The sequence below is a fragment of the Cervus elaphus genome, chromosome 2, assembly GCF_910594005.1.
Source record: "Cervus elaphus chromosome 2, mCerEla1.1, whole genome shotgun sequence".
NCBI classification, from domain to species: Eukaryota; Metazoa; Chordata; class Mammalia; order Artiodactyla; family Cervidae; genus Cervus; species Cervus elaphus.
Window position 1 is genome coordinate 10439426 of NC_057816.1, and position 121896 is coordinate 10561321.

At 50.9% G+C, this 121896-nt stretch overlaps 4 protein-coding genes and 1 non-coding gene across 14 annotated transcripts; 2 read left to right on the plus strand and 3 right to left on the minus strand.

Moving 5' to 3' along the window:
• Window positions 1–48168: 48168 nt before the first annotated feature.
• Window positions 48169–48275, minus strand: LOC122677637. The gene has a single exon (XR_006335869.1). It is a non-coding gene; the product is annotated as a U6 spliceosomal RNA (small nuclear RNA).
• Window positions 48276–60530: 12255 nt separating this feature from the next.
• On the plus strand, window positions 60531–74258 carry FADS1 (fatty acid desaturase 1). 4 transcript variants are annotated; one of them, XM_043872218.1, is made up of 12 exons: window positions 60531–60885; window positions 62779–62889; window positions 63431–63628; window positions 64294–64395; window positions 64499–64627; window positions 67921–67981; window positions 69846–69922; window positions 70795–70892; window positions 71067–71163; window positions 71414–71493; window positions 71612–71737; window positions 71969–74258. In XM_043872218.1, the coding sequence occupies exons 1-12, from the start codon at window positions 60676–60678 to the stop codon at window positions 72018–72020; spliced, it is 1341 nt and encodes a 446-aa protein (XP_043728153.1). In that variant the 5' UTR covers window positions 60531–60675; the 3' UTR covers window positions 72021–74258. The 4 variants fall into 4 exon arrangements, with proteins under 4 accessions (XP_043728153.1, XP_043728174.1, XP_043728163.1 ...); XM_043872239.1 differs by lacking the exon at window positions 60531–60885 and adding an exon at window positions 60932–61045; XM_043872228.1 differs by lacking the exon at window positions 60531–60885 and adding an exon at window positions 61865–62087.
• A 2406-nt stretch (window positions 74259–76664) lies between these two features.
• Window positions 76665–81309, minus strand: FEN1 (flap structure-specific endonuclease 1). Its single transcript, XM_043872317.1, has 2 exons — window positions 81089–81309; window positions 76665–78554 (listed from the first exon to the last, which is right to left on the minus strand). Exon 2 carries the CDS (start codon window positions 78533–78535, stop codon window positions 77393–77395), a length of 1143 nt encoding a protein of 380 aa, XP_043728252.1. The 5' UTR covers window positions 78536–78554; window positions 81089–81309; the 3' UTR covers window positions 76665–77392.
• A 99-nt stretch (window positions 81310–81408) lies between these two features.
• Window positions 81409–85188, plus strand: TMEM258 (transmembrane protein 258). 3 transcript variants are annotated; one of them, XM_043872503.1, is made up of 4 exons: window positions 81409–81546; window positions 83314–83423; window positions 84440–84576; window positions 85076–85188. In XM_043872503.1, the coding sequence occupies exons 1-3, from the start codon at window positions 81544–81546 to the stop codon at window positions 84564–84566; spliced, it is 240 nt and encodes a 79-aa protein (XP_043728438.1). In that variant the 5' UTR covers window positions 81409–81543; the 3' UTR covers window positions 84567–84576; window positions 85076–85188. The 3 variants fall into 3 exon arrangements, with proteins under 3 accessions (XP_043728438.1, XP_043728428.1, XP_043728447.1); XM_043872493.1 differs by having other exon boundaries at window positions 84440–84548; XM_043872512.1 differs by lacking the exon at window positions 81409–81546 and adding an exon at window positions 81570–81710 and having other exon boundaries at window positions 84440–84548.
• A 1513-nt stretch (window positions 85189–86701) lies between these two features.
• MYRF (myelin regulatory factor) lies at window positions 86702–120829 on the minus strand. Of its 5 annotated transcripts, none has more exons than XM_043871852.1 (27): window positions 120637–120829; window positions 107724–107811; window positions 107273–107536; window positions 104815–104876; window positions 103627–103906; window positions 102332–102582; window positions 102125–102248; window positions 100010–100205; window positions 98358–98434; window positions 98063–98173; window positions 97378–97468; window positions 96820–97020; window positions 96445–96556; window positions 95838–95947; window positions 94818–94978; window positions 94673–94745; window positions 94483–94571; window positions 94110–94178; window positions 93603–93683; window positions 93376–93461; window positions 93075–93266; window positions 92580–92831; window positions 91002–91089; window positions 90697–90771; window positions 90235–90340; window positions 88686–88760; window positions 86702–88503 (listed from the first exon to the last, which is right to left on the minus strand). In XM_043871852.1, exons 1-27 carry the CDS (start codon window positions 120680–120682, stop codon window positions 88423–88425), a joined length of 3441 nt encoding a protein of 1146 aa, XP_043727787.1. In that variant the 5' UTR covers window positions 120683–120829; the 3' UTR covers window positions 86702–88422. The 5 variants fall into 5 exon arrangements, with proteins under 5 accessions (XP_043727787.1, XP_043727765.1, XP_043727776.1 ...); XM_043871830.1 differs by having other exon boundaries at window positions 91002–91104; XM_043871841.1 differs by having other exon boundaries at window positions 93376–93464.
• Window positions 120830–121896: the final 1067 nt, after the last annotated feature.

A 121896-nucleotide genomic window follows, 5' to 3' on the forward strand; every position in this document is an offset into this window, starting at 1 on the left:
TGACATTTGTCTCGACCATCTGTGCCTTAGCATGGGAGACTTTATATCCCCTTTCTGCCAAAAAGTTTAGATCCTGAATTGCATGTTGTTGGGCACTTTTCTCATCTTTAGAGCAGATTAGTAGGTCATCTACATATTGTAATATTTTCCCACTAGGTCCCAGGTCCAGACCTAGGAGATCCTGGCTAAGGGCCTGTCCAAACAAGTGGGGGCTGTCTCTGAACCCCTGAGGTAATACTGTCCAAGTCGTCTGTTGATGTTTTTCTCCTGGGGCCTCCCACTCAAAGGCAAAAAGATATTGGGATTCTTTAGCCAGTGGTATGGAAAAAAATGCATCTTTGAGATCCAAGACTGTAAACCACTTGGCACTGGGTGGGATTTCTCCCAAGATTACATAGGGATTGGGTACTGTGGGATGGAGGGGGACTACAGCTTCATTTATGATCTGGAGATCTTGAACCATTCACCAGGTTCCATCCTTTTTCTTTACTGAGAGGATTGGTGATTTACCTGGCGAACTGGTGGGGACCAATAACCCACAAGCAAGGAATTTATTTATTAAAGGCTGTAGTCCCTCCCAAGCCTCTCTTTTGAGAGGATATTGTTTCTGGATAGGAAACTGAGTGGGATCTCGGAGGACAATGATGACTGGTTCAGCTCGGTGGGCTCATCCAGGAGTCCCCTGGTCTCACACCTGGGGGTTAATTTTGTCTTCCCATAGTTTTTGGTCCCTCTCTATTGGAGAAGGTGTAATGGATTTTTCAGTAGTAACCAGAAGCTGTAGGGCCCTAGGGGCTGAAAAGCTTCCCATCACAAGGGTGGTCCCCAGTTTAGTGAGTATTTCTCTTCCCATTAAGGGAGTAGGACACTCAGGGACCACCAGAAACTGGTGGGAGAATGTCTGTCCATCCCAGCAACAAAGAAGTGCTTGGGTGAATCTTCTAGTAGTTTCTTTTCCTGTACACCCAAAATGGTACAGGTTTGGGAGAAGAAGGCTCCAGAGTAGGAGATCAAGACAGAGTAGGTAGCCCCTGTGTCAACCAAGAAATTCTTGGACCTACCTGCCACAGCCAGGTGCACCCTTGCCTCCAGCCCCGTGATGATATCTGTGACAGGTGGGCTGGCTCCTCTTGAACCATCGTGAGGGAAGGCTTGGCACTTGACCTTGAGGCTCTTGTGTCCTGAGGGCAGAGTGCCGCCCAGTGTCCCAGTTGATGGCATTTGTAGCAAGCTCTTCTAGGAGACTTGTCAGGTTAGGACACTCTTTGGCCCAATGCCCCGTCTGTCTACAGATTAGGCATTTGCCTCATGCCTTGTCATTCAGGGGCTCAGGGTGTGCCATAGGGCTTCCCTGGAGGGCGGGCAGCATCTGGGAATGCCTTGTCTGTTTCCTTCTCTCCCTCTCCTGGGCCTTGGCCTCCTTCTCCTGTTCTGTTATAAAAGGTATTGGTGGCTGTCTGGATCATCTCATCTAAAGAGGCAGCAGAGTCCTGCTGCTGTAGCTGTTGTAACTTAATTCTGATATCTGATGCACACTGGGACAGGAATTTGTCCTTTAAAATCACCTGTCCTTCATAAGAGTCTAAGTCCAAATTGGTAAACTTTTGGAGGGCCTCTTTTAGCCTTTCCAGAAAGGTAATGGGGTTCTTATTGTACTCTTGAGTTATTGCTGAGACCCGGGCATAGCTGATTACTTTTTTCTGGGCTGCTTTCAGTCCTGCCTTCACACAGATTAGAAAATTATATCTTTCCCAGATGTGCTCAGGGTCATTATAATTCCAGTTAGGATTGGAGGAGGGGACTGCAGTTTCCCCTGCTGGGTATCTATCACTTGACATGTGAAGCCCTGTTGCATACATCCGGGCTTCCTTTAAGACCCTAGTATGTTCAGGGTCAGATGAAGTTTGACTAAATATGACCATGATGTCCTTCCATGTCAAGTCAAAGGCCAAGGTAATATGTTGGAACATATCTATGTATTTGCCTGGGTCATCTGTATAGCTTCCCAGGTCTTGTTTGATCTGTCTTAGTTCTAAGAGGGAGACGGGTTTATGGACTCGGGTTGGTCCGAATTCTCCTCCAGTTTCAACTAAGGGACATACTCGAGTTGGCTTTTGTGGAGGGGTGCTCCCAGATATGGGGGCACGCTTGGATACAAGGAAGAAGCACCAGGCAACTCGGGAGCTGCGGGAGGTGAGCCTTCACGGGGGGGTTCCTTCTCTTGGTTGCCTGTGCCTAACACCATTTGCCTAGTGGGCTCACTTTTAGGGCGTACAACAATCCCATACTTAAGACAGAGTTCCTTCATATCTCTCAGTCTGAAGAAAATTTGGACATAGGGGATCTCTGTTCATTTCCCTTGTCTTTTGCAGAATAATTCTATTTGCAAGATTGTATTGTAATTTAAAGTCCCATCCTCGGGCCAGTGTTCTTCGTCCCCCAGTGGATACCGTGGCCACGCAGTGGCACAAAAGAATTTTAAACGACTCCTCCTCAGAGTTAGAGGATCGAACAGCTTCCAGTTGTCAAGGATGCATCTCAAGGGTGTCTGTCGGGGAGTGGACTGGTTATTTCCCATCTGAAAAACAGTCATGTTAGGGAGGAAAAGGAAAAGAAAAAACTAATAGGCTTTTTGAAGCTTATCCTACCCAGTACTGTGGCAACCTGAGAGCCAGGCGTCCCCGGGCCAGGATGCAGATCTCTAGGCAGGCTAAGGCGTGACAGCCTCCTAGAGATCAAATCCCCGGGCAGGTCGAGGCGTGACAGCCTCCTGGGACTCTTGGGACTAGAGGATGCCCGAAAGGCTGAGGCGTGACAACCTTTTGAGGACCAGATCCCTAGGCAGGTCAAGGCGTGATGACCTCCTGGGACCCCTGGGCTGGAGTTTGGGCGTCCCCAAGGTCTCCAGCGTGACCAGTGCTGGGTAGAATTAAGGGTTTGTAACTCAATGCTAGTTTGTCCACTGTGGATGGGAATAGATGCCATGATGTAAGCTCATCCTACCTAGTACTGTCACAACCTGAGAGCCAGGCATCCCCGGGTCAGGATGCAGATCTCCAGGCAGGCTGAGGCGTGACAGCCTCCTAGAGATCGAATCCCCCAGGTAGGTCGAGGCGTGACGGCCTCCTGGGACCCTTGGGACTAGAGGATCCCCGAAAGGCTGAGGCGTGACAACCTTTCAAGGACCAGATCGCTAGGCAGATCAAGGCGTGATGACCTCCTGGGACCCCCGGACTGGAGTTTGGGCGTCCCCAAGGTCTCCAGTGTGACCAATGCTAGGTAGGACTAAGGTTGGATATTATACAGTTCTTCCCTCCCAAGGCCAGCTATTTTCTGGTTATCCCTCTAGTAGATTGTAGAGGCAACATTGTGGGCCCGGATGGGGCTGAGGAAAGGAGCATGAAACAGGAAGGAAGGGGGGCAGAGCACAACCTTTGAAAGAATGACATAGCACCAGGGCATAACGTAAACCGGTTCAAGTCAATTGGGTCCAAGATGACAAGTCAAATTGAGCAAACCTTAATCTCCAATCTCTAAGCCAAAAGACACACCCAGAGGTGGTAGAACCGCTCTCAGCCACTGTCAACAGAGGGAGGAGTGGGTGGTTCCCCAAAGGCTGGGATGATCTTCCCATTCATTAGCATATGAATTAACCCCGAGCTCCCAAACTTAGGCCGCATTCCATGACCTGAGCTCTTGCCCTCAGCAATGGCCCACACCCTGAAGATTGTGCTTCTCTCTGAATCCTAAGAAATCCACGTCCCACTTATCGCTTTGTCTCTCACTGAACTTTTGCAATAAGACCTCAGAGCCTGAGCTGGGCCTCCTGGGTTTTGGAGTCCCGGGAGAAAGAGCTGAAGGAAAAGAGGAAAAAGCAGTGGGAAAAACGTGCCAAGGAATCCCCTTCATAGCCTGCTGGAAAATTTGCTAGATATCTGACCAGGGCTCACAGTTTTCATTGGTCTGATTTTTGGCACAAAGAGTAAAGACAGAAGAACCCCCACCGGCTTGGGTAACCGCTACTGGGGCCCAGCAGATAGTGCCTTTGGGACATACTGATGAGTAGCCTCTCCAGAGTTCCTCAGTTGTGCCCACGGCCGCCTGCCTGTTCGTGGGGGGCTCAAGGAAAGGAGAAACGAGAGATTGTAAAGGAATTAAGATTTTGTTAGGCATGTCCCTCCAGCCATAGGAGCGAGGACCTCCTACCTTAACCGGAGGTCTTCTGGAATCTGAGGCTGAGCCGCGTGGGCTTTCTGCTGAGTTCAGTTTTTGCTGCCCCGGTTTCCAGCACGACGGGCCTTCCCGTGCGCTGGGTTTTCTTCACGTTCCGCTTCTACCTCGGGAGCTTCTCTGGGTTGGGCTCCTGCTGCGCTTGGCCTCTTCCGCGTGGAGGTTGTTTTTGTGAGGCTGCCAGGGCTAACACCATGACAGGCGGCCCGGACCTAAGTTTAGATTTCCCCGGAAATGGTAAGATTCCCTACCCCCATCAGGCCACCTGGAGCCAGCCAATCAATATGCGCCCAGTAAGAAAAAGGGAACCTATCAGGGGAAAGCTGAAAAGCCCTCGAATGCCCAAGTTTGAAAAAAGCCCGCGAAGGTTTGAGCCAATAAGATTACTTTGCAAACATGTAACCAATCCGCTTAAGCCAGCTACCAACTGCTTATACTCACCCTATAAATTTGTGTAACAGCTTGGGCTCAGTGCTCTCTGACCCCGCACCACTGCGTTGGACGCGGCAGGAGCCCTGACTCGAGTCAGCAATAAACTTCCCTTTTTTTGCGAGTTGCACTGTCTTGGAAGCCTTCTCTCTTCCCGCTCAGGGATTCGGACATTGGGCATAACAGTTTTAGCCAGGTTTTATCCGAGTCACAGCACCATAGATGTCAGGAGAGTGTATGCTCCTCGGTTCTTTGTCCCATCACAACAAAAATTTGGAGTGACAGACATTGAAGCCCCCATGGCGGGTCACAGCTCTAGGAGGACAGACCGTGTTATAGCTCTTAAATAAATCAGTGTTACAGCTCAGTGTTACAGCTCTATTTATTTAGATAATAGCAGGAAAATCGATCTTCATAACCATTAATAATACTGACTGAATACTTTTCTATCCTTTCTAGAAGGAGGACTGGAAATTGTTTACATTCACCAGAACTGGACAGTAGTGTTAGGTAGTTAGTATAGGGAAAAGGAGTCCAAAATGGCGGTGGCTAAAAGACAAGGAAGGGAAAAGCCCGCGAAAATAGAACAGAGGAAGGTCAAAGGAAGGTCCAAGGACCAGAGTGAGGACTTCAAGTAGAACAGCGCTCCTGCCTAAGCCCAATTTGCAGGGGAAAGAAAAAAACATATAAAAAGAGGAGCCAAAGGGTTTTCTCTCTCTCTATCCCACGTGTGTGTACGCTCTTTCTCTCTCTCTCTCCCGCACGATGGGGCACTCTTCTCTTCGCGTCTTTGTATCCACGTGCCCGCATGCCTCGAAGATGGATTTTCCTGCTATTATCTAAATAAATAGAGCTGTGACACTGAAATGTAACACTGATTTCTTTAAGAGCTATAACACGGTCTGTCCAAGACCTGAGAGCTGTGACCCGCCGAGGGGGCTTTAATGTCCGTCACTCCAAATCTTTGTTGTGACGAGACAAAGAACCGAGGAGCACCCTCTCGCCTGACATCTATGGTGCCATGACTCAGGTTTAACCTGGCTGAAACAACCTCCACGCGGAAGAGGCCAAGAGCAGCAGGAGCCCAACCCAGAGAAGCTCCCGAGGTAGAAGCAGAATGTGAAGAAAACCCTGCGCACAGGAAGGCCCGTCGTGCTGGAAACCGGGGCAGCGAAAAACGAACTCAGCAGAAAGCTCACACGGCTCAGCCTCAGATTCCAGAAGACCTCCGGTTAAGGTAGGAGGTCCTCGCTCCTATGGCTGGAGGGACATGCCTAACAAAATCTTAATTCCTTTACAATCTCTCATTTCTCACTTCCTTGAACCCCCCACGAACAGGCAGGCGGCCGTGGGCACAACTGAGGGACTCTGGAGAGGCTACTCATCAGTATGTCCCAAAGGCACCATCTGCTGGGCCCCAGTAGTGGTTACCCAAGCCGGTGGGGGTTCTTCTGTCCTTACTCTTCTTTGTGCCAAAAAATCAGACCAATGGAAACTGTGAGCACAGGTCAGGAATTTAGCAAATTTTCCAGCAGGCTATGAAGGGGATTCCTTGGCACGTTTTCCCCACTGCTTTTTCCTCCTGTCCTTCAGCTCTATCCCGGGACTCGAAAGTGAAGTCGCTCAGTCATGTCTGACTCTTTGCGACCCCATGGACTGTAGCCTACCAGGCTCCTCAGTCCATGGGATTTTCCAGGCAAGAATACTGGAGTGGGTTGCCATTTCCTTCTCCAGGGGATCTTCCCCACCCAGGGATCGAACCCGAGTCTCCCGCCTTGTAGGCAGCCACTTTACCGTCTGAGCCACCCAAAAAGAGGTGGATTTGTTAGGATTCAGAGAGAAGCACATGCTTCAGGCTGTGGGCCATCGAGGAGGGCAAGGACTCGGGCCATGGAATGCGGCCTGACTAAGTTTTGCAAGCAGGGTGAATTCATACGCTGATGAGTGGGAGGATCATCCCAGTCATTGGAGTTGTTCTGAATGTTAAGCTTTAAGCCAACTTTTTCACTCTCCTCTTTCACTTTCATCAAGAGGCTTTTTAGTTCCTCTTCACTTTCTGCCATAAGGGTGGTGTCATCTGCATATCTTAGGTTATTGATATTTCTCCTGGCAATCTTGATTCCAGCTTGTGCTTCTTCCAGACCAGCATTTCTCATGATGTACTCTGCATATAAGTTAAATAAGCAGGGTGACAATATACAGCCTTGACGTACTCCTTTTCCTATTTGGAACCAGTCTGTTGTCCCCTGTCCAGTTCTAACTGTTGCTTCCTGACCTGCATACAGGTTTCTCAAGGGGCAGGTCAAGTGGTCTGGTATTCCCATCTCCTTCAGAATTTCCCATAGTTTATTGTGATCCACACAGTGGAAGGCTTTGGCATAGTCAATAAAGCAGAAATAGATGTTTTTCTGGAACTCTCTTGCTTTTTCGATGATCCAGTGGATATTGGCAATTTGATCTCTGGTTCCTCTGTCTTTTCTAAAACCAGCTTGAACATCTGGAAGTTCTCGGTTCACGTATTGTTGAAGCCTGGTTTGGAGAATTTTGAGCATTACTTTACTAGTGTGTGAGATGAGTGCAATTGTGCGGTAGTTTGAGCATTCTTTGGGATTGCCTTTCTTAGGGATTGGAATGAAAACGGACCTTTTCCTGTCCTGTGGCCACTGCTGAGTTTTCCAAATTTGCTGGCATATTGAGTGCAGCACTTTCACAGCATCATCTTTCAGGATTTGAAATAGCTCAACTGGAATTCCATCACCTCCACTAGCTTTGTTTGTAGTGATGCTTTCTAAGGCCCACTTGACTTCACATTCCAGGATGTCTGGCTCTAGGTGAGTAATCACACCATCGTGGTTATCTGGGCCGTGAAGATCTTTTTTGCACAGTTCTTCTGTGTATTCTTGCCACCTCTTCTTAATATCTTCTGCTTCTGTTAGGTCCATACCATTTCTGTCCTTTATTGAGCCCATTTTTGCATGAAATGTTCCCTTGGTATCTCTAATTTTCTTGAAGAGATCTCTAGTCTTTCCCATCCTGTTGTTTTCCTCTACTTCTTTGCATTGATCGCTGAGGAAGGCTTTCTTATCTCTCCTGGCTATTCTTTGGAACTCTGCATTCAAATGGGAATATCTTTCCTTTTCTCCTTTGCTTTTAGCTTCTCTTCATTTCACAGCTATTTGTAAGGCCTCCTCAGACAACCATTTTGCCTTTTTGCGTTTCTTTTCCATGGGGATGGTCTTGATCCCTGTCTCCTGTACAATGTCATGAACCTCCGTCCATAGTTCATCAGGCTCTCTGACTAACAGATCTAGTCCCTTAAATCTATTTCTCACTTCCACTGTATAGTCATAAGATGTTTGATTTAGGTCATACCTGAATGGTCTAGTGGTTATCCCTACCTGGGAAATAGATGGGGAGGCAGTGGAAACAGTGTCACACTTTATTTTTTTGGGCTCCAAAATCACTGCAGATGGTGGCAGCAGCCATGAAATTAAAAGACGCTTACTCCTTGGAAGGAAAGTTATGACCAATCTAGATAGCATATTAAAAAGCAGAGATATTCCTTTGCCAACAAAGGTCCATCTGGTCAAGGCTATGGTTTTTCCAGTAGTCATGTATGGATGTGAGAGTTGGACTGTGAAGAAAGCTGAGCGCCGAAAAATTGATGCTTTTGAACTGTGGTGTTGGAGAAGACTGCTGAGAGTCCCTTGGACTGCAAGGATATCCAGCCAGTCCATCCTGAAGGAGATAGGTCCTGGGTATTCATTGGAGGGACTGATACTTAAGCTGAGACTCCAATACTTTGGCCACCTCATGCAAAGAGTTGACTCATTGGAAAAGACCCTGATGCTGGGAGGGATTGGGGGCAGGAGGAGAAGGCGACGACAGAGGATGAGATGGTTGGATGGCATCACCGACTCGATGGGCATGAGTTTGAGTGAATTCCGGGAGTTTGTGATGGACAGGGAGGCCTGGAGTGCTGTGATTCATGGGGTCACAAAGAGTCGGCACGACTGAGCGACTGAACTAACTGGAGTTGTTCTGCCACCTGAGTGTGTCTTTTGGCCTACAGATTGGGGATTAAGGTTTGCTTGATTTGACATGTCATGTTGGACCCAGTTGATTTTAATCCGTATACCTAATGCCCTTGTGCTATGTCGTTCTTTTGAAGGTTGTGCTCTGACCCCTTTCCCTCCTGTTTCATGCTCCTTTCCTCAGCCCCATCCAGGCCCACAGTGTTGCCTCTGCAATCTTCTAGAGGGATAACCAGAAAATAGCTGGCCTTGGGAGGGAAGTACTGTATAATATTCAACCCCTTAGTCCTAACTAGCACTAGTCACGCTGGAGACCTTGGGGACGCCCAAACTCCAGTCCAGGGGTCCCAGGAGGTCGTCACACCTTGACCTGCCTAGGGGTCTGGTCCTCAAAAGGTTGTCATGCCTCAACCTGCTCGGGGATCCGCCAGTCCCACGAGTCCCAGGAGGTCGTCACGCCTTGACCTGCCCAGGGACCCAATTCTCGGGAGACCGTCACACCTTGACCTGCTCGGAGAATCGATCTCTAAGAGGCTCTCATGCCTCAGCCTGCCTGGGGATCTACACCTTGACCCGGGGACGCCTGGCTCTCAGGTTGTAACAGTACTGGGTAGGATAAGCTTCAGAAAGCCTATTAGTTTTTTTTTTTTCTTTTCCTTTTCCTCCCTAACATGACTGTCTTTCAGATGGGAAATAGCCAATCCACTTTTCAGCAGACGCCCTTGAGATACATCCTTGATAACTGGAATTATAATGACTGTGAGCACATCTGGGAAAGGGATCATTTTCTAATCTGTGTAAAGGCAGGACTGAAAGCAGCCCAGCAAAAAGTCATCAGCTATGCCCGGGGCTCAGCAATAACTCAGGAGCCCAATGAGAACCCCATTGCCTTTCTGGAGAGGCTAAAAGAGGCCCTCCAAAAGTTTACCAATTTGGACTTAGACTCTTATGAAGGACAGGTGACTTTAAAGGACAAATTCCTGTCCCAATGTGCGTCAGATATCAGAATTAAGTTACAACAGCTACAGCAGCAGGACTCTGCTGCCTCTTTAGATGAGATGATCCAGACAGCCACCAATACATTTTAAACAGAGAACAGGAGAAAGAGGCCAAGGCCCAGGAGAGGGAGAGAAGGAAACAGACAAGGCATTCCCAGATGCTGGCCGCCCTCCAGGGAAGCCCTATGGCACACCCCGAGCCCTTGAATGACAAGGCACAAGGCAAATGCTTAATCTGTAGACATGTGGCATTGGGCCAAAGAGTGTCCTAACCGTGACAAGTCTCCTAGAATGGCTTGCCACAAATGCCATCAACTGGGACACTGGGCGGCACTCTGCCCTCAGGACACAAGAGCCTCAAGGTCAAGTGCCAAGCCTTCCCTCACGATGGTTCAAGAGGACTGAAGTGGCCCGCCCCAGCCAACCCGCCTGTCACAGATAACCATCATGGGGCTGGAGGCAAGGGTGCACCTGGCTGTGGCAGGTAGGTCCAAGAATTTCTTGGTTGACACAGGGGCTACCTACTCTGTCTTGATCTCCTACTCTGGAGCCTTCTCCTCCCAAACCTGTACCATTTTGGGTGTACAGGAAAAGAAACTACTAGAAGATTCACCCAAGCACTTCTTTGTTGCTGGGATGGACAGACATTCTCCCACCAGTTTCTGGTGGTCCCTGAGTGTCCTACTCCCTTAATGGGAAGAAATACTCACTAAACTGGGGACCACCCTTGTGATGGGAAGCTTTTCAGCCCCTAGGGCCCTACAGCTTCTGGTTACTACTGAAGAACCCATTACACCTTCTCCATTAGAGAGGGACCAAAAACTATGGAAGGACAAAACTAACCCCCAGGTGTGAGACCAGGGGACTCCTGGATGAGCCCACCAAGCTGAACCGGTCATCATTGTCTTCCGAGATCCCACTCAGTTTCCTATCCAGAAACAATATCCTCTCAAAAGAGAGGCTTGGGAGGGACTACAGCCTTTAATAAATAAATTCCTTGCTTGTGGGTTATTGGTCCCCACCAGTTCGCCAGGTAAATCACCAATCCTCTCAGTAAAGAAAAAGGATGGAACCTGGCGAGTAGTTCAAGATCTCCAGATCATAAATGAGGCTGTAGTCCCCCTCCATCCCACAGTACCCGATCTCTATATAATCTTGGGAGAAATCCCACCCAGTGCCAAGTGGTTTACAGTCTTGGATCTCAAAGATGCATTTTTTTGCATACCACCAGCTAAAGAATCCCAATATCTTTTTGCCTTTGAGTGGGAGGCCCCAGGAGAAAAACACCAACAGATGACTTGGACAGTATTACCTCAGGGGTTCAGAGACAGCCCCCACTTGTTTGGACAGGCCCTTAGCCGGGATCTCCTAGGTCTGGACCTGGGACCTAATGGGAAAATATTACAGTATGTAGATGACCTACTAATCTGCTCTAAAGATGAGAAAAGTGCCCAACAACATGCAATTCAGGATCTAAACTTTTTGGCAGAAAGGGGATATAAAGTCTCCCATGCTAAGGCACAGATGGTCGAGACAAATGTCACCTACCTGGGAGTTCAGATGACACATGGGTCCAGGAGGCTGTCCTCTGATCGGGTACAAGGAATCCTCCAGTTGCCCTCCCCCACGACTCGAAAACAACTGCGAGCTTTCCTGGGGCTAACAGGGTATTGTAGAATCTGGAAACCCAACTATGGTCTAATTGCCCAGCCCTTATATAAAAGCTTAAAAGGACGAGATGATTCAATCCCACTGATGTGGGGAACTCCTCAAAAGGAGGCAGAGGCTACACTAAAACAGGCCTTAACTCAGACACCTGCCTTGAGTTTGCCAGATCCAAAAAAGCATTCCAACTTCATGTCCATGAAAGAGAGGGAATAGCCTTGGGAGTGTTAACTCAAAGGTTGGGATCTGAGCCCCAGCCTGTAGCTTACTTATCCAAGACTTGATCCAACCGCCCAAGGCTGGCCCCCCTGCCTTCAAAATCTTGCAGCTATTGCAACCATGATAGAAGATGCTTTAAAACTCTCCTTTGGGGGCAAACTATTTTTACCAGCCACCAAGTAAAACAACTGCTAAATGGGAGAGGCCATTTATGGATGTCTGCTCAGAGAATCCTCAGATATCAAGTAATACTGATGGAAAATCCAGGCCTCACTATATCCCCTTGTGAGGTTCTTAACCCAGCCACCCTCCTGCCTACGCCCAAGGGCTCTCTCCCCTTTCACTCTTGTCTAGAAACCTTGGACCACTGGACAAAACCCCGAGAGGGATTGTCAGAAGACCCTCTGACCAATCCTGAGGAAATCTGGTACAGTGACGGAAGCAGCTTTGTCTTGGATGGAAAAAGAAGAGCCGGATATGCAGTAGTCTCCAATTTTGAGATCATAGAGGCTAAGCCTCTGCCACCAGGAACTTCAGCCCAATTAGCTGAGCTCATAGCCCTGACTTGAGCGTTAGAGCTGGGAAAAGGAAAAAGAATAGTCATTTACACTGACTCCAAGTATGCCTTTCTGGTGCTACATGCACATGCTGCTATTTGGAAAGAAAGGGGCCACTTGACCACCCGAGGGTCCCCAATCAAATATAGTGATCAAATCCTTAGACTCTTGGAGGCAGTCCATCTGCCCACTGAGGTTTCAGTCTCCCACTGTAAAGGACACCAAAAAGAGCGCACTGAAGTGGCACGAGGGAGCCAAGCAGCCGATCAGGCAGCTAAGAGAGCAGCGTTACAGAACCATGACCTAATAGGGGTTGCCACCTTAGTTCCACAGAGTAACTTGCCAGAAACTCCTTCATATACTGAAGGTGAAACTCTTAAAACTAAGAGTGAGGGCTTTCAAGAAGATCATATGGGGTTGTTCCAAAAGGAGTGGCTCCTTTTTCTGCCTGGGAACCTCCAATGGAATTTGGTTAACTCCTTACATACCACCACTCATTTAGGAGAAAAGGCCGTCCAGAGATTACTAGAAAGGTCTTTCAGAGGAACAGACTTTCAGAGGAACAAACAACTATAAGACAAGTGGTCTCCTCTTGTCCCACTTGCCAATTAAACAGCCCCCAAGGAGCTCGAAGACCCCAGCTGGCCCAGTCCGTCCAATGACGTGGGACCTATTCAGGAGAGGACTGGCAGATGGACTTCACCCAGATGCCAGTTTCTCAAGGGTATAAATACCTATTAGTATTTATGATAGATACATTCACAGGATGGATTGAAGGCCCTCCCACCTGGACTGAAAAGTCTGAGGAGGTGGTAAAAAAAAACAAAACAAAAAAAAAACTGCTCCGTGAAATCATTCCAAGGTTTGGTCTGCCAAGGTCATTACAAAGTGACAATGGGACATCATTTACTTCTAAGGTCACCCAAGGGGTGTCTAAAGCATTGGGCATTACTTATTATCTCCATTGTGCCTGGAGGCCTCAGTCTTCAGGAAAAGTAGAAAGAGCCAACCAATTCTTAAAATCAGCGATAAAAAAGATAACCCAAGAGACCTCCCTGGGATGGAAGGAGGCTTTACCAATAGCTCTCCTCCGTACCCATATTGCCCCTAAGGAACAGGTTGGTTTTAGTCCTTATGAGATGCTATATGTGAGACCTTTTGTTTATGTCAATGACCTCTTCCTAGATCCAGAGGTTCAGACCCTCCAGTCTTATACCATGGCCATTGGGCAATTCCAACAGGATATATGCTTGTGGGGTATGAACCAAGACCCAAAAGACTCTAAGGAGTCACCACTATATGCTCCAGGGACTTGAGTCCTAATTAAAGTCTGGATAGATGGGTCCCCAAGGGCTCAACTCCAGCCCACATGGAAGGGCCCCTACCCTGTAATACTTTCCACTCCCACAGCAGTCAAAGTGCCATGGCATGACTCCTGGATTCACTACTCACGAGTCCAGCCATGGAAGAAAATTGAAGAGGACACTCAATACACCTGTGAGCCCCTGGGAGATCTCAGATACCTATTCAAAACTACAAATGAGTGCCCTTCTAATGAACAACCCCAAAATCTGGTGTCTGGGGATAAGATTTGTTTCTTTTTTTATTTTTTAATTTTTTTTTTGGGGGGGGGGGATAAGATTTCTCAAGACAGCTCTGAAGAGCCAACACAGCTTGGCAGGGATAATACTCCAAAACGGACAGGAGATAGACCTTTTTTTTTGGGGGGGGGAGGGGAGAGATAAATCTTCTAATCTCTGAACAAGGAGAGACTTGAGCCATCCTGGCGATGTGAATTTAGATTTGGTTAATGCTCCTACTAGTCCTTGTTTCACCACACTGATGCTGCTCATGATTGCTCCATGTACTGTCAATTGTGTACCCTGTTTCGTCTCTGCTCAGGTCAACAAGCTACAACACACAGTGCCAGTTCAACAAAGATACAAAACTACAGCCTGCCATGGAAAATATCACTTACCCTTAAGACAGACACCGTTATGAGGACTCTGAGGCCTGAGAGTAGCAAGAGGGGGAGGCCCAATACCCTTCACTGTCCCAGTTCAGCCGGAAGTAGCCAGAAAGACCTTGACGCCTCTATTCCCAGAATTGGCCCTCCCATCTCTTGAGGGGGGATTGTTAGATAGTTAAAATAGGGAAAAGGATTCCAAAATGGCGGTGGCTAAAAGACAAGGAAGGGAAAAGCCCGCGAAAATAGAACAGAGGAAGGTCAAAGGAAGGTCCGAGGACCGGAGTGAGTACTTCAGGTAGAACAGCACTCCTGCCTAAGCCCAATTTGCATAGGGCAGGCCCAGGGGGAAGAAAAAAACATATCAAAAGAGGAGTCAAAGGGTTTTTTTTCTCTCTCTATCCCACGCGTGCGTACGCTCTTTCTCTATCTCTCTCTCCCGCACGATGGGGCACTCTTCTCTCCGCGTCTTTGGATCCACGTGCCCTCACACCTCGAAGATGGATTTTCCTGCTGTTATCTACAATAAATAGAGCTGTGACACTGAACTGTAACACTGATTTATTTAAGAGCTATAACATGGTCTGTCCAAGACCTGAGAGCTGTGACCCGCCGAGGGGGCTTTAATGTCCGTCACTCCAAATCTTTGTTGTGACAAGACAAAGAACAGAGGAGCATACACTCGCCTGACAATAGCTTAAGTGATGGTTTTGCCCCTGGGCTATGTTAATTCTCTTTCTTCTGTCCCGTGTGTGTGTATGTGTGTGTATGCTCACTCAGTCGCGTCTGGCTCTTTTCGACCCCATGAACTGTAGCCTGCCAGTCTCCTCCATCCACAGGATTTTCCCAGCAAGAATACTGGAGTGGGTTGCCATTTCCTTCTCCAGTGGATCCTCCCAACCCAGGATCAAACCCCCATCTTCTGAGTCTCCTGAACTGGCAAGCAGATTTTTTTTTTTTTTTTAACCACTGAGCCACCTGGGAAGCCTTCCTCTGTCCTAGGATACACTGAAAGGATTTGAGCCATTTGGACATTCTGCAGAATATCTCATGGATCCACTACATCAGTGAACAAATGTGGAAAGTATGTTGGAAGCCAAGACCAGACACATTTGTTTCAAAGGATGGGAGATAAATCCTATGAAGAGTAAAAGCCCAGCTGAAAATGTGTCCACATAAAAAAACTGCATGCAGATGTTTATAACAGTTTTATTAATAATTTCCAAAACTTGGAAGCATCTAGCATGTCCTTTTACAGATGAGTAGATAAACATCCAGACATGGAATATTATTCAGCAATAAAGATAAATGAGATACAAGGCATGGAGGAAGCTTAAATGTATTTTACTAAGTGAAAGAAGCCAATCAGGAAGGTTACATAGTGTGTGAGTCCAACTTGATGGCATTCTGGGAAAGGCAAAACTATGGAGACAGTAAAAAGATCAGTAATTGCCAGGGCCTATGGGGCAGGGAGGAATAAATAGGCAGAACATAGAGGATTTTAATGCAGTGAAGCTATTCTGTTCCATACTATAAGGGTATATGTCCATATACATTGTCCAAACCCATAGAATGCATATCAGCAAGACGGGACCCAATGTAAACTATGGACTTTGGGTGATGGTATGGTGTTAAAGTAGATTCATGGATCATGGCAACTGTACCCCTCTGGTTGGGCATGCTGATAATGGGGTAATCTATACATGTGTGGGATAGGGGTCATGTGGGAAATTTCTGTAACTTTTGCTTAATTTTGCTGTGAACCTAAAACTTAACTAAAAAATAAAGTCTAGGGACTTCTCTGGTGGTCAAGTGGTTAAGAATATGCCTTCCAATGCAGGGGATGTGGGTTTGATCCCTCTCTGGGGAACTAAGATCCCTCATGTTGCTGAGTAACTAAACCCTTGAGCCGAAATTAGAGAGGCTGCAAGCTGCGTCTACTGAGACCGCATGCTCTAGCACCTGAGCTGCCCAACCAGAGAAGCCTGCTCACCACAAGAGAAACCTGTGTACCGCAATGAAGAGCCTGTGTACTGCAGTGAAGACCCAGTGGAACCAAAATAAATAAATAAAACAGTCTATTTGTGGGGGAAGTTCCCTGGTAGCCTAGTGATTAGGATTCCAGGTCTTTGCTACCTTGGCCCAGGTTCAATCCCTGGTTGGGAAACTGAGATCCCAGAAGGAATGAGGGGTGGGGAAAAAAAAAGTTCATTTTTTAAAAAACAAGGCCTACTGCATTGGGCTTCCCTGGTGGCTCAGACGATAAAGAACCTGCCTAAAATGCTGGAGACCTAGATTCAATCCCTGGGTCAGGAAGATCCCCTGGAGGAGGAAATGGCAACCCACTCCAGTATTCTTGTCTGGAGAATCCCATGGACAGAGGAGCCTGGCGGGCTACAGTCCATGGGGTCGCAAAGAGTCAGACAAAGCTGAGCAACTAACATTTTCCACTGCATCGGTGAAATTTTTAGGGATTCCAGAGCAATTGAGGACATTTTTTCCCCAAGTAAAGGACAAAGAAAAGGACAAACTGTACTCTCCACTAAGAAGGAAGCAAAATGCCCAGTAGTGTTAGGGGAAACCCTGACTGAAACCACCCTCCCTGACCAGGAAAGGTAGCAACCACTTGTATGAAGAGCACTTACTACAGAAGGTTCTCTTAAGGGATGTGGAACTAGTAAGCTACCACCAACTGGAAGAATTCAGGAAAGGCCAAAAGGAGAAAGGAGATGCTAGTCCTTATGTCCATATGGCCTATCAACCTCCCAGAATCCTTTTTGCTGGAATCCATCTTGGGTGAACAAATACGTGTGCTACCAGGAAGGACCCTGTGTCAGAGCGATTGGTCGAGACAACAGGAAGTTAATCCCATCATCATAAAAGACTTTGAGCCACATGGCGGAGCAATCCTCCAGGTTCCCTTAACTTCCTGTTCTCTGCCCAGGTGTCCCTTCCCAATAAAGTCTCCTGCTTTGTCAGCGCATGTGTCTCCTCGGACAACTCACTTCCGAGTACTAGACAAGAGCTCCCTCTTGGGCCCTGGAAGGGGGCTCCCTTGCTGCAACAGTAGGACTCTGCAGTTTCTGTAAACTGCAGAGTCTGTACTTGGGAACACTATTCTGACCCATCTACTGATGACATAGGAGGATGGCAAGTTTTGATGGGGTTTAGTAGAGGGAAATAGCTCTGCAGTAGATCCAAGCTGAAGGGCAAGAAGCAGTGGTGGAGAAGGCGAGGGTGGGATGTTTAGCGAGAACAGCATCGAAATATGTATATTATCAAGGATGAAACAGATCACCAGCCCAGGTTGGATGCATGAGACAAGTACTCGGGGCTGGTGCACTGGGAAGACCCAGAGGAATCGGGTGGAGAAGGAGGTGGGAGGGGGGATCAGGATGGGGAATACATGTAAATCCATGGCTGATTCATGTCAATGTATGGCAAAATCCACTACAATATTGTAAAGTAATTAGCCTTCAACTAAGAAAATAAATGGAAAAAAAAAAAAAGAAGCAGTGGTGAACTCGTGGGCAGCAGTGAATGGCCTAGCTAGTTGGTCATGGGGTCTGGGGTATTAGATATTGGGGTCATGGGGTCTGGGATATTGGAAGATTAGGGACAACGAGGTCAGGGAAGAAGCATGTGGGAAAGCCTGTGATGGTGAGCAAGGGGTGCAAATGTCTGTATCTCATGTCATCCCGGTCCAGAGTGCATCCACCGTGGAAGAGGCGTCAGACACTCTAGGGGTCAGAGTGACTCAGCTGGGTGACATGAGGAGCCTCCATCATCAGCCCTTGCAGGGCTGATGCAGTTGTGCGTGCACAACATAGCCATGCTGGCCAAGATGGAGCGTGCACAGGGGTTCCACCTGTGGCCTCATCTCTCGTTCTCCACTACCATGGCTGAATATCCAACCTGCCAGCATGTTGGTCCTTTATTGGACCAGAACCTGGTGGTCCGGAGTCGACGATGAGAGAGTGAAAGAAGGAAAGAGGCTAATATTCCCTGGGTTACACAGCCGGCTTTCGCGCTCCAGGGAATCAGCCAGAAATAGAGAGAGAGAGAGAGAGAGAAAGAAAGACAGACAGACACGGGAACCCAAGCACTGATGGAGCAAAGGTGCTTTATTGAAATCTGTAAGAGTATATATACCAGTAGCTTCTTTAGATAAAGATCAAGAGACCAGACTTTACAAGTTTATCAAGGAAGCAAGGAGCAATAGAGGCCATGAGGCCAAGAGGCGATCCATAACAAAAGAGGGTCGTAAATAATTCCTTTCACCAAATGGAAAAACTAATGAAGGAAACCCTATGCAAGCATTCCATCTCTTTGATCTCCGTCCTGGGAGAGGCTTGCCTGCTCCTCTCACCCCTGACAGGGACTGATAAGGAACAGAGGGCTCAAGAGAGACAGGAAACAGCACACAGGAATCTTTCTGTTAAATGCTTCCTGACTCCGGCAGAGACTGTCACGTGCTGGAGCCAGCCTGTACTAGCATGGAAGAGTCAACTGTTCACTTCTCAGGACTTTGCTGTGTCAGTTGACATCATGTTGGTTGCTTGAAACTGGCTATGGTGGAAGTGTTTACAACATAGAGATCTTCAGAAGCTATACAATTCAGAGTTCCCACTTGCTCAGAGATCAGGTTGTTAGTTCTCAGCCTACTACTGAATAGAGGACAGAACTGAGACCCTGATATGGAGGTACACCAATGTGCTCCTTGTTGGCAAGTTGATTACATTGGATGTTTTCCACCTGAAAAAGTGTTAGTCACTCAGTCGTGTCCGACTCTTCGTGATCCCATGGACTGCAGCCTGCCAGGCTCCTCTGTCCATGGAATTCTCCAGGCAAGAATACTGGAGGGTAAGTAATTTATCTTGACTGCAACTGACACATACTGGACACTTTCCTCCCCATGGGGCTGCATCCAGCAACGTTATCTGATGACTTACGGGTTCAAGCCACTGCCACAAGACCCTACAGCATCTAGCACAGGACTAAGGAATATAGATTAGAGCAAAGGAGCACTGGGCACATGACCATGGAATCCACTGTCCTTACCACAGAGAGTACCACCTAGAAGCCAGTAGCCTGAAGGAGTGATGGAACAGACTTTCAAAAGTACATCCAAGTTGCTACTTGCAAGCAATACCTTACAAGAATGGGGTGCCATCTGCCAAGATGCAGTATAAACTCTAAATTAATGACCTTTATAAGGTGCTATGTTCCCAAAAGGTAGAATTACAAGAGCCGAAGAATCAGGGGTAGAAGTGAGAGGCCCTGCTTATCACCAGTGACTGAACTTGGGGAATTTATGCATCCAAATCCTGCAGCTATGAGGAATGTGGGTTTAGATTCTGGTTTCCAGAGGCAGAACTGCCAGCAGGAGACTAAGCTAGAGTCTCATTAAGCTGTAAAGCTATGGTGCATTCCTGATCACTTTGGGATCCTTATGCCCACAGATAAGCAAGAAAAGAGTCACCATCCTGGCAGAGGTAACTACCTCCATATATCACAGAGAGACAGGACTTTTGTTATAAATAAGGGTAGGGAAAAGGTGTTTGGCACCTAGGTAATCCACTGAGGGCATCTTTTATAATCCCTTGCCCAATTTTCTGGATAGGCTTTATTGAGGTAAAACTTATGTACATATTGGGGCTTCCCAGCTGGTGCTAGTGGTAAAAAACCTGTCTGCCAATGCAGGAGACATAAGAGACACAGGTTTGATCCTTGGATTGGGAAGATCCCTTTGAGAGGGCATAGCAACTGACTCCAGTATTCTTGCCTGGATACTCCCCTGGACAGAGGAGCCTAATGGGTTAGCTTTGATTTGTCTAGGGAAGATCTAAAGCTCAATTGAAGCCCAGTTTGTTCCTTTTCACTGCTAAGTAGTATCCCACTGTATAGATAGTCACAATTAGCTTCTCCATTCACCAGGGTCTGGATATTTGGATTGTTTTCAGTTTTTACCTCTTATGAACATTATGTATGAGTCTTTGTTGTTGCATGAGTCTTTGTTCAGTCATTAAGTCATGTCTGACTTTTTTCAGCCTCATGGACTGCAGCACATCAAGCTTCCTTGTCCTTCACCATCTTCCAAAGTTTGCTCAAACTCATGTCCATTGAGTTGGTGGTACCATCCAACCATTTAATCCTCTGTTGACCTCCCTTCTACTCCTGCCCTCAGTGTTTCCCAGCATCAGGGTATTTTCCAGTGAATCAGTTCTTCCCATCAAGTGGCCAAAGTATTGGAGCTTCAGCTTCAGCATCAGTCCTTCCAATGAACATTCAGGGTTGATTTCCTTTAGGATTGCCTGGTTTGATCTCCTTGCTGTCCAAGGGACTCTCAAGAGTCTTCTCACACACCACAATTCAAAAGCATCAATTCTTTGGCACTCAGTTTTCTTTATGGTCCAACTCTCACATCCATATATGACTACAGGAAAAACCATAGTTTGACTATGCAGACTTTTGTCAGCAAAGTGATGTCTCTGCTTTTTAATATGCTATCTAGATTTGTCAAAGTTTTTTTTTCCAAGGAGCAAGTGTCTTTTAATTCCATACAAGTCTTTCTATGAACTTCTTTCTCTCTTGGGAAAATGTCCAGGAGTGGATTTGCTGGGTCATGTAGTAAATCTGTGCTTAACTTTACAAGAACCTCCTGGTTTCTGAAGTGCTGGGACCATTTTGCACTCCCAATAGCAGTGCAAAAGGGTTTCAGTTGCTCCATATTCCTGTCAATGCTTGTTATTCTCAATATTTTCAATTTTAATCATTCCGGTGGGTGCAGTGGCATCTCATTGTTTTAATTTGCATTTCCCCAATGACTAATGATGTTATTTACTCTTCACCAAATATATATGATTCATATAGATGATTTTTGGTGAAGGTCTTATTTGCCACTCATATATGGCTTCTTCATATATGCCACTTATATATGCCACTTCATATGGTGGCTCAAATAGTAAAGAACCCATCTGCAATGTGGGAGACCTGGGTTCGATCCCTGGGTTGGGAAGATCCCCTGGAGAAGGGAATGGCAACCCACTCCAGTATTCTTGCCTGGAGAATTCCATGGACAGAGAAGCCTGCCAGGCTACAGTCCATAGGGGGCGTTGCAAAGAATTGGACATGACTGAGTGACTTTCACTTTTCATATGTTCTTTGGTGAGTGTCTATTGGAATATTTTGCCAACTTTCCTTAGGTTGTTATCTTCCTATCAATGAGTTGTAAGAGTTCTTTACTATTAGGTATACAAGCCCTTTGATGAATATATGTCTCACAAATATTTTCTCTCAGTCTGTCTTGACATCTCATTTTATTTTTGGTATCATTTGAAGAGAAAACATTTATAACTTTAACCTGTTAGGTGGTTAGAATAGGGAAAAGGAGTCCAGAATGGTGGTGGCTAAAAGACCTGGAAGGGAAAGACCGAGAAAATAGAACAAAGGAAGGTCCAAGGTCCAGAGTGAGAACCTCAGGTAAAACAAACAATACTCCTGGCTGGACCAATTTACATAGACAGGCCCAGGGACAGAGAAACATATAAGAAGAGGAGCCAAAGCTCTCTTCGCCCTCTCTCTCTCCCGTGTGATGGTGTGCTCTTCTCTTCGCATCTTTGGGTCAACGTGCCCTCACGCCTCGAATGATGGATTTTCCTGCTATTATCTAAATAACATAGAGCTGTGACACTGAGCTGTATCAGTGATTTATTTAAGAGCTATAACTCGGTCTGTTTGAGACCTGAGAGCTATAACACGGTCTGTCCTCCGAGAGCTATGACCCGCCAAGGGGACTTTAATGTCCGTCACTCCAAATCTTTGTTGTGACGAGACAAAGAACTAAGGAGCATACACTCGCCTGACAAACCCAATCCAATTTATTCATTTTTTTCTTTTAGAGTTTATGGCATTTTGTGTAGTCAAGAAATCTGTTCCTATCTCAAAGTCCCTTAGATTTTCTCCTATGTTTGTTCCATTCTTACACTTAGGTTAATGATTCTTTTACAGTTTGTTTATATATGTGTGTGTGATTTTCCCTGGTGGCTCAGATGGTAAAGAATCTGCCTGCAATGTGGGAGACGGGTTGGATCCCTGGGTCAGGAAGATTCTCTGGAGGAGGAAATGATCACCCACTTTAGTACTCTTGTCTGGAGAATTCCATAGACAGAGGAGCCTGGCGGGCTACAGTCCATGAGGTTACAAAAGAGTCAGACATGACCTAGTGACTAAACAACAATGATTTATCTATACAAATGGAAGTGTTTCCTCGTCTTCTATTTTCTGGAAGATTTTGTGTAGAATTGGCATTGTTTTTTCCTTAGATGTGAGGTAGAATTTACTAGTAAAGCCATTTATGGCCAGAGTTATTTTATGGGACAGCTTAAAAAAAAAAAGTCTGTACTTTATTCAGAGTCCTTTGGTTTTAAGGTAACATCCATTTTCTGTTCCAGAATCTTACCGTCGCTATCATGTTACATTTTGTCATCCCTTCTTAGGCTCTTCTTGGCTGTAACAGTTTCTCAGACTTTCCTTATTTTGATGACCTTGACAGTTTTGAGAAGTACTGATCAGATATTTTGTAGAACATTCCTCACATGCGATTTATCTGGTGTTTTTCTCATGATGAGACTGGGGTTGTGGGCTTGGGGTAGGAAGACCACAAATCGATCAATTAGGCAATAGTCATCAATCATTTATGCTCCCCCAGTGAAAAGACTCAGAATGGGGGGAGAAACAATGGTCAAACCATATGCTGCTTACAGAAGACCCACCTGGAACAAAATGACCCCAAGAGGTTAAAAATTAATGGGATGGCAAATGCAAAGTAAAAAAAAAAGGGGGGGGGATATTAATATCAAAGTAGAGGGTATTCCCTGGTAGGAGGCATGGGTTCCATCCCTGATCGGGTAACTAAGATCCCACATGCCTCAGGACCCACATCCGATTTCCCACCACCCCACCCCGTCCCCCACAAAAGAATTAAAGCAGAAATCTTTATTTGATGGCAAAGATACTGTCCATTTAGAGGTATTCAAACTCCACCTCCCCACCCCTCTGAGGCCAGAACTTTTGTGGAAGTGAAAGGGCTAAGGTAGGACTGCCTGTCCCCCAAGTCATGCAAGTGGCAGGACAGAGTTGAGGGGGCACTCCAAGGGGATCGTGGGTGCCCTCTCTTCATGCTCGCCTTGGCTGGCTTCCTATCGACCACAAAGTTCTAACCCTTCTAACTCTGGCTGAATCCCTGAACTTCCTGTCTGTGAACAAATGACTAGTCGCTTTGGTCCTCCATTTCTCTACCTGAAAAATAACACCTACCTTTCCCTACCTTGGTTATACAGGTAAATAAAAGGCCAGATGAAAGTGCTTTGAAAGTTTAAGACATAAAGCTATACTACATAAAACTTTTCCTTTATTTAAGTTCTTTAAAATAATATCATGTGTCCTTAGTCACTCAGTTGTACCCAACTCTTTGTGACCCCACGGACTATAGCCCTCTAGGCTCTCCTGGCCATGGGGATTCTCCAGGCAAGAATACTGGAGTGGGTGGCCATGCCTTCCTCTCGGGGATCTTCCCAACCCAGGAATCGAACCCAGGTCTCCCACACTGCAGGCGAATTCTTTACCATCTGAGCCACCAGGGAAGCCGAGTTAAGGGTAAAAAAATTATTACCAAATCTCAAATAATTTTTTAATTAAAGTATAGTTGATATACAATGTTGTGTTAATTTCCAGTGTATTATTCAGTTCTACATACATATGTATGTATTATTCAGTTATATAGTTATTCAGTTATACATATGCATATTTCTATTTTTTTTCACATTGTTTTTCCCTTAGAGGTTATTACAAAATGTTGAGTGTACTTCCCTGTGCTGTATAGTAGGTCTTTGTTGGTTATCTATTTTATGTATAGTAGTTTGTTAATCCCAGACTCCTACTTTATCCCTCCCCCTTTGGTTAACTCTAAGTTTGTTTTCTATGTCTGTGGGTCTATTTCTGTGACACAAAACTACTTAAAAAAAATTTTTTTTTTTTAGGGACATCCCTGGCAGTCCAAAGGCTAAGACTCTCCACTATCAATGAAGGGGGCCCAGGTTCAATTCCTGGTCAGGGAACTAGATCCTACGATACTGCAATGAAGATTGAAGATCCTGTGTGCTGCAACTATGACCCTGCACAGTCAAATAAATAAATAAATATTCTAAAAAAACCTTTCTCTTTCTTTCTTTTTTTTTTTTTTTAGCTAATAGAGCCCTCCTATAAATACAATCAATGTTATTTATCTGAGGCAAATACTCCTATCTCTATATGTAAGTAAGTACAGAGCTATGGGAAAGTTAACTGTCTTGCCTGAGGTCTTGCACAGCTAATTGCTTTTTTGTTGTTGTTGTTGTTTTAAAAAAAGATCTCCCTACTTCTTATCCTATGTTTTATCCACATAAAAATTGTCTTCTCCTGCTGTTAAATTTTTTTAGGTGTGATAATTGTCTTGGGCTTTTTAAAAAAATCTTTACGAGATACATAATGAAATACTTACAGATGATGAAATTGTATGATGCTTGAGAGTTGCTTCAAAATTCTACCGAGGAGAAACGTGTGGTTTGTTGATGAAACAAAAACTGACCATAAGGTAAAAACTGTTGAAACTGGACGATGGGTACATGGAGGTACATTGTGTATTTTTCCTCTACTATTGTATAGATTTTCTATTTTTCATAATAAATAATAAAATTAAAACTATCCTTTCTCTCTTCTGCTACACACTAATCGCTGGCATCTCTTACCACCAGCAACGGGGATCACATTTTCTGACATCTAATCTAGGTCTATAATCCAAGCACTGGGGTCACTGAAGCACAAGGGGAAGAAGAACAAGAACAGAAAGCAATGTTGAGAATAGCCAAGTGGCAACAAGGGCACCTGATAAGTGACACCCATCATCTCTTAAGTCCTTGGAGAATTAAGCAATCGTGGGTACATGATGGTTTGTGACACTATTTTCTCTAGGCAGGGTCTAAAATGCTGGGCCTTCCCCAGGGGTGGTTGAGCACAGGCTGGGACTTAGCCTGTGCTTTGGGAATGTTTCTGCTCTCCCTGTGATCATCCCAATGGTCCCATGTTGCAAAACCCAGTGGACTCTGTTCACAGCTTCTTGGAAGCACTAAACATTGTTGCCCATTTCCTCCTTTTGGAAACATGCTCTTGCCCAGGCTCCCAGGCCCCTGTCCTCTCCTGGTTCTCCTCCTTCAACCCCAGCTTTGTCTTCTCATTCTCCTCTGCTCGCTGTCTGCCCAGCTCCTCACTGTGGACCTTCCCCTGGCCCTCCTCCTCACTGTCACAGTGTCCCTGAGGCGGCTCAGTTGCTCCTCCATTTCACTCACCCACCAGGGGCCCACAGCACCAAGATCTATGTCTCTAAACGGAGCTCCCTCTCCAACTGCTGACCAGACCGTCTTGCCTGGGTGTCACATTATTGCAGAAACCAGTATTCGAGAAATCAGGCGCCACACTCGGAGAGTTGGAGAACTCAGGTTTATTACGCCAGCGGGCCCAGAGGAGTTAACACTCCAAGCTCTGAGCCCCGAACAAAGAGGCTACAGAATTTTTACAGACAGACTATAGTGGGCAACACTAGCTGCTAATAGGGTGGTTTAAACTAAGGGGTTTCGCCCGTGCGGGAACAGCAGTCAAGATGGGGAGGGGTATCCTGACCTTTACACGGACAGGAATGATTAAGCAGGTTCGCAGGGGCTAGGCAATTGCAAAGAGCAGGACAGGGATAAGTGAGATAAGCTCCAGTTCCTAATATTTTGAGTCCTCACTTTCTGAGACCACATGACTTACGTGATCCAAAATTTGCAAGGAGGAAGCTGAGTTACAGAGGCAGAAGGAGCAGGAGGTTATGTAAAATTTTAACTTTTCCTCTTCAACACAAGTTTCTCATACTCAGAATATCCAAACCTATACTCATCATATACCCTTGGGTCTGCTGAATATCCAGTTCCAGAGGGGGCCGCCTCCCCTTCTAAGATCTCAGGTGTCCTCTCCTCATCCACCCACGTGGCACTGTGTACCTTCTTTCACCACCTTCCTGCTCTCCATAAGATGGGTCTCATCACCCAAGCCTGCAGGGAAAACAACTACTAGAACAAACGCCAAGGCTGACCCCTCCCTGGATGAACAAAGCAAATGAACACCCTACGTGTTTCTCCAGAAGTCTTCTGACAGAGAAAAAGGAGAGACAGGGAGAAACAAGTCCTCACTAGCAGATAGTCTAGGGACATTTTTTTTTCACATAGGTGATCAAACTGAGACCCATTGGTCATCAGGGTTTCTGGCACCCCTTTGCTGCTGGAGGTGGTCTCCAGGATCAGCCCAAGACTTGGGAAGAGTTGCACAGCTGCTGATGGCACTCATCCCAGGCATTCATTCTGTAATGCTAAAAGCCTTTCAGGAAGACTCATGTTGGTGCCTTACTCAGTGTTCTGGTTAATGAGCTATCAGTGGACCTTGTCTTACCTGCCACCAAACAGTCAGGAGGTTGTTACTGAATTTTGACAAGATTTGGGGGAGCTCTAATAAAAGAAGAGCTCCAAAACCCACACTGGAAATTCCGTGACCCTGGATCTGGCCAAGCTTCTGGCACCCCCAAGTCCCAGCCCCTGAGAAACCCAGGCCTCTTCTTCCCAAAACTCGGAAGTCCAGCAAACCATGTCTTCTGAATAAGTCACAGCTTTGTGACCTCAGAGCCTTCCCCAGGGCCCAGAACTACATTCTGAGGACTTCACCAGCATCGCAGAAACAGACTCCAGCTCATCCCAGCTCTGGGGACCTCTCCTCTCGCTAGGACTGTCTTAAACAGGGTGGGTTATGTCTGACCACTGGCAATGGAAATAACTGTCTTGTCTGATTGCAGGACCAGATCCAATCATTCCCAGGAGTTCGAGGTCCACAGGTCCTTTGCTTGGCTCTGCTGTGCCCAGTAAGGTCTTTTTCTTTCCTTTCTTTCTTTTCCTTTTTTCCTTTCTTTTTTAATGTTTATTTATTTGGTTGCACTGGATCTTAGTTGCTACACTTGGGATATTTAGTTGCAGTATGTAAACTCCATAATTGCAGCATGTGGGAACTAATTCCCTGATCAGGGGTCGAATCTGGGCCCCCTGCACTAGGAGCACAGAGTCTTAGCCACTGCACCACCCGGGAAGTCCCCCAGTAGGCTCTTGAAGAAAGGCCAGCTCTGCATTCACCTTGGGACTCCAGAGCTTGTTAAGACTGTGTTGCTAAGCTTTCTCTGAAGTTGCTCAATGCCCAAGAACCCAAAGGCCCTGTCAGTTTGCTCCTTCAGCCTAAAAGCCCAGACCAGATCATCCCCAACCTTCAGAATCCACTTATGGACTCACAGATCAGAACCTAGGAAAGCTTGGAACCCACGTGACCAACAGTGATGAGTGCACATTGTGAAAGCCCTGAGAACATGGCGGAGAGTTTCCTTCCCATTGGGGAAGGGCAAGGAGCCCAGTGACTATGCCACAGCTGTACCTCTTAGACTGGGGGTCAGTGCCTCTGAGGGCACACAAGGCCATGGGATAAACATGATCCATGCCCAGGGTTCCCACTCACTTTCCTCTGCCATCATGAAACTTGAGTGGAAGAATTCAGACTCAATTCCCAACATGTTGGGACTTCCCTGGCGGTCCAGTGGTTAAGAATCTGCCTACTAATGCAGGAGACACTGGTTCAACTCCTGACCCAGGAACTAAGGTTCCGCAAGCTTCAGGGCAACTAAGCCCGTGTGCCACCACTACCGAAGCTGGTGAGCTCTAGAGTCTGCGCCCCACAACAGGAAGCCACTGCAATGAGAAGCCTGAGCTCCACACCTAGAGAGTGACCCCTGCTCCCTGCAACTAGAGAAAGCCCACATGTAGCAACGAAGACCCAGCATAGCCAAAATAATGAAGTAATTAAAAAAAATTCCCAACACCTCTCCAGAATTGCCTGGGGAGAAAATAACTGCCTTCTGTATTCATTTATTCTTAAGAATCTACAAGCCAAGCACAGGAATAAGTATGTATTGCAAATAGAGGCTGATGTCCTGAAATAAGCTTGAATGTAAGTTCCCTAGGCTTCCCTGCTACTAAAGGCTGATGGAAGGACAGCATGACCAAGTTTAAGATTTGTAGAGCCCTCTGTGGAGACCCTGGAAGACAGGGGGCTCTGTGAGGACCAAGAGCCACCATTCCTGAGTCTCAATTCTTAAGAAGTATTCCCCTCCAGATATTTAAACACTGAATGCAAAGTAGATGTTATCCCCAACTTGAGGCTTGGAAAGGGTAAACAAGTAGACCAGGGTCACATAGAAAAGTGATACAGTTGGCTTTAGAACCTGCTCCTGTCTGATCCTAGAGCTCATGTGTCTTTCCGCCCAGCCTCAAACGCTCAAAAAAGTCCTCTTAGTGCCAACCCTGGCACTCAGAAATCTTGGGCAAAAAAGGGCTTCTCTCCGGGGTGTGGGTGGGATGGGGGATGGCAAGTGACTGGTCACTGAATACAGGGTTTCCTTTCAAGCTGATGAAAATCTTTCAGAACTTGACAGGGTGATTGCTGCACAACACTATAAAGAGTGCATTTTAATTATAAATGCACAAAACTAAATGCATTTAAAAGTGTGCACTGAATTGTGTGAAGTGGTTAATTTCATGTTGCCTGAATTTTGCCTCAGTTCAAAAGAGAAATAAAGAAGGGGCTACTTGGCAGTTCAGTGGTTAAGACCGTGCTCCCAATGCAGGGGGTACAGGTTCAATCCCAGGTTGGGGAATGATGATCCTGCACGCACAGGTGTAGCCCAAAAAAGAAATAAAATAAAAGGGCTTTTCCTTTAACAGATTGAGCACTGTGGCTCCCCTCCCTCCCCAATTTGTCAAGTCACTGATAATTCCACAGGTCACAAAAAATGAACAGAGCATTTGAGCAAATGAGCTCTGCTCATTTTTTGTCAGCCTTCTTTCTCTCCATTCTTCAGTGTGGACAGTTTCTATTGCTATGTCTTTATAGATTTAGATTTGTAGTTTTCATCTCATGGAGTTTATTCACTGATTCAGTATTTACAGAGATAATGAAATTAGCAGACAAGGATATTTTAAAAAGAAAAAAAAAATTCTGTTTCACAGGTTCAAGAAGCTAGAGGGAAACAAGAGCAAGATGAGGAGAGAAATGAAAGATAGTTCTTAAAAAGACCCAAAATAAACTCCGCAAGATGAAAACTACAATATCTAAATCAAAAACTACACTGGGTGGGATAAATGGCCAATTAGAGACTGCAGAAGAAGAGATCAGTGAAGTTGAAGACGTAACAATAGAAACTGTTCACATGGAAGAATGGAGAGAAAAAAGTCTGACAAAAAATGAGCAGAGCATTTTTTGTGACCTGTGGAAATATCCAGCACCCTCACATAAGTGTTAGTCAAGTTGCAGTAGGAGAGGAGGGAGGGGGAAGACAGGAAAAGTTGCTGAAGAAATACTCGGGCCACTTTGCTGATGAAAACCAGTCCATCATTTTCCAGGTGCCTTAAAATATTGCCCACATTCCTTACATTGACCTACAAGATTCTTCCCACCTCCTCCTGTTACTGCTTCAATTTCAGCTGCACCACTTTCTTCTCCATCCATCTCACTCCAGCCTCACTGGACTTCTCAGCTCTGCAAACCTCTTCCCAGTCTGGGTTTTCTTACATGCCGTTCCCTCTAGCTGGAAGGCTTTCCCCCATTGCTGGTTGATTCCCACTCCTCTTTTGATCTCAGATAATTATCATTTCCTCAGAGAAGCCCTCCCTGACTTGCCAACCAGGCATGGTCCTCGCTTAGCAGCCACGCTTCTGGGAAGTATTTGGGACAGTTGAGATAAAGAAATTATGACTCTACTATCTTCTTCCTTAGAGTACTGCTCATCACCACAGCCCCAGGGCTTAGCCTCGTGCCCAAGATTGCTCTTAAACCACCTCTGTAATGACAAGCAATTTCCTGGTTTTATTTCTGCCTCCCCGGCATAGAACAGCTGTCTCAACTTGGTCGTTGGTTGACTCTCTAACATCTACTGTCAAATACCCATCTTTGCCATGAGCAAAATGGCCCAGGAGTGCCCTTGGAGAGGGCCAGAAATATCCATTTGTGTTAATTTGGGTTCTCCGGAGAAACAGAACATATATAAATATACAGGGAGAGAGAGAAACAGAAAGAGAGATTATTTTAAGGAATTATCTCTCATGATAACGGAAACTGGCAACTCCAAAATCTGCCCAGTGGGAAGTCTGCAGATCCAGAGAAGAGCCAAAGTTACAGGTCAGGTCTAAAGGCCATCTATTGGGGAGAATCCCCTCTTGCTTGAGGGAAGTCAGTTTTTCGTCTATTAAGATTTTCAGCTGATTGTATGAGGGCCAACCACATAATGGAGAGTAAGCAATCTGCATTTCTCAAAGTTCACTAATATATTTATTAATATTTATTGTTTATTTTGGCTGCCCTGGATCTTGTTGCTACAGGGACTGCTCTCTAGTTATAGTACTTGGGCTTCTAATTGCAGTGGGTTCTATTGCTGCAGAGTATGGGCTCTAGGACACGTGGGCTTCAGTAGTTGTCATTCTCGAGTTTAGTTGCCCCGAGGCATGTGGAATCTTCCCAGTTGTTCAGTCATTAAGTCGTGTCTGATTCTTGGCAACCCCATGGACTGCAGCACACCAGGCTTCTCTGTCCTTCACTATCTCCTGGAGTTTGCTCAAGCTCATGTCCATTGAATCAGTGAGGCTATCCAACCATCTCATCCTCTGCCACCCTCTTTTCCTCCTGCCTTCAGTCCCATGAGTCAGCACTTCACACCAGGTGGCCAAAGTATTGGAGCTTCAGCTTTAGCATCAGTACTTCCAATGAGTATTGATTTCCTTTAGGATTGACTGGTTGGCTCTCCTTGCAGTCGAAGGGACTCTCAAGAGTCTTCTCCAACAGCACAATTTGAAAGCACCACAATTCTGGGATGCTTCCCAGACCACGGGTCAAACCCATGTCCCCTGCATTGGCAGGCAGGTTCTTAACCACTGGACCACAACGGAAGTCCAAAGTCCACCAATTTAAATGTCAATCTCTGGACTGTCCTAGTGGTCCAGTGGCTAAGACTCTGAGCTCCCAAATCAGGGGACCTGGGTTCAATCCCTTGTCAGGAAACTAAATCCTATATGCTGCAACTAAGAGTTCACATGCCACAACTAAGATTTGGCACAGACAAATAAATAAATAAATACTCTTTCAAAATGAATAAATAAATATCAATCGCATCCAAAAAATATCCTCACAAAAACATCCAGAATAGTGTTCGACCAAATTTTCAGGCACTGTAGCACTACCAATTTGACACATAAAATTAACTGTCACACCATCTGAGAATCCCTCAGATAAACTCTCTCTGTGAAGTCCTCTCCCATCCCTATAAGTAGAAGTGAGGGGTTGATCTTATCACTTCTGTGCTTTCTACCAAGGGCAGATATACATGATGAGTAAATGTTTCCCCTTCCTCCTTTACTTCTTCTTTCTCTGTTGGTCTGTCTTTCCCCCTTCTAAGAAGAATGTCCCAGCCCCCAATGAACAGCCAACTTTGGCTTTCTGTGTAGGAATGGTTTTCTTTCTCTTCCATGTTGCTGGTCTTCATCCTTGGCTGAGGTTTCACATCTATCAAAGAAGGCAAGTTTGGCTATTATACATAGTAGTCAGTAGGCATTTCCTCTTTGCCCACAAAGCATCTCTCCTGATTGGTCCATCTATGTACCTGGGTGGGACTTACTGATTTCATGTGATGCTTTAGGATGAGTGAATGGGCGAGGAGTTAGCCTTTGGGTTGTGTGAAACCTTAAATGGCAGAAGGGAGAGGCCTCTCCTCTGGGGCACCAACACTCCCTTTAGCTACAGTTAGTTCAGTTTCTTTGGAGAATATACTTTTTGGCTAGGTCTAAATGGCTGGCTCTCCACTGGCACAGGAATGAGGAAGGAAGAACAGGGTATGGGTGTGGTGGCAGCTGATGGATACGGTTGCTCAACAGATGAACTTGCATTATTCCCTGACAGCCTTCCCATCTTGCTTCCACTCTCTGCCGGAGGTATCCTACTTCCTGGCATTCTGTTCAGTGGGTTGGCTGTATCTGCCAGTGCTTATGCTTGGCTGTGGTTTCTTCCACTCCATCCATCAAGGCATTTCTATCCAGTTTATATCTTCCAGAAAATGCACTGAAATCCACCATCCACTGATGGCCCATGCTGTTCTCCTCAATGTTATGAGTTTAGTTCTGTTTCTTTTTTTAATTTAATTTTTATTATTGGAGTATACTTCCTTTACAATGTTATGTTAGTTTCAGCTATACAACAAAGTGAATCAGCTAGATGTAGACATTTATCCCCTCCCTCTAGAGCCTCCCTCCCACCCATCCCCCATCTCTAGGTCATCACAGAGCACTGAACTGAGCTCCCTGTGCTGTTCCTTTTTCTAATTTTGGTGGAGCATCAAGAGAGGAAGAAGACAAGTACATGTGTTTGGTTTGCTATACTGCAAGGGAAGTCCAGAGTAACCTTATAAAAACCTAAATTTCTTCTTTTTACAAGGTTTTGATACACACTGAAGTTCAAATGTCCCAAGAAAAGACATTTGGGAAAAGAGCAAGGACCACTTGCTCTTATGAAGTGTACGCCCTTGTATAAATGAAAGCTGTGAATGTATTTTTTTCTCTCTCTCTTTTTTTTTTTGGCCAAGTCACATGGTTTACGGGATGTTAGTCCCCTGACCAGGAATCAAGCCTGGGCCCCGACAGTGAAAGTGCCAAATCCTAACCACTGGACCACTGGGGAATTCCCTGTGAGTGCATTTTCCGATCAACAGAGCAATAGATGTCTGTCTAGATGTCATGCGTTATATGAGTATGTCATACATACACTTTGCATGGAACCCTCTGAAGGAGATGTTCAGAGTCTCCTTCCCTGGCTGTCCAGTGGTTAAGACTCCCTGCTTCCACTGTAGGGGGCACAAGTTTGATCCCTGGTCGGGAAGCTAAGATGCCACATGGCATGTGATGAAGCCCAGGAAAAAAAAACCTCCATCTTATAGATGAGGTCATTGGGGTATAGTAAGGAAACTAATATGCAGAAATATTGGCTATTTTCATTTATTCAGTAAATATGCATCAAGGGCCTTCTATGTGTGTGCTGTTTTAGGTGCAGGGATACAGGAGAAACAGGAGAATATCCTAGAGCTAAGTATAGATGGATAATAAGCAGATCAACAAATAAATATATACCTGGTCAGGTGGTAACTGTGCTATGGGAAAGAATGAAGCTGGAAAGGAAGGGAAAGCTGGGAGTTGAAGTGGGGTACTTTTTTTTTGGCTACATTATGAAGCATGCAGAACCCTAGTTCCTTGACCAGGCATTGAGTTTGTGATTTCTGCAGTGGAAGCATGGAGTCTTAACCACGGGACTGCCAGGGAAGTCTCAGGGGGTACTCCTGTATTCTGGGTGGGAAAACTTTCTGGAGAAGGTGACATTTGAGACCTGAAGGAGGATAGTCTGATCTTGGACAAAGGATAACTGAAAGATGAGTCTTCTTTTGAGAAGGGAATCAGCTCTAATTGTTGGGGTCCTTTAATGGACTGGAACCTGGTAGTTCGGAGTCAACGATAAGAAAGTAAAAGAGAGAAAGAGGCTGATATTCCCTGCTTTACGCAGAGGACCAATAAAGCCCTTGACACAGGACTTGTATCGCTCATGAAGGCACAGGCGCCCCCTAGAGGGGGTGAAGGCACAAAGTGCCTTCTCGAGAGGGTCTTAGAAGCCGGGGCAGGAAAGTGAGCACGACGGGTCTCCACGCTCCAGGGAATCAGCCAGAAAAAGAGAGAGAGAGAGAAACAAAAAAGACACGGGGACCTAAGCTCTGATGGAGCAAAGGAGCTTTATGATTTTTCTATGAGTATATATAGGCTGTGGTACAAGAAACTTCTTTTGGCAATGATAGAGATCAGAAAACCAAACGTACAGCAACCGTTACCAAGGGAACAAGGGGTAATAATAGTCACAAGGTCAGGAGACAATCCACATCTCAAGAAAGGGGAAGGAGACTAAGGAGTTTTGTCGTAAAGAGACCCAAGCCTGCCTCGCACAATGACTTCAGTCCCTGGGAACAGTGTGCTGTTCCGCTTGAAGAGGGACAAAGGACTCATGAGAGAGAGCACGTAGGAATCCTCCTGTCAAACACTCCCTGACATCTAATTAGGCTTCCCAAGCAGCTCAGTGGTAAAGAATCTACCTGCCAATGCAGGAGATGCAAGAGATGTAAGGTCTGATCCCTGGGTCTGGAGAATCCCCTGGAGTAGGAAATGGCAACCCACTCCAGTATTCTTGCCTGGAAAATTCCATAGACAGAGGAGTCTGGGGGGGCTACAGTCTATGGGGTCACAAAGAGTTGGACACAACTGAGCACACACACACACATACGCACACACACATTAAACAGAGACCTTGAAGGAAATCCTTGGACCAAAAAGGACTGTGGTTATTCAGATACTGTGTGAGTACTTCTGTGAGAAACTGACTTTGCCATCTTTGAGAATTATACCAAGATCCTTGAGTAGCTGATGAGTCAACTAAGGCAAAAGTACCCAGTAAAACTAAAGTGAAGTCTGTTTTATTCTCTATCGTAAATAACAGACCCTTCCATTTCACTTGACATCAAGAGATAAATCTCCTGTCCAATTGTTTGACAACAATCTGTCTTAACCATCTATAATATAACTTTTATGTTATAGTAGACATCAAGGTTTGTAAAACCAGTTTTAAATACTTACGAAAAGCCATAGACCAGAGTGCTACCATTTCTGTAAAAAGGATAGGAAAAAGTATAAACACACACAGAGTTGATATACTCATACTAACAAACATACGCCATGGTAGACTGCAAAAAAAGAAAAAAGCCATGAATTCTATTCATCCCTGAATGGATGCCCTTTTGCAATGTGATTTTAAAGCTCTTTCCAGACTTCCCTGGTGGCCCAGTGGTTAAGTATCTGCCTGCCACGGACTCAATCCCTGGTCCAAGAAGATTCCACGCAGAGCGGGGCAACTAAACCCACGTGCTGCAACTACCAAAGCCAGTGCTCTGCAATGAAAAAAGCCACTGAAATGAGAAATCTGTGCACTGTAACTAGAGAGTTGCCCCTGTTCACTGAAGCTAGAGAAAGCTTGAGGACAGCAGCGAAGACCCAACGCAGCCAAAACACCAACGAACAAACAACAACAACAAATATATTTTAAAAAAGAAAAAATAACACTCTTGCCATCAAAACATGGAGTCTATTTCTCCAGACCCCTTGAATCAGGACGTGGCCATTTGCTTTGATTTAATTTGCTTTGCCAGAGGTTCATTAGCAGACGTGATAAAGGCAGAGGCTCAAAGAGTGCTCGTGCATTGGAGCGTGCCTTCACTGCTGGGAATCTCCTGTCGTCACAAGAAGGAGGCTGGACTAGCCTGCTACATGTTGGGAGATGGGTGTCTGTCACTCAGGCTGACATTGACATTAAGCCAGATTCCGATATGTGGAGACTCCCCAGTCTAAACAGCCTGCCAACTGCCAGACACGTGACTGAGGCCATTCTAGGTCATCCGTCCCACTGAGTAAGCCTGGCCAAGAACTGCCCAGCTGGCCAGTAGAATCTAGAGCGGATACAAATGCTTGTTACTTGAAGCTGCTAAGTTCTGGAGTGACTTGTCATGTGCCAAGTACTCATGGAAAGTATCTCTGGAAAAATTTCTTTACTGGCTACCCTGGTTGCCTGAGGGCATAGGAAGAACTGAGCCAGGGACAAGGATGAGAGAAAGAATTTCTACTGTATCCCTTTTTGAACTTCTTGAATTTTGAACCATAAGAATGTGCAGACTGCATTCTAAAAGACAAATGCAACTGTAAAATGTTAAAATTGGAAAGCATGGCTGACGGAGAAGAGAATTTTCATTCATCAATTGTCCTTTTTGTTATTATGTCAAGAGTGAGTGAACTGAAGATGAACATAGAGTGTTTGTGGTTTTGTTTCCTTTTTTCAAATAGATCTAAGACCTTTGTCCTCCGGGACAATAGCAGCCTGAATGTACTCTGGTGTTTGAGACGACAGCCTAGTCTCTTATCCTCTCTGCAGTGTTTCTGACAGTTTCTAAAGCTCAAATAGCATAACATATTGTTTTAGCCACGTCTTCTCAAGGAGCTTACTCTGAAGTACAAATTCCTTCCACTACAATTTAGTGCCGCTTCCTTCCCAGGGGAAAAAGAGTGGGATGGAAGCCATATTGGTTGCATGGGAGTAAACATGAATTGGCTCAGGAAAAAGGAGAAATTTGTTGCCTCCCTAAATTCAAGGAGAGGTGGGACAATCTGACCCCTAGAAGGTGGGGATGGAGGGGATTGGGAATGAGCAGATGCAGGAACTTGAAGGCTGGCGGGTCTCTTCCTCCTTTGTTCCTTCTTGATGTCACTTCCTTCTCTCTCCTTGCAGACCAGTATCTGGTGGAGACATGGCTGAAAACTAAAGTCTTAGGTCTTACGGCTTGTTGCATTGGAAGGCATGCCCCGTAATCTCTTCAGGTGTAAACTCAGACCCACCATGGGAACATAGAGTAAAAAGACAGTTGTCTAAGAAGTGAACTATCTCACCAGATCCCCAGCCTGCTAGTACCTTGATCTTGGACTTACTAGCCTCCAGAACTGTGAGGAATAAATTTCTATTGTTTATAAGCTACTCACCCTATGGTATTTCTGTTATAGCAGACAAAATAGACTGAGATATGTCTATCTCCTCACATAGTTCTTTTAGTGTGTACAGTTGGAGAGATGGAGAAGGCAATGGCAACCCACTCCGATACTCTTGCCTGGAAAATCCCATGGATGGAGGAGCCTGGTAGGCTGCAGTCCATGGGGTCGCGAAGAGTCGGACATGATTGAGCGACTTCACTTTCACGCATTGGAGAAGGAAATGGCAACCCACTCCAGTGTTCTTGCCTGGAGAACCCCAGGGACGGAGGAGCCTGGTGGGCTGCCGTCTATGGAGTCACACAGAGTCGGACACGACTGAATCGACTTAGCAGCAGCAGAAGCAGATGACGAGAACATTTAAAATCTACTCCCTTAGCAATTTTCAAGTACACAGTTCAGTTTTGTTAGCTATAGACATCACGCTGCCATATATTAGATTCCCAGAACCTATCCATCTTTTAAGTGGAAGTTTGTACCCTTGACCACCATCACTCTTTCCTCCCCATCTCTCTGGCTACCACAATTCTACTTGCTGTTCCTGAGTTTGCTTTTTTTTTTAAAATTCCACATATAAGTGAGATCTTAACAGTATTAGTCTTTCTCTGACTAACTTATTTCACGTAGCATGATGCCCTCAAAAGATGATGCTGTGAAAGTGCTGCACTCAATATGCCAGCAAATCTGGAAAATTCAGCAATGGCCACAGGACTGGAAAAGGTCCATTTTCATTCCAATCCCAAAGAAAGGAAATGCCAAAGAATGTTCAAACTACCGCACAATTGCAGTCATCTCATATGCCAGCAAAGTAATGCTCAAAATTCTACTAGCCAGGCTTCAACAGTACATGGACCGTGAACTTCCAGATGGTCAAGCTGGATTTAGAAAAGGTAGAGGAACCAGAGATCAAATTGGAAGGACTGCTGCTGGAGCTGAAACTCCAATACTTTGGCCACCTTATGTGAAGAACTGACTCATCTGAAAAGACCCTGATGCTGGGAAAGATTGAAGGTGGGAGGAGAAGGGAATGACAGAGGATTAGATGGCTGGATGGAATCACCGACTCAATGGACATGAGTTTGAGTAAGCTCCATAGTTGGTGATGGACAGGGAGGCCTGGCGAGCTGCAGCCCATGGGGTGACAAAGAGTCGGACACAACTGAGTGACCGACCTGAACTGAATTGAATGCCCTCAAGTTCCATCCATGTCACAGATGGCAGGATTTCCTTCTTTCTTACAGCTGAATAATATTACAATGTGTATATACCCCGCATTAAAACATCATTCATTTATCAGTGGACACTCAGGTTGTTTCTATGTCTCGGATATGGTGAATAACACTGCTGTGAACATGGAAATGCAGGTGTTTCTTTGAGAGAGTGATTTCATTTCCTTCAGATCAGTTCAGTTCAGTTCAGTCACTCAGTCATGTCCGACTCTTTGTGACCTCATGGACTGTAGCACACCAGGCTTCCCTGTCCATCACCAAATCCCGGAGCTTATTCAAACTCATGTCCATTGAGTCAGTGATGCCATCCAGCCATCTCATCCACTGTCATCCCCTTCTCCTCCTGCCTTCTATCTTTCCCAGGATCACGGTCTTTTTCAATGAGTCAGCTCTTCGCATCAGGTGGCCAAAGTATTGCAGCGTCAGCTTCAGCAGCAGTCCTTTCAATGAATATTCAGGACTGATTTCCCTTAGGATTGACTGGTTGGATCTCCTTGCAGTCCAAGGGACTCTCAAGAGTCTTCTCCAACATCACAGTTCAAAAGCATCCATTATTCGGGATTCTTTATAGTCCAACTCTCACATCCATAAATGACTACTGGAAAAACCATAGCTTTGACTAAACGGACTTTTGTTGGCAAAGTAATGTCTCTGCTTTTTAATATGCTGTCTATGTTGGTCCAGAAGTGGGATTGCTGGACCATTCTATTTTTAATTTTTTGAGGAGCCTCCATAGTGTCTCCTGTAGTGACTATACCAATTTGCATTCCGCCCAACAGGGCACAGGGCTTCTCTTTTCTTCACATCCTTGCCAACATTCGTTGTTCTCTCTCATCTTTTGGTAACAGACATCAGGTGTGAGATGATATCTCATTGTGGGGAGTAGAGGTGGGGTTGATTTGCATTTCCCTGGTGAGTAACGATGTTGAGCAAACTTTCATGTACCTGTTGGCCATTTGCATACCTTCTCTGGTATAACATCTATTCAGGTCTGTATTTTATTCATTTATTTTTAAAAACATTTATTTATTTGACTGAGCTGCATCTGTGGCACATGGGATCTTCAATCTTCATTGCGGCTCCAGAACTTCTTAGTTGCAGCATTTGGGATCTAGTTCCCTGACCAGGGATCAAATCGGGCCCCCTGCATTGGGAGCAAGGAATTTGGGCCATGAGGGAAGTCCCCCAGGCCTGTATTTTAACCCCTCAGTAGTCCTTTTTTCCTATGTGTGTCCTTTACTTTTACACAGAACACTTCACTTCTGACACTCTGGTCACAAAATGTGAAGGGGGTTTCCCCACGCCAGTAATTTAACTCTCATTTCTGACACTCTGCACCTGGAGATAGTGTCAGATCCTACAAAGTAAGGGCTCAGTCCTACAAGTCCCCTCCCTACCACTTCAGATGCCAATAGAAAGTTCAGATGCTTCTGTGCTTCTGACCCATTGGCTACAAATCAGAGGTTCCCACAGTGTCATCTTTGGGTTCAACTGATTTCCTAGAATGGCTCCAGAACTCAGGAAAACCGTTTACTTACTGTTCAGCAGTTTACTGTAATAGGATATGGTAATGGATACAGATGAACATCCATATGGAAGAGATGTATAGGGCAAAGTATATGGGAAGGGGCACTGAACTCTTATGCCCTGTCCATGTGTACAACTCTCCACACCCCACTCCATGTGGTCACCAACCTAGAGGCTCTCCAAACCCCACACTTTCAGAATATTTATGCAGGCTTCCTCATGCAGGCAACATCAATCATGAACTCCATTTCCAGCTCCTCTGTGGAAGATGGGGGAATGAGATTGAAAACGCCAAGCCTACTGATTACGGCTTAATCTTTCTGGTGACTGGCCCTCATTCAGGAGCCTACCCTCGATAAGTCACTTCACCAGAGCAAAGACACTGCTATCCTACCCAGGAAATGACAAAGGTTCCAGGAACTGGGGACAGAGATCAACATATATTTTCTATTATTTTACAAGATACTTTGTCCATGTTTGAATTGGTTTATTTGGTTATTTGCTATTGAGTTGTATGGGTTCCTTATATATTTTTGCCATTAAGTCGTATGAGTTCCTTATCAGATATATGGTTTGCAAGTATTTTCTCCATTTGTTTTCTTATTTTTGAGTTTTGAGAGTTCTCTGTACATTTGAGATAACAGTCCTGTATCAGGTAAGTCCTGTTATCAGTAACAGGCCTGGACCAGAAAGTATTTGCAAATACTTTCTCCCAGCCTGAGGCTTGGTTTCTCCTTTTCTTCACATTGTCTCTCACAGAGCATAGGTTTTTAATTTCAATGAAGTCCAGCTTACCAATGATCTCTTTCATGGGTCATGCCTTTAGTGTGGTGTATAAAAAGGCCATTGCCAAACTCGAGATCACATTAATTCTCTCCCATGTTATAGTTTTACAGTTTTGTGTTTCACATTTAAGTCTACAATTCATTTTGAGCTAATTTTTTGTGAAGGGTCTAAGGTCTGTACCTAGATCATTTTTTTTTTAATGTGGATGTTAAATTGTACAACATCATGTGTTGAAAACATTCTCTTTTCTCCACTGTATTAACTTTGCTCCTCTGTCAAAGTTCAGTTGACTATTTATGTAAGTCTATTTCAGGGTTTGTTTTTTTTTTTCAGTGCACCAGGTCTTTTAGTTGCAGCATGTGGGATCTTTAGCTGTGGGATGTGGGATCTAGTTCCCTTACCTGGGGTGGAACCAAGATCTCCTGCAATAGGATCCCGGAGTCTTAGCCACTAGACCACCAGGGAATTCCCCTGACTTCACTTATGATATGATCATCTCAAGTCGCATCTATGTTGCTGAATAGTATTCCATTGTATATCTGTACCACATCTTCTTTATCCATTCATCTGTCAATGGACATTTAAGGTGTTTCCATGTCTTGCCTATTGTGAATAGTACTGCTATGAACATTGAGGTGCATGCACTTTTTTTATTATGCCCAGGAGTGAGATTGCTGGATCATACAGTAATCCTATTTTTAGTTTTCTGAGAAACCGCCATACTGCTCTCTGCAGTGGCGACACCAACTTACATTCCCACCAACAGAGTAGGCGGTTTCCCTTTACTCCACATGCTCTACAGTACTTGTTATTGTAGAGTTTTTAATGATGGCCATTCTGACAGGCGTGAGGTGATACCTCATTTAATTAGCGATGTTGAACATCTTTTCGTGTGCCTCTTGGCTATCCGTGGGCTTCCCTGATGGCTCAATGGGTAAAGAACCCACTCACAATGTAGGAGACACTGGAGATGCGGGTTCGATCCCTGGGTCAGGAAGATCCCCTGGAAGTAGAAATGGCAACCCACTCCAGTATTCTTGCCTGGAAAATTCCATGGACAGAGGAGCCTGGTGGGCTACAGTCCATGGGGTCGCCGAGAGTCAGACACGACTGAGCACAGGGCACTGTATTTCTTGGTTATCTGTGTTCTTTGGAGAAATGTCTGTTTAGATCTTCTGTCCATTTTTTGATTGGGTTGTTTGGGGTTTTTGTTGTTGTTGTTGTTGTTGAATAAGTTGTATCAGCTGTTTGCCTATTTTGGAAATTAAGCCCTTGTCTGTCACATCATTTGAAAATATTTTCTCCCATTCTATAGATTTTCTTTTCATTTTGTTGCTGGCTTACTTTTCTGTATAAAAGTTTGTAAATTTGATTAGGTCCCATTTGTTTGTTTTATTTCTATTGCCTTGGGAGAATGACCTAAGAAAACATTGGTATGATTTATGACAAATAATGTTTGGCCTATGTTCTCTTCCTGGTGTGTTATCATGTCATGTCTTATATTTAAGTCTTAAAGCCATTTTGAGTTTATTTTTATAAATGGTGTAAGATGTTTTCTTTTTTCTCTATTATTCTTGCTAGAGATTTATAGATTTCTTTCATTTTTTCAAACTACTAATTTTTTTATTGTATTTACTTTCATTCTATAATTCATTAATATCATAACTTTTCTAAAACAAACATTTAAAGCTATAAGTTTCCCTTTAAGCACTGCTAACTGTATCGCACAAATTTTAATGTGTTTTCATCACCATTCATTTAAGAATATTTCTAATTCCTTGCCATCTCTTTGACTCTATGGATTATCTGGTAATATGATAATTTCCAAATATTTCCTGGTTTTCTGGACATGCCATTGTAATCAACTCCTAATTTAACAGAGTTGTCAGAGGATATACTCTGTATAATTTTATTTTATATGTAGTGTTATATATTTATTTTTATGACCTAACATATAGTTTATCTTGAATGTTCAATGTATTCTTGAAAATACAGTAGTTGAATGCAGTATTTGATACATTTCAATAAGTCAAGCTGGTTGATGGTATTGTTCATTCTCTATCTTTACTAATTTTTTTGGTCTGTTTTATAAATTCCTAAAAGAAGGTGTTAAAAACTCCAACTATGATTATGGATTTGTCTACTGGTCTTTCTTAGTTCTGTCAATTTTAGCTTTACATATTTCAAAATTCTTTTATTAGATCTATACAAAATTTGGATTGTTATGTATTCTTAATGAATTAATAACTTCCTTACTGTGAAATTCCCTATGATAATAATCTCAAAGTCTATTTTATCTGATATTAATTAATTTAGCCACCTCAAATTTCTTATGATCAACCTGTGCATTGTATACATTTTCGATTCTTATACTTATTTGTGTTAGTATACTTAAAGTGCAGTTGTATATAACTGAGTCTTGCTTTTATATTCAGTTTGATAATCTGGAATATATGGTCTGTTTATGTTTAGTATCATTACTAATATGGTTGGGTTAAGTCTATCATTTTGCTATTTGTTTTCTCTCTGTCTTATCTATATTTGGTTCCTTTATCCCTCCACTCTTGTATTTTTTAAACTCTTTCTTTTGTTTTCATTTGATCTCCTCCATTAGCTTTTTAGACATACCTTTTTGGTTTAATAGTTACTCTAGGGCATACAATATATATCCATAACTCATCATGGTCTACCATTAGTTAATATACCACTTCATGTATAACCAAATACATTATGTTATAAACCTCACAATGTAGTGTTATTATTTCTTCCTTAAATAGTTACTTTAAAATTGTATTTATTCTTTATTTGTTTTTGGCTGCACTGGGTCTTCATTGCTTCATGCAGACTTTCTCCAGTTGCAGCAAGCAGGGGCTACTCTCTAGCTGTGGTGCACAGGCTTCTCACTGTGGTGGCGTCTCTTGTTTTGGAGCTTGGGCTCAGTAGTTGTGCCACACAGGCTTAGCTGTGGGGTCTTCCTGGACCAGGGATCGAACCTGTGTCCCCAAGTATTGGCAGGCAGATTCTTAACCACTGGACCACCAGGGAAGTCTTAAATAGTTAATTATTTTCAAAGAAAGTTAATAAATGAGAAAAAGTATGTTTTATCTATCTACAAATGCACCATTTCTGGTGCTTTTCATTCCTTTGTATAAATCTCACTTTCTTTTTTTTCTTTTAAATCTCACTTTCTACCTTACATCATTTTCCTTGACCTGAAGAACTTGCTTTAACATTTAATTTAATGGAGCAGTTTTAGGGTCACAACCCAAAATTGAGTGAAAAGTACAAAGAGTTCCCATATACCATTTGAACCACCCTCAACCCCATCCCCACAATCACAGGCCTTTGTTTTTCAAGAATATTTTCATTGGCTATAGGTTCCCACAATAACAATATTTTTTCATTGTCTTCTGATAGCATTATTTCTGGTGGGAATCAGTGGTCATTTTTATTGCTGTTCATTAACTGTAGTGTATATTTCTCCTATAGACACTTTCAATATTTACTCTTTTTCACTTTCAGCAATTTAACTGCTATTCCTGGGCATGATTTTCTTTGCATTTCTTTCCTGTTTGGGATTCATTAAGATCCTAGGATCTATGAATTGATATTTTCAAATTTGGAAGCATTTTGGCCACTAATTTTTTTTAACCCTAGTCTTTCCTCTTATTCTAGGGTTGCAGTTATATGTATGTTACATCATTTTATATTATCTAGTATATTATTTTTGTTTCTTTTTCATATTCTTTTTTATCATGGTTTATCACAAGATATAGAATATAGTTCTCTGTGCTACACAGTAGGATATTGTTGTTTATCCATTCTACATTTAATAGTCTGCATCTGCTAACCCCAACTTCCCCTTATACTCTTTCCCCACCAACCCATTGCTCCTTTAAAAAAAATATTTATTTAATGTTATTTTTTAGCTGTGGTGGTTCTTCATTGCTGCACTTGGGCTTTCTCTAGTTGTGGCAAGCGGGGCCTACTCTTTGTTGTGGTATGCAGACTCATGCGGTGGCATCTCTTGTTGCAGAGCACAGGTTTTAGGCTCACAGGCTAAGTACTGTGGCTCATGGGTTTAGTTTCTCTGTGGCATGTGAGATCTTCCCAGACTTGGGATTGAACCAGTGTCCCTTGCATTGCTAGTCGGATTCTTAACCACTGGACCACCAGGGAAGCCTTCATTGCTCTTTTTCCTTTATCTATCCTCCACCCACCCCCCTCTGTAAGCATCACTCTAGATCATTCCTACATCCCTATCTTCAATTTCACTGATCTTTCCTTCTATAGTTTCCAGTGTGCTGTTAGTTCCACCCAGTGAATTTATATTCCAGATGCTACAGTTTTACTTCTAGAATTTCCATTTCTGTCCATAGACAGATGAATGGATCAAGAAGATATGGTACATATGTACAATGGAATACTACTCAGCCATAAAAAAGAACAAAATAATGCCATTTGTAGCAACATGGATGCAACTTGAGATTATGCTAAGTGAAGTAAGTCAGAAAGAAATATAAATTGCATATGATATCACTTTTATGTGAAATCTAAAATATGACACAAATGAACCTACCTATGAAATAGAAACGGACTCACAGATGTAGAGAATAGACTCGTGGTTGCCAAGGGGAAGAGGTTGGTGAGGAAGGAGTGTAATGGCAAGTTGGGGTTAGCAGATGCAGACTCTTATATACAGAATGGATAAACAACAATGTCCTACTCTATAGCACAGAGAACTATATTCAATATCCTGTGACAAACCATGATAAAAAAGAATATGAAAAAAAGAAACAAAAGACAAACAAAAGCTTAAAAAGAATATATATATATATATATATATATATATATAACTGAATCGCTTTGCTGTGTAGCAAAATTAACACAAACTTGTAAATCAACTGTACTTCAATTAAAAAAAATAGAATTTCCATTTCTTTTTTTTTACTGTTTCTTTTAGTGAACTTTTCCATCTCTTACCCAGTATGTTAATCTTTTCCTTTAAATTCTTAAGTGTATTAAGAATAGCTATTTAAAATTACCTTTCTGCTCTTTTAACATTTGTCACCTATGGGTCAATTTCTATTGTCTTTTTTTCCTTACTCTGGTTATGAGTTTTTTTCATGTCTAGCTATTCTACATTTTATGTTAAACAAAGTGAATGCTAAATTTTTTTGAGTGTTAGGATTTTATTGCTTTCCTTTAAAGGATATTATATCTTGTTCTGACCAAGTTAATTTACTGACTGGTAGCTTTTCTTTTTTTGTGTGTGTGTGGCATATTTTTAAACTTTATGGGAAAGGTCTAGCATAATAGGATTAGAGTAGCCATACTCCTAATGCATGACCTTTCTGGTTCTCAATTGAATGCTTGACAATTTAATAAGGTCCCTTGATTCTACCTAATAGAAACTCCTACATTTCCCAATGCTGTGAAAACCAGTATGGCCAAGCCTGTGAGGTCTCACCCTGAATATTCTTAAGTCTTTAGTGTTCGGCTGGATGGCATCACCAATGCAATGGACATGAACTTCGGCAAACTTCGGAAGACGGTGAGGGACAGGGAGGCCTAGCATGCTGCTGTCCATGGGTCTCAAAGAGTCAGACATGACTGGGCAACTGAATAATAACAATAAAAGACTTAAAAAGGCCCATATACAGCTTGTTTTGTACATCCTTTTTTTGGTACACCTTTTCTGTACACCCTTCTGTCGAACACTCTGACCTACAAGTCTTAGCTCCATCAACAGCTTCAAATGTTCATCTCTGCTATGTTCTGCTTGAACTTCGCCTCACTGCAGCACCAGAAAGTGGCATCAGGCAGAAAGCTGAGGAGATAGTGGCATTTTGTACACCTCTTTTTACTTGGGGATCACACTACTGATTGTAAAAAGGCCAAAAACAGTTGGTTCATGTCTTCTGCTCAGTTTTATAATTGCTCATCACTACAAACAAAGCTAGTGGAGGTATTGGAATTCCAGCTGAGCTATTTCAAATCCTAAAAGATGATGCTGTGAAAGTGTTGCACTCAATATGCCAGCAAATCTGGAAAACTCAGCAGTGGCCACAGGACTGGAAAAGGTCAGTTTTCATTCCAATCCCAAAGAAAGGCAATGCCAAAGAGTGTTCAAACTACCACACAATTGCACTCATCTCACACACTAGCAAAGTAATATTTAAAATTCTCCAAGCCAGGCTTCAACAGTATGTGAACCATGAACTTCCAGTTGTTCAAGCTGGATTTAGAAAAGGCAGAGGAACCAGAGATCAAATTGCCAATGTCCAATGGATCATCGAAAAAGCAAGAGCGTTCCAGAAAAACTTCTACTTCTGCTTTATTGACTATGTCAGAGCCTTTGATTGTGTGGATCACAGCAAACTGTGGAAAATTCTTCAACAGACTGGAATACCAGATCACCTGACCTGCCTCCTGAGAAATCTATATGCAGGTCAAGAAGCAACAATTAGAATTAGACATGAAACAACAGACTGGTTCCAAATTGGGAAAGGAGTACATCAAGGCTGCATATTGTCACCCTGTTTATTTAACTTATATGCAGAGTACATCATGAGAAATCCTGGGCTGGATGAAGCACAAGCTGAAATTAAGATTTTTTTTAATTTAGTTCTTTATTTTAAATTATCTTTTAAATAATTAAGAATTTATTGGGGACTTCCCTGGTGGTCCAAGAGTTAAGAATCTGCCTGCCAATGAAGGGGACGCAAGTTTGCTCCCTGCTCCGGGAGGATGCCACATGCTCCGGAGCCACGAAGCCCATGCTCTACAACAGAAGCCGCCACAGTGAGGAGCCTGTGAGCCACAACAAAGACCCAGTGCAGGCAAATGCAAATAAATGACATCAATAAATCTTTTAAAAATGTGAATAATGCATCAAAAGAAAACATGGGCCAGCAAGGGCCACTATACAGTGGTGGCAGAAGGGAGGCCACAGACCTTTCAGGAGCGGCTGATGGTGGCATTGCATGCCCGCTCAGAGCTGCCAGGGAGGTACCACACTGCCAGGGAGTGCCTGGAGTGCGTTCAGTTTACTTTGTTTCAAGCAGTTCAGTTCAGTTCAGTAGTTCAGTCGCTTGGTCGTTTCAGACTCTTTGCGATCCCATGGACTGCGACACGCTAGGTCTCCCTGTCCATCACCAACTTCCAGAGCTTGCTCAAACTCATGTCCATTGAGTTGGTGATGCCATCCAACCATCTCATCCTCTGCCATCCCCTTCTCCTGCTTTCAATCTTGCCCAACGTCAGAATCTTTTCTAATGAGTTAGTTCTTCTCATCAGGTGGCTAAAGTATGGAGTTTCAGCTTCAGCCTCAGTCCTTCCAAGGAATACCCTGTTTCTTTTCTTTTCATTTATTTATATTAATTGGAGGTTAATTACTTTACAATATTGTAGTGGTTTTTGCCATACACTGATATGAATCAGCCATGGACTTACATGTGTTCCCCATCCTGAACCCCCCTCCCACCCCTTCCCCATCCCATCCCTCTGGGTCATCCTAGTTCACCAGCCCTGAGCACTTGTCTCATGCATCAAACCTGGACTGGCGATCTGTTTCACAATTGATAATATACATGTTTCAATGCTATTCTCTCAGATCATCCCACCCTCGCCTTCTCCCACAGGGTCCAAAATTCTGCTCTATACATCTGTGTCTCTTTTTCTGTCTTGCATATAGGGTTATTGTAAAAATATGGAATGCTTCACGAATTTGCGTGTCATCCTTGCACAGGGGCCATGCTAATCTTCTGGGTATTGTTCCAATTTTAGTATATGTGCTGCCAAAGCGAGCGCTGGAATTAAGATTGCCGGGAGAAATATCAATAACCTCAGATACACAGATGACACCACAGTGATGACAGAAAGTGAAGAAGAACTAAAGAGCCTCTTGATGAAAATGAAAGAGGAGAGTGAAAAATTTGGCTTAAAACTCAACATTCAAAAACTAAGATCATGGCATCTGGTTCCATCAGTTCAGTTCAGTCGTTCAGTCGTGTCCGACTTTTTGTGACCCCATGGACTGCAGCACACCAGGCTCGGCCATGGAATGCTCCAGACAAGATCACTGGAGTGGGTTGCCATTTTCTTCTCCAGGGGATCTTCCTGACCCAGAGATTGAATCCAGGTCTCCCGCATTGTGGGCGGACTCTTTACCAACTGAGCCTCCAAGGAAGCCAATACAAATACAAGCAAGTCAAAGCATCAGGTTTCACTATGCAGCCTGAGGGTAATTAAATGTAATGGTGTGAACAGTTAGAGTTTTGCCATCTAAAATGATTCAGCTGTTAATTAGACTTCTTGTGGTGATCATTTTCCAATATACAGAAATTTCAAATCATCATGGTACATGCTGCTGTTATTCAGTCGCTGAGTCATGGCCGACTCTTTGTGACTCCGTGGACTGAAGCACATCAGACTCCTCTGTCCTTCACTGTTTCTTGGAATTGGCTCCAATTCATGTCATTGAGTCAGTGAGGCTATCTAACCATTTCATCCTCTGCTTCTGCCTTCTCCTTTTACCTTCAGTCTTTCCCAGCGTTAGGGGCTTTTCCAATGAGTTGGCTCTTTGCATCAGGTGGCCAAAGCATTGGAGATTCAACGTCAGCATCAGTCCTTCCAATGAATATTCAGGACTAATTTCCTTTAGGATGGACTGGTTGGATCTCCTTATAGTCCAAGGGACTCTCAAGCGTCTTCTCCAACACAACAGTTCAAAAGCATCAATTCTCCGGCGCTCAGCTTTCTTTATAGTCCAATTCTGTACATCACTACTGGAAAAACCATCACTTCATGGCTCCATCACTTCATGGCAAATAGATGGGAAACAATGGAAACAGTGACAGACTTTATTTTGGGGGGGCTCCAAAATCACTGTAGGTGGTGACTGCAGCCATGAAATTAAAAGACGCTTGCTTCTTGGAAGAAAAGCTATGACCAACCTAGAGAGAAAAGCAGAGACATTACTTTGCCAACAAAGGTCCGTCTAGTCAAAGCTATGGTTTTTCCAGTAGTCATGTATGGATGTGAGAGTTGGACTAAAAGAAAGCTGAGCGCTGAAGAATTCACGCTGAAGAATTGATGCCAGCCCCTATATTCCAGCTGTTGAACTGTACTACTGTGCTTTTCAAGGTACTGTACTGTTAAGATTAAAAATGTTTTTTTGTGTGTGTGCTTTTTATATATTATTTGTGTGAAAAGTATTATAAACCCATTATAGTACAGTACTATAGAGTTGATTGTATTTGTTGACTATCTAGGCTAACTTTGTTGGACTTATGACCAAATTGGACTTGAGAATGTGCTCTCAGAATGGAACTCGTTCATATGTACGGGACTTTCTGTAATGATTAAGTGTACACAAGAAAGGAAACTATAAGCAAGGTGAAAAGACAGCCTTCAGAATGGGAGAAAATAATAGCAAACGAAGCAACAGACAAAGAATTAATCTCAAAAATATACAAGCAACTCCTGCAGCTCAATTCCAGAAAAATAAATGACCCAATCAAAAAATAGGCCAAAGAACTAAACAGACATTTCTCCAAAGAAGACATACAGATGGCTAACAAACACATGAAAAGATGCTCAACATCACTCATTAGTAGAGAAATGCAAATCAAAACCACAATGAGGTACCATTACACGCCAGTCAGAATGGCTGCTATCCAAAAGTCTACAAGCAATAAATGATGGAGAGGGCGTGGAGAAAAGTGAACCCTCTTACACTGTTGGTGGGAATGCAAACTAGTACAGCCGCTATGGAGAACAGTGTGGAGATTCCTTAAAAAACTGGAAATATTATTCAGTGTAAAAAAAAAAAAAAAAAAAAACTGGAAATAGAACTGCTATATGACCCAGCAATCCCACTCCTGGGCATACACACCGAGGAAACCAGAACTGAAAGAGACACGTGTACCCCAATGTTCATCGCAGCACTGTTTATAATAGCCAGGACATGGAAGCAACCTAGATGCCCATCAGCAGATGAATGGATAAGGAAGCTCTGGTACATATACATAGTGGAATATTACTCAGCCATTAAAAAGAATACATTTGAATCAGTTCTAATGAAGTGGATGAAACTGGAGCCCATTATACAGAGTGAAGTAAACCAGAAAGAAAAACACCAATACAGTATACTAACACATATATATGGAATTTAGGAAGATGGTAACGATAACCCTATATGCAAGACAGAAAAAGAGACACAGATGTATAGAACAGAATTTTGGACTCTGTGGGAGAAGGCGAGGGTGGGATGATCTGAGATGATAGCATTGAAACATGTATATTATCAGTTGTGAAACAGGTTTGATGCATGAGACAAGTGCTCAGGGCTGGTGCACTAGGATGACCCAGAGGGATGGGATGGGGAGGGAGGTGGGGGGTGGTTCAGGATGGGGAACACATGTAAGTCCATGGCTGATTCATATCAGTGTATGGCAAAAACCACTACAATATTGTAAAGTAATTAGCCTCCAACTAATATAAACAAATGAAAAACAATAAATTTTAAAAAAGGAAAAAAAAAATGATTAACTGTACAGCTCTGGGTTAAATTCCCAGCTCTGTCATTTACTGGCTGTGGGTCCTTGGGGACCTTACCTGCTAATTACCCTATCTGCAAAATGGAATATAATAATAACAACCGCTTCATAGAGTTGCTCTGTGAATTATATGAGAACTGTCCTGGAACACAGTGAGTACTTAAAAATATTAGCTGTTATTATTCCATATTCTTCCTATAACAAAAAAAATGTTACAGTAAACACTTTGGAAGTTATTTATTTGCATTCTCATGCAAGTCTACATCTGGAATTCTTGGGTCAATGAATATATGCCTTTTATAATTTGATGGATATTGCCAAATGCTTTCTAAAATCACTGTACTAATTTACCATCCCTCAACCTGTTTTTCCAAACTCTAGCCAAGTCTAAGAGATATAGCCAAACCTCTAAATTCTGGCAATCTGACATATGAAAAGTGCTGTCTCCTGCCTTTTAAATTATGGGACAGAATCTGAGCAACCTCTTGTGTTTATTGATGGTGTGTACATTTTTTCTTATGACTTCCTGTTGGTATCATTCATTTGTGTTAACTTTTTTTCTCATTGATTTTATTCATTCATCCAATTAATTGTACTAAGTACACATTAGGGATACAACCGTGAACAAGATAAGACCTCATCCTTATGAAGCTTATAATCTGGTCAGGGAGACAGAAAATTAGCAAAGAAAGAATAAATAATTACAATTCTTGTGAGAAGAAAATAAAGAGGCTGTTAAAATCATGAGTAAGCAGCAGTAGGGAGAATCTTCCTTAGAAAAAGTGGTAGTCATGGAAAGATTATTTAAAGAAATGAACTTTAAGTTAGGAACAGATGGTTGAGAAGGAGTGAATCATGGAAGGAGCTGTGGATCACGTTTCAAGCAGAAGGAACAGCCATATGCAAAAGCTCTAATTCAAGAATGAGCTTAGCATGTTTCAGGAACAGGCAGGCAATTATGGCTGGAGTGTTCTTGGTGAGGGGAAGAGAGCCAGCAGATGAGATTGGAGAGGGGAGCTGGTGTCACAGGAGTATGAATTTTACTTCCAGTGCTTTGGGAAACTGACACTAGGAAACTGACATGATCTTAAATTCTCAAAGACCATTCTAGCTGTTCTGTGATCGGATAGGAGGGAGGCAAATGTGGATAAAGGCAGGAAGGCTAGTGAGGAGACTAACACAGGAATCTAAGTAAGTGAGAATAGTTTGCATAGAGTGGAGACACTGGAGAATGGAGCTTCCTAGGTGACACCAGAGCTAAAGAATCCACATGCCAGTGCAGGTAGACGTAAGAGACACAGGTTCGATGTCTGAGTCAGGAAGATCCCCTTGAGGAGGGCACAGCAAACCACTCCAGTATTCTTGCCTGGACTTCTCAGGTGATGCTAGTGGTAAAGAGCCTGCTTGCCAATGCAGGAGACAAAGAGACGCTGGTTTGATCCCTGGTTTGGGAAGATCCCTGGATGAGGAATTGGCAACCCACTCCAGTATTCTTGCCTGGAGAATCCCATAGACAGAGAAGCCTAGAAGACTGCAGTCCATAGGGTCGCACAGAGTCAGAGACAATTGAAGCGACTTAGCAAGCACCCATGCCTTGGAGAACGAGGAAAAGGAGTACATTGATGATATTTTGGGAGGTATAACTGGCAGGACTGGGTAATGAATCAACCATGGCGGCTCGTGAAGAGTGAAGTTGCAGAAATAACTCCCTGGTCTCTAGGACTTCCCGCTGAGTCAACAGAGCATTTATAATAATAAGGAAGACCACAGAAGGGGAGGTTTGGGAGTTGAACAGGGTGATGGCAAGTTCAGCTTTAGACATACTAATCTGGATATGATGGTAAGACATCCCAATGGAAGTGACCACAAAGCATTAGATATGTGAGTTATAAGCTCAAAAGAGTGATCTAGACTAACCATATAAATTTAATGGGAAATGTTCTTCATGTTTTCACCATGAAAGTGAAAAAGAAAATTAGTCACAGTGGTGTCTGCCTCTTTGTGACCCCACGGACTGTAGTTCACCGGGCTCGGCCATGGAATTCTCCAGACAAGAACACTGGAGTGGGTTGCCATTTTCTTCTCCAGGGGATCTTCCTGACCCAGGGATCGAATCCAGGTCTTCTGCATTTAGCAACTGAGCCTCCAAGGAAGCCAATACAAGCAAGTCAAAGCATCAGGTTTCACCACGAAGCCTGAAGGTAATTAAATGTAATGATGTGAACAGTTAGAGTTTTGCCATCTAAAATGATTCAGCTGTTAATTAGACTTCTTGTGGTGATCATTTTCCAATATACAGAAATTTCAAATCATCATGGTACACGCTGCTGTTATTCAGTCGTTGAGTCATGGCCGACTCTTTGTGACTCCGTGGACTGAAGCACATCAGACTCCTCTGTCCTTCACTGTTTCTTGGAATTGGCTCCAATTCATGTCATTGAGTCAGTGAGGCTATCTAACCATTTCATCCTCTGCTGCTGCCTTCTCCTTTTACCTTCAGTCTTTCCCAGCATTAGGGGCTTTTCCAATGAGTTGGCTGTTTGCATCAGGTGGCCAAAATATTGGAGATTCAACGTCAGCATCAGTCCTTCCAATGAATATTTAGGGTTGATTTCCTTTAGGATGGACTGGTTGGATCTCCTTGCAGTCCAAGGGACTCTCAAGAGTCTTCTCCAACACCACAGTTCAAAACCATCAATTATTTGGCACTCAGCCTTCTTTATAGTCCAATTCTGTACATGACTACTGGAAAAACCATAGCTTTGGCTCTATGCACCTTGGTCGGCAAAGTGATGTCTCTGCTTTTTAATACACTGTTTAGATTTGTCATAGTTTTTCTTCCAAGGAGCAAGCAAGTTAATTTTATGGCTGAAGTTATCATCCACAGTGACTTTGGAGCCCAAGAAAATAAAAAAAGTGTGTCCATTTTTTTCCCCTTCAATTTGCCACGAAGTAATGGGACTGGAGGCCGTGATCGGTTTTTGAATGTTGAGTTTTAAGCCACCTTTTTCACTCATTATGTTTTAATGCCTGAAATTAATATATGTCAATTATACATCAATTATTTTTTAAACCTTTTATTTTGTATTGGGGTATAGCTGATTGACAACGTTGACACAGTTTCAGATGAACAGTGAGGGGACTCAGTCATACATATACATTATACTTCAATTATTTTTTAAAAAAGAGCAATGGGTTAGAAATTTTAAAAAAAAACAATGATTTAGCAGAGAAAGTATCTTGCACTTACATCAAGCCTTTCTCTCAAAAATGCAATGCAGGGGGACTTCCCTAGCAGTCCAGTGGGGGACTTCGCCTTCCAATGCAGGGCTTCCTAGGTGGTTCAGACAGTAAATAATCCACCTGCAATGCAAGAGATCCAGGTTCAATCCCTGGATCAGGAAGATCCCCTGGAGAAGGGAATGGCAACCCACTCCAGTGTTCTTGCCATGGAAGAATTCCATGGACAGAGGAGCCTCGCGGGCTACAGCCCATGGGGTCACGAAGAGTCAGACATGACGGAGAAACTAACACTTTCACTTTGAAATAGTCCACATTAAAAAAAAAAAAAATGCAATGCAGGGACTTTCCTGGCAGTCTAGTGGTTAAGACTGCATAAGATTTCATGCTTCCACTGCAGGGGGGGTGGGTTCAATCCCAGGTCGGGGGACTAAGATCCCACATGCCATGTAGTGCAGGGGTGGGGTGGGGGGACAAACAAACAAAAAACCCATTGCACATTATCAAATCAGAATGGCTAATAAGAATGAGGAAGTAAGCAGGAAGGAGGCAGGGAAAGGACTAGCTCCTTCATTGTAGAAGAGTGTACTGCAATCTGGAGCCTTTCACTGGGGAGCCTTCTCCACCAGGGAAGAACAGAAACCCAGCAAAGGCTCAGGTGCCTCTGGCACAGATAGCCCAGCTCTGACAGTGGGAGTTTGCGGCAAAGTCAGGATTTATTGCAGAGCACCAAACAAGGGAATAGGAGACAAACCTCAGATCTATTCTAACTTGGTCTTTGAGTGAGGGTTTTTTAAAAAGGAGAAGAATAGGACTTCCCTGGTGGTCCAGTGGTTAAGAATCTGTCTGCCAATACTGGGGACACATGTTTGATCCCATGTCCAGGAAGATTCCACATGCCATGGGGCAATGAAGCCTGTGTGCCACGACTAATGAACCCGTGCTCTAGAGCCCCTGATCTGAAACATAAAAATCGACCACAGTGGGAGGCCCGGGTACCACAACTAGATAGTAGCCCCAGCTCGCCCCCACTAGAGAAAGCCCAAAGCACCCAAGACCCTGTGTGCCAAAACACAGACCTAGTGTAGCCAAAAATAAATTAAGAAAAGGGTGGGGGGGGGACTTCCCTGGTCCAGTGGCTGAGACTCTGTGCTCCCAATGCAGGGGGCCTGGAATTCAGTCCCTGGTCAGGGAAATAAGTCCTGCATGTCTCCACTAAGAGTTCCATCCTGCAACTAAAAAATCCCATATGCTATACCTAAGACCCAGGGCAGCCAAAGTAAATAAACACATCCTTTTCAAATGGTGGGGAGAACAAAGAGGTGGAAATTAATCCTCTTGTGAAATTTCTATGACAGTTCTTAGACGTAGTTTCAGGAGTCAGCATGTCTTTGATTTACAGTTCTCAGGCTAAGTGATACATTACTCCAGGATCTGTTAGCTGATCTTGCCCTGAAGAAACAACAGACTTTGCATGTTTAATGATAATTTCTAGATTTGAAATTTCAGTGGATAATTGATGTTATCGACCGTGGTAATTTCAGTCATCTGACTCTGGCTGGTGAACGCTCAGGTAGCACAGGATTAAGGTCAGAGGGAACAAGAAAGGGATGAAGTTTTAGATAGAGAGATTAATTATAAACGGTATGGGACTTCAGGGCATTTGGTTTTAGGGGGACTCGGTTTCAGAATCATTTGGCCACACTTTTAAAAAAACTCTAATCTCCCCAGTCTTTTTTAAAAAAGATAGTTCAGATGTCATGGTACCTGGGGAAGGGGTTTCTCTTTTCCAAGGTCCCCTATTCAGCCTTTCTGGGTTGAGACTTAGTTTTGGTCCAGTAAATAAGTGATGTGTTTAGCACACTGCCTGGTATACTGGAAATGCTCAATGACTCCTTTCTATTATTAATATTAGAAGAAAGAAGCCTGGTGCGTGAGAGTCAGGGTTCATTTCCTGGCTGCAAATAACAAAAAAAGAAAGAAAGAAAGAAATTCCAATTAGTGTAAGGAAACAAATAAATCTACTGGATCACTTAGCCAAATAGCAAAAAAAAAAAAACCTAAGTAAGATAGGTCAGAAATTATAGTCTCCATTTTGTCATGAGAAAATTGAGAAACTGCCATCAGGCGGTAAGTGATGAAGCAGGAATACTAATGTGACCTGTGATTGCTTTTGATCTGAGACTTCCCAGAGAACTAAATAGCTTCAGAAGCCAGGGCCTCTGGAAGCAGCAATTCAACACTTGATATTTGTCTCTGCTTTTCTTACCCTGTTGGCCTGATTCTCTCTTAACTGCAGGAAGGTCATCTCAATGTGATAGAAAAAAATGGCGGCACCTAAGCAATCCCAGCAGAATATTTCCCCATCCCCTGCTTACCATATATACCCTGCGGGACTGGCTGTAACAAGCTTGAGGTCACTTTCTGACCCCTTGGTCCAATTACTGTTGTCAGGAATAAGATTTTCTGCTTCACTAGGATTAGGTCACAAATATAGCGGTGGATCTGGGCTTTGCGGAGGAGTATCTGTGGGAAGTCACAGATCAAAAGCCATCACAGGTCACAGTATTCCTGCTCCATCACTTACTACCTGATGGTAGTTTCTCAGTTTCCTCATGACAAAATGGAGACAAAAATATCTGATCTTATTTAATTTGGGGCGCGGGGTGGGGGGGTGGGGCAGGTGTCGCCACACAGCACAGCATGCAGGATCTTAGTTCCCCGACCAGGGACTGAACCTGTGTCCCCTGCAGTGGAAGCACAGAGTCCTAACCACTGGACCACTCAGGAATTTAAATTTTTGTTTTGTTTTGTTTAAATAATGAGGCTCAGAGGACACAGGTTGTATGAAAAAAAAAAAGTGAAAGGCCCTCAGTCGTGTCCAACTCTTTGCAACCTCATGGACTATACAGTCCATGGAATTCTCCAGGCCAGAATACTGGAGTGGGTAGCCTTTCCCTTCTCCAGGGGATCTTCCTGACCCAGGGATCGAACCCAGGTCTCCCACTTTGTAGGCAGATCCTTTACCAGCTGAGCCACACAAGGGAAGCCCTGTATGAAAAAGACTGTATTCTCTTGGCTTCCCTGGTGGCTCAGACGGTAAAGAATCTACCTGCAAAATAGGAGACCTTAATACCATCGCTCTGGCCAAACTGCTGGAACCAAGTACACTAGATAACAATTCGCTGATTTGCAGTAAAAGTTCATAATTATTTTAAAAATTCAGTAATTTTCAATAATAAAAATGGCAGAAACTTAATAGGAGTGTCAAATTTGCCTTCAATGACAGGCAACTGCTGCATAATCTATCCAAGAAAGGAATGGTTATCAAAAGCCTTGTCTGTAAGTGAATACCGACCAGAGATATGGAATCTTAAGTAACACTTTCATCAAAAAACATATGGATTACTAGTACTGGAAGGAATCTGGCCTCTTTAATTTAGATATGGAACCTGTAACCAGAGAGGCTGACGTGACTTCTAACATGACATTACACAGCAGCGAGTGGAGTGGCGGACTAGGTCCCAGGTCTCTCAGATACGAATCCTTGCTCTTTCTATCCTATCACACTGCCTCCCTTCCTTGCTACATCTTGTTGGAACTTGATGGAGCCCTTTTTAAGCCTGAAATGCATTTAGAATAGAATGTGTTTGCAAGTTGATATTATAATTATTTGGATAGAATGTGGGGGACTGGTTAGATCCCAAGTGGTTGTGCTTCATTCCTGAATGTTTAGAGCTCACAGTGCTGGGGGGAGACACTTGGCCAGGTAGATCTGCATTCCTGTCTTGTTCTGGTGTTGGCAGCTGCAGTGAAACTAAATCACCCAAAATATGTGCTCAATAAACAAACTTTGCAGAGAAGTGACGTGGCAACACTTAACAGGAGTCTAAAAATGTTTTTATCATTTAGTGCACTAATTACACATGTAGAACTTATCCTAAGCAAATGTTCATAAATGCAGTGGGATTGCTGGGTCACATGGTAGTTCTATTTTTCGTTTCTTAAGGAAACTCCATACTGTTCTCCACAGTGACTGTATCAATTTACATTCCCACCAACAGTGCAAGAGTGTTCCTTTTTCTCCATACCCTCTCCAGCATTTACTGTTTGTAGACTTTGTGATGATGACCATTTAACCCATGTATGGTGATATCTCATGGTAGTTTTGATTTGCCTTTCTCTGTTAATTAGTGATATTGAGCATCTTTTTACATGTTTGTTAGTCATCTGTATGTCTTCTTTGGAGAAATGTCTGTTGAGGTCTTCCACCCAGTTTTTGATTGGATTGTTTTTTCTGATGTTAAATTGCATTGAGCTGTTTGTATATTTTGGAGATTAATCCTTTGTCACTTCATTTGCATAACCCCCATTCTGAGGGTTATCTTACTTATGGTTTCCTTTGTTGTGCAAAAGCTTTTCAGTTTAATTAGGTCCCTTTTTTTTTTTTTTTTAATTCTCATTACTTCAGTGTGTGGCTCCTGCTCTTTGGATCTCAGTCTTATCTGTTAAATAGTAGGTTTGCTATACTGGTCTGTAAGGGGTAAGAAGACAACTGCATTAAAGAAATCCCATGAGTTCATCCTCCACAAGCCCCTTGCCCCCCACTTCCTGTATTACACAGCTAAGTTGTTGGGCATGTTCTTTTTTAAATGGAAAATTGGCTGTGCTAAGGGGGAGCTTCATGGGCCATCATCCCTGAGCAAGATACAGCGGCCTGGCATCTTACCTGGAAGCCAGGACACCTGAGCTTCCCCTCAGAAGTCCTTTCTCCATTCTGAACCTCCATTTTTATCTCAAGAAATGAGGGATTTGGGTTGAATGGATGAAGGTTCTTTCCTACCAGAAATCTAGCTGTATTTCTCCTAGTCTCCTGACTCCTACGGGCAAAGACCCTACTTCAAGTGCATGGAATACAGTCTCCTTTCTCTGGGCTGCAGAATCGAATCCCACTAGTATAATCAAAGGAGAGACAGCAGAGCCCGGGGGTTCAGAGTACAGGTGGGTTCTCAGCTCAGTCCTTCCACTTAACTGTGTGATAAAATACTTCACCTCCCAGGGGCTCCATTTGCCCCATCTGTAGGTGAGGTTCCTACCTCAAAGCATTGTTAAAGAGAATTAAATGAATGTAATGTTCACAGCGTACTAACAGTGCCTGGCACATAGTATGTGCTTTGTAAAGTGCTTTCTGAATAAAGAAAATTTAACACTGAACTGAGTGAGCTTCTTCATAACTCTAACATCTTCTAACTGCCCCCCCTCCCAACCCGGAAACCTGTGTTCTTTTTCACCTTTTCGGAAAGCTCAGAGCTCCAAGCCCGTAAGCTACCTAAAGGTCTCCTACAGCTCCCAGGTGCCTCCAGGATGGAGGAGCGATGCCTCAAAAGGAAGGTCCAGGCTGTTCATTCAGGGCCTCCCAGAGGCTCCGAGATGCTGGGCCACTTCTTTTTATTTAAGGATGGCAATTAATTGGGAGAATTAAATTTAAAAAAAAGAACAAAAATAAAAACAACAAGCAAAAAAGGCAAACAGGGTTACAATATTTGTAGGGCATTTTTAATGTTATACTGAGCACAGTAAAGCATTAACCATTCCCACCCACCTCCCGAGCCAACACCCCATAATTATGCCTTTACAAGATAACTGCCAAGGGTTCTGACTCGTTCCAGTCACTCAACCGGTGGAGCTACGTGGGGAGAAGGCGGGAGAATTCATCAGGTCAGGTCACGGTCTGGAACAAGCGAGGATGCCCCCACTCCAAAGACAAGGCCCCTGGGACAGCCCCCTCCACACCCCCTCGCCAAACCCCCCAGCCTTCAACCCTGTAGGCATGGCAGGCCTCCTTGGCAGCGAGGCCCGCCCTTCACCCACCCACTCGCCCGCTCGGCCTCTGCCCACTGCCCTCCACCCCGGCCGAGCCCACCCTACCCTAGAAGTCCAGGGCACCCGCGCACTCGGCGCCCTCCTCCCCGAGCTGGGCCCCGCACCCAGGAGTCTTCACAGGAACCGTTATCCAGTTCGCGGCGCCCCCTGTGAGCTCGAGCCTAAAAGGCTCGAGTCGAAAAGTGGGATCCGGCGGCGACCCGGGCAAGGAGCCCGCAAGGGGGCGCGCGATCCGGGCCCCCGCCAGCCTGCCACGACCCTCCCCAAGCGCCCGCCCGAGCAGGGCCGGCGGGGAGGCGGGGACTCGCTCCCGCGCCACGCAGCTCGACGAATAGGAGCGCGAGCAGCAGGGCTCGGCGCCGACTCCCCTCCGTGGATGAAAATCCGTTGCGCGAGCTGCGGGGATCGGGACGCGCACCAGCGGACCCGCTACCAGAGCCTGCGAGGCCGGCGCGCGCTACCCCGCGGGTCCTGTGCGTGCTCCTGACTGCAGCCACCCAGCCGGCGCGCGTTGTCGTCCGGCCCCGATGGCTCCCGAGACTCCGGCCCAGGGGCAGACCCCCGCCCAGGGGCAGACCCCGCGCTACTTCACCTGGGACGAAGTGGCGCAGCGCTCTGGGCGTGAAAAAGAGCGGTGGCTCGTGATTGACCGAAAGGTGTACAACATCAGCGAATTCGTCCGCCGGCATCCCGGGGGCTCCCGGGTCATCAGCCACTACGCGGGGCAGGATGCCACGGTGAGAGCTGCCAGACGGGGGCACCGGAGGAGGCGGGACCGGACGGCTAGAGCTGGATGCTCAGCGCGCGAGACAGGAAGTTTGGCAGTCGTGACTGAACACCCTCTAGTTCTGGGGAAAGCCGGGAGGCGCAGGAGCGTACCTGTTGCTGGGTGACTGGGTGTGCTGCCAGATCGGGCAAGGGCAGGAGAGGCGGTGAAGAAGTGGAGTCTGGGGAGTAGGGACGGAGGCCGGCAATGTGCACGCACAGACAAAGGGCCGCGCCACCGCTCTGGGGGCTCTGTTTGTGGCCGGGAATCTGCGGTCTCGAAGCGTGGGCAGGCCGGGGAGCAGGGCTAGGAGGGAGAGGAAGCTCCGGGGTGCGGGGCTCCCCGACGGCGGACCTGCCGAGGCCGAGGGAGGAGGGGTCAGTGGCGGGGAGAGGGATTCTTGACCTGTCTGGGTGGCTGGGAGGGAAGCGCAGCGGCGTCTGGACCAAGCGTGCCTGGCTAGGCTGGTGAGTGCAGGCAGGACGAAGAACTGAGTTGGGGGAGAGCCACTGTCTTGGGAACCCCTGCACAGGGTGAAGACGAGATCCACAGGGATGGGGCAGCACTGGCCAGAGACGCCTAGCGCCTGCTTGTGCCCAGGGAGGAATGGGGCCATCGTGCGGAAGGTGGGGAGCCTGCACCAGCATACACTTAGCTAGGACCCACCCGAGAGCAGTCCTGGAATCCTGTGGGGGAGGTCACTCAGCCTCAGTCCAGCAGGGTCTCCAGCTATTCACCATAGCGGACAGCTGTTTGCATTCCTGGGCTCTAAGCCTGGTGCTGGTGGCATCCCTCCCTCGGGCCAGCGCGCTCCCCAGCCCCGATTCTGCTGCTTCCCTCTCTAGACAACCTGCTAGCACCTCCCTTCTGAGTTCCAGAGCTGGGGGGGTGGGGGGTGGGGGGGGTACTCCTTGGGACCCAGAGGTTGGAGCTTTCGCTTCGCTGTGTCCTCTCACCCTATATCCTTCGCCTGGCGCCGCGACCCCTTCTACTGTTCCCAGCTTTCTCTGCTATCTCAGAGCGCCCCTCGGGCCACTAGGGTTCTTGTGATATCGCGGTGGAGCCCAACCGTGTGAGGACCAGCCCCTCCCTCGGTCGCGGCAAGCCTGGGAGGCTGTGCTCGTCTCCGGAGAGACCACTGGGGCGCGCAGGCTGTGGCCGAAGGCGAAGAAGGTGTGGATTGGCGCATGTGTAGACTGAGCAGGCCCAAACCCTGGGGCTTCTTGCAGTGTGATTTGGCTGCCGGGGCCGGCCGCAGCGGGGAGCGCGATTGGTCCGGACGTGTGGTGCCACTGGCCGCCGGCTCCGCCCCGGGTCCCTCCTCGCTAGTGGCTTTGCTAGTGGCTAGGGCCTGGGGGCTGTCTGACCTTCGGGACGTTAATGTCATCAATTTAGTCACTGAGGACCCCACCTTGGAGAAACAGAATTGGTGCGCTAGGGCATGGGGTATTCGGAGTGGGAGGAGAAATATGGAAGGCCCACCGGAACAACTATGGAGCAAAGGGGGAGAAATGCACACGTCCCCTAGTGGACACAAGGAGTCTCCTTCCTCAGATTTCATGAGACACTCAGAGGAAAGGCCAGCACAGGCGCGGCTTTCTGTGGTCCCCCTCCCCGTGCTTCCTGTTCATTGGTGTGGTACCCTTCTTACTAGAACACAGATGCTGTGGGTGATCTTGAATGGTGGACACCAGGGACTAGTCTGAGCAGCTTCAAAGGGAGGCTGCCTGGAGGGCAGTGGTCTCCATTTGAACTTGGGTGCAATGTCCTTGCAGCATCAGGAGGATGGCCTTTGGTGTGAGCCCTCCACAAGTCCAGGGGGCAGGGCTGACTTCCTCACTGTTCTGTCTTCCCATCCTTGCAGGATCCCTTTGTGGCGTTCCACATCAACAAGGGCCTTGTGAGGAAGTATATGAACTCCCTCCTGATTGGAGAGCTGTCTCCGGAGCAGCCCAGCTTTGAGCCCACTAAGAATGTGAGACCCTGTGGTGATGGAGGGGCAGGGGGTAGAAGGCAGGCTTCCATATGCTCACAGGTGACCACAGTCAGTAGTTCTTGCAAATCTTGAGACCCTTGCTTCCCCCTCATAGTTGTTGGGTTTCAGGGCCTCTGGAAGCTGTGGTTCTCACAAGGCCACCACCACTACCATCAGCATCCTCAACCTGAGACCAATCGACTGAGCACTTAATTCTGTGCCCAGCATAACATCATATAATCCACAGTTCCAGATGAGAAAACTGAGGGTCAGAGAGGTTAAGCAACATGACCAAGGATTACGCTGTCAGTAAATAGCAGAGCAGGGACAGAATGATTCTGTTTCACTCCAAAGACCACATGGTCTTAGACCTGATCCCACAGCACCTCTTGTTATCTTTGGCGTTGTGGTACCTTTACCTATGACTGTGGGCTTCCTAGGTTATCACAGTGGGAGTGCCTTGAGCTTAAGAGGGATCTTGGCTGCAGTGCTGGGTTGCACTGGGGAGAATAACAGCCTTTCCACCTCCACTCTAATACAGAAAGAGCTGACTCATGAGTTCCGGGAGCTGCGGGCCACGGTGGAGCGGATGGGGCTCATGAAGGCCAACCGTGTCTTCTTCCTGCTGTGCCTGCTGCACATCCTGCTGCTGGACGTCGCCGCCTGGCTTACTCTCTGGCTCTTTGGGACGTCCTTCGTGCCCTTCCTCCTGTGTTCCTTGCTGCTCAGTATAGTTCAGGTGAGAGCCCTGGGCTTGTTGAGAGCACAGCCTCACCCAGCATCCGTAGGGTAAGCTCTTTGTACCCCTTAGGAGGCCACTGAGGACACAGTAGGAGAGCTGGTGCAGAAGGAGAACCCATCTTCCGTTGTCTGTGGCTTCTCTCTGCTCATCCTCACCACACAGGCACCTTCTGTTTCTCCCGCTGCCTCTCTAGCTGCTCCTCCCAGGGTTCCCTTCTTCTTGTGGCGTGTCTCCTCAGAAACTTCAGATTCTGTCATGGTCCAGGCATGCCAAGAACCAAGATTCTGGTTTCTTGGTAAAGCTTGGCTTCCCCCGCCCTCCGCCACAACACTGCCCCAACACCTGGCTGTCAGAACCCACTTGTTCATTAATCCTCCTGCTTGCCTGAGTTTGTCACTCCATCCCGGTCTGTACTTCTGGATGTTTAGTCCATCAGAAGTCACAGAGGCCCAGAGCTGGAGACTCTGAAGAACAGAGAAGGGATAGTGACTGGCCCCAGCTCTCATGTGAGTCGGTGGCAGAGGCAGGACCCAGACTTCCTGACTCCTTTCCGGATGTACTCAGTTTGGCCAGCACAGGCCAGGTGGATGAGGGAAGGGGGAGAGGCCAAGTCAGTTCAGATGGACGCTGGGCTGCTCTCAGCAGTAACCCTTCTCGCTCAGGTCCAGGCTGGCTGGCTGCAGCATGACTTTGGACACCTGTCCGTCTTCGGCACCTCTAAGTGGAACCACCTGATACATCATTTTGTGATCGGTCACCTGAAGGTCAGTGGGATGGGGAGGAACTCTCTGAAACTCGAGTCGATGATGGGCTGCCCAGGGGAGAGGGGACACGAGGCTTTCATATTCACACCCCACTTTTCTGTAGGGGGCCCCTGCCAGCTGGTGGAACCACCTGCACTTCCAGCACCATGCCAAGCCCAACTGCTTCCGCAAAGACCCCGACATCAACATGCACCCCTTCTTCTTTGCCCTGGGGAAGGTCCTCTCTGTGGAGGTGAGCAGAGGTTATCAGTGATGGTCTTGGAGCACAGAAACAAGCCAGCACAGTGGGCTTGCGGGCAAGTGCTCACAATGCTGGTCTGTGTGGGTAAGATTGCGGGCTGGGCTGGCCAGGCGACTGTTTGGAAGTCGTGGGAGGCCATAGGGAATAAACAGGCTGCCAGGACAGCCTAAGTCCTTTGTTGTGAGTTCAAGTCAGCAAATAGCTATTGCAGAAAGGTACCATATGCTGCTAAGGACTCAAAGGATGACCAGATTGCTGTGCAGACGCCGCTCAGCCTTGAAGGAAGGCGATGGATGGTGCTTTGTAGACACCCCCACCCCAGGCAGTCAGCCCCCTGCACTTTGTAATCATCACACTCACATCCTACTGTGTCATCGTCTCCCCCACAACAGCTAGACTGGATTACTCCTCTGTCGCCCATTGCCTAGAATATTCATCCACTGAGTAATTCTTCTGCCCACCTGATTGTAGTCTGACTTTCAGGGTGGTCAGCACTGGGTTTGAGTTGCCATCTGAGGCTGTGAGCAACAATTACATTGCAGCCGCTACTGGATGAATTCCTGAGAGTGGGTGGGAGACCTTGTGAGCCTGTAGTGAGTGCTAGGCGACCGAAGGCTGTGAGTGGCCAGTGGAGTTCTTTGAAAAGTTGATTTAAAACCCTTTGTCCCAAGGCTCTGGGCAGTAGTCAGAGTTTTGCCAGGTCCCCCTCCCCCACTCCATGACACGCTATGACATTTCAGCACACCCAGAATTAAATGGTTGTTAAAAACATTTCAGCTCCAGGCCTGAATTTAAGACAGCCTGGCCCTCCTTCCTCTCTGGCCATGAGAAGAACTCTGTGGGAAGGTTCTGGCAGCACTGGCCATCCTAGCACCAGGAACCCCTAGCTTGAGGCTTGTATTTCCTCTGACCACAAGGTTCTAATTTTCCCACTTCCTGAAAAGAGACTTATTTGGTTTGCTATATGCCCAGCACTGTGCCAATGACACACGGGCCCTGGCCTCCTCTGGCTCGCATGGCTCCTTAGAGAGCAGTGTGGGTTGTTTACTGGGCAGAGCATGAGGCTCCTGGTAGCACTTCTGTTGTCACTATAAAGATTTTTTTTAAAAAAGGACGAGAGTCTTAAGTGGAAGGGAACCTTCTCACACCACTGCCTCTGGTGCTTCTTTTTTTCCCCTCTGTTGTTTCTTGGTACTCGGGTTTTTAGGAAATTCCTTTCTGTAGACACTAAAAATAGAGAATGTTCTGGGACCAAAATAACTCTCTGGAGTTTTGGGGGTTTTTTGTTTCTTGGGTTTTTTTGTTTGTTTAGTTACAAGGCTGAGGATAGGCTGTCTGTTAGGAAATGCATGGGTTACAGACTGCTTGGCTCTTGGTTCAGCCTCAGAGGGTCCAGACTGAGGAATGATCCCTGGGCTGACCCAGGAGCATCTGTCCCAGCGCCTCCCAGCTCCCCTGGAGAACAAGGGAAGTGTAGGGAACTCTTCATGCTAAAGATAACTTTACTGGCCTTCAAGAGCTGAAACACAGTGGGGCAGTTATCAGCACTGTGATGGCCATCAGTCTTGATTGCCATTCAAGGAGGCAGCCAGCTCACAGAGCTCCCTTCCGTAACAGCCCCCAAACAAAAAGGCCAGAGTTCTACCCCCCTACTCCACCAAACATGGCAGATGCTTCTCTTCTGGCTTCTTCCTCTTAGTTAATGTTGCTTGGGATGGGATGCTGCCTTCAAAACATATTCCCAGTCCATAGACTTCTCCATCTCCCCTGCCTCCCATCCCTGGGTCTGGTCCATCTCAGATCTGGAATACTGGTCCAGTCGCCTTGCTGGTCTCCCTTCAACTCTACCTGCCCCCTGCGGTTCATTCTCCCCACCACTAGCCAGAGTGAGCCTTTAAAGCGCAAAGCAGATCCTGCCACCTGCTGAAAGCCAACAGGGCTTCCCATCACTTTTGGAATAAAATCCAAACTCCTTCCTGTAGCCTTCCCAGGGCCAGCGTGATTTGCTCATCCCTAGTTTTCTGGCTTTATTGACTATTCTCCCTTTTATATTCCCAGCCGCACTGGCCTTCCTCTGTCCCTTGAACATCCCAAACCTTTGTTTTCTCTGCTTTAAATGCTTTTCCTCCCAGTGTCAGCACTGCTGGCTCCTTCTCATTCAGGTCTCCATTCTGATTTCAGGGCCCCAAGGAGGCCGTATCTGTCTATCCTACCCAAGACACTGCCTTCCTCCCTTTCAGTCATGTTTTACTGTTTTTAATCTGTAATTATCTTCAACTCTGCCTATAAGGTCATTACCAGCTTCCTCTCCTAAGATTATAAGCTCCACGAGGGTAGGAATTTTGTGTTGCTCATCACTGTATCCTCACACCTAGAACAGTGCCAGGCACATAGACACTTAATAAATACTTGTTGAATGAATCAGTTAACGTAGGAAGAATGCTGTACTTAGCCAAAGTGCCTGGCACAGTCTCAGTAAATGTTCTGTCGAAACAGCAAATGGACTTCTGAAGGAAGGAGGAGCTCTGGGGTATCCTGCTCTGGGGTGGAGTTCCTCCTGTACCCTCTGGCCGCCTGGTCACCAGAACCAGGGAGGGCGCGTGGGGCAGAGGGAGTGTTGAAGGAGAGTGCAGAGCTGCGCTGTCATGGTTTTGAGCGCTCTCGTTAGGGGACCCTGGCTGAACTGGCAGCAGCTCGCCTTACCACCTGCTGGCTTTCCAGGACCTTCAGATTGCCAAGCTCTTCTTAGTATGTTTCCTACAAATATTTGGCATACATTGCTTAGCTTTCAAGGGGTTTTATAAAGCTCATGTTGACATCTGAAGAAACCGAACAATTTTGGAGAAGGTCAGGGGCTTGGATATAGAGAGACAGCTGGCCCGTATGGGGTGAAGATGGTTGTCTGTGGAGACGCTGGTGTCAAAAGAGTACCAGATGGAGACAGGAAGGGGAGGTGGGGGCCCCTGGAAACCTGACAAGGGTGTGTCTGGATGAACATGGGGAGCTCTGAGGACCCCCAGGCTCTGCTGTGCTCACGCCTTGTGCGGGTGTGAGCCACCGAGCCGTGTCCAGGGTGTGGTGAGCTTAGCAAGCCCAGCAGCTTGGGCTTCATGCGTCAGGAGCTGGAGGTCAGGCTGGACCCATGGGGGCCTTCTATGGCGCCAGCAAGCTGACGGCCCTGCAGTAGGCTTCTGCTCCTGATCGGGGAAGAGCCAGGGTCATGGGGGGCGGGGGATGGGCGACCAGCCTGTGGGTGCTGACGAGTGTTTGCCTTTCCTTCCCAGCTGGGGAAACAGAAGAAAAAGTACATGCCCTACAACCACCAGCACAAATACTTTTTCCTGAGTGAGTATCCTCCTCCAGCACCAGGGGGGCCGCTGCCTTGGCAGGGGCTGCCAACTGCGGTGTGAGTAGGGAGTAAGCCTCCTGGGATGACAGTGTCTGAAGTAAAGGCTGGAGGAAGTTCTCCTCATGGACCAGGTTACTCCCTGCAAGGGAGCAGTCTACCTTCTAAGGGGCAAAGTCAACAGTTAGGCTAATGTTTGGTCAAAGGTTACTGGTGTTGGGATCAAACTAGTTCCTCCAGGCCCACCCTGGCTTCCACAAGGGAACTGAGTGCTGGGGAGCAATCCTGATTAAACCTGTGAAACTTCACTTTGATTTGTCAAGCACGCACCAGGGTCAAGGTGGAGCACAGCCCAACTCCCCGGGGGGACAAAAGGTAGCTAGGCTAGCAGTGGGAGGATTGGACCGCAAGAGGGAGCGGAAGAGACAATGTTTCTATGGTTGTCTTAAGCTCTTTCTTCCTTTTTTAAAAATACTCATTTATTTGGCTGTGTTGGGTCTTAGCTGCTGCATGAGGGAACTTCGCTTCGAATCACAGACCCTGGAGAGCACCGGCCTCAGTAGTTGAGGAGTGCGGGCTTAGTTACGCCATGGCATGTGGGATCTTAGTTCCCTGCCCAGGGGGCAAACCCAAGACCCCTGCATTACAAGGTGGATTCCTAACCACTGGACCACCAGTGAAGTTGTTAAGCTCTTTCTGAAGACTTCTGCTGCTTTAAAGATCTGCTCCATAATGCCTGTGGTGATGGTTTAGTTGCTAAGTCATGTACGACTCTTGGGACCCCATGGACAGTAGCCTGCCAGGCTTCTCTGTCCATGGGATTCTCCAGGCAAGAATACTGGAGTGGGTTGCCATTTCCTTCTCCAGGGGATCTTCCTAACCCAGGAATCGAACCCAGGTCTCCTGCTTTGCAGGCAGATTCTTTACCAACTGACCTCCGAGGGAAGCCCTTCCATAATGCCTAAAGAATTTTAAACGGCTGTTCAGCCGTTCCCCCAAGGCGGGGATGATTCCATTGATCTCATTTTAGTTCAAGGAATTTATCTTAACTCCATCCCTGTGGAGAAATGGGGATAGGATAGAAGGGTGGGACAGAAACATTGGAAGAAGGCTAGACTCCATGGCACAGCAGGCTAGAAGAGCCATGGGTGAGTGTCGTGACGCTGGGTTATAGGTAACATCAGGGCCCTGCAGAGAAGGGACACAGAAGGAAACCGACTAGCACAGTGGACGGGAGCCCCTTCTTCAGCTCCCAGTACTAAGAGATGCTCTTGCACCCCTTTCCATAGTCAACCTCCAGGCTGCTTCAGGTTGGGTGGCACCAGCTCATTTCCCTAGTGCAGGGAAGTGAGCTTTCAGCCTGTGGAGGATCAGCAGGGTCCCCCCACTCAACACACACACTTTCCAGCTCCTGTCCTTTCACCCGCGTGGTGGAGCAGCCAGGAGCAGGGGGCTGATGGCTGCAAGGACGGGCATAGGGCCAGGAGAGGGCCCCCAGCAGAGGCAGAGCTGAAGACACGGCAGCTCAGCTCGGGGAGGATGAGCAGCACCTTCTTCAAGGCACGGGTGGAGGGCAGCTTCCACGCCATTGTTTCCCCAGCTGTCCTCTTCCATGGAAGAGAATGCCACGCCCTACTGCTCACCCTCTCAGCATTCATGGGAGATTCTCCTTTCTTCAGGCTGGCATTCATGCCCACTTTCAGTGCCTGGTCGGTCCCAATGGATTGAGGGGGGCGGCTGGAGGGGCGACAGGAGGTGGCAGAGAGGCAGCCCTGTGCTGGAGGCCATCTGTCCCGTAACAGCTGATCCTTGGCGACCCTTCTGCGGCTCACACTCCCACCGATGTCTCCATTTCCTCCCCAGTTGGGCCCCCAGCCTTGCTGCCTGTCTACTTCCAGTGGTATATTTTCTACTTCGTTATCAAGAGGAAGAAGTGGGTGGTAAGTATCCATGGCCCCCAGATCCCACATCCTTTGTCTCCAGTACCCTAAGGGCTGGGAATGGGGTTCCCCAGGGAAAATGCCCCTGGGGTTTACTCTAGGCCTAATTTAGAGCAAAATAGCAGAACCAGGTAGAGACCTCCCATATCTCTAGATGAGACGATTTGGGCTCAGCAGGCAACCTGACTTCTGATGCCCTATTTCATTCAGCGAGTATCTCCTGAGGTCACTGTGCTCGGCATAAAGCAGGGGCCAGGCTGGGTAGGGGGAAGAGGAACAAGAGATGGCCCCTACCCTCAGGAAATGTCTGATGAAGCAGGATGTGATTACAACCAGAGAAGAGGTATAGGTTGAAGGTTCTGGGATTCCAAAAGGGAGCTGACTGCACCTGGCTGGATGGGAGGCATCAGAAAGGACTTCATGACATCACTTTTCTAGCTGGCCGTGGACAGGTAGAGGTGGGGAAGTGGCAATAGACTCTGAGCAGAGAAGCTGGGAATGAATGGGCGAATTTGGGTGTCAGAGGCGGGGAGTGATGTGGGAAATTGATTGACAGTTTGATCAGGGTACTGGCCTGGACTGAGCTGCAGTCCTAGAAGATTCATTTGGCAGCCAGAGGAAGGACAGAGATGGGCTGGGGGGATTGGAGACAGGGAGACCTGGCACCTGTGAAGGAAACCAGCAGGGAGGGCTGGGGGCGCTGCTCGGAAAGGAGCAGCAGTGCCAGATGGCACTGGAGGGGGCGGCTGAGAGAGGCCGCCGCGACGCTCGTCTCAGGGCCGGGGAGAGTGGCTGCTCCATGCAGAGAAACAAGCGCTGCAAGAGGACAGGTGCGTTGTGGCGTCACAGTGCTCTCTTGCCTCTCGCTGCAGGACTTGGCCTGGATGATCACCTTCTACGTCCGCATCTTCCTCACTTACATGCCGCTGTTGGGACTGAAAGGCTTCCTGGGGCTTTTCTTCATGGTCAGGTAGTACTTGATGGGGGAGCAGGGGCTGGCGCAGAGAAGCAGACGTTTGGGAATAACCAGTCTAGTCTGGGAGTGTTGGCTGGGGAAGGTGCTGGGCTGGAGCAGTTATTTGAAGGAGAATGAGAACTCTGGGCTCTGCTTGTAGTGATTTCATCTGGGTGCCTTATCCTCCAGGTTCCTGGAAAGCAATTGGTTTGTGTGGGTGACACAGATGAACCACATCCCCATGCACATCGACCATGACCGCAACATGGACTGGGTCTCCACCCAGGTAAGGGACAGTCACTTGAAAGACCTGGGCATAACACAATTAAAACGGTGGGTGGGCACAGACCCAGGGAAGGGGGTGGGTGGTGGTAACAACAGAAGTTCCCAAACATTGCCTCGTTAGCTGGACACTTCTCTCCTGCCACCACGTGGAGAAGGGAGTGACCAAAGCAGGCCAGCTTTGCCTGAAGGAGGCTGGGCTGGCCTTTCCATCTGGTACCCAGAGCCATGCTCCCTCTGACCTTCCCCTCCAGCTCCAGGCAACATGCAACGTCCACAAGTCAGCCTTCAATGACTGGTTCAGTGGTCACCTCAACTTCCAGATTGAGCACCAGTGAGTAGGGAGGCCGGGGTGGCAGGGACCTGGGGAGGGTTCACGTAGGGGAGAAAGAGGGGGGTGGTGCGGGGACAGAGGAGCTGGAGCCACTGACTGTCCCCTGTTGTCCCTGAAGTCTTTTCCCCATGATGCCTCGACACAACTACTACAAAGTGGCCCCCCTGGTGCAGTCCCTGTGTGCCAAGCATGGCATAAAGTACCAGTCCAAGCCCCTGCTCTCAGCCTTCGCTGACATTGTCCAGTGAGTATCTGAGCTTGCGAAGAGGGCAAGGTGGCGGGGTCGGTGATAAAGAGTGCGGGGTGGGAGCCACAGCAGTGCTTCCCGGGTCTTCTGGAATGGAGGGTCACCAAGCAAAGGGGCCTTGCATCACCTCTGGAAGGGCCTTGCTGCTGCACTTCTGGTGGGTGGTCTGGCTTTGGGCTCTGCTCCAGCCCATTTCCCTTACCACCTGCCCTCATCTTGCCCCCACAGCTCACTGAAGGAGTCCGGGCAGCTTTGGCTAGATGCCTATCTCCACCAATAACAGTCGCCTCCCTCTGCAAGAAGGGTTATGGCGCCAAAGCAGACGGAGGCTTGAGGGCAATGCCACTATAATTCTAATATTCAGAGGGGGTGGGTTTGAGGAGACAACAGGTTTGCACTCAAACCCCTCCCCTTTATTTTCCAGGCATAGATCTAAGACCCAAAGGGGTAGAGGGAAACACACAAGCCCCCTGAAAGGAGGGGTGGAGCTTCTGGGACAGGGCTGTGAGTTTTCTTTTTTTTTTGTTTGGCAGGTGCAGGTGGCTGGTGAGCTAAGAGGGAGGCGGGAGGGTGTGAGAATAGGGAAGGTCTACTGAGCCCAGAAATCAGGAAGAGATTTAGCACTGAAATTTCACCCAGGAAAGGGAGGTGCTCAGCCCACTGGCCCACTTCTCGGTGCCTTCTCTACCCTGGCTTGCAAACCTCAAGAGGTTCACAGGCTGGAGGAAGACAGAGCAGCTGAACCTCATGGGCAAGATTTAGAATTCTGAGGCCTGGCATAGTGCGGAGCCTGGGAGCTCAGCTCACTCTAGGGCTAGGTATGACCCGTGTCTGCTTCAGACTCCTCAGGAAGCAGTTTTTCCACTTTGAGAAGCAGGGTGGTGGGGGGAGCAGAGGCCAGGGCTGTGCTATTGGAGGCATCCAGCCCTGAAGGATGCTAACACTACTGCATTTGGTCTCGTGTTCCATCTAGGGTACCAAGGGAACATGAGGCTGCCAGTGGGGTCGCTGGCCATTAAAAATCCTTTCAGCTTTTGATTGACCTCTTAACTGTCACCCAAGGGACAGAACACTCCTAGGATGGGGCGTCCACTTGCTCCATAAGCAAGTTGCGCACGTGCAGCACTCAGTCTTCTCCATAGAAACAAACGGGGGCTCCCAGTGATTTCCCTGTACTCCCCTACTTGTAATTCCAAATTTAGTAAAAATAGCAGTCAAGTGAGCGCAAGCAACCAGGCCAGGGGAGAGACTGGAATCACCAGGCATGATGAAAACACAAGAGTTCAGTCAAAGAACATAAGGGCTGTGAGAGATTTTCTGTAACAAATTATGTTACAGCATCACTTTTGAGCAGGGGCATTGGGTAAATATAATGACTTCATAGTTCTTATCAGAAATAGGAAGGTAAAAAACAGAAGTCTGACCATCATGGCTGTCCTTTAGAACCCTTACTCTGGCAACTATATTCAAGTGTCTTTCTCTGCTGGAGACCAGGTAGGAATTTAGGAGAATCTCTTAAAAATGTATCAGTCTAACACTGAAATACAATTTTTTAATCTCGTTTTTTTTTTTTTTTTTTAAAGAGTGAAAACAGTTTAACCCATCTCTAGAGAGGGAACCCCAGGACTGTGCCCCACGGTTTATCAGCATTCACATCCCCACCCCCTTAGCCTTTCAGTTCAGGTGAGATCAATTCACCTGTTCAACAGCATCTTCTCTAAGCATATTGAGTATTCTGGACACTGCAAAGAGAGAACCTTAAACTAGAAGAAAAAAGCAGAGGCCTAGGAACAGTCACGTTTAGTTTAGGAAGAGAATGGCAAAGAGATGAGAGTGATAATCAGGGCGATGAAGGGCCTAGGGCATGTTGGGGTGGGGTCAGAGGCACCACCCACCCAACAGGGCTGTTACTTAGACTTTTACAAACACACACACACACACAGAGGAAACCAGGTTACAGATTTTAGATCTTTTCCACTGGGGCAGAACAATTGATAAGCAGAATTGGAGTCTACTTCCACTGGCTCCTTTACTCTAGAATAGGTGCTAAACCCAGCTTATCAAGCCATCTGGCTTTGGGCCCAGGCTGCCCAATCTGAGCAAAGCTAATAGGTCTTACTGAGCCAAGTCCAGGTCCTCAAAGCACCTCAACCACTGTGGCCTTCTCTCCTTAGTCTGGCCCAGTGTGGTCTCACATGGCCACAAAGGGACAGACGAGTAACAGAAAGCTCAGAGCTGCAAGATAACGTGAGTGATCTCACAATGACAGGATCCACACCGTAACAGGGATTAGAGAGGATAAGTTGCCTCTCTGGTCATAGATGTGGCAGAACTAACATTTGAACTCACTTTTTAAAAACTCCAACTTCTAGGCTGTCTGTTACTTTCATCTTCCTACCACTCTGCCATAGGCCTTTTAAGTAGACCCTGTGTCAGTATCCTTTTCGTGTGTACCAATTTTGTTACCACATGCCGATGAAGTCAAACTGAGAAATAAAATTTGGACCAAACAAAGGCTCTTCACTTATAATGCATGATGCTTTCCTGTAACTGTTGACAGGGCTGCCTGTACCTCTGCTTCAAATTACTATCTACCTCTACGGCTCTTTCTAGAACATGAGCCCCCTTGGGGTAGAGGACGGATCATCAGGTCCCTCTGAAAAACACCAAGGTTCGGATGAACTGTGGCAGGAAGAAAGGCCAACCCCTTCCCATGACGCTCAGAAATTTAAATACTAGATGGCCTGTGTACACTAAGAGGTTTCAGCGCTCAGTGCAGACGGCCTGTGTCCCTAAGTGGTTTCAGCGCTCAGTGTAGACGGCCTGTGTCCCTAAGTGGTTTCAGTGCTCAGTGTAGACGCCCTGTGTACACTAAGAGGTTTCAGCGCTCAGTGCAGACGGCCTGTGTCCCTAAGTGGTTTCAGCGCTCAGTGTAGACGGCCTGTGTACCTAAGTGGTTTCAGCTCTCAGTGTAGATGGCCTGCATACACTAAGCGGTTTCAGTGCTCAGTGCATCATCTCCTATCGTGAGGCAATGCCCTCACCCTTTTAAACTCGTATCGAATCTCGGTGTAGGTGGTCTCCATAAGACTGCTTTTTGCCAACTCTTATACTTTAAGAGTTGGACTGCAAGGCAATGCCCCTTTAACCAGGGACCTACTAGAACAGGTCTCCTCTCCAAGCAAGAATATTAGAATGTGCTAAATAAAATGTGGACTAATTCTCCCTGCAGTGGTTAATAAACTTCTAGAAAAGACTAGGTAATTCCAAAGACAAAGCACTCTACCTGCCACCACAGAAAACAGGCCCTTAACTAGGGCTACTGTGTCAATGCAGTAACTCCTAAGTCTTCCCACTTCTGGGCCCCCATCACTATTGGTGCAGGCTGACTCCACACTTCCACTGCAGGGTTCAATCCCAGGTCAGGGAACTAACATCCCACATGCTGTACAGCAGAGCCAAAAAGAAAAACGGAACTCAACTTTTGTGGCTTGGTTCAATCCGGAAAATTGGTTTGTCAACTGCTAGAAACAGAGACTAAAATCCTTGCCCTAAGGACAGAACTTTCTGTCTACACCAGAGGTTTGGAGGTTATGGGATGTTGCTGGGGAGACTGTATCTCATTCCTCCTTCAACCAGAGGAGCGCTTAACAGTCTTACATTTCACGTAATATTTCACTTGAAAGATAGTTTACTCTTAAAATATCTGAACACCACTGGTCTTTAAAAGAATATACACCAACATATCACTGATTCACTTTGCTGTATACAAGAGACTAACACAACACTGTAAAGCAGCTATATGCCAACAGAAATTTTTGGAAAATGCATATAAAAACACAAAGGACCCCAAAGGGCTAAAACGATCTTGAAAGTAAGATGGAGGCTTCACTTATTGACTTCAAATATATTACACAGGCACAAAAAGCAAAACAGTAGGGTATTGGCATAGAACCAGGCAGACAGACCTATTGGCCAGAATACAGCCCTCAGATAAACTCGCACATACTGGCACAATCATCTTCACCAAGGTTCTAAAACTCCACAATGGGAAAGAAGTCTCTTCAACAGTCATACAGAATGGGAAGAGAATTTTAAAACCATGTGACTGAAAAAGCACTAAGAAATAACTATAGATCAAGTTCCAAAAAAGGGCTAATAATCCAGTTTAATAATGGACCAAATAACTGGACAGACATCTCCCCAAAATTAAGTAAAAATGGTGAAGCAATAAATGAAAATGTTCTCAACCTCACTGATCATGGGAGAAGTGCAAATCAAAATCACAAGAGATATCACATCACACCTATCCAGATATTTCTGATTCATTTTTTACTTAAGTATAGTTTAATTACAATGTTGTGTTAATTACTGTTTTTAAAAAAATTTATTGAAGTATAATAATTACAGTGTTGTTTACTGAGGGTATGTTTTATTGATAAAAGTTACGTTGGTGAAAAAAAAAAGAACCACAACATTCCAACTCTATGAAAAAGAGTAACCTGAAATTTACGTCACAGAGGAAATAAGAAAGTGATTTTTGAATGACAGCTTTCATGATTAATAAACTGGTAAAGTAAATGCCTGGATGCCTTGATGTAGTTGATCTAAATTATGAGGATTTCTCAAAGGAGCTCCTTTATCTCACACAGTAGGTGCAAAACCAGAAATTCACTCAATTTATTAAAACTCCTTTCCCAGCAAGGTAAACCAGGCTTCATGGCTGAAGGACCTCCAACGCTGCCTTGGCCATCCTGTGGAGAATGGTGCCATCTTCTGGCCACTGTCAAATCACCTGTTAATAATGTACAATTCTAACATGTTACCTTGGGTGAGAAGAACATTTTATATTGCCTGAAGCCTGGGGCACTTGAGATATCTTCAGAGATATCTTCAAATGTTCTCAAAGAACAGGCCATTCTGGTTACTTTTTATAATTTTATTGAATCTTTTCTTCTCATACCTTAAAAAAACAGCACATGAAAACAGCATCTTATCCCAAAGTTTCAACTCAATGCTTAAGGAAGACCGTGAGAACCACTCCACCACCTTATGCCTATGAATTACCACTGTACGGAATTTCATAGCAAGTTCAAATTTCTACCCACCCCAGGATTCAAAGCCGGTAATCAAACCCTTGTTGCCAACTCCAGGGACTCCAGCTCTCTGCCTATCTTACTTCTCAGCAGCTCTTCCCATCTGTTTAAGACACTGCATCTCCCTGATGGCTACTCTTTAGGGCGGGTCAAGGCTGAGCCAGAGAGAGCAGCAGTCTGGTTCCACGGTCACCTCCCACCAGCCACCAGTTGGCCAGGCAGGAAATCATCCGTCTTTCATCTCCACCGTTTATCTCCCTCTCTTCTTCAAAACTTGTTGCTTTCATGTAACAATGGATTCAGTATCCATTAAATTGCCTGAGAGGCTGCTTGAGCCTGACATACTTTCCTGAGCTAAAAAAGAAGACAATGACGTACCTCTGTGGCCTTCCTGCCATGAAATCAAGTAACAAAGGGAAAAGCACTACTGAGCAGGGTGGTGCCAGGGAAGCAATGAAAGCCCCTCCCCACCCCCATGGAGGTTTCTCCAGCGCCAGCTCTTACAGGTAGAGGCAAATATCCTGGGATCACAGAGGTATCGTGAAGGGAAACCCGTTTATTTTCCTCTTTTGAACTTCCCTGCTGCCCCAGTCTTTGCCTTCTTCTTAGCGGCTCCCTTGGGCTCTGGCTCCTTGCGCTTGGCGGAAGAGAGGGAGCCAGTCACCTTAAAGAAATCATCCAGGCGGCCCTGGGTGCTGCCCTGGCGGCTCTTGCTCAGCCGCCTGACCCCACTGCGGATTCGCTCCTCGGAGAACTGCTTCTCCCCACACATGAACTTGACGAGCTCTTCTTCATTGGGCTCGCTCCACTTGAGCTCCACAGACTCTGGGTCCAGCACCTCGGGCTCCAAGAAAAGCTGCTGGGCCTCCTTGTGGAGCCAGTTTTCCGGCACGGGGTACTTGTTGGGGTCTAGCCGCCGCACGATCTCCTCGATGCTCTTGTGCTTCTGGATGAGGTCCACAGCCCGCTTGGGCCCGATGCCCCGGATGCTCTCACAGTAGTCACTGCCCAGCAGGATGCACAGATCCACGAACTGCTCCTGGTTGAGGCCCAGCTCCTGCAGGATCCGGCTCAGGTGGAACTCCTGGATGGGCAGCTTCTTGGCCTCACTGGCAGTCAGGTGCCGCATGAGCACGGGGCTGCCGAATGTCAGGCAATCCATGTCCTCTGTGGCCGCAGCGTAGACTTTGCCGGCCTTCACCAGGGCCGCACAGCTAGCCTCCGCCTCGCTGGGCGCGTCGAGATACGGGATGCCCATGAGGCTCAGGAGATGCTTGCATTCGTCATTGTGTTGCTTGGTGACCTTCACCAGCCGCTTCGTAAACTTTTCCACCTCTGCCTCGGCCCCAGCGGCCTGAGCCTGCTGCAACTGCTTCTCCGCCTCAGCCCGCCGCTCGCTGCGCTTGGCCAGCTCCCCGGACTTGAGCTGCGGAGGCTTGCCATCGAAGACATACACGGGCTTGATGCCATTCTCCATCATGCGGATGGTGCGGTAGAACATGCCCATCAAGTGGCTGGTGGTCTCCCCCTCCTCGTTCTGCAGCACGTCCCCCCCTTGGCGAACAGCTATCAGGAACTGATAAATGCTCATGGAGGCATCGATGGCCACCTTGCGGCCAAAGTAGCTCTTGATGTCATTCTCCCGGATGGCACTGGGGGCCACGTCAGCGATCAGTTTCGCCAGTCCTTGAATTCCCATAGCAATACAGGAGGGACAGCTAAAAAAGAAAGGTGGGTAAGACAAGGAGGAACTTAAAGGATGCAGGAGGATTACCAGGGGCACTATGTCATCAATGTCATGCCTGCGGCTAAACAAATTTAGCACAACAAAAGGACATCAAGTCATCAAGAAATGTACAGCAAGAAAGTCTACTCAATTAATACTAGTTCACTCAGTTAATACTAAGGATTCCTGAGTATCAGGCACTAAACTACATGCTGAGAGGATAAGATGTTCAAGTCCTTAAGGGACTTAAAAGTTTTGTGGCTAAGGCAGCAACAGGGCTAGCTTGCAAAAAGGGCTACAGCAAGGCCAGAGGAGGCAGCCTGGGCCAGCTTGAGGAGTCCAGGGACCATGATGGCAGAACTGCCCCCTGAACGACACGTAAATCCCAGTTACACAAAGGTGAGACAAGAGAGATAAAAAGGCAACCAAATGTCTAAGGTGGTAAACAAACTTAGGAGTATATGTCTTCTTGCCAATTCATGAACAACACATTCATTCCTTCTTTGGATCTTTATTCCCAACTCACTTCTCCAGCTTACCTCCTTTCAGCAGCTCTGAGGGTTAGTTCTGTGTCAGTTTGTCAAGGCCACAATATCCAATTATTTAATCAAACATTAATGCAGGTGTTGCTGTAAAGGTATTTTGTGGGTGTGGTTAACATCTATATCAGCTGACTTTAAGAAAAGGAGACTTCATTCCACAATGTGGCAAAGTGAAAGTGTTAGTCACTCGGTCCTGTCTGTGTCTCTTTGCAACACCATGGACTGTACACCACCAGGCTCCTGTGTCCCTGGAATTCTCCAGGCAAGAACCCTGGAGTGGGTAGCCATTCCCTTCTCCAGGGGATCTTCCCGACCCAGGGATCAAGCCTGGGTCTCCTGCACTGCAGGCAGATTCTTTTACCATCTGAGCCACCAGGGAAGCCCACAATGTGGGAGGGCCTCATCAAATCAGCTGAAAGGCCATAAGCACAAAAACGGGTCTCACAAAGAAATCCTGCCTCAAGACCAGTCATCAACTCCTACCAGAGTCTCCAGCCTGCTGACCTGACCTACAATCTTCAACTTTCCAACACCTACAATCATCTGGACCAATTCCTTAAAGTCAGCCTTCCCATATATCCATATTCTAGATCCTGTTTGTTCTGCTTCTCTGGGTGACATAGCAGCTTTGAAGAACTGTCAGGAATAACATCTGTGTGAGAGTAATGCGGTTTTCACAACACTTCTCTAATCTCTCTTCAGCATCCCCTCAGCATGTCAAAGAGTTTCTACTTCTGTCATGATGTTGTTTTAAGTCTTTCCCTTTGTATTTTCTATCCACAGCCTCTTCTCTACCCTGAGTTCTGATCCAGTGATGCTATAGTCACTTAGCCCAGTACCACAGTTCTGTGGTTTGGACTCCTTAGGACAGTAATTTCCAAACTTCTGTCAGGCCTAAACTACCCTCACAATTCCGTGCAACTTCCCACAAAAACCTACACTTAAAATTTTCTTTATTAAAAAAAAAAAAAAAATTTCTTTATATGGACACCATTTTCTAAAAACTAAATTGGAAAAGAGAATTCATCTTAAGCAATAATATCTGTGCTTTATCAGTTATATTTTACTACATGTTAAATGCATAAGTATTCAAAAAGATTCGGGGGAACTTCTCTGGAGGTCCAATGGTTAAGACTTTGTGCTCCCAATGCAGAGGGCATAGGTTTGATCACTGGTTGGGGAATTAAAATCCCACATGTCCCACAGCCGCCAAAAAATTTTTTTTAAAAAGGGATTTTGGGGGTCATCATGTATCCATTGGTGGTGTGTCCAACACGCTGGACAGCCTGGGAATCCAAGACAAAAACTGGGATGAAACTGCCCTGTCTCACTTCTGTTCGGCTGTACGCTCCTCCCACCGTTCTGCAGCCCTTTTCTATCTCGTTTTAGTTCCTCTGTGAATGGCAGTGGCCTTGAATCTAGGCACCATTATTTACTACCTGGATAATAGTGATCACTAAGTCACTTAGCGTGTGACATTACTAAGCCATTTAGGATTGGTTTTCTCATCTACCAAGTAAGATGATAACCATGCCTGCCTTGCAGAATTACTGACAGAGTTAAGTGAGATATCAGACGAAAACTGACAAACACTAGGTGCTCGCAAACGTTCCCCCGGCAGAACCCACTCGATCCTTTGGTTCGTGCCTCAAGTTACCGGCTTTGCTAGAACGAGGGCAGACATCCTCCCACTGCGTCCGACAAAGGCAGTGATATGAACAAGTGCAGGTCAACAAAGTGTCTCCTCCAGGAGCTCGGTCACAATACACAACGACCTTATGAGGTGGGAGTTATCATCCTCTTTCTACAAATGAGGAAAGAGGCTCAGAGGTTAAGGGGCTGGCCCCGGACTCACAGCGGGAAAGTGGCGGGCCCGTCTGAATCCCGCGCTCGCTTCTCCCCGCGCGCGGCAGCCGCCCGCCTTCTCCAACACCCGGCGCAAAACGGGCCCGACGCTCTCAGAGACGCTTCCCGAGGGTCTCACCTGGCCTCTGGGGTGCTCCCGGGTGACCCAGAACAGAATTCAGCCCGACTCCCGCCTCTGCCCCGAAGCCTCCTCAGCACCAGTCTCTGGTACCCTCTCTCTTCACCGCCTTCCAAAGCCCGCGCTCGCGTCACGTGACCTGCCGCGGCGCACAGCCTCCCTGGGAAGTGTAGTACAGGCCCCAGGCCCCTCGACCAGCTTCTCTCACAGCAATCAGTCCTGCCAGGGCGGACGGACCTGCTCTGGGACCTGACCCTACCCTTCTCCACTGCTTGCCGCTACTCCACCCCGGGCTCCCGAAGGCCCCAGATCCCGCCACACCCGAAACCACGGGACTACAAGTCCCACAGAGCCACCCGCGTGGCTGCATTTCCTCTTCCGGTTGAACAGCGCGCCTGCTCCTGCCGACGTGTTCTTCCGGTGGCGGAGTGGCGGATTATCCTGTGCCCGGCAAAATGGTGAGAGGGTTGAGGGGAGTTCCGCACGGGGCTCTGGGGAACTCCGAGTTCCGTCCTGTGCCTGTTTCTCTCACAGAGGCGTCAGGTGCCCGAGATCTAGAGGGCGGGAGGACCCTGGATCCTTCGATTTGGACTGAGGGGCGGGGAAGGGGCTGACTCCTTAGGTAAGGTTTTGATCTCAGTGGGCTTCTGATCTCGCAATTTATAAGGATGAGGAGCGTGAGTGCATTTTTTAATACCTTCCAGCATTTAGCTCTGTTACCTGTGGTCAAACTGTTACCTCTATCTGACAAGTTTCTCCCTGCTGTGGAACTCGTACTCATACTACCCAGCGCTGGGCAAAAGTCACCTTCTTGGTGAGGCACTTCCAGCTGTCTCGGGCACTTGTCCGCTCTGTCCTGGGAGCCCCCACAACCTATGTACAGCCCTCTTGCCACGTGTCATGGACTTCTTTGTTATCTGCCACGCCTCCTAGTGACCACCATCTGACGTGCCTCTAGCCCTGGGATGATGTCTATTCATCTTTGTATTCCCAGAGCCAAACACAGGGCCTGCAATTGGAGGCTCAATGGCAGCTATTGTCTTTATCGTTTATAGGGGGGGCATAAATGTTTACTGATTTGAATTCCAGTGTCTCTTAGAACAATGGGCTCAGTTTACTTGTCTAGAGTTGTTATGTTCTGGATTTAAACATTGGCTGGTGGGTGACAATGGAAATTAACATTTGTACGGAACTTTACTTTTACAGCCCTCTTTCACAAGCATTAGCTCATGATCTTCCCTATAACCTTGGGAAGGAAACAAACACCTATTGAGCAACAACTCTATGCCAGGCAGTGAGTTAGATGCTGTGACGTTTGTCTTAAATCATACATCAACCTTGTGAGAGAGATATTATAATCACTTACTGAGATTCCTGGTATTTAGTAGAGTCAGAATTTTGACTTATGTCTTTTGTTTGCAGATCCCGAGATTCCTTAATTGTGTAGTGGGAAGAATAGAGAATTATAAGTTGAGGCAGACTCTGGACCAGTTCAGAGTCTGCCTTTCAGTTGGGATTCTGAGCTTGGTGTCTACAGACATGGGTCCATAAAGCTCCTAAAATCATAAGCAAACTTTTTCTTTTTTAAAAAAAAAAAAGCACTTTATTTTGTCTTGGGGTGTAACCAATTAAAAAAGTTATGATAGTTTCAGGTGAACAGTGAAGGGACTCACCCCTCCCACAAACTTTTTCTTGTATGTGATTTGTCCCAGGCAAAGAGTCCAGACCTTTCATCATGTATTTTTTTTTCCCCATGATGATCAGTGGCCTCAGAAAATGTTAAGGACCAGACTTCCCTGGCAGTTGAGTGGTTAAGACTCTGTGCTTTCAATGCAGGGAATGCAGGTTCAATTCCCTGGTCAGGGAACTAAAATCCCACAAGCTGCATGGTGCAACCAAAAAAAAGAAAAAAGTTGAGGACTATTGATCTGTAGCTAATCAGTCCCCTTGTGTGTCTCAGCCTCTGACTTTTAGCTGCCCTTCTCATCTCCTACTGAAAAGACAAAGCGCCACCTTAGTTTAAGATGCCATCATAATCGTTGTCATTCCCAAAAGGTATCATTTGACAGTGGTTCTGTCAAAGGAACCGGGAAGGATGTCCCTGACTCTCAGGCTGAATTAAGCTTCTTGCAGTCACAGCAGCACGAGGCTCTGATAACCCCATAGTCCTCCGAGGTTGAAGTCTTGGGATCCTTCAGTGGCTCTGATCTCACGCCTTCCCCTAGGAACTTGAGGCCATGAGCAGATACACCAGCCCCGTGAACCCGGCTGTCTTTCCCCACCTGACCGTGGTGCTGCTGGCCATTGGCATGTTCTTCACCGCCTGGTTCTTCGTGTATCCTTTGACTGAGCAGCCAGTGGGCCAGAGTTAGTGATGTGGGAACTGGAGGGAGGAACTACACTGGGTACAGGCACCCAGCCAGTTTTGTTCTGGCGTGGGGAAGCAGGACAGTCAGGAGGTTAAGGGGTAAGGGCCATTGCCATCCAAAGTCAGGTTGTGGCCTTATTTTCCAAGTTCAGGTGAGCTCAGTTGCTCTTCAGGCTTCATAGTAAGCAGAGGGCCTGGCTGGACTGGAGGCTGGGCACGGTACCTGAAGTTGAGAAGTGTTATAAGGAGTGATATACTCAGGTGTCAGGAGATCAGAGGGCTAGTCCCAGCTTTGCTGCTCATTAGCTATGTGACCTTGGGTGGTTGAAGGGTGTTGTGGAATCTGGAGTCGCAAAGCACACCTCAGAGGACACTCAAGACAGCGGAGTACAGTTTATTACGCCAGCAGGTCCAAGGGGAATCAGTTCCCAACAAGGCCCCTGATGTTTCTGAGAGGCCCAGTTTTATACTCCCCACTACTTTACTGGTTACATATTAGCAATCCCTTTGTTGTGTATGATTGAGTTTCACAACAAGTAAGTGCTAGGAGAACAAACAAACAAGGTTACGGGGGTGGGGGTGGGGGGCGGCGAACAATGATTATACATCAAGGGGGGATGTCTCCATGGTTAATCTAACAGGGGCTGCCCAACCTCATTCTCCATTTGCCATCTGTAGGGAGGGAAGTCACCAGACCTGGTTTCCACTAGCAGTGGTTTCCTCCCTCTTGGGCAGGGTTCACATCCTGTCTTTAGGATGGATGACAGGCTTCAAGATGGAGTCTCTCCTGCTTTCTTCACACTGGCCCCAACAGTAGGAGCGCCAGGGTCTAGGTTATCTCTTGGACCCCCCTGCCCAGCTGCACGGAGCCAGACCAGCCTCCTGGAAAGCCCTCAGTGCAAACCTTTCTCCCAGAGATGCCCTGGCCAGGTTCCCTGCCCTGCATTGTCCACACCTTTGCTTCTCCTTAATTGCCCGGCCAGTTATGAGGTCACGTCCACCAAGTACACCCGGGACATCTACAAAGAGCTCCTCATCTCCCTGGTGGCCTCACTCTTCATGGGCTTTGGAGTCCTCTTCCTGCTGCTCTGGGTCGGCATCTACATATGAGCTCCCAAGGGTGAGAGCGGTGACAGGGTGGGATGCTGGAGAAACCTCCCCACACCCACATCAGGGTCCTCAGGCCCGCGTGCCCCCTTGGCTGATGGAGACAGACTGGGCAGAAAGGATAGGGACACCGGACACATGGGCTTCTTTCCCTGTCCCCTGGTGGGAATCTGAGCCGAGCAGGACCTGTGTCAGATCTGAGGTCTCCACACTGTCTGACCTGGGTCTGGCGCTGGAATGTACTGCCTTGGGCTGTGGGCGCAGGCTTCACATGGTTCCACTTCTGTGTTCTTACACATCATGAACAGTGGCTGGGAAGCCATCGGCAAGTGGCCAGGCGGTGGGCCAGGGTCCGGGACTTGCTGCCAGGAGTTCCGTTTTAGTCAGTTTCAGCGTTCTCAGTCATTGAGATAAATTTTTACTGATGTTTGGTCACTTGGTGGAGGGGTTGTGTGAGGGAAGGTGATGGAAAGATGGGTCCCTGCTCTCATTCTGATCCCCTTCTCTTTCAGGTTCCAACCAGGCAGCTTCACTGAATCCCTGCTTTTGTAAATTAATTTTTTTTATTTTACTGTTGCTGGAAGTGTCCCACCTGTTTCTCACAATAAAGGCAGATGTGACAGCTTGTCTGGTGCTGGGACTCATGGTTCCCTAGTCCCTCCCCTTCCTGTGTCTCTGCTGCCTCCTAGATGGTTCCTGTGGCTGGGAAGCCCTGCGCTCTGCCTAGGAGGGGAGTGTGGGGAGTGTCTTATCCCTAGAATTGAGGGCTTCTTGTGGACAGGAAGGCACTGAGCCTGTCCTCTTCTGCGCTTCTAGAGTAAACTTCCTTAGGAACCCGCACCAGTCAAGTCTGTCCCGGGGCCAGTCCCCTCCTCTAAGTATAGCCAGGGACCCTCAAAAGGCTCAGCTTGTCCCTAAGGTGGCTCCTTCTAACCCAGGTCGGGCAGCAGTAGGTCTGTGGGGTGTGGCTAGGGGAAGGGGCTACCGCATCCTGTTCCCACGCCTGAAGCTACGAGGGATAATGGCGTACAGAGCATCCATCAGGCTCAGGGGCTCCACGTGGCCCCAGCCCCACAGATGACCCCATCCTCCCCCCACCCCCACCCTGCCCCAGAACAATCTCAAGAAGACAGGAAGCAAGCTCAGATACAAAGCAGTATTTATACATTTATTTATATATGTATATTTACTTCAGAAAAGAACAGGGGACAGGAAGCAAGCAGGCCTGGGGCCGCTTCCCTCTGCCCGCTCGAGTCAGAGCTGGTACGATAAATATGAGTCAGAGCTAGGGGCAGGGTGGCGGGGGGCAGTTACGTGGGAGGGAGGGGGTGCGCTATGCACATGCAGGCTTTCTTGGGGGCTGTAACATGGGCGGGGGTGCTTGTGCATTGAGAGGCCCTATATACAGCTTGAAGCTTGGGGAGATTAGCCCAATGGCTACAGAAGTCAATGCCAAACGGGAGAGAGGAAGGGAGGGGTGGGTTGCTGGACCACGGGTAGGGGATAGAGCCAAGACACCCCCTCAGCAGCACCCACTGGGCAGCTGTCAGCTCCCAGCAGGTGGCCCACTGGCCTTTCCTGAAGCCCTTTTACCTCCCTGGGCTTAAGGCAACTTTGGTCCAAGGTTGACCCCCTCCCCACCCCCCCACCTTGAGCAGCTTGGAGCCCCTACTTGGCCCCAGCCTCCACACAGAGGACCCCCTCCCCAGGCATGGAAACAACCAGCTGCTAACCAGATTGGAGCGATGCTGTGTCCAAGTGGCTCCAGGGGGCAGTGGAGGGTCACTTTCCAGTTTAAGCACTTTAACTCCAGTTCAGGGGCTGTGGTCCAAGAAGCCTACAGCCCCACTGAGGAAGCCCCAGAATCCTATCACAGGGGGCAAGGCTCGGCAGGTTTATGGCATTTAGGGAGGGTTCCCGCAGAGGGGAAAGAACAGTAGTGCTACGTAAGGCTCAGCCACCTGTGTGGTGTGGCGACCTGAAAGTCGCTCAGTCGTGCCCGACTCTGTGACCCCATGGAATTCTCCAGGCCAGAATCCTAGAGTGGGTAGCCGTTCCATTCTCCAGGGGATCTTCCAAACCCAGGGATTGAACCCAGGTCTCCAACATTGCAGGCGGATTCTTTACCAGCTGAAGACCAGGGAAGGCCAAGAATACTGGAGTGGGTAGCCTATTCTCCAGAGGGCCTTCCTGATCCAGGAATCGAACAGGGGGTCTCCTGCATTACAGGTGGATTCTTTACAAGGTGAGCTACCAGGGAAGCAGTGGTGTGGGGAACTGTCTTAATTCCTATGTCAGAAGGGCGTGGAATCCCACTGCGGAGGGGCTGGGAGGTGAGGTATCCTGGCTACCCCCCATCCCGCCAGTGTGGACAAGTGCTTGATGTCTGTAGCAGAACGGGGCCCATGGTTCCTAGGCTTCTTCAGGATTCAGGTCTCCCCTGAAAGGCTCCCACTCAAAGCTGAGAATGAGAGGCAGGAGGGGCAAGGCCTGGCTCCCAAAGAGGCAGCAGAACATCACCAGGCGAGGACGGCAGTTCTGTCCCCATTTCTGAACCCTCGGCAGACACTGCGCAGTGATTTCCACTCCTTCCATGAGCCTGGCTGTGGCCTCAGAAGGGTCTAGATACCCACTAAGAAAGGTTAATGTTGGCACTTGAGATAAGATTTCAGTAACCCAAACTCACTGCTCTGCTCCAGAGAGGATGGGCAGAACTGGGGCCTACTGCCAAGAACAGGGCCCCCAGCCTGGCTGGCCGAGCCCAGCATGGGGCCCTTGATCTGGGAAAGTGAGGCCACCAGCAGACAGGAGAGGGGGAAGAGGCCTGTCCTGTTGGTCGGAGTGGGGTGGGTGTCTCGAGGCACCCAGGGACGGATCAGAGCCAGGGCCCTGCCTTTTAAGTGTCCCCCAGAGCTCTGGCCCATTCGGGACTCTCCATCTCCATTCTTCTACTTCTGCCCTGATTTAAGTGCATTTTAGTAATTACTTCATTAATAACAGCAAAAGCTATTTGCATCCACTCATCCACCAGCCAAGACCAGCCTGCTGCCGTGCAGGGATTCCGGCTCCTCTGCTCAGAGACCAGTGGAAGCTCCCTGGAGCCCAGGCTGTGTGGCTGTACAGGGAACTTCCCTTTGGGATACTCCAGGTTCTAGGGTCCAAGGCTTACCTGGCCCGCTGGCCCCGCCCCTGGTTCGGCCAGGCACTGAGTGTATAGAGAAGGCATATGGTCAGTCGCCAGCCCATCCAGGGCCGGCTTCAGCTGCCCTGGGAGCTCTTGGAGCCAAGCTCTTCCAGGGAGAAGAGACCTCCTGGGCCACGCTTAAAGCTTAGAAGTCCGAGTCCAGTAACAGTCAAACCCTAAAACGTCCGCTCCCTAACCCTCCCCAGGGAGCAGCTTTGAGACAGGGCTGTCCGCCCTCCACCGACTCCTGACTCGGCCAGGTCTCTGAGCCAAGCCCCTGCCAATACCAAAGGTGGACAGGTGCTCTCCCCAAAGAGGGACAGCTCCCAGTGGCAGAAGGGGAGGCAGGGAGGGTGGGCTCTGGACAGAGTCACAGCTTCTCCCGCTTCTGGGGCACCTGACATCACCAGGCCTACATCGGCCGTGTCTGGATAGACGTGAATTGGGCCCGGCAGGTCTCTCTCCAGCTCCATCCGTGGTGTGGGGGTGCCACCAGCGGGAACAGCAGCTCCAGTGTGAGGACTTCCAGTTTCACCAGGCACGGGGAGGGCCAAGCCGGCTCAGTCTCCAAAGAAGTGCCAGCGGCGGGCTCCAGTGTAACACCATTGCATCCAGTGTGGAAGGGGCGCCCGGGAACCCCCGGGCCCTGGTGTGGTGCTGCCTCCAGAGGGCACCTCAGTCACACAGGCGGTAGAAGTGGAAGTAGTAGTCCGTGGCCGGCCGGACCGGGGCCTCCGCGCTGCAGTTGGCCTGACCCTGGGTGGAAGGGCAGGGGAAACCAGTGAAGTGCCTCCAGGGTCAGGCAGGAGGCGGTCCCCCTGCTGACGATCATCGCCTGACTCTGCCCCAAGTCCCACCATGTGCTCTCCAACGCCCCCGCCCACTTCTCCCCCAAGCCCCACACTGAATGTCTCAGGGAGGTGGAGTGCCCTGCTCACCAGCAATGCCACCCGGAAGTGGTAGGTGAATCTGCGGAAGGACAGGATGGTTACTGGCCACTGGTGGGAGGTGCCCTGGGGAGGGAGAGGAAGAGGGGTCAGGACAGCGGCACAGACCCCCAACCCCCACAACCTGCATCCCTCGCCATGGCCATCGCAGCCCTGGGCTCTGTAGCAGGTTTTACAAAGGAAAGTGCAAGTTGCTTAGTCGTGTCCGACTCTTTGTGACCCCATGGACTATACAGTCCACGGAATTCTCCAGGCCAGAATACAGGAGTGGGTAGCCTTTCCCTTCTCCAGGGGATCTTCCCAACCCAGGGATCAAACCCAGGTCTCCCACATGCAGGCGGATACTTTACCAGCTGAGCCACAAGAGGGGAGAAGCAGAAATCAGGAGAGGCTGGAGGGCACAAGTTCTGCTTTGGGGAGCAGCAGGGGCCACCATTTATCTGCATGCCCTGTGCCCGGCCCTGAGGGTCCACGGCCTCCTGTCTCACTGCCCTCCCTCACCACTGTGCTCCGGGCCCATGGACGTGTTTCACTAAGCCCGTCCTCGCTACACGCCGCTGAGGAGGTGCTGCTTACAGATGAGGACACTGCTGAGTTATCTGCCTAAACTCCCACGGCGACATGTGGCCAAGCTGGGGTTCACCCCTCTCTGCTCTCCCCTGTCTGCCGGGCCCCGGGGCCTGAGCCTCTTTAGGGCTCTCAGCACTCCATCCTCTACACAAGTTACTTCTGCACCTCTTTTCTCATTGGCGAGGGACTGCGTTCTTGGAAGGTGAGGTCTGTTTCTACCCCATCTCTGGCTCCCCTCAGCTGGGCCCAGCCCAGGGTCAGGGACAGGGGAGGCCCCAAGAAATACTGATTGAATAAACACACGAATCGGTGAGAAGAAACTGCCTTAACATGTGCTGAGTGTCATGTGACCAGAGAGGAGCCAGACAGTGACTGGGTCCCAGCCGCCTGGTTCCCAGACCAGGAGGCAGCCCCCTCCAGGCAGCCCAAGACCTTCCAAAGTCACAGATGGGACCGGGTCACCACCCCCGCCCGAGCCTGAGGTCTAGCCTCCCTGGCTCCGCTGAGGCACGACTGTCGCCATGTTTCCAACTCTGCCGGCGTGCCGTGCTCTCGCTGGTGGCCCGGCCGCTGAACACGCTGTTCCCCGACTCCTGGGACGCTGTCCCGTTTCCTTCCCCCCGCTCATCCCATATCGTCCTTCAGGTCTCGTCTTAAATCAAGCACGACCTACAGGCAGGCATCCTGACCCTGCGACCAGACAAGGTCAGCCCTCCCTGCCGGGCTCCCAGGACGCCCTCTGTCTCCACCAGGCTAGGCCTTGGGCAGGGCAGGGCTGGGAGACACTCGCCATGGAGGGATGCGTGCACACCCCCTCCCTGGGGCACAGAGGCCCAGGTCCCAAAGGGTCCCTTGTGGAGACGCCTTTGCTCTGCCCTGGCTCCCACTCCTCGCCCACTTGGGGGCTCAGTTGTGCCGGGGAGAGGAAGCTCCGGCCTGGCTGGCCCACGGGTTCCCCATCGCCCCGTACCTGGGTGTCCTGATGGGCGTGAAGGCTCTGTGGAAAGCCCCCCTCTTCGCACGGCTCCTCCTTTGACATCAGGCTGCACAGCACCACGGACACGGGGGACGAGGAGCTGGGGAAGGCCCAGTCAGCGGGGAATTGGGGTTCCGAGCTCCTCCACCCCAGCCCCCTCCCAGCCAGCCCTCCACTCGGCCTCCCTCTCCCCACAGAAACTGGCCACTGACTCCTCTCGGCCAGTCAACGAGGTGCAGCCGTCAAGGCCCTTGATGGCTACAGACCCCTTCCCATCCCCCATCCTGCACGCTCTTCACAGCCCATTTCACAGATGAGCAACTGAGGCCCGGACACTGCCAGGTCACACAGCCAGTGAAGCATGCAGCGGGCAGGAGAGCCGGCAGCCCTCTCAGGGCCCCCCCTCCCCCAGATCTCCAGGACCACTGCACCCCCATCCCCCGCACCGGCACTCACTTCATCTGCAGGGTCAGGCGGAGGTGCAGGGGGGTGCTGCTGCTGACGGGGATGTGGTAGGTGACGTTTCCAGGCCTGAAAGGGCCAAGCTGGCTCCTCAGCCCAAGGGCACCCTGCCACCCCACCCCCAACGCCCATCAATTCCTCAGCCCCCAGACTAGAGGGGAGCCCTTCGAGGGCCTGGAAGGGGCTGCCCCGCCTTGTGAGGGAACTTCCTCCCTGAGGGGAGCAAGATCCTGTCCCCTGGGCTCATGTCACCCAAGGGAACCTGTCCTGGGGGCATGTAGGGAGGCAGCCGAGCCTACCTGCAGGCATCCTCTGAAGCGCAGTACTGGGAAGTAATGGGCATCGAATTCTCCAGCACCTGGATGGAGGTCAGGGATGGCACTGGGTCTGCAAGGAGAGAGGCTGTTGGAGCAGAAAGGAGGGTGACAAGTCAGGACACAAATGAGAAGGAGTCAAATCTTCCCTTGCCTGAGTTGGATCAGTCATTCACACTTTAGCATGAAGTTTCAGGTTATTCTTTCCAGCTCCCACTTAGACTGAGGTCACACCACCACCTTCCCCAGCAGCCCCAGGACTCCCCAGTTCCCATGAGCCCGAGGTCTGCCTCCTTGACGGACCCAGAACACCCAGGAGCAGGGATGGGTCTTCCACACCCCCTGCCAGGAGCGTCCGGGAGCCCACTCTTTAGGACTCTGCTCCTGACTGCACGTTTCTCCCCAACTCGGGGCTCAGGGATGTCAAGTTGGTAGCTTGAAATCAGCCATGGTAGTATTCCCATACACAAATCCCCTGTCCTTCAGAGATTCAACTTCCATGTCACCTCCTTCAGGGACGCCTCCCCTGATGACTTCCCCACCTCAAACCAGACTCCGTGCCCTCCCCAGTCACCAAGCCGCCTCTGTGTCCCCTCAGGACAGGTGAGGGGAGCCTTGCCACACTGCTGTTTCGTGTCTGTGAGCCCTTGGGAGCAGGGCTCATCCATCTCCATCACCCCCGGGTGCCCTGTACAGAGAGCCAACCCTAGAGCAGGGGCCCAGCAAATGGTGCCTGGTGAGCGTCTGCCTTGTGGGGTTTCCCCATCACTTTGAACTTTAATCTCAGCAAACCAGTTTCGAAGCTTTTTTTTTTTTTAAGCCACAAAACCCATCAAATGAAAGCTGATGAGGAGGCCCAGTACCGATAGCCAGAGGTGCCTGGTTGAAACCAGGAAGGTTCTCAGCCTCCCCTTCAACCTCCTAGGCAGCTGGGGTGGAGGGTGGGGGAAGTTCGGAGACACCCAGTTTGAAAACGAATCCAGTAAAGGGTCCTCTAGCTTCACTTTCACTTTTCACTTTCATGTGTTGGAGAAGGAAATGGCAACCCACTAGAGTGTTCTTGCCTGGAGAATCCCAGGGATGGGGGAGCCTGGTGGGCTGCCCGTCTATGGGGTCGCACAGAGTCGGACACGACTGGAGCGACTTAGCAGCAGCAGCAGCTTCATTAAAACCAAAAGTTTGAGGTTTGGAAAACTGGGGGGACCACAGCACCCTCCTTGCCCTGGCAGGGTGACACAGAAGGAGCCAGGCAGATGTGGGATCAAATTCCATCTCTGCTGCTAACAGACTGTATGATCCCAGGAAGTCACTTCACCCAAATTTCCATCTCCTTGTGTGAACAATGGGGACGATTCCGTTCTCATGGGAGTATTCTGAGGATTAACCAAGGCCATCGATACAAGGCTACAGAATCAGCCTGACCTGATTCCTGGAACTCAGTCACGTTCAGTGAATGTGGACTGACGACTCTGCACCTGGGGAGTCTAGTGATGGGCTGAGATGGGCCCCGGCCAATGAGCCCTACAAGGCTGGGTTGAACTGGGCAAAGGGTAGGGCAGGTACCTGGCTGACCCTGGGCCTGAGTGGGCTGAGCAGGGCTCAGGCCAGGCTCAGGAGCCGATCGGCGGCCCCGGCCATGGAGACCAAGGCTGGGGCCGTTCTTGGCTTTGCCCTGGCCCCCAGGGAAGGGGACCACAGGGCTGGCCACGGGGTTCGAGCTCTTTGGATGCTTGAAGTAGCCAATGCCATTGGCTGACAGGCCCCAGGACTTGGCTCTGATGTTGGTGACCGGCAGAAGGGCCATCTGGCTGGGGCCTGTGGAGAGAGACAGGCCCAGGCTGAGAGGAGGGCATGGGCAGCCTCCTATCTAGCTGTCTCGAGGGCCCCTTGGGACTCCAGGTCACTCCCATCTCACAATCTCCCACACTCAATCTTTTTCCACAACCTTATTCTGGGCTCCAGGAGATCAGACCCTCCCGCTAACGGGTCCTTGGGGCCTTTCTTAGGCCTCATGTAAAAACTCCTCAAGCCAAACCCTGGGCCCCATGCGAGCCATACCTGAGCGGTTGGTGGGGGGGCTGGGACTAGGGCTGAGACCAGGACTGGGATTAAAGCTGGGGCCCAGACTGGGGTCGGTGGAGGGGGTGGGGCTGGGCGAGGAGCAGCAGATGACCGGGCAGGGGCGGGTAGAACACAGGTCCAAGGTGCGGAGTGCTGGAGCTGGGGCTGAGCGGGTCGGGCCGGTGGTACCTAAGGAAACCAGAGGCTGTGTGAGCTGGAGGGGTCAGCACAGCTCCCCGCCCAGGACACACCCAGCGCTCCCCATCCTACCCCCTCCAATCCCACCCCCAGCACGCACCCAGCAGCAGAGAGGGCTGTGGGCCCAGCACCCCAGTGGTCACGGGGGACTGTCGGAGCTGAGTGGTCCCAAAGTTCTGGCTGGACCTGCTGGGGAAGCGTGGGTTGAGCTCAGAGGGGCTGGGCGAGCCTGGGCTGGGAGTCGCAGAGAAGTGGGAGGGATGCGAGGAGGTGGACAGGGAAGGCAGAAAGGAGGCAGTGGGGAGAAGGCTTGGTCCAGACACGTACCATGGGCACATGGCCTCACTCCCCCCAGGGTGCTGGGGCCGGAGCAGGGCCAGAAGACAGGAAGTAGACACGGCAAAAGAGCTAAGGGGCGGCAGAGAGGAAATGGGGCGGGGGACAGGCACGGGGAGGAGAGAGAGAGAAGACACGGTCAAAGATGGCCCAAGGGCTGAGGGTGACAGTGGGCAGAAGAGCCCAAGGCCCTACCCTGGCCCTCCTTCCCCCACCCTCTGCTCCAACCAGGGCCCCTCGGAAGCCCAGCTACCTGGAGAAGCCCTGAGCAGGCCAGGGAGCAACACCAGCTTCAGCAGGACAGCAAAGCAGCTGCCTCCCCACCACACCAGGGGACCTTCTGACCCACCACCCGCCCCACCCCCCCAAAAACCCCCAGCGGGCTGAGATCTTGAGGTGGAGCCCCCTTTACAGGAGACATTCTCCAGGGCTCCTCTGACCCTGGCCAAACCCCACCTGGCCTGGTGACGGCTGGCAGCCAGGCCTCCAGGGACATACCCATCACTTTCCACCAGGTCGTCCTCAGTGCGCAGGCTCAGCACGTAGAGTGTGGACATGGACACCACGCTGGGAGCCACAGGAAAGGGCTGTTGTTAGAGCCGGAGCCACAGACCAGTGCCCTCTCCCCAGGATGGGGCCCTGTGGGTTTTGGTCCCAGGGGACAGGCTCCCAAAGTGATGGCTGTATGTGGGTCTCCCCAGTCCCGAGGAGAGGGGGAAGGAGGAGACAGGATGAGGCAGCCCCCTGCTCCTTGCCCGAGAGCTCAGCTACTTCATCTCCTGGGCCAGGGCCTCCTGCTCCCCGAGGCCCGGGCCTGCGGGCAGCCCGACGCCCCGAGCCAGCCACCCCCAGAGTCTGGAGGACCAGTCACCTGAAGGCCATGACCACCACCAGGGCCACGATGGTTCCCTGCAGGAAGCGCTGGCTGATGCAGGCCTGGTCTGGGACCACAGATGATGACTGAGGACCAAGAGGAAAGGGGACAACGGCCCAGACTTAGGGAGCGCCATGAGGATGGGGAGGCCCCAGTCCAGCCTGCCCCCCATCCTGCCAACCCTCACCTTGCTGGCCACCTTGGGGGGCCTCTTCTTGTGGGGGACGCTGCCCGCCCGGCTGAACTGGCTCCCTGCATGGCTGCAGCAAGAGGACCAGGTCAGAGGTGCCCCTGGGAAGGGGGTCTGGCCCTCCCCCAGCCCACGCCCCCACCTGAAGGCGCCCGAGCTGCCAGTGGACTTGAGGCTGTCGAGACGCCGCAGCTTGGCCAGCTTGTGGCTCCAGCGCTCCAGCTCGTCGATGCGCGTCTCCAGGTTGTCTGTCAGTTTGCACAGCTCCTTCACGGCACCCACGTTCTCCATGAAGATGCGCTCCTGCCGCAGGCGATGGCCAGTGTCAAGGGCACGGTCAGCCCCTAGGAGCCCCGGGCCCCGGGCCCATGGGGGAGCAGGAGGGAGCCCTCGAAGCCCCACCCCGGCCAGCCTCACCTCTCATCCAGCCTCAGCTCCCCGGCTCCCTGTTCCTGCCTCTGAACACCATCCCACCTCTGCACCTATCCCCACCTGTGATCAGAACCCATGGTCCTCAGAGCCTCCCGCCTCCGTCTTCCCCTCTGATGGACATGGTGTCTGAGACTTCAGCAGAGGCCAAGACGTAAGACATGCTCACTGGCACCCAGCCTCATGCCATGAAAGTTACAAACATCATCCTCAACAAACCACGTGTTTAAACTTTGCCATAACCCCATGACAGAGGATGAGATGGCTGGATGGCATCACCAACTCAATGGACATGAATTTGAGCAAATTCTGGGAGATGGTGAAGGACAGGGAAGCCTGGCGTGCTGCAGTCCATGGGCCACAAAGAGTCGGACATGACTGAGCAAGTGAATAACAAAATAGCATGAGAAGTTCTCAGCTGTAACTGAGGGACTGTAAAGAGGAACTGTTTCCCGCCTTTTGCAGGAGAGGAAGATGACTCTCAGGAGGTTCCTCTTGCCCTTGATCACACAGCCACAGACGGGCCAAGTCCTCATCTCCCACCTCCACCTCTCCCTGTGGGGCGGGGAAGGGGCTCTAGAATCAGCATGAGAGAAGACTGGGGTGGGGGAATGCTCAGACTCTCTGCACTTCAGTGCCCTGTCTCTATGGGGGTGGGGGGTGGTGCTGAATGCCCTCCAGCTGGTCCACCCTTCTGCCTCTTGGGCTCCTTCCAGTTCCCCCACCCAGAGACCTTGTTCACCACCAGGAAGTTCTCTATGGTTTTCCCATTGGCAAAGACCACATCTCCCGTGTCCTTCACGGCCTCGGGCAGGATCTCCTTCACCTCCTGAGCGATGACACCTGGGGAGGGACAAGCCAAGAGTGTGTTGGAGGGAGGACTGCCCATAGCACCATAACGTAGGCAGGGGCTGGGACTGGTGAGGGTGAAATTCTGGGAGCCAGAAATCTGAGACCCAGGAGGCCCTGGAGCAGTTTCCCAGGGACAGGGTGGCAGTTCCAGGGATCAAGGTGTGGGGTTCCGCGGGGTAGGCGGGGCTAGGGGCAGACTCCCGGAAGGACGGACCACAAGGGAAAGGAGACAGAGATCCAGGAGAATAAAAGCAATATTCATCCAGGGAGCAGAGCAGCGGGGATACCGGGGCCAGAAGTGCCAGACTTCCAGTGTCAAAGTGCAGGGGCTCCGGGTGAGGTGCAGGGGCAGGTCTCCCAGAGGGCCAGGATTCCCAGGGGCGGGGTTCCACGAGTCGAGGGAAGGGGTTCTTGGAAGCAGGGTTTCCAGAGGACAGGGGACAGGGGCGGGGTTGCCAGATGCCAGATCCCAGCCCCTAGATCTTTACCGGTTTCTGGCGCCGCGGCCTCGATGCCGGCAGTGGCGGCAAACTCCGGCTTGTACCTGTAGTGCACCAGCCGCATGCGCGAAATCCTCTTCAGCTGCTCCGTGGTGTCCACCTGCGCGGGAGCCAGGGCCCAACTGAACCCCTCCCCTCCTGGGCCCGTCCGGTGGCAGGAGTGGGGGGGGGGGGTGGGGGTGGTGGGCAGACCCTGCTACCACCAGCGTGGCAGGATCCAGAGACCCAGGGCCAGCCTCCTCCATGGCCTTCCCCTGGAGCCCCGCCCTCGGGCCCCGCCCACAAGACAGCCCCGCCCCCAGCCCGCCCCTGCCACCGGCTTGTCCCCGCTCAGGGAGTCCCCGCCCCCGGCCCTGCCCCCACCTCCTGCACGTGCTCCTTGGCCCGCAGGTCAGAGGGGTGCATGAGCGAGCCCATGACCTTGACGTTGCCATGCACCACCAGCGCCTCATCCGGCCGGTCCGTGTTAATGCCCACACGGCCATGGTGGAAGACCGTGTCCGGCACCTGCGCCCGCTGCCACAGCACCTCGCTGTCACTCTCAAACTGGCCTGGATTGGAGGCCTGGCAGGAGTTGGGGCTGGATCAGTCCTGGGGGTTGGGGGACGTGCAGCGCCCTGGGAAAGGGGGAAACCCCGTAGCCACCCCTCCAGCTCCAGCAGAAGCTCCTCACCCCCATGCTCAGCTTAAACTGTCCTTAAACTGTCTGCAACTTTCAGAAAAGCCACCAACCGGGTCCTGGCCACCTCCACACTTTATTGTGAAGGAGACACTGGCCCTGAGAGGGTGGGAGCCTTGCCCAGGGCCACACAGAATCAGCACTCCAGCTCCTGACCCCTGAGGACCCTGTATTTCTCCTGGGCGCTGTTTCTCCCAGGTCTGGGGAGGACTCTCAGCCCCCTGTGGGGAGGTGGCCCTCACCCGGACGATGATGCGCTCTGAGATCTGGGCGGCCAGCGTGTAGTTCTGATTTTGTGCGTGGGCCTGGAGGGCCACCACCAGCATGAAGTACCTGGACACAAGAGGGTCTCAGAGGCGCCCAGGGTCCCACCCCATTCCCCTTCCACCTCCACCAGCCTTCCTGGGTCAGATGTACAGTGCACTTGGTCATCTCCCCCAGACGCCTGGGAGGAGAGCATGAACACTCCACCTTACAGAGGAGGGGCTTCCCAGGTGGAGTTAGCGGTAAAGAGCCCGCCTGCCAATGCCGGAGACAGAAGAGAAGTGGGTTTGATCTCTGGGTCGGGAAGACCCCCCTGGAGGAGGGCATGGCAACCCACTCCAGTATGCTTGCCTGGAGAATCTCCATGGGTAGAGGAGCCTGGGCGGGGCTACAGTCCCTGGGGTCGCACAGTCAGACACGACTGAAGCGACTAAGCCCGCACTACAGAGAAGGAACCGGAGTCTCCACTAGGGGGCGGAAACAGCTAGGAAGCCAGCTTCCGCTCTCCCATCCGTAAGAGGTGGAGGGCTCTGAAACCCAGGTCCCTCATCTGGGAAGTGGGTCAATCTCTGGGACTCCGTGCCTGGCAAGCTGGGGGTGGGGGGAGACACCCTCCAGCCCCTGGTCTTCAGGGGCTCCCGGGCAGGGGCGCAGCCCGCTCACCTCTGGTCGGGGTTGGGTTTGCCCTTCTTGCGCATGTTGTTGGCGGTGGTCTCGCTGAAGTGCAGCCTCCCCACAGTCACCTTCGTGACCTGTTCGGGGGGCAGATTGACCCTGCAGAGGAGGGGCAGGGTACTCAGGGGCCAGGGAAGGGGGGCTGCGGAGAGCCAGGCCGCGGTGGAGCCCCGGGGTCAGGAATGTGTGGGAGGGGCAGGTTGTGGGTGCCTTCCACCCTCCTTGGCTCCTGCCAGGGGAGCCGTCCTGGGGACCTCCCCCCCAACACAGCTCAGACACTCACGTGACGGGGTTGAAGGGCCGCTTGCTTCGGTCCGACTGCGACTGCTCGATGTTGATGGACTGGTTCAGGGCCTCCAGCTGGGGGAGGAGCAGAGGCCAAGGGCACCTCAGGGCCCAGGGTCTCCCCACCTGGTCCTGCCCTCCTCAGCCTCTCTGCCCAGGCCCAGCCCAGCGGGAGCTCCTGAGGGAACTGAGGCCCACCCTCCCCTCGGCCCATAGACTCCTGTGCCTTCTCCTACACCGCAGTGGCCCCCATGGGCCCACACCCACACCACTCTCCCCACCTATGTGCACACACGTGAGCACGCACACAGGCAACTTTGCTGGCCACCAATTCACATCCACGCACTCCACCCATCTCCAAGTACACATCCTAAATCAGCCTCCGCAAACACACATGCGTGCATGCTAAGTCACTTCGGCCCTGTCTGACTCTTTGCGACCCCAAGGACTGTAGCCCAGCAGGCTACTCTGTCCATGGGATTCTCCAGGCAAGAATACTGGAATGGGTAGCCATTCCCTTCTCCAGGGGATCTTCCTGACCCAGGGATCGAACCCGTGTTTCCTGCGGCTCCTGCCCTGCAGTCAGATCCTTCATTGCTGAGCCAACCAGGAAGCCCATCCACAAACACCCAGTCACACCCAAAACCACACTCCCCAGACCCCATCCCACTCCCAGGCCTCTCAAGCCCTCCACAGCACCAGCTGAGCCACAGCAAGGCCAGGCCCCACTCATGACACGGACGGAGACACACGTGGCCAGGCCATCAGGGAGCTCATGGGCTCAAAATCAACCACCACCACCGTGGAGGTGCTGGACAGGGAGGGGCCTCACGTCAAGATGGGCCTCAGGGCAGGTGTCCCCAAGGAGGCAGCAGAGTAAACGGCGAAGGTCAAGGAGTGGTCAGCCAGGGGAGGAGGCAGGCAGCGGGGTTCAGAGGGTGTCCCAGAGAAGGAGCTGCCTGGGGGGAGGTGGGGGCTGTGACTGGGCACAGCAAACCAGGGCCGAGGTGAGGATGGGGGTCCCGAAAGCCTCTGATGGCTCAGCCTAGCAGTCAGGGCCTTGCTGGGGTGGATGGGGGAGACGGGGTCCTGGGGGCCTTGAATGGGGAATGTCAGGCCCGCCTGCGTCTCAGGTGGAACAGGAGTCCAGCTGTGGGTGGTCAGATAAGGAGGGGGCCGGCCTGGTCTGGGCAGAGGTGCGGGGAGGAGAGGAGGGGACCAGGGTGTGGAACGTTCCAGGAGACAGAGCGGGGACTAGTGCATGGTGAGAGATGGGCAAGCAGGTCCCAGATTCATGCTTGGGTAACCAGGGCCCCAGAGCCCAATTCCCGGAGAGAAGAGCCTGGAAGGGCAAGTTTGCAGGGCGTTCATTTTGGGGATGCTATACTGAGGCAGCTGATGGCAGGGTCAGGAGCGGGGTCCTGGCTGGGGGCACAGACTTGGGGTCACAGGGTAGAGAAGGAAACGGGAAGCGGAACCGAGAAGAGGGCTGGGGGACATGACCCTTAAGGGGTAGGCACCGGAGTTCAGGTGGGAAGAGGGGGCTGGACTCAGCACCCAGGAGCCTCCTCAGGACACACTCACCTGGCCTCAGGCTCTTTTGGCTCCCCCAGCCTCCTGCCCACCCTCCTTGCCGAGCCCCAGACCTGCCTTTACTCCGTGCAGCTTCAGGTAGAAGCAGTCCAGGGGCTTGAGGCCTTCAGGCGTCTTGACGTACTTGGGCTCGCCCAGCATGCCGATGTACACCGTCACCTGGAAGTGGTTCTTCTTCTGGCACACGAAGGCGTCGTCACCCACCGAGAAGTTGAAGCCCTTGTCGGCGTCCACGCGGTAGGTGAGCATGGGCCTGGGGGCAGGTGAGGACACTCGACCGAGGCCCCCCAGCCGGGCCTGCTTTGCCTGTCCCGTCCGTGGCCTGGGTCCCCGAGCCAATTTCCTACCTGGTGCCCCCATCCTCAAACCTCTCTCGGGATTGCTCCCACTTCTCAGAAATGGAAACTGAGCCCCCCAGGAGGATCTGAGCTCTGGTCTGACAATGCCTCGGCCAATACCCTTCCCTTACATGCCTGGGACCACTGTGCCCCGGTGATGGGGGAGGCTGGGCAAGACCCTAGGATGGGAGTGAGCTCCTGACGAGGGGGCCTGACAGCCCACCACACTTGGCTTCTTCCCAGAACGCTGCCCGAAGCCCCCTCCCTCCAGGGAGACAGGGTGAGAGGGGATGCGTCTGTGGAGCCTCACTGTGCCTGACAGCTGGTTGCCATGGAAACGGTGGAACCAGGCGCCAGCTCTGCACGGGCCCAGCCCCTGCCCACCAGCTTGCTCAAGCCCCCAGACATCCTCATCCTGGCTCCTACCGGGTGGGGAGGGGGCTCTCTGGGCAGCCTGGACTCAGCCTCAGTTTACCCATCTGTTGCTGGGAAGGTGTTCTAGGTCTGGGCTCTTCGGGGGATCTCCAGGGGGTAGGAAACAGGGAGACTGTTGGCCCGCCTTCCCCCATGTCCCCAGGCACAAGCAGTGCCCCCGATGCCTAGGCCTACCTGGAGGAAGCTGGGCAGGGAGAATGTTGCCAAACTTGGAGAGGCCTTTGGGCCCGGCTAACATCTACGGGAAGACGCAGGGCTCACTGCTTCTCCCTCCCTGGGCTCCGCTTATCTGCCTGACCACCCAGGAAACACCCAGAAAGTTCCTGGACCGCACTGATGGGGGGACCTCAGGTGCCAGCTTCCTGGCCTTGGGACTTGGGGTGGCAGGGCTGACCTGAGAAGTATGGCCGTAGGAATGGGGGGGGGAGTCCTGACCAGGCCCTAGGGCTGGACATCCAAAGACCTCTCCCCGCCACCTGGATAGGGCCTCAAAGGATCCTTTAGCCACTACATCAGTTGGACAGCTCCCTGTCGCAGCCCTGAGGGCTTCGCGCTAACAACCCCACAGAGCCTGGGACCCCCAACTCCAGGAGGCTGGACTAGCTGTGAGAAGGCAAGTCTCGGATACCCTGCCCAGGCCTGGCAAGGTCCAAAGTGCGCTGATGGTGAGCCATGCTCTCACCCCTCGCTGGCCTCCCGTGGGAGTGAGGGGAGTGGTCCCAGAGTGCTCCTGGCCGGGTCCCAGGAAGCTGAATCCGCATGGGTGGGTGCTGCAGCAGAGCTAGGAATGCTGGGGCAGCCTCTGACCAGTCCTCCCCCACCCACTGGTCCCTCCCCTGCAGGGAGGGGGCTTGCTGGAAGGGCCTCCCTGACACTCAGCTTCCGGCTACCTTCCTGGAATGCGGAGGGGGAGGGGAGGGGGAGGAGGAGCCAGAAAACACCCCTCTCCACCCACTGCTGACACACTCGCCCCCACTGGCCCCTCCCTGGTCGACACCACCTTCTTAAGGAGGCCTCGGGCCGGCTCAGGAATCAGGAGCCCTGAGTGGCAGTCCTAGCTCTGCCCCGAGCCCGTCTGCTCTTCTGTGAAAGGGGACTATCTTGTTCCTAGGGTGCTTCCGGCTCTGCTCTAGGATCCTGAAGCCAGGGCTGGGGGTGCCCAGATGGCATGACCAGGAGGGGTGGTGGTGGTTTAGTTGCTAAGTTGTGTCTGACTCTTTTGCGACCCCATGGATGGTAGCCCGCCAGGCTCCTCTGTCCATGGGATTTTCTAGGCAAGGATACCAGAGTGGGTTGTCATTTCCTTCTCCAGGGGATCGTCCCGACCCAGGGATGGAACCCGGGTCTCCTGCACTGGCAGGCAGATTCTTTACTGAGGGGACGGGCACGAATCACTCACAGCTCCTTGTAGTTCGCGTCGTACAGTGTTGCCCACTTGTTCTGCTGATGTGGTTGCCACTTGATGGACTGGTAGTTGGGGTCCAGGTAGGAGCCACTGAGGCTGTCACTGTCCTGCAGGAGACCTGGAGAAAGGGAACAGCCATGGGCCCTGAACCCCGGGCCCCACCCCCCCAACTCAAAAGCCTGAGCAGGCCAAGCCATGTACCTGGTGAGGGGGCACCTGGTGGGTGCCAAGGGGGCGTCTGGACCCGGGCAATGCTGAGGGGCAGGGAGCCAGGCCCGGGTGAGAGCGGGCCCTGGGGAGGCCAGGGTGGGGAAGGGGCTCGCGCTGGGTGCGGGGGCAGGGCTGTCACAGTCCCAGGCTCCTGTTTGATCATTCCGTTCAGCATCTGGGCGTTGAGGGTGTTGGGAGGTGATTCCGAGTGCTTCCTCTTCTTGGAGGGGTGTGGGGGGAGCCTGGGGGATACAGGTGTGCGTCATGGGGGACCAGCCTCTCCCCAGGACCCTTCCCACTGAGCAGTATCCCTGCTCCCCTCTCTGCCCTGTTCCAGCACGACACGCCCAGCCCAGTGGACACCTCCTGCAGGAAGCCCGTGTCTTTACCTCCTCTGTGCTCTCCCATCACTCTATGCATATCATCATGTGTCTGTCCCTCCTCCTTGCCCCCCACGCTGTGGGATCCAAGAGGGCAGGACCACACCTGACTCGTCCGTGTGTCCCATCACACCCAGCAACTGGCCTGGTGCACCAAGTGCTCAGAATCATTGGTGGAACAAATGAGTCTGTCCCTTCCCTATGGGGTCATTCTCAGCATCACCCGTTATAGTGAGGGCTCTTTGGAGAGCAGCCTCCAGAAACAAGCCAGAGGGTCTGGACCACCAAGACTGGGAGAGTTTCCTGGGAAAGGGGCTGATGATTTGGGGGGCTATGCAGCACCCCTTCCCCTTCTGGTTTACCAAAAACTTTGCCAGTGGAATCTTTCCTTGAATGAAATCTTTCACGAAATCTCAAATGTCCAAAACTGATAAAAAGATAATTCTGCAGCTGGAGTCAGAGCGGAAGTAGTTCTGGGTCTACACCTAGAATCTCCTCAGAAACCTGAGGACTCTGTGGTGGTTAGAAAGTCACTGCTATATGGGTAAGAGCACCGGCCCAGGTTCAGGTTGTGGCTCTGCCCCTTCCTACCTCCGTGACCTGGGCAAGCATCCCCTCCCCGCCCCCACCAAGCCTCAGTTTTCCTATCTGGGCAACAGGGATGGCCATGCTCATCAAATAAGTTAGTGGTGAGCATGTGGCCTTGACTATAAATCCCCTAGGCTTTGCTGGGCATATACACATACATTCACTGACCCCCGTCTCTGGGGGTTCAGAGCCTCTGCCCTTTCTGGGTTCATCTCTGCTCCTACCTCTGTCTCTGTCCTGCAGCTGCTGCCCTGAGGCCTCCCCTCCGGGCCCCATCAGCCCATCTCCCCACCCCCCAGGAGGCTGCCCGGCTCTTACTCAGCTCCGTGTTGCTGGAGCAGCTGGTGGAGCATCTGGGACTGCTGGCCGTGGTGGAGGTCGGTGGGCACCAGCCCCTGCCCCATGGCGGCGTAGGGGGGCATCGGAGGCTCGGCCTTCATGTACAGGTCCCGCTGCAGGACGGGGTAGTGCGGTGGGGGCGGCGGGGGTGGCGGGGGGCCTGGCAGGTGGGCTGGAGGTGGGGGCGGGTGCTCCAGGCGGGAGGGCACGCCCACGTGGCAGAGGGTCTCGGGGGTAATGGTGCGCAGGAGATGGGGGTCTGTGGGAGAGCCGGGGGCGGTGGAGTGGACATTAGGTTTCCAGCAGGGTCTCCTCATACCCACCCCCTCCTGAGCCCAGCCTGGGGGCTGCCCTCCCACCCATCCCACGTGGGAGGAGGCTGGGCAGCCCAATCCCACTGCAGGCCTGGGCGGGGAGGCCAGACCCTGTCCAGGGGGTCGATAGCCTTTCACCCCATCTGAGCCGGCTCCTTCCCCGGGCCGGGCCTGGCCCAGCTCCCTGGGGAGGACCCATATCCCAGGGCTCTCCCCTAAGCCCCTCGCAGGCCTGCTCCTCCTCTGGACTTCAGGAAGGAGTCTCCCGGGACCCCCAGCACAGTCCTATGGTGGGGGGGGGCCCTCCTCCCTCCGGCAGCCCCTCTACCAGGCTCCCAGGGGCCAGGCCCCAGCCTGAGGGGGGGAGGCCCCAGCTCCCTTTGTTCCCCAGGAGGCATTCCAGAGATGTTTCTGGTAAGATAAACAGAACTCTTGACCCCTCTCTGGGCCGTGGGGAGACGGCTGCCTGCCATCCTTCTGCTCTTGGCCACCTGGGGGCCGCGGCACCCCTGAGCACCCCCCAAGGCGCAGTGGGCCCAGCCAGCGACGAGGCCTACACCCAGGCTGCCTCCCCCAGCCGTCCACTCACCGCCGAAGGGTGCGTCCATGATGGCGCAGGCGGGCAGGCGGGTGGCATCACCGGCAGGGACACTTGCTCAGAGGCCGGCCGGCTCCCCACCCGCCCACGGGGAAACAATAGCTAGCGCCGGGGAGTATTTGACCAGCGATAATCTGGGCCTGTTGGGCGGCCGCTGGCCCCCCCACCCCCAGCTTGCTCCCTCCCTCCCGATAAGGCCGCCCCAACCAACTTGCCCAAACCCCAGAGGGGGAGGGCGGTGCCCGCCGGACTCACCATTCACCTGCTGGGGGGAGTAGGCCTCGGAGCCCGAGTCTGGGGGGGAGTCTGGCAGGGTGCTGTAGAGAAGAGGGAAGGGCTGTTGGCTGGGCCACAGGACAGGCAGCTCTTCTGCGGGGCAGGGTCCCAGAGGCCCAGGGGCTGGAGGCCTCGAGGTCTCCCCCCTCCCCCATTACAGACATTTCTCTTTACCAGCCCCCTCGGGGTGCCCGGCAGGGCCTGGGGCTGAGTTGCGGGTCAGGGGGGCCTTGGGCTCCCACCCTGCATCCCCTCAGACCTATGGGGCACTGGGGGGCCTGTCACCTGTGTCCCTGATGCTGGCTCAGGGGTTCAAGAATTCCCTCCCCAGACCCAAGGGCCAGGCCCGCTCTTTCCTTCCTGCACCCACTGAAGCCCCACTTCCTGGAAACTCTAGGGGGCCCTAAGGGGCTGGGCCTGGGAAACGTCAGTGGGTCACCGGAGGGGCTGCCCTGCCACGGGCAGGTGTGGGCTGGGCAGGGAGCCAGCTTGCCAGGCCTGCGCTCAGAGGTTTTGTGTTATCATCAGTAGTTCGGGCGAGAAAGAACAAACTCGACTCTGAGAGGTCAGCACGTCCTGCATGAACCCTGCGCTCGCCCAGACGGGAGGGCGGTGGCCACTTGCAGGGGGCTGGCTCTCTGGCCATCGTGACCCCCAAATCTGGAAAGACTGGCCACTGTCAGGCCCAGGCAGCGTCTGCGGCAGCCCAGTCACTGCAGACACGGCCCTGGGCTGACTGAGGGTCCCCAAGCTCGTCTGGACAAGCCACCCCCCCACCGGCTCCCCCAGGCCCCCCGGATGAGGACGACAGGAAGAAGTGATGGGGAACCGGTCCTTGCTGTGGCCCTCGCGGCCCGGCGGGCTGACCGGGGCCTCTCCAGCTCCGTGTCCGTCCCCCGCCTGCTGCCTGCACTGCCCTGACAGTGGCCTTGTGTAAAGGCCCTTCCGTCCCTCCAGTCCCTGCAAACACACGTGCCAAGTCTACAGGACCTTGCCTTCTTCCTCATAACTCCTCACAGCGCTCGAGTTGCTGATTTACTGATTACTAACTCCCTCCTCAACCAGACTGCAGGAGAGACGGGCCTGACTTGTTTTCCACCTAGAACGGGGCCTGGCAGGGGTGCGGCGGGGGGAGCCGCCCAGGGCCCCCGGAGTGTCTGCGTGGCTCTGGACACGCGTTCTCTCCCTGGTAAATGGCTTCAGTGGGCCATCCGAATCCTGCTGTGAGGGAGACGGGGCTCTACGCACAGGCTGGCTGCTTTTGGGGTCCCCCAGGGGCTGACTACTGGGGCAGTTGATGAGCTCACACAGAGGCCTGGGGTACGGCAGCGGGCAGCCAGCAGATGCTTGTTAGGTGGTGTTAGTTCTCTTCCCTCCCTGCCCTTCAGGGGTGGCGGCTTAGGGACAGCGTCTCGGCCTAAAGCAGCCAGCTGCCTTCTGCCGCAATGGCTCACCCCTGCCTGGCCTCCCCTCATAAGCCAGGACATGGCCACTGGCCCCCAGCTCTTCCTCTGGGCTTCCTCCCCCGATTCCCACAGTCACGTGACAGGGCGGAAGCATTTGGGGCTCCCTTTGCAGCTAGGGGTGCTGAGACCCTAACGGAGGTGTGGGTCGTACCGGAAGGATGGGCTTCCCTGGTGTCTCCGCTGGTAAAGAATCTGCCTGCAATCCCAGAAGGCTGGGAATGGCAGAGCTGGAGACGGAGCCTGGCTGCCTGATGGGTGTAGTGCTCCCAGCACCCCACTATCCTTCCACTCAGAGACGGGGTCCCCTGCCCCCTGCCTCAGCCTGGGGGGGGACCCAAAACTTTCTCTGAGCGCCTCTGCAGAGCTTGGCAGACCCACACTCCCTGCGTCTACATGGGCTGGGCCGGTGGCCGCCTGGAGCCTCAGGTCACAGCCGGGCCCAGGCTGAGCCCCTGGGTCAGGTGGGGACGTGGGCTCCTTGGAGAGGAGCCGGGGAGGACCTGGGGTGGGCGCTGGCGTGTCCCCACAGCTGCACTGACTTCAGGTCCCACACCTGCACCATCAGCCAGCTCCCTGGGGCCGCAGAAAACAGCGCAGTGAGGGGTTTGGGCGCTCGGGGTGCCTGCACGCATGTGGAAGTGCCCTTGAATGCAAACAGTCCAGCCGCCGGTCTCAGCCCCTCCCCCCACTCTCCACACAGCTCGGGATGGAGCCTTTTCTAGCACTTACAGCAGCCCTCATCACTCCCCTGCTCCGAACCCTCAGCTGCCCACTGTCTCAGCACAAAGCTGTGAGCGCCTCCTCCGCCTACCCCTGGAGCCTCCCCCCCACCCCCACCTTACTACCCGCAGGGCAGCCCGCTCCCCACTGCCCAGCCTCGGCCCCAGGCCCACCGTCAATGCGTCCACACCTTGCCTGGCCCTGGACCCCTGCGTCTTACCCCACCCGCAGCACTCCCTGCCCTCACTCACCCGGGGGCATAGGGAGCCTTGGGCTCTGCCTTGATGGGGGGCCCAGAACCCCCCAGGAAAGGCTTGGGAGCAACACCCATGCCGTTGTTGTTGTTGCAGTTGAGCGGGGCGCTGTAGCTCGGGGGTGGGAGGGCCCCATGGCGCCCCGGGGAGGGTCCGCCCCCCGGGGGGCTCAGGTGGTGGACCCCGCTGGAGCCGGGGATCGCTGGCTGCCCGTGGGGGTAGGAGGCCGCACTGGCTGGAGCAGAGATGTCAGGGAAGCAGCTGCGGAGAAGGGAGGAAGCTCAGCGCCAGCGGGGGCCCCCAGCCCCTCCCGGGGCCCCACCCACGGGGCAGCTTGGACCCCGCAGAGGGCTCGGAGGCTGGGGGAGGGGGAGGAGCGGCTTTTGGAGGCGGGGCGTTGTCAGGCCTCCCAGGTGAGGCCCGAGGGGCTGGGGGCGGGGCCACTCACAGGTCAGAGGCATCCTCCTTGCTGATGTACTCCTCCAGGATGCTGGTGTCTATGTTGGAGGGCTCCAGGGCGCCGTTGATGTCGTGGCCTGCGGGGAGGAGTGGACGTGAGCCAGGGCATCCGGCACCCCCCCCACCTGTGTCCACGTGGAGGGAGAGCCCTTCACTGTCACCACCTGCTGCCCCTCCGGCAGGCAGGGACGCTGCTGCCCCCAGCCCACAAGGTCCCCTGGACTGCCCCCAGGAGGGGAGGGGCCCACAGTCCGCATCTGGACAGACCCACCGCCTCCTGCCCCTCCATCCCCTCTCCCAGACGCGTGACACAAGCAAGTCCCTTCGTCTGTCTGTAAAATGGGGTGAACGTGTCCCCGTCTTATGGGGTGCCGTGAGTAGCAGATGAGGTGCCGCCACCCTCACGGACTTGGGCCCAGACTCGCTGACTCTGTCCTGCCCTGTCCTCCAGGCGGAGGTTCCAGACAGCCCAGCTGCAGGCAGCCGGGAGCATCAGGCCTAGCCGGGCTGGACCACACATCCTGGGGGGGGGTGGCGGGGGCGGCGCATGGGGTTGGGGGAGACTCCTGCACCCCAGGCCCAGCTGCAGGTGGAGAGGAAGTCGGGGTCAGAGTCAGGAGCGTCCAGACCACCCTCAGTGTGTGTGCCCACCACCCTCATAATGAGGGCGAGGGTGCTGAGCCCAGAGGAGGAAACAGCCTCAGGGAGGTTCAACGAGGAACAGTGGGGGCCCCGGGCCCTCCCCCTGGCCTGACCTGGCCCCACCAAGGGGAGGGACTCTCAGAAAAGGCGCCCCCGTGCTCTCGGGCATCAGCAGTGGAGGAAAGGGGGAGGCACTGGCCTTTCCCCTCCCGGGGTCACCTTGCAGGGAGAGTTGGAGGGCGGGGTGATAAGGGGGCTGACGTGGGAGATGCGTCAACCCCGATAATGGAGGCTGGCCCCACCCACCCTGTTGGCCTGGGCTGGCTGGCCCCACTGAGGCAGGAGGCACCCCTCCCACAGGCCCCTAGGCCTTGAGTCTGGGGTCTGCACCTCATGCCCCCTCCCCTGGTGAACCCTGGGAACAGACCTCAGGTCCAGTAATAAATCCTAGATCACCTACTCCCTGCGGTGTGACCTTGGGCAGGTCACTCACCCTCTCAGAGCCTCAAGCTCCTCAGTAAAATGGGGACACAAACAGTTAACACTTTAAAGGGTTGTTCTGAGGATGAAACAAATTAAGGTATATAAGGGGCCCAGCACACAGTGGATGCTCAGCAAACAGTGGCTGTCCTCACTCCCCATCGCCCAGAGCCCTGGGGTCCCCAGGAACCCCCGGCCCAGGCCTCTCCCTGGCCCCGGCCGGCATTTCAAGAATGCTGAGCCCCGCTTAGGTGATTAATGAATGGCTAAGCCCTCCTAGGAGTCACGCGCTGCCTGGGACAGGCCCTCCTGCCTGGGCTCACCCGGCCGGGAACAAGGGACACCCACCAAGCATCGCCAGTGGCCTCCTGGGCCAAGGGGAGCTTCTCAAGCTGGGAGTCACCAGGCTGCAGGCCGAGATTCTAGGACTCCGATCACACTCTGGCCCCCACCCCGTCCTTCCCAGTTAACTGAAGGTCCCATTTATTGAGCGCCTGCTGTGTGCCGGGCACTTTTAGAGCCGAGTACGTTAATAACCATAGGAGTTTATTCTATGCAAGGCATCCTACAGGCCTTTCCCGTGCAGTGAGACACTTCATCCTCCCAACCTGTAATGGTGACGATGACATGATGATGATGATATTGACACGGGCTCCCGCTGAGTGCCCACCAGGCCCCAGCGCCCTTCTAAGTGTTTGATGGGTTTACCTCCCAATCGCCCCTGAAGACCTGGTGTCGGTTATTAGCCTCATTCCCTTTGTCCAGAGAAGCCAAGTCTCTTGCCCAAGGCAACAGGGCGAGGAGAGACCAGGGGCACGGGCCTGACTCCAAGAGGGAAGGTTTGGTTGGTGGTCTCAGAGGCTCCCGGCCATCCTGGGCGACCCTCCTGGATGGGGGGATGGTCCCCAGGGAGGGAGGATCGGGCACAGGGAATGGGGAGGGAAGAGGTACTGGAGCGTCACGCCCACCTTGGCCGCCGAAGCTGCAGGTTTTTGAGACTGAACTTGGAATCCACAGTGAATGATGGGGTGATGGAGTCATGGTGTTGCTATTTATAACAGGCCAGGCCCCCTCCTCCTCTCCTCCCCCTCCTCCCCTGGCTAGGAGCACTCCTAATCACCCCTAATCCTCCTGCCCACCTCCCCCCACCCTGGGGATTGGGGGGGGTGCTCAGACAGAGGCATCTTGGGAGACCCTAACGAGAACCAGATGTGGTTGGGGGGAGGAGAGGCCCTCCGGTGCCAGGGGCCGGGCGGACGGGAGGATGCAGGAGGGAGGGGTGAGCCCCTGGGGCAGGGTGGGGGTGGGCCAATGGGTGGGAGAGAAGTATGAGGTTTGGGGGGTTGGTGGGCCTCCTGAGGAACACTGACCCCAAATATTCGCTTTCTCTGGGAGTCCTCGAGGCCTCCCTGGTCCTCTCCCCACACCACCCATCCTAAAGGGTCCAGCCACTGAGCAGATGCCCCCAGTCTGTCCATGAACCGCACTGGAGATCTCTAACCCAATGTTTTGGCCCAGGGACTCCTGAGGCTGGAGCAGAGGCCCCCAGGAACCCAGGAGAAAGGCAGGGCGCCTGGGGAACACTCTTGGGGTGCCCCATTCCCCACTGCTCCCAAAAGAACCCTGGAAACCGCTGAGCCAGGAGCAGACACCTATCAGGCAGGAAGCTAAGAGTGTCTCCTGCTGATCCTCAAGACCTCCCTGGGAGGTGTGGAGGCTGCCAAGGTCCCACAGCCTGAAGGTGGCACCACCAGGTCACAAACCAGCATCCTTGCCCTCCCTCTCCCCAGACCCTCCAACTTCCCATTGCTCAGGACAACCAGAACCCTCCTGCAAGGCCTGGCAGCCGGGCCCCCTGCCTGCCTCCATGGCTGCTCCTGCCCCAGGGCCCCTCCCCGTGACTCTCCACGGTCCAGCCCCCACCTCACTCCCTCCTGGGACAAAAAGCCCCACTTGCTCATCAGGGCCCTTGGCACATGCTCTTCCCTCTTCAGATCAGTTCAGTCATGTCCGACTCTCTGCAACCCCATGGACTGCAGCACACCAGACCTCCCTGTCCATCACCAACTCCTGGAGCTTACTCAAACTCATATCCACTGCGTTGGTGATGCGATCCAGCCATCTCATCCTCTGTCCCTCACGCTGTTCCCATTCCTCATCACTCATTAGGTTTTGCCTTAAGTGTAAGAGCCTCCCGGAGACAGTGTCTAACTCTTCCAATCCCTTGAGTGGCGGTCTCCTTTCTACTTTCTCATCAGGTTTTTTGCTCACACACCCCAGGGGCAGAGTTGGTCCTCTGCCCACCCGCAGCCCCCATTCACTGAGTGGTCATTCTGCCCAGCTCCATGTCACACACTTTATACAGCTTTTTTTTTTTTTTGGCTGCAAGGCATGTGGGATCTCAGTTCCTCGACCAGGGATCGATCCCATGCCCCCTGCATTGGAAGCACGGGGTCTTGACCACTGGACCATATATAATTCATATATATTTCTTAAGACAATCCTATGGGGTAGGTGGTTTTTTTGTTCCCTGTTTCACAGATGAGGAAACTGTGGCTCAGGAAGGATAAATGCCTTTCCACTGCCTTGCAGGTATGGCAGCTGGGCTGAGTCCTCCCCATTCTGCCCTTTGTGGCATGAGCATCTAAGCATACCGTAGGCACACAATAAATGTTCGTGGGATGAATGAGCAGAGTGGCAAGTGGGGCACTGGAACCAGGCCGGCGTGGGTCTGGGGACCTCCGCCCCAGCTGTGCTGTGGTCAGGATCTGGGGCTAGACAGGGCCCCTCCAGACATCACCCCCGCCCCACTGAGCTATGCACCCCAGCTGCTCCTCATTAATTAGGCCCTTTATTACCTGCTTTTAACAGGAGCCAGACACTGCTCCTTCCCAGGGAGACAGGGATCGGGGCTATGGGAAGGAAGCCCCCTGCCCTCCTCTCTCCGCCTCCCTCTAAGGCCACCCAGCTGGGCAGAAGGGTAACCCAGGGGACACAAGCCAGGTGCGGGCTGAGGGCGGGTGGGGGCCCAGGTGGTCCTCCACCCTGGACCCTTCCCTTCCTCCCCCCTCATACTCACGCCCCTTCACCACCAGCTGTGGCTGCTGGCTGAGTCTCGGCCATTGTCCCGGGGAACGGGGGAGGGTGGGGACACGGCACAGTGGGAGGCTTGTGCCCTGTCCACACCCTCCCCCCCACCCGTCAATGGGGCACTTGTCAATTCATGCCCCAAACATGGCGGAAATCCCGTCAGCCACGTGGCTATGGGCAGGGCAGGCCAGGGCCTAAGGATGCCGTCCGGGCCTGGCTGATCGGAGCCTGGGGCTGTAAGGGCACAGGTCTGTCCTCTCGCCATCAAGGGTCCACTCCAGGCATCCTGCATGCAGACAAGGGCTGGGCCAGGGTAGCAATGGTCAGGAGACTGCCCACCTTGGCACACCCCTGGGGTCAAAGAGACCTGGTTGGTAATGTGGGCCCCTCCTTCATTGCTGTGTGACCCTCAGTAAGTGGCCTGACCTCTCTGGGCCTTAGCTTCCTTCTCTCTCAAGTGCAGGAGATTCCTGCATCACGGGGTGGTCGTGAGTCTTCTATGAGATGGTGGGAGAGCTCCTCACCCCAGAAGGCCATTCCTCAGTTAGCGTTAATTATCCTGTCTCCATCAACCTTGGGACTCCCGTCTCCTTTCCTGCCCAGGCACAACCAGTGTCATGTTGTTATTCTGGCACACCTGTCGCATAGTCCAGCCTCCAGGACTTGGCTCTAGCCATCCCTACTCCAGTGGGTAAGACTTCTGTGACTGCCTGCCTGCCCTGGCGGTCCTTCTGCAATCACCCCAGTCACAGAGGGGCCCCAGGGCTGTGGTTTCATCTCCCAGTATTGACTGAGCTGATCAACATGTGCCAAACTAGTTCCCACTGGGACAGGGCACACGGGCTCTCACCTCCCTTGGTCTGGACTTTCTATCTTTATTATTATGACCTATGATTAATATATGATAACTAATTCAGGCTTCAAATTGTGACCAGAGCCTTCTCACCCGAAATGCCTTCAGGTCAAATGCTTGGTTCTGCAAGCTACCCTCTGCATCTCAGCACCAAATCCCCAGTTAGCCTGGGGCTGAATGACAAGGATGCGGCTCTGGAGTCATTGCCAGCAGATCCTTAAATCTGATCCACAGTTGTCTTTGTTCCCTCAACTTCTTGTCAAAAATGCAGTCGAGTCCTGCATCCTGTCTGCAGAGACCCTTCTAGTCCAGGGGACCTGAGGTCTTGAGCCCCCTCTGGGGTATAGCTGTGTCCTCCTTGGGTCCCCACATAGCTACCACCCTGTCCTCAGACCCACACAAGGCTGAACTCTCAGCCCCAAGATGCTCCCAAACCAGGTTCAACAGAGCTGGGCCCAGCAACTGTGGCCCCTTCTTAGGGAACGTGCCTTGGTCCCTAGGGAATTCCACTTTGCTCTGCTACCCCCAACCTTCTCCCACAGTGACCAGGCCAGGCAGGCTGGGGAAGACCCCTCCCCACAGAGGTAAAACAGGCACCTTGCAGCTCGGGGTGGGCTTACCAGGGTCACCCAGGCCCATTTGTGTTCACACACCAGCATGCCCCCCACACACGTGTGCACACAGGGGCACACTCCTAGGCATGTATCCACTGGCACACACATGATCGTGTACATCCAAACATACACCTACGCAGAGGAACAGACCCCGAACACTGACACACACATGTGCACACACCAGCATGTTCCAAGTGTGCTCATTCATACCTTCACACAATTATTTACTGAGCATCTACCATGTATCAGTCATGATGGTAGGCTCTGGAGATGAGGCAGTAAACAGACAAAACCTCCTGCCTTGTCCCGCTCATGGACCAGGTAGGGGGCCTAGTCAGGGGATGACCTTGCCTTTGGGACCAGAGCAAAACAGCAAAGGGCAAGCTGGGGAGACACGGGCACACTCTCTTCCCCAGGAGGGGCTGGGGAGGGTGGCAGTTTGCACAAGGAACCCCCCCACTTCCTCTTGGTTCCCCTTCACTTTCTGGCTGCCCCTCTCCCGGTCTCTTCACACCCACTCCCGGCCTGTCCCAGTCCCCTCTTCTATATCAGACTTATTGGCTGTACATATAAATTAAACTTTCCTTAAAAAAATAAAAATAAAAAACCTCCTGCCTACATGGAGCTGACATTCTGCATGCAGAGTCAGGTGACAAGATAGATGGTTAAAACCCACAGCATTTTAGAAGGTGACAAATGCTATGGAGACAATAAACCAGGGAGATGGGGTTGGGGTGCTAGGAGAGTGAGGAGGAGTTGCCATTTTAAGCAGGATAGCAGGGAAGGCTTCACAGAGCAAAGACACAGAGGAGGTGAGCCACATGGACAACAGAGAAGAGCATTCCAGGCAGTGGGGAGCCAGTGCAAAGGCCCTGAGGCATGTTCACATCTCAACACACCTCACATTTCTACACCTGTGCTCAGTAGGTAAAGAATCTGCCTGCAGTGAGGGAGACTCAGAAGATGCGGGCTTAATCCCTGGGTCGGGAAGATTCCCTGGAGGAGGAAATGGCAACCCACTCCAGTCTTCTTTCCAGGAAAATCTCATGGACAGAGGAGCCTGGCGGGCTATAGTCCATAGGATCGCAAACAGTCAGACATGACTGAGTGAGCACGCACCTGTGCCTGCAGTGCTCGCTGACCCAAGGAAGGCCCAGGCCAGCACACCTCCCCATCAGCTCCAGGTGAAGCCAGTCCAGATGAGCGAACTCAGTGTGAGCCAGTCCAAATCCGTCACCAAAGGCAGCCCCCTCCAAGTTAGCAAAGCAGGGGATGAGGATTCCCCCCTAACCCCCCAAGACCACAGACCCCAGGAGAAGAACCACGGTGGGGAGAAGGGAGCACAGGGGACTGAGGTGATAAAGAGGGGAGTGAGGGGGGTGGGTCCCCAAGCTCCTCAGAGAGACAGAGGCTGTGGTTGTGCATTAGTGGGGCTGGAGGGATCTAGGTCAGATGGAGGAAAACCTTTCACACCGATGAGCAAGGAGGCAGGGAGAGGCCAGGAAGCCCTGAAGCCCACTGTCCAGGCCAGGGGCTGCTTAGGTGCCAACTGCCCCTCGACCCAGGGTATTCCCTTCCTTCCTTCCTCCAGCTTCAACAGTCTTGGGGTCTCACTGCTTCTATCAGAAAATCCTGACCCTCTGAATGAGGGGTCTGAGGTCCAGAGAGGTCCAGGGGCTGGACAGAAGTCATCCAGCACAGCCATGGGTGATGGGTCAGGACCCCCAGCACACAAATGCTAGGCCCCCTCCCGCCCCACTCCACTGCAGCTGTGACGGGCTGCAGTTCAGGAGATGGGATCCCACCCAGCTCTGCCACGGCCGCCCTGAGTGAGCCTGCCCCATTGCCTCCTCCTCCTGCCTCAGCAGCCCCCTCTCAGAAGTGAGGGGACCCCAGCCGCACTTCCACAGGGCTCCAGGACTCCCAGGAGACAACACATGCCTAAACCTCCAGCCTGGGGGCGGCTGGCAAAGACAAAGGATGGTCAAGCCCCTTCCCCCAGCCACCGGCCCAGGAGTTCCTCATCTCTGAGCTGGAGGGTGGGGCAGGCCCCGCTGGAGGCACTGGGAACCCAGAGTGGCATCAGGGCCAGGCAGGGCCACGGAGCGGCCTCTGAGTACAGTGTGCTCAAGGAGGTGACAGCTTCCCTTCAGCCCTGGAATGAGCAGCCCAGAGAGGGTGAGGGGCTTTCCCAAGACACACAGCACCAGCCACAGGCCCCAGTCCGACGTTGGGGGTACCGACCTGCCCTTGAACCAATAACTCCTCAAAGCGGGGAGCATAGTACCTGATGTGAGCCTCCCAGGGGACAGCAATCACAGTCCAGGCTGCAGGCACCCCACCAGGCACCATCCCAGACCCCCTTTACCTAATCCCCACGGAAACCCCGAGAGGCAGTTATGACGCCTACAGCTGTGTTCCCATTCTACAGATGGGGAGGTGGAGGCACAAAGAGGTCTAGGGACAGGACCAGGAGAAGGCTAAGGACAGACCCACAGCCCACCTCGGTGAATGCAGAGACCCACATGGGCCCGAGGGGCTGCCCGACATGCTGTCAACCATGTCGGGGCTGGAGACCAAGACGGGAGAGTATGCCCCTCCGTGCACACACCCAGGCTGCGGGGGAAACTGAGGCCCAGAGGAGGGCTCGGTGAAAAGGAAGAAGGTGGGAGAAAAAGGGCAGGCAGCCTGGGTAGGGCGGGGCCAGCCCCGGTTAATAATTCAGTTAATGATTTCTTCTCCCCATCCTTATCGAGCGGGCAAAGTCCAAGGGCAGCAGCCAATCAGCAGCCCCCGCTGGGCACTTACCCAGTAGCCTCTGCTGCCAGGGCCCCTGGTCCGGCAAGGAGTCAGGGAGCGGGGGCCAGGTCCCCAGGAGGGGGCCGTTCTGCCCAAAGCAGCCTATCTTTCCCCCAACACCCAGCTTGGCTCTGCCTAAGACTCCGGGGGGCCCTCTGCCCAGGCCCCCAGACTCAGGAGAGGCCCTGGGGTTGGCAGGCTGGAAGCAGCCTGGTCCTCTGTGCTGAGCCAGGCCCCCGACCCTGCCTCTGCTCACGGTCATTGTTGCTTCCATCTCCTGCCCCCTTCCACCCCATGCGACCCTGTGCTGGGTGCTGGGAACAGGGGGATGAGTCAGGCCCCCTGCCCCTGCCCCCGCTACCTACCACTTCCCCTCCAGCTGGGGTCAGGACCTAGGGAGGTGGGGCTGGGACAGGAGTCCTCCAGAGGAGCTCTGGGCAGACCCAGGAGGCACCCCATCTCATCCCCTTGAGAGTCAGGGGTCTGGTGGTCTCCCCCACCCACCGACTCCCCAGACATACTATAGACAGGTGGACTCAGGCACAGTGCCTGGTCACACACCGCATCTCAGCTCCAGACTCCCGTCCAGGGTGGGCGTCCTCTCCCACGAGTGGTCAGCTGGGCTCCCCCGGGGGTCCCCTCTGCAGGCAGAGGGGCTGGGCCCCATAGGAAGGCCACCCTCCCTCCCCAAGGCCCTGGCGATGGGGTGTGCTGAAGCCTGGTTATCAGCCCTGGTTCACCTGGGCTGACCCCCTTCTCTCGGAGCCACAGTCTTGGACTCTGGGGAAAGCAGGTCAATGCCATCCCTCCCCTTCCCCATCCCAGAGCTGAGGAAGGGTCAAAACCAGGATCTGGTGTTCTGGGGTCGGTGAGGAGCCCAGCACCCCCGCTCCCCGTATCCAGTGTATATGTCCTATTGCGAGGTCAGGAGTTTGCCTTTGTTTGGTGGCTAAAAAGAATCATACTGGAAGCCCCTGCTTCGGTCCAGCCTACCTCCCTACCCCAGGAGGGGACATGAAGCCAGAGAAGGGAAGTCACCTGCCCAAGCTACCCAGCAGGTCTCATAGGAGTGAAAACCCAGCTCCCCCCTCCAACCCTAGCACGGTTCTAGAGGCCGGGGGAGGCACCCCAACCTCGGGGTGGCCTCTCCAGCACATACAGGCAGCCCAGCTCCTCTCAGTTGCTTCCTCCATCCCTACCGGCTTCCTGAGGGCTGACCGCTGTTTACTCACACCCCATGTGTCCCTGAAGCCAGGGACCAGTACCCTCTGCCTTCTAAAACATCCCTCCTCCCCAGGGCTGGAGGAGAAGGCTCATCAGACCTTCTCTGCCACCCACTCCTGTCTTGCAGATGAGGAAAAGGGGTCCAGAGAAGGTTACACAGCTCTCAGTGGCCAAGCCCGCCCCACAACCTCTAAGACACTATAGGGATCCTCCGACGCTGCCTGGCCCTGTCCCTGACCAGCTCTGGGAGCCCCAGGCCCCAGCCAGTCAACGTGATGAGGAGGACACCTGCTACTGCATCCCGGTTACCTGCTGGGAGCCAGTGCATTGTGCCCGGAGGGTCCGCTCTCCGCAGGCCCTGTGCCCGCACGTCTGGGCGGCCGTAGCCTCCCTCTAGGGGATTAGCAAGGCGGTCACGGGGGCCCGGCTGTACCAGCCTCGAGGGGGCCGCCCTGTCCCAGCCTCCCACCTGAGGCTCAAAGCGCCTTAGCCTCCAGCCCCCCACCCTGGGGCCGGGTACAGCCTGGCCCCCCACCCTGTGCAGGCAGGACCCAGGATATACGCCTGATGTGCCTGGAGAGGGGGCCATGTCACACGAGGGGCCTGGGCACGCCCTGCCCCCTTCAGTCAAGCCCTCTCCCGTCTCCAAGCCCAGAGCCGAAAGCACAAACCCTGCGCCTACGTACCCACTGTCCTGGGGGGTGACCACAGCCAGCAGGACCCAGGATGAGAGCTCAGGTGTCCCCCAGCCCCAAGGGACATACGCATCGCGTCTCCTCCCTCCCCCTGGAACAACACATCCACCACGCGCACAACAGCACCGCTGCTCACACTTCCACACTTCCACTCATGATCACACTCGCCAGCAGCCCCCACCCCCCCAGGGGCTCCCTAACACCCACACTGAGTCCCCCATGTGTCACTGCCCACCAGATTCCCAGCAGGCCTTCCCTACCCAAGCTGCCTGGGAGACCCCAGCCCTCAGCGCCTGCCCCACCTTCCCCCCATCGCAGGCTCTGGGAGCACTTTTCCAGCCCCTGGCTCCCTCCACAGACATTCTTGAGTCTCCTCTTATCTCTCTGGAGGGAGCAGCACAGCCTCCCCGCCAGGCCAGCCAGGCCAGCCGCATGGCTGAGCCGTGGCGTCAGCCCCCACCCCCACCCCCCACCCACGGCCAGGAGGGAAAGTTTGGCTCCGGAGACCGGGAGCCTGGGCCAGCTAGGCCCACCCCTCTGCCCGGGCCCAGGGTCCTGGGGGGAGGAGGCACAGGGATATCTGCCGGAAGCAAGGGGGTCTGGCTTGTGAGTCATCGGGACGTCTGGCATGCTCAGGGCACCCCCAAAAGAGTAGCCCCCAAGCAAGGATGAATGTCCCCTTCCTACCTCCCCAGGGATCCCATAAAGCCCCTCAAGTCTCCTAAAGGATGAACAAGAGCTAGGGAGGACCAGAGCCCCTGGGACCGATGGGGAAATGTCAGGACCCTCAAATGGCCCAACCACTCAGGATGAACCATTCAACCTAGTCCCAAACTGACTTCTCGGATCTGGGGCTGTGGGGGTTCCCAAAAACTGCAATGGGGAGGCCTGAGGCTTGGGAATGCCCTTACCTGGGCTGTTCAGCAAGCTTTCTCCCTGTCTGTGACTTCCGGCTGAGGGGCAGCAAGCAGAGTGGACAAAGGCTCCCACCCTCACCCCCCGGAAGTTGCAGGGAGAAACTGAGTCAAAGAAAGGCCTTCCTTACTCCCTCACAGGACTCCAAAGGGGTCTGGGCGCTGGGCTTGAAACCTGGGCCCTAATTCCCTGTCCTGTGTGCCCCGTGGGCCACCCGCAACTCGCCAGGGGCAGGTTCACAGTGACGGAAGGTTCTGGATCATCGAGTTTTGCATTCTGAAAGCACTGAGGTGCAGGGTATGGGCTCAGGGACGGGGGAGCGGATAGGGGCAGAAGGTGGGCTGCCGAGGTGGGTGGAGAAGGACACAAAAGCACCCAGAAGGTCTGGCTAGATGTTCCAGCAAGGGTCTGAGAAGCTGGGGGCGTCCGCCTGCGCCTGTCCCCCTCCCCCACTGTCCCTTCCCTCCTGAACTCAGCACCCGGGAGGGGGACAGCCTGGAGGAGGGGTGGAGGCTACTCAGGAAAAGGGGAGAGGAGCTGGCGAGATGAAGGTGCAGCGCCCCCAAAACCACTGCTCAGGAGCAGGGAGAGGGCAGAAGAAAACACTGTAGGGTGTGTGTAGATCCCAGCCCTGGCGAGGGTCCTTTAGGGTCAAGGTGAGGAGAAGAGGTCATTCCTGGGACAGGGGCACCGTCTGAGGGGCAGAGCTTCAGGGACAGGTGTGAGACACAGCCCAGAGGGCCCTGGGGGTGGCAGGAGGCAGCCAGAGGGTCTCAGAGGGTGGAGGTGGCTAATGGGGTGGGGGCGGGGGGGGGGGGGTGATGCCAACTTCAACTCCTTCCAGCCCAAGGAGAGCATTGGAGGTGGGGGGGGGATCCCGCCCACAGAGGAATGCTGGGGAGGGGTACCCCAGCCCCTAGTAGGGGAGGGGTAGCTGCTTCCAGGGGAAGTCCAGCCGTGGGGAAGGGGGCGGCCTTGGAGAAGGTGGGTGACCGTCCTGAAGGGGGTCTCCCCATCTTGATGGGGTCCTAGGCTCCGGGAAGCACCGTGGGGCAGGTCCCCGCTCCTAGGAGTCAGGCCGGGAGGAGCGGGAGGAGCGGGAGCAGGGTGCCAACCGGAAAGGCACGCAGGGCGCCTGGGTCGTTAGGCGAGGGTCCCAGTCTCTGGGAGGCACTATGGGGTGCCAGCCTAAGAGGCATGGAAGACCCCCCGGAAGGCGTGCTGGGGGCTCCAGCCTAGAGGGGGTTCCAGCGAAGCACAGAGACGATCCCCGGGGTCGGGAAGGGTCAGAATTTAGAGGGGACTGCGGTCCTGGAAGGCGTGAAGGAGGGCTGAGTAGGGACAGGACGCAGCTCCTAGGAAGTTGTGTGTGTTTGGGGGTGGGAGGGACAGGGAGGGTGAGCCCAAGTTCAGCAGAGGTGGGTATTAACCTGCAGGAGACGGAGGAGGGCCCCCGTCCGGAGCAGGCGTTGTGGCGGGGTCCCGGCGTGGCGAAAGCACAGTCAGAGGTCCCGGTCCCCAGGGAGACCGGGTTGTGGGCTCCCAGCGCGAGAGGGTCGCCGTCCCCGCCGGCCCCGCGCGGTCCCTCACCTTCGAAGAAGCGCTGCAGCGCCTCCGTCTCGTCCACCACCTCCATGTCCGGTCTGCCCGGCGCGTACTCCGCCCCGGCCCCGCTACAGCCCGGCCCGGGGGCGCGGCATCGCCGGCGCGGCCAGCGCGACAGTCCCGGCTCGGCTCCCGCTGCGGTCCCGCCCGGCCCGCCGCCGCGCTCGCCCCCAGCGCGGCCCTGGCCCGGCCCCTGCCCGCCCCGCACGCGCCCCGCCCGCCGGCCGCGCGCCGCGCCCCCTGCCGGTCCTCCGCAGCCCCGCGCCGGGCAGGATGCGCGCGGCTCCTCCAGGGGGCGCTCGGCGGGAAGGGGGGCGTCCTAATTGAGGTGGGGTGGGGGGCTCGCTGCGCCGCCAGACCCCTGGGCTGCGGGAGGCCAGGACCCCCGCAGTCCTCGCCTGCCCCTGGGGTAAGAGAAGACAGCGGGCTTCTCAATCTTAGATGTTCAGAACCAAACCTCAGGGACAGCCCCCGTTTCCTCTGCTGACCCACCGCCCATCTCAGCAATAATAACTTGCATCTCTCAAACATTCGCTGGGGGCCAGGCCCACCCTGAGTGCTCTACGGGGATTATCTCTGAGTACATCCTCTCAGGTACCCTACGAAGGAGAGACTACTGCTGCTGCTGCTGAGTCAAGGAGAGACTACTATGTGATTTTACAGATGAGAACGCTGAGGCTCGGTGAGGTTCAGTACCGTCTGAGGAAGTCTGTCCTGTACAACCTTGCAGTGATGGGGGAATACTTCTCTGTCTTCCATCAGGGTCGCCGCCAGCCACATCCGGCTGCCAAGCACTTGAAAAGTGGCTGTTGAGACTGGGAAACTGACTTCTCAATTTTTTGTTAATTTTAATTAGTTCAAATTTAAATAGCTTGTGTGTAGCTGCGATATTGGACAGTCCAGGTCTAACAGTTTCAAAGTGATTAGGGTCAAAGGCAACATCAGAGCCAGGTCCCGGCTGACCTGGGAAACTGCTCCATCCGTCATCCAGGAGAGCCCTCCGAGTGAATCCACCAGCCTTCTCTCTCTGTCTCCATCTCTGTGAGAGCCTCTCATTTCTTTTCTGCCGAACAGCACAGCCTCTCTCTCCACTGATCTCCTCTATAACCCTCCCACATCACTCTTTTTGTTTATCTATATTTATTTATTTATTCTTTGGCCAGCCACACAGCATGTGGGATCTTAGATCCCCAACCAGGGATGGATACCCCCACCCCAGTATTCCTGCATTGGAAAGCACAGAGT

Excerpts from the sequence above, each read along its gene's own strand:
- TMEM258 (XM_043872493.1), top strand. Across the intron at positions 83,424-84,439 it reads TTCACCGCCTGGTTCTTCGT|TTATGAGGTCACGTCCACCA; the intron begins GTATCCTTTGAC and ends TTGCCCGGCCAG. Across the intron at positions 84,549-85,075 it reads TCCTCTTCCTGCTGCTCTGG|GTTCCAACCAGGCAGCTTCA; the intron begins GTCGGCATCTAC and ends CTTCTCTTTCAG.
- FEN1 (XM_043872317.1), bottom strand. The coding sequence starts at position 78,535 with ATGGGAATTCAAGGACTGGCGAAACTGATCGCTGACGTGGCCCCCAGT.
- MYRF (XM_043871830.1), bottom strand. The coding sequence starts at position 120,682 with ATGGAGGTGGTGGACGAGACGGAGGCGCTGCAGCGCTTCTTCGAAG. Across the intron at positions 94,746-94,817 it reads GGCAGCTCGGGCGCCTTCAG|CCATGCAGGGAGCCAGTTCA; the intron begins GTGGGGGCGTGG and ends CTCTTGCTGCAG. Across the intron at positions 90,341-90,696 it reads CGCCTGACCCTGCAGATGAA|CTCCTCGTCCCCCGTGTCCG; the intron begins GTGAGTGCCGGT and ends GGCCTTCCCCAG.
- FADS1 (XM_043872218.1), top strand. The coding sequence starts at position 60,676 with ATGGCTCCCGAGACTCCGGCCCAGGGGCAGACCCCCGCCCAGGGGCAG. Across the intron at positions 62,890-63,430 it reads GCTTTGAGCCCACTAAGAAT|AAAGAGCTGACTCATGAGTT; the intron begins GTGAGACCCTGT and ends ACTCTAATACAG. Across the intron at positions 64,628-67,920 it reads GGAAGGTCCTCTCTGTGGAG|CTGGGGAAACAGAAGAAAAA; the intron begins GTGAGCAGAGGT and ends TTTCCTTCCCAG.